At 41.5% G+C, this 144,179-nt stretch overlaps 2 protein-coding genes, 1 long non-coding RNA gene and 1 other non-coding gene across 5 annotated transcripts; all 4 read left to right on the forward strand.

Annotated features, from left to right (window-relative positions):
* Window positions 1–579: 579 nt before the first annotated feature.
* LOC128932028 (uncharacterized) lies at window positions 580–68,871 on the forward strand. Its single transcript, XR_008481235.2, has 3 exons — window positions 580–657; window positions 13,529–13,601; window positions 68,757–68,871. It is a non-coding gene; the product is annotated as an uncharacterized LOC128932028 (long non-coding RNA).
* LOC118154086 (U1 spliceosomal RNA) lies at window positions 18,984–19,141 on the forward strand. The gene has a single exon (XR_004744014.1). It is a non-coding gene; the product is annotated as a U1 spliceosomal RNA (small nuclear RNA).
* Window positions 68,872–72,987: 4,116 nt separating the features above from the next.
* Window positions 72,988–84,648, forward strand: SNRPB2 (small nuclear ribonucleoprotein polypeptide B2). Of its 2 annotated transcripts, none has more exons than XM_002747463.7 (7): window positions 72,988–73,147; window positions 74,620–74,717; window positions 75,086–75,258; window positions 80,211–80,351; window positions 81,439–81,489; window positions 82,915–83,003; window positions 83,441–84,648. In XM_002747463.7, the coding sequence occupies exons 2-7, from the start codon at window positions 74,654–74,656 to the stop codon at window positions 83,598–83,600; spliced, it is 678 nt and encodes a 225-aa protein (XP_002747509.1). In that variant the 5' UTR covers window positions 72,988–73,147; window positions 74,620–74,653; the 3' UTR covers window positions 83,601–84,648. The 2 variants fall into 2 exon arrangements, with proteins under 2 accessions (XP_002747509.1, XP_002747510.1); XM_002747464.7 differs by having other exon boundaries at window positions 72,988–73,043.
* A 6,726-nt stretch (window positions 84,649–91,374) lies between these two features.
* OTOR (otoraplin) lies at window positions 91,375–95,138 on the forward strand. The gene is made up of 4 exons (XM_002747465.6): window positions 91,375–91,530; window positions 91,870–92,009; window positions 92,908–93,015; window positions 94,069–95,138. The coding sequence occupies exons 1-4, from the start codon at window positions 91,416–91,418 to the stop codon at window positions 94,090–94,092; spliced, it is 387 nt and encodes a 128-aa protein (XP_002747511.1). The 5' UTR covers window positions 91,375–91,415; the 3' UTR covers window positions 94,093–95,138.
* The last annotated feature ends 49,041 nt before the right edge of the window (window positions 95,139–144,179 follow it).

The raw sequence follows: 144,179 nt of genomic DNA on the forward strand, positions 1-144,179 counted from the left end.
AAGGAAAAGGTCTAGAATATTTGATGCTGTGCAAGGTTGGGATAGGGGTATGTGTGCACATTCAGCCAAACCTGGGCAGGCAGAGTCAGTAGGCAAGCTTCGAGTGCAGAGCATGGAGGTGGTAGAGGGAAGGGGTGAGAACTGGACAAAAACATGGGAGCTGAAGCAGGAATAAGGGAGTGTTAAAGGGAAAGCTAATGGTCAACCACTTTGGAAAACGCTTTGAAAACATCCACGAAAGCTACACATGTGTAAATCCTGTGTTCTGGCAATTTTACTCCTTCCTACATACCCAACAGAAATGTGTACATGTGTTCAGCAAAAGTTATGTGCATGGAGGTAGCAGCATTATTTGTAACAGAACAAACGGAAACAACCCAAATGTTCTTCAACAGTAGAACAGACAATTCTGGTCTGTTCACATCGCAGAATACCACTCAACAGCAGAAATCTATTATTAAAGGCAACAGCATGGATGCAGCTCACAAGCAGAACATTATGTGAAATACTTCAGGCACCCAAAAGCATGTGCTTTAGAATTCCATTGCTATGACGTACAAGAGCAGGCAAAGCTAATCTACATTGCTAAAAGTCAGAAGAGAGGTAACGTTGGTCCAGGAGGGATGAGTGGCCGGAAGTGGGCATTGAGAGCTGTCGGTGAGCTGCTGTTCTATTCCTTTATCTTGTTGCTGTTTACTTTGTTTCGATCATGGGTTTAGTTTGTGAAAATGATTCCCCCAGCTATACACTTAAGATTTATTCTGTATGGGTATTGTTCTATTTATTTATTAATTTATTTGAGACAAAGTCTCACTCTGTCAACAGGCTGGAGTGCAGTGGCACCATCTCTGCTCACTGCAACCTCTGCTTCCTGGGTTCAAGCAATTCTCCTGCCTCAGCCTCCCGAGTAGCTGGGACTACAGGCATGTGCCACTGTGGCCAGCTAATTTTTATATTTTTAGTAGAGACTGCGTTTCATCATGTTGGCAAGGATGGTCTTGATCTCTTGACATCGTGATCCACCTGCCTTGGCTTCCCAAAGTGTTGGGGTTTCAGGTGTGAGCCACTGCGCCTGATCTGTTTTTTTTTTATCTTTATTTTAAGCTCTGGGATACATGGGCAGGAATCGCATGTTTGTTACATAGATAAATGTGTGCCATGATTTGCTGCACTATCAATCCAACACCTTGGAATTCAGCCCAGCATGCATTAGCTATTTTTCCCAATGCAGTCCCTTCCCCTACCCCATCTCCCAACAGGCCCAAGTGTGTGTTGTTCCCCTACCTGTTTTCATGTGCTCTCATTTTTCAGTTCCCAAATACAAGTGAAAACATGCGGTGTTGGTTTTCTTTCCTGCATCAGTTTGCTGAGAACAAGAGCTTCCAGCTCCATCCATGTCCTTGCAGAAGACATGCTCTCATTCCTCTTTGTGGCTGCATAGTATTCCTATGTTCTGAATGGTATTGCCTAGATTTTATTCTAGGGTTTTTATAGTTTTGGTTTTTACATTTAAGTCTTTAATCCATCTTAAGTTAATTTTTATATGAGGTATAAAGAAGAGGTCCAGTTTCAGTTTTCTGTATATGGCTAGCCAGTTCTCCCAGCACAATTTATTAAGTAGGGAATCCTTTTCCCATTGCTTGTTTTTGTAAGGGTTGTCAAAAATATGAGATGGTTGTAGATGTGCGGTCTTATTTCTGAGTTCTCTATTGTGTTCCATTGGCCTAAGTGTCTGTTTTTTGTACAAGTACCCTACTGTTTTGGTTACTGTAGCCTTGTAGTATAGTTTGAACTCAGGTAGCCTGATGCCTCCAGGTTTGTTCTTTTTGCTCAGGATTGTCTTGGCTATAAAAGCTCTTTTTTTCCTTCCACATGAATTTAAAAATAGTTTCTTCTAATTCTGTGAAGAATCTCAGTGGTAGTTTAATGGGAATAGCATTGAATTTATAAATTACTTTGGGCAGTATGGACATTTTCACAATATTGATTCTTCCTATCCGTGAGGATGGAATGTTTTTCCATTTGTTTGTGTCCTCTCTGATTTTCTTGAGCAGTTGTTTGTAGTTCTTTCATGAAGAGGCCCTTCACTTCCCTTGCTAGCTGTATTCTTAGGTATTTTATTCTCTTTGTAACAATTGTGAATGGGAGTTCATTCATGATTTGGCTCTCTGCCAGTCTGTTATTGGTGTATGGGAATGCTCATGACTTTTACACATTGATTTTGTATCCTGAGACTTTGCTGAAGTTGCTTACCAGCTTAAGGAATTTTTGGCCTGAAATGATGGAGTTTTCTAGTTAAAGGATCATGTCATCTGCAAAAAAAGACAATTTGATTTCCTCTCTTCCTTTTTGAGTACCTTTATTTCTTTCTCTTGCCTGCTTACCTTGGCCAGAACTTTCAATATTATGTTGAATAGGAGTGGTGAGAGAGGGCATCCTTATCTTGTGCTGGTTTTCAGAGGGAATGCTTCCAGCTTTTGCCCATTCAGTATGATATTGACTGTGGGTTTGTTATAAATGGCTCTTATTATTTTGATGTATGTTCCTTCAATGCCTTGTTCATTGAGAGTTTTTAACATGAAGGGATGCTGAATTTTATTGAAGGCCTATTCTGCATCTATTGAGATAATCATGTGGTTTTTGTTATTAGTTCTGCTTATGTGATGAATTACATTTACTTATTTGCATACATTGAACTGGCCTTGCATCCTCTGGATGAAGCTGTCTTGATCATGGTGAATAAGTTTTTGATGTGTTGCTGTGTTTGGTTTGCCAGCATTTTATCAAGAATTTTTGCATTGCTGTTTATCAGGTTATTGGCCTGAAGTTTTCTTTTTTTGTTGTATCTCTGCCAGGTTTTAGTGTCAGGATGATGCTGGCCTCATAGAATGAGTCATGGAGGAGTCCCTGCTTTTCAATTGTTTGGAATAACTTCAGAAAAAAGGGTATCAGCTGCTCTTTGTACCTCTAGTCGGATTCAGCTGTAAATTCATCTGGCCCTAGGATTTTTTTGGTTGGTAGGCTATTTCTCACTGCCTCAATTTCAGAACTTGTTACTAGTCTATTCAGGGATTCAGCTTCTCCCTGGTTCAGTCTTGGGAGGGTGTATATGTCCAGGAATTTATCCATTTCTTCTAAATTTTCTAGTTTGTTTGTATTGATATTTATTATGTATATATACTGTTCTTTAATAAAACATTAAATAAAAGTGGAAAAAAAGAAAAACTATGGAATAGAGAAGACAAAATTCATCTATGTCCTATCTTTGCTGAGTGCCCCTTCACTATGTCATTTTATTTTCTATAGAATGTGCAAAAGGGGAATGTGAGACTGAATTTAGGTAATCAAATAGCCATTGACTTTCTTTCTTTCTTTTTTTTTTTTGAGACAGATTCTTACTCTGTCACCCAGGCTGGAGTGCAGTGACACAATCATAGCTTGCTACAACCTCAACCTCCTGAGCTCAGACGAGCCTGTCACCTCAGCCTCCCAGGTAGCTGGGACTGCAGGTGCACACCACCATGCCTGACAATCTTTTTTTGTATTTTTTTGTAGAGAAGATGTTTAACCGTGATGTTACCCAGACTGGTCTCGAATTCCTCGGCTCAGGCTCTCTGTGCACCTCGGCCTCCCAAAGTGCTGGGATTACAGGCATGAGCCACTGCACCCACCATTATTGACTTTAAAGTGTGAAGGGACAATAGCTTGCTCTATCTTCCTCTGTTCCCCCAAAGCAGACATCTCTACTATTTAATTCCTGGAGATGTCATTCTGATACAGGCAAACTACAAAACTGGGGCTCAGCCTGTGAGGGTTTGTGGCTTTGCTCACGAAAGAATTCAAGAGTGAGACAACAGTGAAAGAAAGCATGTTTATTAGAGCAATGGTGTCCACAGAATGGCTGCTGTATAGACAAACAGGGCTATCCCGTAGGTATGGTAGCACAGAAGAGCATCTGTGGATTGCTGGCTAGCTCTGCTTATACCCACTTTTATTTATATCCTAAATAAGGGGCTTATTCATGAACAAGGGGTGGAGAGTTCCTGAAACCACACAAGGTCACTTCTGGATCATTGCCACAGCATTTGTAAACTGTCAAGGCACTGATGGGAGTGTCTTTAGCAAATGCAAATAATTAATAAGGGTAACTAGAGGTCACTTTCATCACCATCTTGGTTCTAGCTGGTGCCACATCCTGTCTTGATCAGCAGCAGGGAGACTGAGGCTCAGAAGACAAGTCCAGCTGATCTCCTATCTCAATCCCAGGGATGCATTAGATCTTCTGTTGTTTTCATGATAATCACTGGAAAATTGCACAAGCACAAATACAGATACTTTAAAATTTTTTAAATTAATTTATATTTTGAGATAGGGTCTTGCTTCTTTGCTTTGGCTGATCTTGAACTGCTGCCCTTAAGCAATACTCCCATCTCAGTCTCCCAAGAGCCCCTGTACTCAGTTAAAAATGCAGATTCTTGGTTGAGTGTGGTGGCTCATGCCTGTAATCCCAGCATGTTGGGAGTCCGAGGTGGATGGATCACTTGAAGTCAGGAGTTTGAGACCAGCCTGACCAACATGATGAAACCCCATCTCTACTAAAAATATAAAAATTAGTCAGGCGTAGTGGCACACACCTGTAATCTTAGGTGCTTGGGAGGCTGAGGCAGGAGAGTCACTTGAATCCAGGAGGCAGAGGTTGCAGTGAGCTGAGATCACGCCACTGCATTCCAGCCTGAGCAACAGAATGAGACTGTCTCAAAACAAACAAACAAACATACAAACAAAAACCTGTAGATTCTTAAAAGAGCTATAGAGACACCAGCAGGGACTTCAGATCTTTACACTGTCATTAATACCACTCCGTTGTATGCTAAGAAGCCAACTTTTTTCCATCCATTATTTTCATTAGATTATCTACTCTTCATACTTGCTGCTGGAATGTGGCCCAGTTATTAAATTTTTAGTTAAAATTTTTAAAAAAGGAGATAGGGTCTCTATCTGTTGCCCAGGCTGAGCAGGCAGTGGTGAGATCTTGGCTCATTACAATCTCTGACTCTTAGACTGAAGCAATCCGTCCACCACAGCCTCCTGAGTAGCTGGGATTCCAAGTGTGCACCACCACGCCTGGCCAATTTTTGCATTTTTAGTAGAGATGGAGTTTCAGCATGTTGGCAAGGCAGGTCTCGAACTCCTGGCCTCAAGTGATCTGCCTACCTCGGCCTCCCAAAATGCTGGGATTGCAGGCATGTGGCCTGGCCCTCTTCCAGCTTTCTTAATTCAAATTCCCAAGAATCCCCAGGCCCAATTTTTCCTAGGCTGATTACAAGCCCACGCACTGACTAAAGGGCTGCTGAACTGGGTGGCTCCTCCTGGACTCATCAAATGTGGTGCTGGTGAGTCAGTGCCATGTGATAGAAATCTTTTGGCCACTTTAGCATTAGGAGTCTGTGGGCAGTTTTTTCTAGAAGAGGGTGATCTGCCCAGTACACAGACCCACTATTTCTCCATCTTTCCTTTTTCCTTCAGTCCTAAAAGTCAAATTTCAAATTTCCATGCTAGATAAAGATAGGATGAGTCCTCAGAATTCTCAGCATATCCCCAACCTTCACCTGCGACATGAGCGTCTGCTTCCCTTTCAGCCCAATCATTCACGATGTCTGTTTGGCAGTGGCAACAATGGCTGGTTCATGGTTTAGCTTTAATTTTCCCTGCTGCCCACTTTCTGGCAGCAATGCGAGCGAGCAGTGAAATGGCCAAATAGTGGCGGACAGGAGGGAGCAGAGTGGAGGCAGAAGCCAGGTGCTGAATAATGAGCCTATGAATAGCAAGACCTGACCGCACCAGCCTTCCTGAGTAGCCTGGAGGAGAGGATAGGCCCCTCTTGGCTGGGAGGGTGGATGCTGAACCGTAGGGATACACCACAGGATTCATTGGCCTTGGCAGGGCTATAAAGACTCTGCTTCCGCTGGAATAAACTCATCTTGAACACCATCTCCTGTGTATTTCCACAAATCTGTTTTCTCAGGGTGTTCAGAATTCATTCCTTTTTGGTTCTTCTGCTGCTCAAAGGAAATAGAAACCCAAGGGATCCAACTTCTCAGGGTAAAATAAACACAATTCTTTTTGAACGTGCTAAGCCAGAAGAAAATGAGGCCAAAGGATGAATAAGACACACAACTAAAACAAATCAAATTGTAGCGAGGTTGAGTCCTCTCTTTTCAGTTGCCAAGAGAGGGTTTATACGTTCTTATTATAATGCATTTTGTTAGTTTTGCTTTTGTCTTTCCCATCCAAAATCACCGTCCCTTGTCTTTACTCACAAACCTGTAGGCTTTCTCCATCTGCCCCATATCCCTTCTAAACTCAATAATGATCTAATAAACATTTACACACAAAGGTGTCAATGACACATGATGCTATAAAAGGTGACTGTATCACGGTCAGCTTCAGCATCTTGGTCCCTGCCAACTGATATTAATAATGGGCCTTGACCTTCCAACCCTACCTGCTAATGACTAAGACACTCGATACCAAGCCCACTAAATATGTACAGCCCGCTGCAGCTGGGATTCAGACATCAGCCAAGCTCTGAGCACATGTTCCCTTAACTCAGAGTATCTTCCCCTTCGCCAGAGAGAACGCCTGAGGATGGGCCTCCACTCCCCACTTTCACCTTGTTAGCCCCATCAGTCAGTTGGAAGCTGATGTCTGGAGTCTTCAGGTACAGCACACTCAGATCCGGCACACTCAGGTCCAGCACACTCAGGTCCAGCACACTCAGGTCCGACACACTCAGATCCAGCACACTCAGGTACAGCACACTCAGGTGCGGCACACTCAGGTGCGGCACACTCAGGTCCGGCACACTCAGGTCCCGCACACTCAGATCCAGCACACTCAGGTCCCGCACACTCAGGTACAGCACACTCAGGTCCGGCACACTCAGGTCCGGCACACTCAGATCCAGCACACTCAGGTCCAGCACACTCAGGTCCAGTACACTCAGGTGTGGCACACTCAGGTCCAGCACACTCAGGTCCGGCACACTCAGATCCAGCACACTCAGATCCAGCACACTCAGGTCCGGCACACTCAGATCCAGCACACTCAGGTCCGGCACACTCAGATCCGGCACACTCAGGTCCAGCACACTCAAGTCCGGCACACTCAGGTACGGCACACTCAGGTCCCGCACACTCAGATCCGGCACACTCAGGTCCAGCACACTCAGGTCCAGCACACTCAGGTCCGACACACTCAGATCCAGCACACTCAGGTACAGCACACTCAGATCCAGCACACTCAGGTCCGGCACACTCAGATCCAGCACACTCAGGTCTGGCACACTCAGATCCAGCACATTCAGGTCCGGCACACTCAAGTCCGGCACACTCAGGTGCGGCACACTCAGGTATGGCACATTCAGGTCCGGCACACTCAGGTACGGCACACTCAGATCCAGCACACTCAGGTCCGGCACACTCAGGTACAGCACACTCAGATCCAGCACACTCAGGTCCGGCACACTCAGATCCAGCACATTCAGGTCCGGCACACTCAAGTCTGGCACACTCAGGTGCGGCACACTCAGGTCCGGCACACTCAGGTACGGCACATTCAGGTCCGGCACACTCAGGTACGGCACACTCAGGTACGGCACACTCAGATCCAGCACACTCAGATCCAGCACACTGAGGTACAGCACACTCAGATCCAGCACACTCAGGTCCGGCACACTCAGATCCAGCACACTCAGGTCCAGCACACTCAGGTCTGGCACACTCAGATCCGGCACATTCAGGTCCCCCACACTCAAGTCCGGCACACTCAGGTGCGGCACACTCATGTCCGGCACACTCAGGTACGGCACATTCAGGTCCGGCACACTCAGGTACGGCACACTCAGATCCAGCACACTCAGGTCCGGCACACTCAGGTACAGCACACTCAGATTCAGCACACTCAGGTCCGGCACACTCAGATCCAGCACATTCAGGTCTAGCACACTCAAGTCAGGCACACTCAGGTGCAGCACACTCAGGTACAGCACACTCAGATCCAGCACACTCAGGTCCAGCACACTCAGATCCAGCACACTCAGGTCCGGCACACTCAGATCCAGCACACTCAGGTCCAGCACACTCAAGTCCGGCACACTCAGGTACGGCACACTCAGGTCCGGCACACTCAGGTACGGCACACTCAGGTCCGGCACACTCAGGTACAGCACACTCAGGTCTGGCACACTCAGGTACAGCACACTCAGATCCGGCACACTCAGGTGCGGCACACTCAGATCCGGCACACTCAGGTCCGGCACACTCAGGTACAGCACACTCAGATCCAGCACACTCAGATCCAGCACACTCAGATCCAGAACACTCAGGTCCGGCACACTCAGGTCCAGCACACTCAGGTCCAGCACACTCAGATCCAGCACACTCAGATCCAGCACACTCAGGTACAGCACACTCAGGTCCGGCACACTCAGGTCCAGCACAGCTCCTGAGTTAGCTCCAACCAAGTGGGCAGACAGGCTGTCAGCAGCCATGTTCTGCTGTGGGGGTGGAAGACTCCGTCTACCTTCCTAGGTTCTGGTGCTGGGTCTGAGAATTAAACTGCCATCAGACAGATTAACAGTAAAAAGGAGTATAGGTTTTATTTAATATTTTTATAGGCATAAGGGAATGCTCATAAGAAAAATAAATTCCCAAAGAAATGATCAGGACCCAGAGCTTATATAGTATTTTTTTTTTTAAAGCAAAGGATACATTTGCGGAGAAGTGACAGGACAAATGGGTTTAGGCAGTACGTTGTGGAAAAGTGTCTAGAAAATGTATGGGGCTAATGGATGATAAAGGTTATTTTAATAGGTTTGTACAGATCAATTTTCCATTGACTCCTAATCTCTGGTGATAAGAATGCTCTTCTCCTCCTGGTACAAAGAAGGCATCTTTCTTACCAGAAACTTTATGACTTGCTTTTAGGTCAAAAAAGGGAGGGAGGTCAGAAAGCCCTTTCTGCATCTGCTGTTTCTCAAGTTCCTTTAGCTCAGAATAATTAATACGTCACAATGGCATATTTTGGGGCGGTATGTTCTGAACTCCTTCACTACCAGGAGAAGGTGTTTGGTTTTGTGGTCTTGGCCCACAAACCAAATAAGGATCCCAGTCCTCTTCTCCCATGGGAAGGTAGACCCACACTCATAGCATGTGCCACATGCCTCCCGTTGTGTGCGCCACTCAGTATGTGGAGTTCGCTGGCAATGCCACAGTGAGCAAAGGAGACACACTTCCACCTTCTCACAGCTCACGAATGAGTTCTGGTTAGGAAGAGACACATGTAGGGTTAAGAGAACCCAGAATGGAAGGATTCGTTCTGCCCAGGGAGGCCAGAAGGTGCTTTCTTGCAAAAGTGGAAATTGAGCTAAGATCTGAAGGAAAACAAGAATGGGTTAATAGGGATTGCAGAGTGAAAGAGCACCAAGCAGATGGAACAGCCTTCCCCATGGAGGGATGGGCACAGCTGTTCAAGAAGCTGAATGCAACAATGCCAGCTGGTGCACCCAGAGAGAGGAGGGTGGGACCGCATCACCAAGGGGCTTTCTTTCAGGCATAAGGACTGGACTTTATCATAAAGGGATTTTGCTAAATGAACAAAGACAAGGGGCAGGGGAGTTTCATGTATAGGAGGGAACACTGCTGCAATGAAGGGCGGTGGATGTAACGTGGATAAAGAGGGGAGTGAAGGGATGGGAAGGCTGAGGGGAGAAAACGTTTGGTCTGTGCACTCTAGGCTGCCATGAAGTAGAAAGCTCAAGAAGCCACCTGTGAGGGTGGGGCATTTGCTGAGCTGGTCTTGGTCTCCTGGGGCGTGCTGTTGGGACAGGGGGATCTTGGGCTGTGGGTTTGGGAGCCAGATCCAGAAGAAGCGAAGGTGACATCAGGCGGTGTGGTGGGAAGTCCCCGAGAACCTAAAGCCTGGAAGCATGGGAGCTGGGGAAGGGTGTGCTGGGGAAGAAGGTCATAGGAGGAACACATTGGCCTGGCTGGAGCTAGGAATATTTTCAAATATTTTGCTTAATATATAAGTAAATATCAATATACTTATTTTCATCTACATACTGCCTTTGACTATTTTTTTTTCTAAGAGGAATTCTTTTAAAACAGTTTTGGAAATAATATCAAACTTAAAAATGTTAAAGAAGTGAAAATATTCAATGGACCATCCATAAACCCCTTTCCCAGATTGACCTCCTATTAACATTTTACCTCACTTGCCTTATTCACTTATTTATTATTTATTTTTTGAGCCAGAATCTCAGTGGCATGACCATGGCTTGCTTCGGCTTCCATCTCCTGGGTTCAAGCGATTCTAGTGCCTTAGCCTCTCCAGTAGCTGGGATTACAGGTGCATGCCCCCACACCCGGCTAATTTTTGATTTTAGTATGGGGTTTCATCATGGTGCCCAAGCTGGTCTCAAACTCCTGAGCTCAAGTGACCCGCCAGCCTTAGTGTCCCAAAATGTTGGGATTACAGGCGTGAGCCATTGCACCCGGTAGCAACAATTTTAGGTAAATTACATAAGCCACGGTCCTTTACTCCTAAATACTTTATGGCACATATTCTAAGAATAAGGATACTCACTCTTGTTACTACAGTTACCAACCTGCAAACCCATATGAATATATTGCTTTATCTGATCTACAGAGAATACCCAAATTTCATCATTTGACCCAATAATTTTCTTTAGAGCAGTAGTTTTTTTCCTCCAGTACAGGATTCAGTCTAAGGTCAAATATTGCCTTTAGTTAGTTTCCTTAGCCTCCTTTAATTTGGATAATTTTCATGTATGTTTGGCTATCATTTTTAATATCCCAGTGTTTTCCTAGTTATCTTCCTCTTTTGTAGAATTATTGGAGCAAAGCTATAAACACTTGAGCACCTTTTGTAATACAGACTGTCATATTTTTCCCCAGCTGTTTACTAGTTTATGTTACATATACTTTGTGCCTATATCTGTTTTCCCACACATTTGATAGCAAATGTCTTTTTTTTTTTTGAGACAGTTTCACTCTTGTCCAGGCTGGAGTGCAGTGGTGCAATCTTGGCTCACTGCAACCTCTGCCTCCCAGGTTCAAGAGATTCTCCCTACCTCAGCCTCTTGAGTAGCTGGGATTACAGGCGCACACCAGCATGCCTGGCTAATTTGTTGTATTTTTAGTAGAGATGGGGTTTCCTCATGTTGGCCAGTCTGGTCTTGAATGTCTGACCTCAGCTCATCCACCCGCCTTGGCCTCCCAAAGTTCTGGGATTACAGGCGTGAGCCACCGTGCCCGACCAGCTGTGTCTTTTTGTTGGTGATGTCCATTCAGCAGATAGCACATAGAATAATATCTCATTCTTATTCTGCTTTGCATTGTCTTCCATGTAGGCATACATTTCCCACAGCCTTTGCTATCAGATTCCCTCTTGTCTGAATTCCACCTGTCCATACCCTCTGAGGTTTATTCTTTTTTGTTGTTGTTGTTAATGAATGAGAGCTTCTTATGTTGCTCAGGTTGGCCTTGAACTCATAGCCTCGCCTCCTCAAGTGCCAGGACAACTGGTTGGAGCCACCGCGGCTCCCAGAGGTTTATTCTTGAAAGCAGAAACTGATATTTTTGTTGTTGTAGTTGTTAGTTTTTGGATTTTATTCCCACACAAATACCTAGCAGAGTATTACAGAATAAGTGTTCTTAAAAAAGAAGCATATTTTTAGAAAAGATTTTTATTTGCAAAATAAAGACTAGTAGGCATGGGGCGAGTGCAGTAGCTCTTGTGGATGAAAACTAAGCAAAACACCAAAAACAGACACATTTCCTGTTTAATCTAGCTGGAGCTGGCCAGCTGGTGGCAGTTTGACAGAATTGCAAGCAAAGGAGAAGAAAGTCAAGAACTTGCACATCCACGGGTTTTGTTTTGACAGAATGTTACATATACGGATACAAATATTTTTGAAAATTATCATCTGTTCAACAGTTATTTTGGGGGCTTTTCACTTCTTTCTTCAAATTCCATGTTACCAATTTTCCCAGAATCTTTGTAAAGAGATATCAAGGAAAATTCAAATTATATAGTTGTACACTGGGGAGAGGGGCTAACCTAAGAGAACTTCCCTGGTGGTAAATAAGAACTATTTTTTGAATAAATGCATATTATTCATTATTATACATTTTGAATAAATACATTCTTAGTATTCCAGAGAGATGCATAGGTTGAAAACATAAAATCAACGTCTCTAGGATAAAAGCTATTTCTTTTGGAATTGTATGAAACATGAAGGATGTTTCATGAATGTTCTCAGCCCCACCACTCACATCCTTGCCCAGTTCTCTCTCAGGAAATCTTTTTTTGATGTACCTATACAAAAAAGGAAGGCGCTAATTAAGTGATTAATAACATATTCATGTTGTTGAGCTTTTATTTCTATAAAACTGAGTCAAAGAGCATAAGAATTTTAAATTTTGTCCAGGCACAGTTGTTCATGCCTTTAATTCCAGTACTTTGGGAGGCCGAGGCGGGTGGATCATTTGAGGTGTGGAGTTCAAGACCAGTCTGGCCAACATGGTGAAACCCCATCTCCACTAAAAACACAAAAAATTAGCCGGGCATGGTGACAGGTGCCTGTAATGCCAGCTACTAGAGAGAATCGCTTGAACTCAGGAGGTAGAGATTGCAGTGAGCAGAGATCACGCCACTGCACTTCCAGTCTGGGCAACACAGCAAGACTTTGTCTCAAAAAAAAAAAAAAAAGGAATTTTAAATTTTGATAAATGTTCTACAATTGCTTTGCCTGTCTACCAAGTTCATGGCAACTTATGATTTTATCAGACTTTTTATTAGGCTGCCTGTTTCACCATACTCTTCCCAGAGCTGTATGCTTTTAATCTTCCAATTTTTTTCTAAGCCAATCTAAGAGTTGTTTGATAGACTAAAAATTCATTCTAAATTTTTTCCTATTTTTTACTACTAAATTGGCTAAATACTAATGATAGACCTAAAAATAAGTAAAACACATTATGCTGTTAAGTTAATCCACTTTTCTGGTGTATAGAGATTTCAAAGCATTAGGTGTCCAGGATCACCAAATCAAATACCATTTACAAAATTAGGAAATACAGAAAACAAATTTGTAAGCAATTACAGCATGAGATAGGATTACTGATCATTGCTACTCCTGGTAATAAAGATGCAACAGAGACAGGTGGCATATTTCTAATCAATAATTAAGGGTGAGTCAGACATCAAGGTCAATTTGAAACTATCATACTTAAAGCCATTTATCAAGTATCAGCTAGATGTTCAAATCTATGATATATGCATGGTTGAAGTGAAAAGATAATTATGAAGATGATCTTATTTCACTGAAAAATAAAACAAGTTATTAATGCTTAGTTTTGTGTTTTAGTATTTTAATAATCTCAGCAGCAAAGACAGGGAAAAGAGCCAATTTTCTCTTTTTCTTTCTTTTCAAAATTATTCCCAGAGATGCTGGCTGATTAAAGTGATGTCAGTGGGCTTATTAACAACAGTATCTGTTGGGTCTTCAAGTCATCAAGGTAAGTATGTTCTTAAATCATATCTATTGCTTGTTTATATTTCATTGATTTTGCAAATGCTTCATGAATAGGTCTTTTTTTTTGCAAACTTTAATGTCTTCCTCTTTAAACAGAATAGCAACATTCAAAAGGGTATTTTTGTTTTGTTTTGTTTTTTGAGACGAAGTTTCGCTCTTGTTACCCAGGCTGGAGTGCAATGGCGCGATCTCGGCTCACCGCAACCTCCGCCTCCTGGGATCAGGCAATTCTCCTGCCTCAGCCTCCCGAGTAGCTGGGATTACAGGCACGGGCCACCATGCCCAGCTAATTTTTTGTATTTTTAGTAGAGACGGGGTTTTACCATGTTCACCAGGATGGTCTCGATCTCTTGACCTCGTGATCCACCTGCCTTGGCCTCCCAAAGTGCTGGGATTACAGGCGTGAGCTACCGCACCCGGCCTCAAAAGGGTATTAAAACGAGAATCTTTGTCTTGCATTTCCAGCAATACCTCCACAGGCTTAAAACAAAACAACAGATGCTGAGTTCTCCCACATTTCATATTGAAGTTCTAGGTCATCCATGCAAAAGAACTGGTTGCTGATCCAGCCAACACTTTTATACTTCTTTGTTATAAAAGGGTTGCACATTTTTCCCCCTACATTTCATCAACACCTTGGAGAAAGGAAAAGTTTTCCTTACCCTCATCTCCAGCCTAGAGAGAAGTGCTGAGTGGGATCTACTCAGTACACTTGTTTGGTGGAGTTTGAGGATAATAAACATATGAATGGTGACTTTAAGGTTCCAGTTCTCGTCACTTGTCTCTGTCAATATATAAAGGCCGCCCACTCCTTACATATTATCATCACCAACTTGTGAGGGCTGCCTGGTTTACAAATCCACAAAACCTGTCTGTGGCAAGTTAGGGAAGGTGGGCAGCAGAGCCAATATGTGTACTAATCATATCTAGGGTCAGTAAAGATTAGGGTTGGCTAATTTGGTCCAATCCTAGCCAGGATATGAGCAACAAGACCCATGGGAGTATCAATATCAGAGAAGCTCCTCATATAGGGAATAAGAACCATGGGTATGCATAGCTTGATGGGACTTGCTCTTGACACAGGGGAGTGTGTGCTACAGCTGTGCTTGCCTGATGCTGGCTGGCCAAGTTGCCAGCCAGAGGTCCTGGGCCTCCTTTATACAAAGCCCTTTCACAAGATCCAATCCAGATACTAGAGAAGGAGGGAATGTCCATACCTACTGATATTCACCCACTGTGCTGGTCCATCAGTCACCAACTAAGGTGACTAAGGCCCCACAGAGATTAAGGCACTGTGGCTTCTATCCCACCCCAAATAAATACTTATGAATATTAATTAATATGGAAGATTTAGTTTAGATAGATTAAAGTGAATAGTTCTTTGCTATGTTGAATAATACTATGAGTGTCAGTCATTTGAAGACTACCTCTGGTCAGTTTCCCCTCACTATGTCAAAACTGGTGGAATGACTATACCATTTACTGGTCACTGAAGACCTTAACCCCCACAGCTTTGACAGAGAGGCCATGTGTCCCGTGCTGGGAAGACCCAAGGCTGAAAGTAAAAGTGGGAGCCTCCTGTTTGGTGGAAGGTGACTCCAGTGGCTGCACCAGAAAACAGTTGCCCATAAGAGGACGGAGGGCATTCTTCCTGTGGGTAGAGGGTATTCCCTAGGAGCGAGGAAACCCATACAGGCTTAATCTCTGAGGAGCGTGCATATAGTAACTTTGGCTATTTTATCATTTGGTATCTTTGTGTTTTTATCAAAATATTATAATTATTCTTTGAGCAGGAGAGTACATAGACTATCCCTTATATGGGAAGATACCTATTTTATCCTTACCAGATGTATATACCGTTAAAAATACTACATTATATGTTAAAGCATTAATCACTCATGTTAATTATATTAAGGAGCATGTTGAGAGGCTGTAATTAGTTTTGAAGGGCATATCCTAATATTGAGACAAGGGGAAGGTGCTTTCTTAGCTTTTATAAATACCATGGGTAAGTACAAAGACCTGTGTACCTACGCTATATCCACCCAATCATGCTCACACAGACACACACAGACACACAGACACATACACACACACACGCACACAACACATTATAGGCAATGGCCAGTCTGAACTTAGGAACTAAAAAAAAAAGTTGGATGTGGTCCCCACCTACAATGAATAGACAAATAGAGCGAAAGCAGCAGTCACTGCTGACAATTGAATTAGTGGTTGCGGAGCTGAAGTACAAAATGAAAAGCTCTTTCTCAAAGCAGAAAGAACACAGAAATAGAAATCATGAGGAGAAAAAAAGATTTGGACACCAGATCTTGGAGACCTAAGTGAGACTAATAGGTATTCCAGATGGAGAAGATGGAACAGATGGAAGGGAGTTAATCACACTCGTAATTGAAAACTTCACTTGTTTGACAAAAGACTTGGTTTGCAGATAAGAGTGCTCCGAGCTCCAAATGTGATTAATGAGAAAAGACACTTTAGCACATCCTGGTAAAGTTATGAATTAAGGATAAATAGTACAATGTTACTTTTCCAAGCACAGTGAAAAAAAGATAACATCAGCATCAAACCACAGCTTCATCCCCGACACAGGCAAAGTCTGCATTCCCCATGTTTCTGGAACTTTCGGGATCTAAAAGAGAAATTTTGTTCCTCTTTTATTTGGCTTCACTCTGTGTGGTAGATTAAAGATGACTGCAGATTCTTTTTCAGTCCCTACGGAGAGGCAGAATTTATTTCCCCTCCCTAGAATCCAGGGTGGCCCGACGATTGCTTACCCAATAGAATGTGATAGAGGAGTTGCTGTGCCAGTTTGTTGCTGTGCCTAGTCTGTGGAGGGCTAGCTGCTTCTGCCTCCTGCGTCTTAGAATGCTTGCACATTGGCTACTCATTCTCCCAACTCAGCTGCCATGCTGTAAGGAAGCTCAAGACACATAGGGAGGCCAGAAGGAAGCTTTTCTGTTGATAGTACAAGTGAGTTTAGTGGTCAGCATCTGAATCCTCTTTAATGGACTGTGAGGGCAAATTCTAGAATAGAGAAACTCTAATAATCCAATCACACTTCACTCTCTGGTCATGCTCAGTGAGCTTTCTTAAAAGAGGTATCCAGTAGATTCTATAAGCAGAGAATTGCCTCCCCTTCTCAGTTAATTTTTTTTTTTGAGATGAAGTTTTGCTCTTGTTGCCCAGGCTGGAGTGCAATGGTGCAATCTTGGTTCACTGCAACCTCTACCTCCTAGGTTCAAGTGATTCTCTTGCCTCAGCCTCCTGAGTAGCTGGGATTACAGGTGCCTGTCACCATGTCTGGCTAATTTTTGTATTTTTAGTAGAGACAGGTTTCACCATGTTGGTCAGGCTGATCTCGAACTCCTGACCCCAGGTGATCCTCCTGCCTTGGCCTCCTAAAGTGCTAGGATTACAGGCATGAGCCACCATGCTCGGCCCCCAGTTAATTATTTATAATGGAATTACATACAGTTTTGTGTGTGTGTGTGTGTGTGTGTGTGTGTGTGTGTGTGTGTACTTCTGGAGACCTTGCAATACCATTTAATCCTCTCCATTGCCAGACCTAAATCTTCTTTTTGGATATTAAAAAATGTAGCTTTGGAGTGAGCAGCCAATAAATTCCCTACTTGTCTAAGACAAAGAAGAGTGTCAGCCTATTAGGCCATGAGATGGCAGGGGTTACTACTCATAGGACTGCATGACAGTTTTACTATATGAGATTCAAAAAACAAAAACAGAATTCCAAGGAGGACATGCATCCTACTGGAGCCTTGTATTGACCATGTATGTTACCTTCTAGATACCAGTGCTTTGACATCTGAGGTCTTGCTGACTGCTGGAGGGACTTCTCCTCCCAGGGGCAAGCAATTTGTTTATGAACATGCTTGGCAAATACAAACCAACAATCCAGAGCCTATACCTCAACCTCCTCCTTTACTAGGATCTCACACTCCAGGTCATTATCTACCTGCCCTAGCAACCTTAGGGCCTGGTACCACTCAATAGGGAGCACCAATCTTAAACCTTCATACCCTGCCTCAGTGGTTCCTTTCTGTATTTTCTGTATTATGGAAACCGTAATACAGGCACCTGCCCACAGGAAAATTCTCTGTCTATAACCAACCTCGGTGTTTTCTTAAACCTTCATACCCTGCCTCAGTGGTTCCTTTCTGTATTATGGAAACCATAATACAGTCACCTGCCCACAGGAAAATTCTCTGTCTATAACCACCCTCAGTGTTTTCTTGAGTGGCCTCTTGTGATGTGTCATGCTCTCTCCACTCGGAACTCTGAGTAGCAAACTAGCATTTCAAGGCAGTCGTCTCCTGATCTGCTGGCCTTACTATACCTCAGATTCTCTATTGATACACTATATTTTAGAGCAAACCTCTAGATATTGGAGCCAGACTTCACTTCTCTCTGGATATTGAACCATGTGTGTCTTAGTTCATGTATTTGTGGCATGCTGATGGGGCAGCACTGCCACTGATGATTTTATCATCACTCAAACATGTTCTAGGTGGCCTATGGCAGGTTATATTTTTCAAAGATAACTGCAACACTGTTTCTTCCCACATGCTGTTTTGTATAATGTGAATTTATAGTCCTCCCACTTGTTTTCTCCCCTGAATCTTGTGATTGTGGCAGAAGTGATACAATATGACTTCTGAGGTTAGGTCACAAAAGGTGATAGGGCTTCACCTGGTTCTTTTGTGAAACACTCTAAGAACCCAGCTACCATGCTGGGAGGAAGCTCAAGTAGCCCATGTGGAAATGCCCACGTGAAGAGGAGCGAAGGCTTCCAGACCACCACACTGGCTGAGCTCCCAAATAATAATAATTTTTTTAAAATGTGCCAGCCATGAGAGTGTACCTCCTTGAAAATGAGTTTTACAGTCCCCAGGTGGGCTGCCTCAGCTAATGCTGAGTAAAGCAGAGATGAGCTGTCCTTGCTGAGCCTTGCCAAAATTGCAGTCATGAGCTAAATAAATGTTTGCAGTTGTTTTAAGCTACTGAGCTCTGGAAGGACAGCTTGTTATGCAGAAATATATAGCTGGAAAGTGGCCTAATCATAAAGTCTTACTAAAGGGAGCACGTACTAAAATACGGCAAGTTTATGGAACCTCGCCACATGGCCAGGTCTGGGGCTGAGGCAGATTTTCTAAACCAAACACCCACCTTAGATATTCTGATTTAATTGGTTTGCAGTAGGACCCAAGTGATTTTAATGTATTAATATAACAAGATGACTCTAACTTGCCTGCACTGAGAACAATTGATACAGAAACTGTGAGAGGTCAGGAGACCCAGGCATCTGCATGTTTAAAGATTCTCAATTGGTATACTTAACTGGCAGGGAAGATACCATGATCACGAAGGTGGTTTTCCCAGGGCAAGGCTTATCCATTGCACTCTGGATGTGCTGACCCCTGTGATTTCCCCAAATGTGGGAAACTCGACTGCATAATTTGTGGTAGTGGGGGACTGCGTTCACACTTAAAAAAAAAAAAGATTCTCAATTGGTTCAAATGTGTAGCCAGGGCTGAGGACACTATAGCTGAACTGTCTACAAAGTGAACATCAGAGGAGTGTTTCTTAAGCCTTAACGTGCACACTACTCACCAGGGGATATTGTTAACAATGCAAATTCTGATTTATAAACCTGAGGTGGGGCCCCAGGTCTTCATTTTCATCAAGTTTCCATGGGATGTGGATGCTGCTGGCCCCAGGACCACACTGGGAGCAGCTGGGAGTTAAAGCGCTATGCAATTGCTAAACGAAGATGTCTGGGTAAAGTATCTACAGTGTGTATAACATCTGCCCAGGGGCCTCAAACTGGCCCTAATGCAAGAAGTAAAATGCAGTGCATTAATGAGGGATGTGGGAACTCAGCGGTTGCATACTCAGAGGATTCTGTGGATGAGAAGTCTGTGTTCCAGCTCCTGGTTTAGAATTGATTGAAAACATTACCATCTTAAAGTGATACTAGGGTGGAATGCATGATAATCTGAATGAGGCATCTTCCTGTTGATATCACCCAGGATGTACTCTGTTGCAAGAGGGCTTTGGGGAGTTATTCTTTATGGGTTCTGTGGCCCATATCAACCTATGATGAGGCAAGGGCTGTTATGAGCCACAGCATCTCTTCATCCGCCTGTGTAGGGTCTTCACCAGAAATCTCATGCAGGAGTGGTAGTTCTGAGAAACTGAAAGAGAGCCACTTTAAGTTTCTAATGGCATCCAATGAACGACCCCTATTTATGTATTTATTATTATACGTTAAGTTCCGGGCTACATGTGCAGATCATGCAGGTTTGTTACATAGGTGTACACTTGCATCCATCCTCCTGTTATCTACATTAGGTATTTCTCCTAATGTTATCCCTCCCCAATTTCCCCAACCCTGTTATCCCTCCCCTATTCCCCCCAACCCCCAACAGGCCCCAGTGTATGATGTTCCCTTCCCTGTGTCCATGTGTTCTCATTGTTCAACACCCACTTATGAGAGAGAATATGCAGTGTTTGGTTTTTTTGTTCTTGTGCCAGTTTGCTGAGAATGATGGTTTCCAGCTTTATCTGTGTCCCTGCAAAGGACATGAACTCATCCCTTTTTATGGCTGCATAGTATTCTACTGTGTACATGTGCCACATTTTCTTTATCCAGTCTCTCATTGATGGGCATTTGGGTTGGTTCCAAGTCTTTGCTATTGTAAGCAATGCTGCAATGAACATACGTGTGCATGTGTCTTTATAATAGAATAATTTATAATCCTTTGGGTATATACCCAGTAATGAGATTGCTGGTTCAAATGGTATTTCTATTTCTACATCCCTGAGGAATCGCCACACTGTCTTCCACAATGGTTGAACTAATTTGCACTCCCACCAACAGTGTAAAAGCGTTCCTATTTCTCCACCTTCTCTCCAGCATCTGTTGTCTACTGATTATTTAATGATCGCCATTCTAACTGGCATGAGATGGTATCTCAATTTGATTTGCATTTCTCTAATGACCAGTGATGAGCTTTTTTTCATGTTTGTTGGCTGCATAAATGGAATGATACCCATTTAGTTTTGCTCCAAGGTATAGATTGGAAGGCACGTGCTTTCCACAATGCTGCCAATTCCAGAGAAACAAAGATCCAGATTAAAGTGAATAATGTTCTAGAACAGTCTTGGCACGCTATGGCCCAGAGGCCAAATCTAGCCTTTTTTATGGCTAGATTTATATGGCTAAGACTGATCTTTACATTTAAAATAAAAGTTTATTTTTTCCCAGCAGCTTCCCAAGCCAGAGTAGACTCAGAGACTCTCCATTTCTAAAGGTTTATAAAAAATCAAAACAAAACAAAACCCAAAGATGAATATTTTACAGATACTGTATGTAGCTTATACAACCTAAAATATTTATTACCTGGCCCATTTCAGAAAAAGTTTTCTAACCTCTGCTCTAGATTAAAAGCCCAAATGTTCTTTATTAATTGCCTTCCCTGACACGAAAAGAATATGGATGCCTACACATATTTGTCAGGAGTAAACAGGAGGTCTCTCCCTCGGGAATCCAGAATCCTGTATCAACATCATCTGCTATAGTCTGAACCTGTGCTCCAAAATTTATGTGTTGTAACTTAATTGCCAAAAAGGTGGGACATTTAGGAGGTGATTAAGTCACGAGGGCTCATGGATCCCTCATGAATAGGATTCATGCCCTTATAAAAGGGCTGGAGAAACCTAGGTAGGAGCTTTTGTCTTTCTGTCCCTCTGCCTTGCAATGACATAGCATGCATCCCATCCAGAGGACTATGTACCAAGGCCCCATCTTGGAAGCAGAGAGAGCATCCTTCACCAGACATCAAACCTGCCAGCACCTTGATCTTGGATTTCCCAGCTTTCAGAACTGAGAGAAATAATACATTTCTATTATTTATAAATTACCCAGTCTGTGGTATTTTGCTATAGTATCAGTGATGGACAAAGGTATGATCTCCAAGTAATCTAGAAATAGAGACCTGGAAGAGAAGATTTTTATTGTTTAAATGCAGAGGAAGTGAGAAGTGAACATTTTTTCATCCTAATCCAATCTTCCATTTCTGATCTTTCACATTTTTACTCCTCTATTTTATAGTCCTGGTTCTTTCCCTCCTATTCTCCTGATATTTCCTCAATTCTTTGGGTTTAGTTTGCTTAGCTTGTGCTGAAGAAATCACTTCTTTAAGGAGGAAAAAAGAGACAAAGAGAAAGTTCTGAAAAGTAAAGTGACCCAACAAATCAACTGTATCAATCAGGGTAGGCTGCTGTAACAAATTATCCCCAATTTCCATGGCTCAGCACATTATAAATTTATTTTTTGCTCACACAAGTGAAATATCGATGCTTCCAGTTAAGTTATCCTTTTTGTCTAAGCAGTGTCTTAGAGATTCACGTTTCTTCCAGCTTGAACTAACCCTGCCACTCTCAACACATGCCCTGAAGTGTCTTCACGGAAGTGGTGGGGATAGCATGCAGAAGACATCCCAGATTCTTAACCACCTAGGCTGGGTGGAGACACATGTCACCTCCCCTCACATTCTATTGGCCAAAATTAGTCACATGGCCTCACCTAGCTGCAGCGGTGCCTGGGAAATGTAGTTCCTGGATGGATAAATCTCATGATGTAATAGTGTATGAAAGAAGCCAACACAAAATAAGTACATTTGGTATCATTCCCTTTATATAGTCCAAAATAGATAAAATGAACCCATTCCATTAGAAGCTCAGGTAGTGGTTACTGTTAGGTGAGGTGGTCATGGGGAGGAACGTGAGGGAGTTTCTTGGGTTCTAGTTAATTTTCTGGACCCTGTCTCTGGGTACATGGGTGTATTCATTTTGTGACAATCCATTGAGTTGTGCACATATGATTTATGTTCCTGTCTGTTTATATGTTAAACTTCATTTAAAATTTTTACACTAAAAGTTGATAGTAGACAAGATGTTTGGGAAATAAAGGGAAAAACCAACCTTAAACTCACTTTTCACTCTTTTTCCAATAGTAAGATATTTTATTTCTTAAATTCAGTTTTCTTGTATGCAAAAAAAGCTTCATAAAAATTGCTTTGCTTGGCTTTTTTTTTTTTTTTTTAGGAACATAAGACCCTACAAACACAGTTTAGAATATAGTAGACAAGAGATTTCTCAGCTATATAGCCAGGACATGTTGGTATTAGGCGTTCTGTTGTGGCTTTGGTTGAGAGAATACTACTAATGGCTGCTGGACAGAAAGGAAGGTGAGAAAGAGGAGGATTAAAGGCAATTTGCTTTGCAGAATTTTGACTTTGAGAAGTTTAGGGCTGATTAAGATTATGAAAAGGCACTTATAATCTAAGAGGAGAGAAATATATAGTACATAGAAATAACACTATATGAAAAATTATATTACACATCACATTTGCATTTAAATTACATAAATTCAACTATATATATTTGGCACACACTCCCACACACAAACACACCCCTCTTGAAGAGAACATGAATTAGAAGATGTGCATCACCATTTCTCAACTCCCACTCCACTCCCCATGTGAGACCTCTCAGTGACAGTGTAATTCCACTTCTTAAAGACACCGTTTTCATGTCACATAGCTCCAAAATGCATTCTAATGACTATATGTCAATCACCTATGGCCAGGCAGCAGTGGTGAAATGAGCATTCCTGTCTGACACACATATTAAAACTTTCAGAACTGGTAGATGAGATAAGGTTTTTTTTTTTAATAGAAACTTTCCAGTTATTAAGCAAAGAATTATAGAATTGGAATATCATCTTTTTACAACTGCTAACAAAATAATGACTCTTGGCATTAAACATCAATGGCTACTAACGTCACACAAAGACACCCAAACATGACATGCCTCCTGGTAGAAGAATGCAACACTACCTATGATGTGTTCCTGCCAAAAAACTCGAACCCAACTGAGATCAAACCTCTGAGTTCAAATCGTTCACACACACACACACACACACACACACACACACACACACACAATAATTTGCAGAAAATACAAGGGAGAAAAGAACATTTTAAATTACACCACGGGGTTGAAATCAACAAAATCCAGACAGTGACAAATTCTGCATGGGCAAGCAACTCAGTTTCTTCAACAAATAAATTATAGGGAAAGAAAGAGAACAAAGGGAAACTGCAGACTAAAAGAAAATTAAAAGACATATCATATCAATAAGCCATCATGTGTGGGCCTTGTTTGAATTATTATTTTAAAGTTTTTTTTTAAAAAGGCATAAGATAACCGGGACTTTGAACATTGCTCGGATATTTGATTGTGTTAAGGAACTATCGATCATTTTTTTTAGGTGTGAAAAGGTATTCTGGTTATTTTTAAAATAATCCTGTCTTTTAGAGATATGCACTGAAAGACATGGACGAATGATGTGTCAGACGTTTCAGACAAATGACACGTCAGATGCTTTCTTCAAAGTTATATAAGAGGGAAGAAAACGAATGATGACGTGGTTAGAAATGGCTGTGGCTAGCTGGGTGCAGTGGCTCACGGCTGTAATCCCAGCACTTTGGGAGGCTGAGGAGGGTGGATCACGAGGTCAAGAGATCGAGACCATCCTGGTTAACATGGTGAAACCCCGTCTCTACTAAAAATACAAAAAAATTAGCTGGGCATGGTGGCACGTGCCTGTAATCCCAGCTACTCAGGAGATTGAGGCAGGAGAATTGCCTGAACCCAGAAGGCGGAGGTTGCGGTGAGCCGAGATCTCACCATTGCACTCCAGCCTGGGTAACAAGAGCGAAACTCCGTCTCAAAAAAAAAAAAAAAAGAAAAGAAATGGCTGTGGCTGATGATCCGGAGTGTGTTCATTATTCCTATTCTGTTACTTTTGCATTTGCTAAGCATTATGCATAATACCAAGTAAAAGAAATGGTTTATATAATGGTGCCAGTGGCTGGGAGAAAACTCCGTAGACAACAGTAATGGACACATCTTAAGAAGCACCATATTATGTGCGCTCTTGCCAGAAAAGACAACATCTCACAGTCACTGGTACCGTGGAGTTGAATGTGATTCAGAATTAAACTCTAAATGTGAGGAAGTCTTAATAATTCCTTAAATGGAATTTTCCTATATATTTTGCTTTTCTAATGTATGATATAAAAATGTTTACATGAATCTAGTTCATTTAATAGGGACAAAATTTAATCAATAGGGATTTAAAAAACTTTTCATTAGGATAAAAATTGCAACTAATGTTTTCATCATGTCTGTGTGGGAATTTTTTTCTTGAGTTGTACATAAATAGTGGGATGTCTTATTGATAACTTTGTAGTTCTGACAATATATAAAACTTATTCTTGTGGCCATGTTAGCCTCAGTGATTTTGCTCAAATGCAGGATAAGGGCGAAAAACTGGATTTACTGGTTGGGTTAAAAAATGGTCCTGTGTTATTCTTAGTTGGTAATTTAATAATTTGTAAGGGATTGTTTTTCCAGTTGCAGATTAGATTGTGTATAATGCTCTGACCTGAAGTCTGGTCAAGATGGAGACGGAGGCGTGGGAAAGCTGCTGCGGCTGGCAGCCGAGGGGCAACTGTTCTGCAGCTGCTTATCATTTTCTGTCTTGTTTAATCATTTAAAACAGGAGAAAAAGATACAGGAATGAAGGTTGTGCTCAATAAGGGCTCTAATTCTGTAAAAATAGGCTTTGCAGTGGAAGTATCAGCTGCGAGAGAAATACAGGGGCTGGTTTCAGAAATGCAGTGCCCATAGGAGCTGGCAGGAACTGCAGAGATCACCGAATCCACCACTGCCACTTTGCAGGTGACGAAGCTCAGGTTATCCAAGCGTACACGGCAAGCGGGACCCATGGCTAGAAACTGGGTTTCCTGGATTCCAAGATTCTGATCCATGCTAAAACAACCCCCATTCCTGCATATTTTTCTCCTCTTTTAAACAGTCCCCTAGAAGCAGAGCCTGAGATGGGGATTCTTGTGAAAGAGATCTGTTGGGGGAAGAGCTCAGGAGAAAGGAAGTGAAAGGAGCAGGAGAGGGCAGGGGGATAAAACCAAAGCAAGGCTGTGGTTTCAGGTGCAGACCAGCTGTGGCCTCATCCTCAGGCAAGAGGGCCGGCCTTCTGAAGCCCCTGTCGGCCATAGCTCTTCTGTTGTTGGCTGAACTGTACCCGCACCCTCTTCATGAGCTGAAGTCCCAAGCCCCAGTACCTTAGAATGCAACTGTATTTAGAGACGAGGTCTTTAAAGAGGTAATGAACCTGGATACCCAGAAGACTATATATAAAGTTAGCATATGTCTATAATTCATATCTTTAAAGAAAAAATAAAAGCAGGCCAGGTGCGGTTGCTCACACCTGTAATCCCAGGACTTTGGGAAGCCGAGGTGGGCAGATCACAAGGTCAAGAGATCAAGAGTATCCGGACCAACATGGTGAAACTCCATCTTTACTAAAAATACAAAAATTAGCCGGGCATGGTGGCAGATGTCTGTAGTCCCCGCTACTTGTGAGGCTGAGGCAAGAGAATTGCTTGAAACCAGGAGGTGGAGGTTGCAGTGAGCCAAGATGGTGCCACTGTACTCCAGCCTGGTGACAGAATGTGACTCCGTCTCAAAAAAAAAAAGAAAAGAAAGAGAAAAAATATAAAAGCACTGTTTGTTCTCTAATGCCAACTCTGAAATTACAAGAAGGTCTGCATCAGAACAACTCTGCTAAGAATGACTTAGACCAATGGTGGACGTTATAAATTAGGGGCTGGTAAATGGTTTGGTGGATTGTTCAGAAGGTCATTTACCAATCCCTGAACACCTGACATTCTTCTACTAAAATGAACAGTACACTACTCCTTGTTAGGTGCTGAACTGAGTTTCCCAAAACTACTTAAATCCTGTCCTCGTTTTAAGTTGACTATGATATTAAAGTTAAGTGGAATTGATGACATGAGGGTGGACTCTAGTTCAATATGGTAAGTGTTCTTATGTGAAAAGGAAATTTAGAATAGGCACACAGAGGCTGGGCATGGTGGCTCGCACCCATAATCCTAACACTTTGGGAAGTCAAGGTGGGTGGGTCATTTGAGGTCATGAGTTTGAGACCAGCCTGACCAACATGGTGAAACCTTGTCTCTAGTAAAAATACCAAAACATGAGCTTGGTGTGTTGGCATGCGCCTGTAATCCCAGTGACTCCGAAGCTGAGGCATGAGAACCACTTGAACCTAGGAGGCATAGATTACAGTGAGCTGAGATCACACCACTGCACTCCAGCCTGGGTGACAGTGTGAGACCCTGTCTCCAAAAAAAAAAAAGTGGCACAAAGAAAGGAGACCATGTGAAGATGCAGAAAGGGTGGCTACGTACAAGCCACAGGGAGAGGCCTCTGAATGAAACCAACTCTGCTGACCTCTTGATCTTGGACTTCCAGACTCCAGAATTGTGAGGAAATCAATTTCTGTTGTGTAAGTCCCACAGCCCGTGGTACTTTATGTTAGCCTGAGGAGACTTATGCACCTTTGACCAGGGAAATTCTCCAGAGAAAGAAGCACCTGTGCATTGCATTATCTGCCAAGACCCCCAGCAACCAGGGTAAGGAGGCCCTGAATTGTGAAGGGATCCATTCTCTAAGGATATGGAGTTATACCCAGAGATCTCTTAAGAGGTGCTCTATTAGAACTTTTAGAAAGCAGCATTTATTTAAAGTGACCCTATTATGGGTCATTCTCAGAGGATACAGGGGAAGAAGAGGAGATGAGGATGGGTGACTGGATTGCTGTGATTTTATAGCTTGATGTTTTTATATCTTTTTTTCAAAGTAAACATGAAGAGAAGATGGAGTCTGATGTGAAACAGGGGAGGGAAAGGAGACCATGGCTTGTCTTTCTTGATTACGAAGGAGAGCAGGAGCTGCTGGGCAGAGAGGGGTGAAGTAACAATGTGCTACCTCTCCAGAGCTCAACATGGGAAGTATGGATCGCATTATGGGACAGGCTGCATTTCCTCATTTCTCTAATCCACTCTTCGCTAATGCTTTTTACCAGATCTTTACTCTTTTCTACTTTTAGAAATTTTATTTAGTTTTTATATTCATTTATTTGAGGCAAGGTCTCACTCTGTCACTCAGGCTGTCACTATCTCATAGCTCACTGCGACCTTGAACTCCTGGGCTCAAGCAATCCTCTGCATTCAACCTCTCGAGTAGCTGGGACTATAGGCGCGCACCACCAGGCCCAGCTAATATCTCTCTATGTTGCCCAGGCTGGTTTCCAAGTCCTGAGCTGAAGCCATCTTCCTGCCTTAGCCTCCCAAAGTGTTGGGATTGCACGCTTGAACCACTGCACTCTGCCAAGAAATTTTTAAAAAGGCAAATTAAATTATTATCAAGTTGGTTTTCACCCCAATCATTTTCGGTACTTAATAAAGTGAAAGAAAGATCATTCATGAGAAAACGTCTGCAGGACACCTGAGGAGCAGGGAAATAAGACGTAACTCGTAATAGGAAGTAGCCTTCTTCAAATCTATCATGTGACTTTTATAAGTGAAACAGAATTCAGTTTTTCAAGTATTGATTCCCTTTTACTTTCCATGACTGTATTAAACACCTACTAAGCAAGAAAATGCCCTTCCATGATTTGGATACCATATTTTTGGGCAATATCACATAAACCTTGGTGTGACAAGGAAGCCTCCTTTGCCCTTTTATAGCAAGGCCATGATAAAGGAGAAAATGGTTATGTTACCTGAGTGGGGAAGAATGCGTAGTGGCGACACCAAACAGAGTAAACTTTCCTACACGTGAGTAAAACAGGTGGAAATCTGAGACCTTGCTGGTGTGCACAGATGAAAGAGCAGATGAAACCTGGGTAGGGTCCCTTACTGGTGGGAGTACTTCCAAGGTCCTGCACCTAATTTTGTATTCATAGAAGTTTTGTATTTCTTTTTTCTACAATGGACCTGAATGTGGAATCATCCCCAGGCTTCCACAACCTGCAACTTCCCATATTGGTATAATTTTGTCAGAAGAAATGATTATGGATGGGACGTTTAGATGGGTGCCTGTGGGTCTCCACAGTGATCGTGTGAAAAGGGACAATAGTCAGTAAATCACCTAGTTGGTTGAGTGCACAAGACAAATGCCTTTTATGAATGATTTCCCAAAGTGACTCTTGTACTGGGGCCCTCCATTAGCTTGTCCATGTTATGGGTCACTTGGGGCAGCTATGTAGAGATAGCACAACATAAATAAATTTATGACTACTTCATCTATCTGTTGACCAGTGCTTCCAACTAGGGACATTTTCACCTTCCAGTTGACATTTAGCAATGTCTGAAGACATTTTTTTCAATTAAAATTTTTTTTAAGAGATGGGACACCTCACTCTGTACCCCAGGCTAGAGTGCAGTGGTGCAGTTATAACTCACTACAGCCTCAAACTCTGGGGCTCAAGTGATCCTCCAGTCTCAGCTTCCAGAGGAGTTGGGACTACCCATGATGCCATCACTGGGCTAATTAACAATTTTTTTGGTACAGATGGGGGGGTCTCACTATATTGCCCAGGCTAATCTCAAACTTCTGGTCTCAAGCAGTCCTCCCGCGTCAGACTCCCAAGTTGCTGAGATTACAGGCATGAGCCACTGTGCCTGACCTGGAGATATTTTTGATCATCATAACTGAGAGAATATGAATTAAATCTAATGGATAGAGGCCAGGGATGTGGCTCAACCAGCTGCAATGCACAGCCCCCCATAACAAAGAACAATCCAGTTCCAAAAGTCAGTGTTGCCACAGTGGAGAAACTCTGCTCTCAACAGTAAAGGTTACGATCTTGGTATCAGGGTTCATAGACCTAAGTGCGTGCTCTTCCCCTGCTGGATCTTGAAAACTCAGTTTCCTCATCTGAAAACAAAGACAATATTGGTATCCATCTCACAGAGTTAAAAAGCCTTTGTGAGGTAATAACGGTGGAAGTAAGATGCTAGTGGGTAGTAAGTGCCCTTAAAGTGCTGATTATTATTTATATCCTTATATATACTGTTTTTGTAGGAGTTTTTAAAAATTATTTTTATGTACAGAAAACTCAACAGTGTACATTTAATTCAGTTTAAGTGGCAAGTTCTGTAGCCTTGGCCATTTCCAGCTTGGCAACGTGACCTACGGATTTTGGGCCCAGGACATCGCTTTCCTTGTGATGATGGATCCCATCATATTTGTTGTAACTGGACTTGGTAGCTTAGCCAAAACTCCTTTGTCTTCTAAGTTAACCTGCGTGAAGGTGACAATGGCATAGGTCATCTTGTGGACCAGACGTCCCATTCTAGCCTTCCCTTTGTTAATGCAGTAAGGGACCCTCATCTTACAACGTAAGGCAGGTGGGAAGTGTTTTATAGACTCTGAATAATAACAAATCTTTACTTCCTTCTAAGGGTTAACTTTTTAAGTACTCAGTTTCTCTGTCTAAAATAAAAAGAGGGAATTTGGTCCGCGATGTTTAAGCTTGGCCCAAGGAAGTAACGAGACTTCGTGGCGATATCTCTTTTTCCCATTCCCAGGTATTTCTTCTCAGGGACAATGGGAGTCGGCGAGCCAGTGAGTGGAGATAGAAATCTCCAGCTCTAATTCAGATAACTTGGCTCAGCTTTTATCTGCTTTACTTTTGCTTTGAGTCAGGCTTAAAAAAAACTTTGAAAAATTATTGAAGTAAAAGATTCATTCCAACAAAACATTTTATGACTATATGACAATTTAAGATAGTTTCAACATCTGTAAGCGGAAATACATATCCGCATTTGAATAAAGCATAAAATATTCAGGACATCTTTTTCCATGGAACGTTAACAGGTTTTCATGTGACACATCATAAATCCAGACAGAAAGATCTCATTAAAATTGAGTCTGGAAGAGGTGTTCTTTGTCTGGGTTTTCTCAGTCTTGGCCAAAATCTTAAGTCTTATATTCATTCAGAACCACCTCATTCATGTTTCCAGGTATAAACACACATGTTCATCAACACATGGATTTGTTGTCTTAGGTGAGAATTCTGTGCCTTGTTTTAGACAAACTTACATATAAATAAACAGAAAGTTCTACGTTAGGTCTTGACACACATCTCCAGTCCTTAACTGGTAGGAGGGCGGGAGGGGTAAGAGATGTGCTCGGGGGCTGAGCTGGACTTCTGGAACATTTTCCATGATGCTCTGGTCTCACAGTTTGTGAGTCCCGGAAGCTGTTTGTGCTGCTTATTTTCCATAGTGGGCTTGTGCCTATAGTTCCAGGAAGGGCTAACTGCAGAGGCTGGCCACTCGGACTCTTTGGAGGGACAAGTTTTCTGCTTGGGGGGGCTGCATCTTCTCAATGTGCAATGGTCTAAAGAGCCCCTTCTGGGAACAATCTCTTCTGCCTGCAAATGGAACAGAAAAAGAACTGTATGTTTGTACAGAACCTGACACCCACTAGGCAGCAACATTAAATACCTTCCTAGCAATGTTTGCTTAGAGTGTCTTTCAGTGTCCTAATGCAACATGTCTGAGGGTGGCCTGCCCTTCATAGCTGCAGGACTGGGACAAGAATACAAATGGAGGCCATCAGCTTATGGTCTGCTCTCTTCTCTTCTTAGCCCTGACTCCATCTTTGTGCACGTGCATATGGACACTCCAACCTACAAGTTCAAGCCCCATCCATATTCTGTGCAAAAAAGCCACCCTGTGGCTCCGTTTGGGTCTAGAGGTGTGTAACCTAGTATGGTTGCTCTTGAGAGGAGGCCCAAGGGAAGAGGTCTGTGCAGACCTTGGACATGCATTCAGAGCTGTTAGGTCAAGAAATTCCAGGGTCCCAGAGCCTGAATGAGGGCATGGGGTCTCTGGATGATCACGTCCCTGAGCTCAGTCCACCTCCACTCTCTGAGGAGGGATATTGCTGGAAAAGGGCCAGAGCAGAGCCTTCTAAAGCACAAGGCCCAGGGCAAGACATCCTCTTGACTGGGCCCAAGGACGGTACTGCAGTCCAAAAACGAGATCATGTGTATCTGCTTTCTGCTGTTTACCTAACTCATTCAGTAACACCACAATGAAATCTTTGTTCTTTTTTACATCTGTATAACCTGCCACGATATATACGACAGTTAATTTTATGTGTAAACCTCACTGGGTCACAAGAACCTAGATATATGGTCAAACATTTTTCTGGGTTTGTCCATGAGGGTGTTTCTGGATGAGATTAGCATTTGAATCAGTACTCTCAGTAAAGGAAATGGCTCTCTCCAGTGTAAGTAGGCCTCATCCATTCTGTTGGAGGCCTGAATAGAGCAAATAGGAGTCCTAAGAGAGAATTAGCGCTATCTGCCCATCTTCAAGCTGGGACATGGATGTTCTCTTGCCCCTGGACTGGGACTTATACCCTCAGCTCTGCTGGAACTGATCTTCGTGGTTCTCCTGGTTCTCAAGCCTTCAGACTCAGATTGGAACTGGACCACTGTCTTTCTTGGGTCTTCGGCTTGCAGAGAGCAGATTAGGGGACTTCTGAGCCCCTATAATTGCTTGAGCCAATTCCCTATAGTCTTATCTATCTATCTATCCATCCATCCATCGATCCATGTATCCATCCATCCATCTATCTACCTATCTGTATTAGTCTGTTTTCACACTGCTATAAAGAACTGCCTGAGACTGGGTAATTTATAAACAAGAGGTTTAATTGTCTCACAGTTGTTTATGGGTGGAAAGGGTCTCAGGAAACTTACAATCATGGTGGAAGGCAAAGGGGGAGCAGGCACCTTCTTCACAAGGAGGCAGAAGAGAGAGAGAGAAGGGAAACTGCCACTTTAAAACCATCAGATCGTTTGAGAACTCCCTCATTATCACAAGAACAGCATAGGAAAAACTACCTTCATGATTCAATCACTTCCCACAAGGTCTCTAGCTTGACATATGGGGATTACAATTCAGGATGAGATTTGAGTGGGGTCACAGAGTGAAACAGTATCTCTATCTGTGTATCTGTCTATCTTATTGGTTCTGTTTCTCTGGAGAACCCTGTCTAATACAGTATAGGTGTGTCATAATTTAGCCAGACATTTATCTTAATGAATATTGACTTTGTGTCCAAGTTGCAGCTATGAACAATGCTGCTATAAATATGTCTGCACATATCATGATGTTATTTCCACAGGAAGCATTTCCAGGAGTGCAACTGCTACATCAAAAATACATAATTTAAACTCTAACGGATGCTGCCAAATGGTCAACAAACATATGAAAAGACACTAAATATAGCAAACCTCAGGGAGATGCAAATTCAGCTAACAACAAGACATTACACCCTTCAGATGGAAAATTGTAAGGAAGAGCTGTAACATCAATATCACTCTGGGGAAAAGGATAGTCTCACGCATGGCTAATGGAAATATGAAGTGCACAGTCTTCCTGGAAGGCAGTTTAGAGCTTATTTATAGGATCACAAAAATAAACCAGAAGTTCCTCTTCTTTGCATACATTTTTCCATTTATGTCAGACTAATACATACATGATGACACTATGAACTTGCTCCTTCTCAGATTATCCCCTCCCCACACAGGGAGGGGAGCAGGAAGGCTGAAGAATTATGGGCCTTGTGTGCCTTCAGCAAATCTCTGGGGGACTCTTAGAACCTTGTCTCTTGGCTATGACTGAAGCTGCCTGTCCTAGACACAGTGTGATGAAGTGGAAGTGAGGGGTCGTTTAGGAATGAATAGAGTCCACCAGTAAGCACTGTGGAAAGTCCTCCTTTACTTGGGTTAGCGAGTCTTCTGTTCAGGGACCCCCAAATTAGGCTATCTCTAAAGTCTCTACCTGGAAATGCAGAAACACATGATTCTTGTCCTGAGGACTTTCCCCAGCTAAGACATTTCTAGCTGTAATTTAATGAAGACGTGTGTTTTCCTCTGGGTCAAACAGGCTGCTGGGAGCCTTGGCACCCCGCTCCTGGAAACACTGTTGATTTTCAGCACGGTTGATAAAACAGAGAGATAAAAGGCCCAATTTCTCCTTATATGATGGATGTGACCAATTAGCTATAAATGTCAAGTATCCACAACTTAATTAATTCCAGTTCATTTAATGACTGTAATTAGATTTTTTCCGCAAATAGAGCAACAGTATGTTTTCAAAGGTCATAGACTAATACTATAGTGAACAAGGCTGAAAGACCTGCACTTGGGATGGAAAGTAACTGATGGCTGGCTAGTGCCTGTGGGGAACTAGACCACACAATGTAAAAAATCATTGGCAGGCTCATTGATAGAGTTTGTTTGAAATATATACATCATACATATTTGATTAAGAGCACCAATAAGTACCTGAACTTAAACCTTTAAAATTTTTAGACATTTTTTTAACTTAATGGAAAGACAAGAAAAAAAAAAACAGACTGGAGTTTGAGTCAGATGGTCCAACGGGAAACCAGAATGCCAATTGTGAGAACATCTCTTTTCTTTGAGAAAAGCAACTTAAACAGTCATATTCTATTGTATAAATCAAGTTCCCCAGGGCATCTTATGGGTAGGAAGAGATTTAATCCAGGAAGAGTTAACTTGTTTGTCTTAAAAAATCAAAAGCTTCAGAAAGTTTCAAGAGTTTGGTAATGGACACTGGGGTTGGGAGAGCTGTTCGGTGGATATTTGAATGAAGATAAGAGAAAGGGAGACCCAAGCTCTGTGGACGGTGGCAGCAAGAATCTGCAGAAGGTGAGAGGACTTCCCCGAGGAGTGAGTGTGGTCGGATAACTTACACATGGAGATGCCTGGACTTCCCCAAGAAGTGAGTGCGGTGGAATAACTTACATGTAGAGATGTCTGTTACTCAATGTTGTTTTCTGTGCTTCCTTCTGCCACCATTTCCCCAAGAGTCCAGTTAAAGACTTCCAAATGGAACTGGCTTGTGACAGTGATGCTTGGAGGAAAGGAAGGAAGCAGCCCTGGAATGAAGTGTCCACCCTGGACTGAAGTGTCCACCCTGGACTGAAGTCATGTGGCAGGAAGATGATTGCTTTGGGAGTCAGGAGGAGTTGGGTGGAGTAGCAAGAGTGAAGAAGGAAAAGCACATGGAAGAGAAGAACATTGTAAAAAGAATGGCTCCCAAGCACCTTTCAGAGGGAACTGGTCAGGAGCTGAATCTCTGTTAGTGCATAGAATGGAGCACCGGATTTTTTCATATCTTTTTAAATGGACTCATTCCTTTTAATTTACCAGTTTTCCAAATGATGCATTGGTTCACTTGCAGCCTCCGGTGGAGTCTCAGGAATTATTATGAACACATGTATTAGTTAATTCTTTTTCAATTATTATGAATGCATATATTCACATGCACTTGCCACATTTATTTTTTTTGTTTTGAGACAAAGTCTCACTTTGTCGCCCAGGCTGGAGTGCAGTTATGCAATCTCAGGTCACTGCAACCTCCGCCTCCTGGATTCAAGCAATTCTCCTGCCTCAGCCTCCCAAGTAGCTGGAATTACAGGCATATGCTACCATGCCCAGCTAATTTTTGTACTTTTAGTAGAGATGGGATTTTGCCATGTTGGCCAGGCTGGTCTTGAACTCCTGGCCTCAGGTGATCCGCCTACCTCGGCCTCTCAAAGTGCTGACATTACAGGTGTGAGCCACCATGACCGGCCCACTTGTTACATTTCAACCTTTTGCAGTTATTACTTTCTTTCTTGAGACACAGTTTCTCTCTATCACATAGGCTGGAGTGCAGTGGCACAATCAGAGCTCTCAGCAGCCTTAAACTCTCAGGCTCTAGGAGTCCTCCAGCCTCAGCCTCCTGAGAAGCTGGGCTTGTAAGTGCATGCTACCATGCCTGGCTATCTTTAGTAGTGCTCACATTGTCCCGTCTATGGCCCAAAGGAGCCTCTTAAGTTTCACAAGCCATCTTTTATTAATAATATATAGAAGAAGGGTAACTGTAAAAGCCCAGAAGTCTCAAAGCTATTGCGGCAGCAGACATTTTGGTGACTTATTTTTCTGCGAATCAAAATTTTGGCTATTTTTTTTTTACCATCATTTCCCTTCATCTTTCCTCCATCAAAACTACACTTGGCCTTCGTTCAAACATCTTATCAATTCAAAGGAAATCCATGACTCAGTTTTCTTTATGTGTATTTCTGAAGTGCCTACCGTGCTCCCAGGCTGTGCTGGGCAATGCTCCCTTCTCTGTGAATTTCGACTTCCGTTTTCTGATGTTGAGTTGTTGGTGAGGCAGTCGCAGCAGTGACATTCTCCACATGTAGACTGGAAGATCCAGATGAAAGCCGATAGCTCGCTTTAAACTGGCTGAGGCATCAACAGAAAAAGCCGCAGTGAAAGGTAATCAGTCTCCAATAGTTTAGGTAACGCTTTCTTCCCAAAGTGGCTTGCTGTGACTGATTTATGAGGGAACTTCATTCTTGCTGGGAGTTCCCAAGCATGGGAAATTGGGTTCATGGCCCATGACCAGAGTGGACAAATGGAGATGCCACTGTTGATGGCATTGCCGGCCACGGCAAAACAATGATTAAAGTGGTAACAGCTGAGTAGAATTTCTTATCCTTAACTATCCTAGCTTTTTACAAATGTGGCCACCTGAGCTGCATTCCGAGCTCTCAAGGTGAGTCATGTTTTGGATTTTCAGAAAGCTTTTCTCCAAACTCTTCTTGGATTTTCAGGAAGAGTATCTGTCTCCCGTGGTACCCACTATCTCATATGATCAAGGGCCATGATGTCTTTCGAAGGCAGATTGGAAGAATCAATTCAAAGCAGTCAGAGCATAACGAGGTCTTTAGTGAAGGTAATGGCTTCCTACTCTAATTTTTAAAAAATTTCTGTGACCTGTTCAATGTCCACCACAATGTTCGCTTGTCTCCCTGAGTGGAGACAAGAGGCTGTTTGAAGCATTCTCTCTCATGATTGACACAGAAAGTATAGAGTCAAGCCAATTTGAATAGTGGCTCTAGCATTTGCTAATTGTATGAACTGGAACATTGTCTTATGTTGGGTTCTTTCTGAAGTACACTTGGAGAGAACGTTTTGAAGGCAAGTCATTTACTTGGGAAGTGATTCTAAGCAGCATTGGTATGGGGGTGTGGAAGTGAGATGGGAAAGGGAAGGAAGCTTACAGAGATGTGTTCATGAGCAGTTCACTCCTGTGACAACCAGGGCTCACACCTGCTGGGGAACTCTGGGAGGCCCTGCCTCAGTGTTATCCCACATGGTAGGAGAGAAAGCTGGGCTGTTGTTCACTGACACCCATCCATGGGGGTGCCGAGCACCCACCAAGGTGCTTTAACTTTCCAACTTTTCTGTTCTGCTCTGTGTGTGGGCTAGACTTGTTTTTGAAAGCAGAAAAAGACCCAGGCAGAGGGTAACTGGTGCTTGTCATAGGAAGCCCCTGGCCTGTAGGAAAATGGGAACATGTGAATGGTGAGTCCGTTATAAACATGTCTAAGCCTTGGTTTCCTCATGTGAAAAATGGAGATAATATGAGCGACTTCTGGGGTTTTAGGAAGGTTAAAAAGCTAATGTGAAGGGAACATGCCTGGCATATGGCACTCCAAGTAGGTGCTTCGCATGTATTTCTTTCTTTCATTTTTCCATGTGGATACTCCATAGTTAATAATGGCAAATAATCATAGAAACAGGTTCTGTGTTTTACAGGATTGGGTGGCAGGAGGAAGTGAGGAAGGAGCAGTGGGTGGACACTGGGTGAAGCAATGTGGAAGAATAGTAGTAAAAGCATCGGGCACAGTATGCTCATCCTTGAGGACCCCTTCATGTATTCACACACAAAGATAAGGTATCTGCAGTGTCTTCCCAAAGTTTTCCCAATGGCACCCCTTTAGTATAATATTCAATGTGTTTCAAAAGCAAAATTGCTACCTGGGTTTTAAAATGGAATCTTTGCTTTGGGATTAGGCAGCAGAACATGAGTAATTTGTACCAATATAGCTCCTTTCATTCTTCAAAAATGAAGTACTTTCTGTCATTAACTCACCACACCCCGTGCTTCCTTTCGGGAGGGGAAAACCTTCCATTAAGTGTGAGATGGCTCTCACTCTCCTTGATTCCTCCATTTCGCAGTTGGAGAGATGAATACTAGAGGTACATTTTGGAAAGAAGTGTATGAACCTCTTTCTGGAAAATCCAGGTTCCAGTTACGACAACTCTAGTCCTTAAGAAATTGTACTATTCAGGGTCTCATAGAAGAAAATGAGAATGTTGTACTCTATTCTAAAATTGGGCGGTGATAAATGAATTACACATGGCTTTGAATCTCCTCTTGGCAAGGAAGTGAGGCAGAGCAGCTTGAATGCATTTGTGGGGAGGTAGGGCTGTGCTGTATCCTTTTTGTTCTGTTCTATTTTTATTACATGTACATGTGGGTCTGTGTGTGTGTGTGTGTGTGTGTGTGTGTGTCTGGTGAATGGCCACAGCTAGAGAATAACTAGGATTAGAGACCTAGCTAATCACGTCTCTTTTTGTTCTTACCTCAAGATTTATGTATGAGTCAGGATTGGCTAGCCTATGCCAAAATAACAGATAGCCCCTAAATTTCTATGGCTTCCACCAACAAAAGTTAATTCTTGCTCCTTCTACATGTCCATCAAGGGTCAGCTGGGAACTAAACTGTGCTTCTGTGTAGTTCTCCCTGGAGAACTCACGCTGATCAACAGCCTTTATCTGGGATGCTTCCAGTAATGACAGAAGAATAAAGACTTGGAGAGGGCCAGGCACGGTGGCTCACTCCTGTAATCCCAGCACTTTGGGAGGCCGAGGCGGGTGAATCACGAGGTCAAGAGATCGAGACAATCCTGGTCAACATGGTGAAACCCCGTCTCTACTAAAAATACAAAAAATTAGCTGGGCACGGTGACGCGTGCCTATAATCCCAGCTACTCAGGAGGCTGAGGCAGGAGAATTGCCTGAACCCAGGAGGCGGAGGTTGCGGTGAACCGAGATCGTGCCATTGCACTCCAGCCTGGGTAACAAGAGCAAAACTCTGTCTCAAAAAAAAAAAGACTTGGAGGGATTCCCAGCAATGATTAAGTGCTCAACATGCAGGTAACGTACATCCCTTGTGCTCAGAGCTCATTGTCTAGAACTGGCTGTGTGTTTCCAGTCAACCAGAAGAGCTTCAAGAAGTGCAGTGCTAACAGGTGCCCAGGAGAGAAAGAGAATTAGAATATGTGGTGAGCGGCAGTCATGGCCACCACAATTTAAGGTTAGACAGTTTAGAGTCCTAATGAGTTTTCTGCTTTTATATAGAAATACCCCCACTTCAAAGACATATTATCACTATATTCAAGATAAAAATTATTAATCACTTATTTCTAGACCACATTGCCCAGTGAAACTTTCTGTGGTAGTGGAAATATTCTTTGCATTGTCCACTACGGAAGCCACTAGCCACATAAAGTTATTGAGCTCTTGAATGTGGTTAGGGTAAGTGAGAAATTAACTTTCAAAATTTTTATTCAACTTCAATTAATTTAGATTTAAATAGCCATTATTGGTCGACACAGTTCTAGATCACTGAAGTCACACTGTGGATTTATTTTTGTCCATCGGCAATAATGATGATGTCACCTACGCCCTTGTATTTGTACTGCGTTCTGTAATTTTCAAAATGCTTTTATATGTACTTCTCATCTCACGGGGTTCTCCCAGCATCCCTAGAGGGTATACAAGGCAGGCGATATTGTAATGCCCATCTTATAGACATGAGAACAAAGATGCAAAGAGATTGAGTGATTTGCTCATGATAACGGGACGATTCGTGGTGGGACTAGAAACTTAAAGTCTGAGCAGAGTTATGCCTTGTTTGGCGTCGTTATGCACCCCGCTCAGCACCATGCTTGTCTCACAATGAATATTTGACCCAACACTTGAAAACTTCCACAAACATTAACACAAACTTATATTTTTTTCCTTTGAAGCACTTATTTCTATAAGCACTTTCATAGCCCTTATTTTTAATATTACTCCATGTTAAACATAGATGAGGCTTATGTTAATCATATTCTTTCTTGAATATAGACTGTCAGTATCTGACAGTTTAATATAGGAATTTCCTTTTCTCCAAGTAAATTGTGAGCTCCGTAAGTTCTGGGAATTTTCCTTCTTTGGTAACTTCTTCAGTGTCCCGTAGGGTCACCAACTTTCCCAGTTTGCCTGAGACTGAGGAATCTCCTGGGATGCAGATGTGCAATGCCAATGCCAGGACGGTTCCAGGCAAACTGGGACAGTTGGTGACCTGGGTGCCCAGCACAAAGCTGTATTCGTGGTTTGAACTGAACTGAATATTGAAGTAGCAAAGACATGTTTTTATCACAGCCTTTACCGTAGTCACCTGAGGACGGCAGGTACTCCATAAATAATTTTATGACAAAAATGAAGGTCAGTAAATTCCAGATATGCTTTCTTATGTCCAAATAGAAAACTAAGCAAGTGAATTTTTTTAAGAAATGGTGTGATGTCAGCACATCTCTTTTCTTATATTTCCACATCCAGTTTGAATGATATTTCTGTTAAGAGTACAGAAAAATTATGTATTGCTGATCTTGGATAGAGCAGGCCTTGTTAATAGCTGGTGTTTACAGATGCATGCCTGGGCAATCACATACAAACACACTATCAAATGATGGACTATGCTCAAAAGCTTCCATTGACTTAAGATAGCGATTCTAAAGTTCAAATGCCTATTGTAAAATTTTCTGATGCTCTCTTTCATTCCTTGAAATAACCACAACCTTCGGTGTCTTGGGAACATAGCCAAATTCTTGCTGTGTGGATTTTCCAAGCCTCCGCTCTTCTAAGCAGGGCCAGGGCTCTGATTTTGATCTGTGGATTTGGGGCGGAGGACTCATTCTCTATTGTGTCTTGAGCCCAATGCTTCCATCACTACAGCATATTGATTTTCTTAGCTTCTTCAAATGAGAAAGTGCCTTCTGAATAGTAATAAGGTTGCTCTTTACACACCTCCCGAATAACAATCTCCCTCTGTATCTGTGTGTAGAATAGTGATACCTTGACTGTTTCTCATCACAACAGACAGCCTTGTTGTAGTTCACATCTCTGTCACCTGGCAAACTTCATGATGCCCTCAGGTTGCCCACATTTTACCCAATAGGTGTGTTTTTGAAAAGCTGGGAGTTAAACTACACAAATCAAATGCTTATGGTCATATAACTGCGTGAATATCGTAAAAGAGAACTTGTGCAAAGTGGAAAGGGATTCATCCAAGTGATTTCACCCCCTCTCCCCAACGTCTGAGATCCTGTGACTCTAGGCTCCTTTAATTCTATATTTTATTGATAATTTTGGATATTTTTCATTTTCACTCCTGAGTGATCTTCAATTATCAATGGTTCCTAAAATTGTATTTTTAGTTTAGATTTATTCCCAGGGCAGTGCCTAGAAAAGGGCCACAGTTGGAAAGGATGTCATTCACACATACGATGGAAACAACTTGAATATGCTGCCTGCCATGAAGTTGGCAGAAGCAGAAGCATCTTTTAGAGTATTCTTGACCCATCCCCACTGTCTATAAACAGAAGGGAATGAGAAGATAATCAGGGCATCTGTGGCCCAGGCCATGCACAAGGTACAATCAAACTGGAATTTTCAAGGAAAATGGGTCCAAAGAGTTGAACTGAGGAATAAAATCAAGACCCATTAAAGAGGCCACAGGTTTTCAGTTGGCACTTAAACATTTGTAATCATGATGGCAACCTTCCTTTGAGGTCAGCGCATGCCCATGGTATACCCCACACTAAATGAGCCAGAATCACTAGGGTGGAACCCAGATTTACCAGGTATGCAGGCAAGTCTGGGAATCATTTCTGAATAAAAGGTGGTAAAACATTCTGAGGTTCTGGAGAAAAGGCCAGCATCCTCTATGATATGGTAGGAAGACTATGGGAAAGATTGCAGAGACAGCTGCCAGTGATGGGATTTTCTTCTGGGCTTGGTGCTTTATTTCTAATTTTCACAACAGTGGCACGAGGGAGATATTCACATTAGGTCCAACTTATTCACCTTTTCACGTCTCCTCAGTTTCAAATTTCTCCCCATGGAGACTCCTGCTGCCATCGTCATGAACTTATCTCTTGATAATCCATGAATGTGTTCTTGCCAACTCATCAACCCTGGGAGTGTGAAGACAGTGTGTTTCCCACCACGGACTTGGGATTGTGACCTCAACTCTCTGCTGCTGCTGTGCATCCTCTGTGATTGAATGACTGGCTGCGTCCTTTGTGGTCTGCTCATTCATGTGCCCCTTTGTATTTGCTCTTCTTCTATGCCTCCCTCACTTTTCTTTCTTACTCACTCTTACTGCCCTGGGATTGGACCCCAAAGTAAAATGTGAGAGGGAATATTTGTCGGATAATTTTTATTTTTGTTTTTTTGAAAGGGCCCAAGTTAAGACAGTAGTATTATCCCAACAAATGCTGATCTGTCAATCTCCAAAGTCCACGTCCTTTTTATTCTCTTCCTTCATTGCTTCCTTCTAGGAAAGAGAACTGGATCCTGACTTCTGCTTTGCCACTAACTTGTCATATAATCTCATGCACATTCATTGTCTTCTCTAAACCTCAGTGTTCTCATCTACAGAATGAGAGGGTCAGACTGTTAGATAGTCTTAAATTTTTTTATTCTATGGACCCATTGAACAGTTGAATGAAACCTATGGATACTTTTTCACAATCATTTTTAATATGCATTGAAATATACTTGTTAAGATGTTATATATGTATATGTCTATCATAAAATGTTTTCTATTTGAAGCTAGACAACACCTAGCATGAAGTATTTTTGATACGGCAATCTATGTGCTTCTTTACTCATGTATTAAATAGCCACTTATTTAATAGCTATGATAATAGTTAAGTAATGAGGAGAATAAATGATATTTCAAGATGATTATGAGAAAGCAGCCCTGAAAGCAGCTAGGCTGTGATGATCCAGTTGAAATATACAAGACTCCCAAATATAAATGAGGATCAGATAAGTTCATTGTGTGAAATAAGATAATTTACATAAGATAAAGACAAGGGCACTTTCAAGAACCACAAAACACCTTCCTCTTACAACTGACAGAAGTGACTCCAGCCTCTTGCTTGATCAGTTACAGCCCTTGCCTTGCTTTAATAAAAATTACCTAAATACCCAATCATGGAATGACTCCTCTTTACAGTAACCAGTTCAAAACCTATCCCTGTCCTGCTCCTTAAGATCTCCTAGAAGCACTTACAAGAATCACAGTCCCACAATAATCCCACTCTAACTCCTTCTTGGCCTGACATCCCACAACTCCCCTGGCTTGGTCTGTCCTTCAGTGCAGCAACCTAAATAAACTTAAACATTTGGATCATGATTGTGTTCCTGGTGGGCTTTGGGGGTGGGCTTTCATTTCTGCAACAATCATAATGTGATGTGAAAACACCCGTGATTGATTTCTACCAAGGTCAATAAATTGTGAAGGTGAGATGAAAATCCAAGCATCCTGGCTTTAGAAATAGAACTCTTAACCTCTGTTCTCTCCAGCCTCTAGGCACAGCAAAACTTTAAAAATGCACAAAACATAAACAGTCACAACCAGTGATGAACTGTTCCCTACATGACATCTGTAAAGGCATGCTTGAGTTAGGAAGAGATCTGAGCTGGCACCAAAATAACAACCACAAGAACCAGTCATGGTAGAAAAGGAATTAATACAGAGATATCAATAACAACAATAATGTCTTCCATTTGTGTAGTTTTTTCTACATTACTGAACCCTCTGTATATGAGTCTCAGTATAGTGAGGCAGATCCTCCATCCAGGTTTTCCTGGGCATAGCTTAAGTCATTCTTTACCTGTAGGATCTAACATCATAATTCCCATGAAGAGAAGATGGCTTCGTCTCAGCTCATTGTTGAAGCTTCACTATTAAGATTTATATTCAGCCAATATTTACTAAGTGTTATTATGGAGTAAATTGTGTATCCCTCCCTTGGCAACAAATTTATATGTTGAAGCCCTAACTCCTGATGTGCATTTGGAGGAAGAGACACCACGGAGGCACATATAGAGAAAAGGCCGTGTGAGGACACAGCAAGAAGGTGGCCATCTACAAGCCAAGGAGAGAGGCCTCAGGTGCAATCAACCTGCCAGCACCTTGATGTTGGACTTCCAGATCCAAGAATTTCTCAGAACTATTAGAAATAAATATCTGTTAAGTCATCCGGTCTGGTATTTTGTTATCGTAGCCGAAGCAAACTAATACAAATGATTAATGAATGTGCTAATGGTTTTACAAGTTATTTCTTTAAACTATTGAAACTGGTCCAATTTTCCCATAGACAGTTTTTTTTTTTTTACAAATAAACATAGAAATTGACCCTACTAGTCTTAAGCTTACGTTTGTTTTATCTGAACTTCTTCCTCTAGAAACCAACCCTCATGCCTCCCAGATGGTTTCAAGGAAATGAAACTCCTTTTCCTTATCTCTCCCTAATTCCAGTTTTTCCACACATAGCTACATTCCTTCCCTGGTATATGAATCCCCAGTTTTAGTTGGTTAGGGAGATGGATTTGAGCGTTATCTCCCATCTCCTCAGCTGCAGCACCGGAATAAAAAGCCTTCTTCTCTGATAATACTCATGATCTTAGTGATTAGCTTTCTGTGTGGCAAGTAACCAGACCTAGACTGACCCCCTGGCATTTATGTAACACCATCACAACCAGAGTATGGTCAAACCAGTTTCTACTGGCTTGTGAGAGCCAATTTTTAAATTTTTAGAAATTAAAAAAAAGATAGAGATAGGGGCTCACTATATTGCCCAGGCAGGCCTTGAACTCCTGGGTTCAAGCAATCCTTTTTCCTCAGTTTCCCAAAATGCTAGGATTACAGGCATGGGCTACCATACCCAGCCTTTTTAGGAGCCTTGTGAGCTGGTTTTTAAAGCAGCCATTAGAAAAAAAACTACCTAACTTTACAATCAAGTACATTATATTAAAAACAAAACTAATAAATACTCAAAACTCACCACTTCCCAATTATTTTACTACGTTTTGTATTTTACATATTTATATTTTTATATATGTTTATATTTTACCACATTTTACATTTTTTATTCTCTATGTGCTTCAAGTTATTTATGTCTATTGTGTCTGAAATACTACCTGGTGATGAGCTGCTGTGCATCTGTTTCCAGCTCTGTGTTCAATAATGTCAGGTGGGTCGTTTGAATCAGGCCATGGTGGGAGTATTTACACCAGGGAAATGGACCAACCAACAGTAAAAATCAGGATTTGTTTTGTATTGTTTTTCCCTAGAGAGCTACTATTACACACTTACAGCATGTTCTCAACCCTAACAATTTTACAAGAGAGACAGTGCAATTCCAGATTTACAAATGAGGAAATTCCAGTACTAAAACTTAAGACTCAAGCACAAACTGGGGTCTCTTGGCTCTTGGACTAGGGCCTTTGCATGATGCCACACTGCCTCTCCATGGATGCACGAGGAAATGCTGCTGCTCTATTTATAGCTCAGCCTGGCTGCCCAGAAGAATCAGATTAAAAGGGGCCTATGCATTTGGTGATGGTCTTGCCCAGCATGGGCGTTGTGTAATTCTAATACCCAATAGGATGAATACCACTTGCTATAAATCCCAGAGCACTGGGAAAAAGTCATGGGAGGAACACTCTTTACAACCACAATTTGCAGGCTACTGTAAAGTACTTTAATTGCTACTTAGCGTAGGATTTTTCTGTGTGTTTTTCCAGCATGGTGAAAATTAATAAGGAGGAGGGGGCTGAGTCCACCCTGCTGGGGTGCAGGAAGCAGAGGCCCTGACCATTCAGAGATGGATTTACAGAAACAGGAACTGAAGACACAGCAGGAGGTCTTCAAAATAACTCTCCGAGAAGCTTCTTTGATGAGCTGAGGCAATTCAGCAGCTTCGGTGCTGCGCATTCGTGCTCATAAATCACCAGGATTTGCAGGCGTTGCAAGACGTCTCCCAATACGTAGTTAAAAAAATATTCTCACTGCAGTAGCACTAAAGATCTACTGCCAGTAATTTCGCTTCTGTACCTTGCATCTTAAGGGACAATTTGATTTTTGCTGTTGATTATTGGGAGCACACAGGTTTGAAAAAGCTAAATATTGAACCACTCCCGAAAGAATCTTAGGAAAGTCATTTCCTTATTCGGGAAACCTTTGAAGACTAAAATATGTTCTTTAACCTCTGAAAGTGAGAGACTCTAAAGCTAATGTGAACCTGGGCTAGGCATGTGAATCACCTGGAGAGTTTTAGAACTCCTGATACCTGTGTCCACTACCCTATAGATTCTGTTTTCAATGGTCTGGCCTGGGTATTTGGATTTTTAAAGGCTCTACAGGAGAGTTCCATGCACAGCCAAGTTGGAAATTTCAAAACCCCTTGGTACTCAAAGTGTGGTTGATCTGTGGGCCAGCAGCAGCAGCAGCCCCTGAGTACTTGTTAAAAATGCAGAATTTCACCTCAGACTCGCTGAATCAATCTGCATTTTAACAAGATCCCCAGGTGATTCAAGGGAGCAGCCAGGTCGAGACCATCCAGAACCTAGAAAATGATGTGAGAAGCTGTTCTTGTGAAAGACATCACGCCGTCTTCCTTATTTCTGTTTAAAAGTGGTTTTTGCCTCTCCTTCCCCATATCTAGTCAAGTATCAAGTTCTGTTGATCTTCCTTTCAAATCAAATCTCTCTGTGTCTCACAATGTCCAGAATTCTCTAATGTCAGGGCTGTTGCTGTAGTAGCCTCCAGACCCCCAGCCCCTTCCATCTCCCTTGCAGGTCACTGATAGAATAAATCCTTTAATTCCTCTGTTTAATGACGTTCCTGGCCCTAGTTTTCCACACATCTCAAATGCACATCTCTCTGTCCAGTTCCAAGGCCATCCCTCACCTGACTCCTGGTGACCTGTCGAACCAGATTTCCCACTGCTTTCCTCATGGTTCTCTCTGGCTTCAGCCTGTCTTTTCACCCAGTCACAAGACGTCAGCCCAGACTTCTCTCTCTTGGCTCCTGTAAAGCCATGTCCTTTTGGTCTTCCCCTTGCCTCTTCAAACCTCATTCATCCTCCAAGGCTGCTCTCTTTTGCTCTGATGCCTCCAGTACTTACGATCTGAACCATTAATTATTAGCTTCACATCATATTGGTCATCAATTTTCATGCACATGCTCCACGCTAAGCATGAAGGACTAAAACAGCATTAAATGCAGCGTGGAGATGAATCTAGGCACTCCCTGTTCAAAATAGGCCTGGCCTCTCCAGGAAGGCACCCTAGTTGATGCTGCCCAGTGACCACATCTTTCAGCTCTTAGGGCAGGCCTAGTGGTTTTCCCTCTTCCATTGAACTCTTGGCCTTCAGCTTGGTCTTGCAACCTCTCTAGGTTAAGTGTTATCATCACATCCAGAAGGTGGGTCCTGGTGGTGTCAGTGCAGATGGGTAAGAGGAAACAGGAACAGGATTAAGAATAGCAATAGTTTAGGGCTTTGTAAGTGCCAAGCACAATTCTAAGTGTTTTACTGTGATTCTTTTATTTTTTTTAATTTTAAATTGAATTAATTAATTAATTTTTCTGAAACGGAGTCTCCCAGGGTGGAGTGCAATGGCGCAATCTCGGCTCACTGCAACCTCTGCCTCCCAGGTTCAAGCAATTCTCCTGTCTCAGCCTCCCAATTTAGCTGGAACTACCAGCATGCATCACCACACTGAGCTAATTTTTGTACTTTTAGTAGAGACGGGGTTTTACCATGTTGGCCAGGCTTGTCTCCTGACCTCAAGTGATCTGCCCGCCTTGCCCTCCCAAAGTCCTGGGATTATGGGTGTGAGCCACTGTGACTGGCCTGATTCTTTTATTTTTAAAAACCCTTTTACTATAAAATAAAACAATGATACCAGCAAATCATAAAGTATTGTAAGGCAATGTAAACAGCCAGATCAAGGAACAGAATCTCATTAAGAATGCTAGCACCTTTCTGATGTGTCCCATCCTAATCAGGGCCCCCTGTTTCCCTTCCCCTAAAAAACAAACCATCATTTTGACTTTTTAAAAATTATGGTAAAATACATAACAAAATTTACCAATTTAATCATGATTGAGTCATTGACACTGACAATTCAGTGTCGTTAAGTACATTCACACTGTTGTATAACCATCAACAACACCCATCCCCAAAGCTGCTTTTATCATCCCAGATTGAAACTCCATACCCGTTGTACAAGAACTTCCCATTCTCCTCCCTGACATACTTAGTAACCACCGTTCTATTTACTGTGCCTATGAATTTGACTCCTCCAGGTACCTCATCTAAGTGGAATCATAGAGTATTTATTTTTTTTGTGCCTCGCTTATTCACTTCGTGTAATATCTTTAAGGTCCATCCGTGTTGTGGCATGTATTAGAATTTCTTTCTTCATAAGGTGGGATAATATTCTGTTGTATGCACATGCCTCATTTTGTTTGTTCTTTCTTCTGTCAGTGGACACTTGGGTTACCTTTTGACTATCATGAATAATGCCACTGTGAACCTGGACATCCAAATATCTATTATGATTTACTGTTTATACTTTTATCATCCAATTTTGCATCTTCAACCACGCACATTTGTTCGGTCCCAACTCTTCCTTAAAACAGGTATTTCTTTTAATTCACTTTTAATCTTCAGTTTTAAAATGTTATCTCTTGTCCTGACAAGCTGTACGCAATAGGACTATTACTGGTCCCATTATGCAGATGAGGACATTGAGGTTGCTTAAGGCCGCAGAGGAGTGATGGGTAAAGCTAGGAAAGGGAAGGAGAAGCTTGAGAGACAAAGCGTATATAGAAAAAAGTCTATCTATTCTATCTATATTAGAGAATGTCCACACTTAGGGACAGGAGAAGAAGGAAGACAGTGTTGGAGAATAAGAAGAAACGGGCAATAGGATATGAGGTCCAGGACAGGGTGGCATTGTGTAGTCCTTAAGGTTCACCATTTGCAGTTTATTTACTTTGGTTGTTAGGCAGAGTGGGTTAAGTTAACCGTATTCTCAGGGCACGAAATGTATGTTTCTATGAGGCCCTCTTGCTTTATGTCTTTATTCTCTTTTACTTCTGCTTCTACTCTACCTCCACTTCCATCTATCTTCCCTGAATTGCTAGAATTGTTTCTGAAAATAGCCAAACCAGTGAGAGGTTAATCTGGTAAGTGAGCTAGGTAACTGGTCAAAACAATGACATTCATTCCAATACTGGATAAATTACCTCTTGCAGTGATGGCTAGTTGAAATCTGAAATTCTTCTTTCACTCATACAACAAATATTTAGAGAGCATCCCCTCCATGCCAGAAATCCTTCTAGGTCCTCATGACTCGGGAAGGAGCAAGGCTGACATGATGCTTGTTCCCATGGACCTATGTTGTTTTAGAGCTATGTGATGAAGTTATAGATGAATATATCAACAGAAGAAATTCTGAAGAAAACTAAAACAGGGAGAAAACAAAACAGGAGGTTGCGACTGGGTTGGGGCACAGGTAACTTTAGATAGCATGATCAGGGAAAGACTCTCTGAGGAGGTGACATTTGAACTGAGACCCAAATGCCAAGAAAAGAACCATCACGATTCTTTCAAGCCAAAGAAAATAGGTTTGAAGCAGAAATATCAGCAAGTTCAAAGGCCTTGAGATGATACTCAAGGAACAGAAAGGTTAGTCTCACCAGAGCAGGCTAAATACATGTCAGAAACAGACACTGATAAGGATGACATGTTTACTGCACCATTGTTTAAACATTAAGTGGTGAGAAATGGGCAGTTGATTTTATCATTTCAACTTAGAATTCTTTGAAGACTATGATGTTTTCAAAGAGAAATGATTATGTTTGACAATGGCCTTTAAATTTTCATTTCTGAGCAGAATAAAATGGAGAGTCATTTTTTAAGAAGACTTTCTCCCTTCATTCTTTTTTTTTTTTTTGAGACAGAATCTCACAATTTCACCTAGGCTGGAGTCCAGTGGTGCAATCTTTGCTCACCGCAACCTCTGCCTCCCAGGTTCAAGTGATCTTCTGTCTCAGCTTCCTGAGTAGCTGGGACTATAAGTGGACCTACCACACCCAGCTAATTTTTATATTTTTAGTAGAGACAGGGTTTCAACATATTGGCCAGGCTGGTCTCAAACTCCTGACCTTGTGATCCGCCCACCTTGGCCTCCCAAAGTGCTAGGATTATAGACATGAGCCACCATTCCCAGCCTCCCCCTTCATTCTTTAGAGAAATTAATGCTCCTCAGTGATATTGCTGTGGTCTAAAAATAACTAGTGAGGTCAGTGTGAGATGATCTGGACTGAGATTGAGTTGCTTTCTATAAAGACTCTGCAAGTAGTCAGGCACATTGTCAATAGAGTGACCTCCCATATAAGTGTGTGCTCTCTCTTGAGGCCTGCTTTGTGTCTAATTTCGTATGATTTGGCTATTATACTTCTTGAATTCAAAAAACAGGATTAATATGGTTTGGATCTGTGTCCCCACCCAAATCTCATCTTGAATTCCCATGTATTCTGGGAGGGACCAGGTGCGAGGTAATTGAATCATGGGGGCAGGTTTTTTTGTGCTGTTCTCATGATAGTGAAGAAGTCTTACAAGATCTGATGACTCCATAAGATGGAGCGTCCCAGCACAAGCTCATTGTCTCTTTGCTTGCTGCCATTCATGTAAGACAAGACTTACTCCTCCTTGCTTTCCGCCATGATTGTGAGGCTTCCCCAGCCACATGGAACTGTAAGTCCAATTAAACCTCTTTCTTTTTTAAATTTCCCAGCCTCAGGTACATCTTTATCAGCAGCATGAAAAGGGACTAATACAGTAAGTTGGTACCAGTAGAGTAAGGTGTTGCTGAAAAGATACCTGAAAATGTGAGAGTGACTTCTGAACTGTGTAATAGGGAGAGGATGGAACAGTCTGGAGGGCTTAGAAGAAGATAGAAAAATGTAGGGAAGTTTGGAACCTCCTAGAGACTTGTTGAATGACTTTGCCCAAAATGCTGATAGTGATATGGACAATAAGGTCCAAGCTGAGGTGACCTCAGATAGAGATGAGAAACTTGTTGAGAACTGGAGCAAAGGTGACTCTTATTATGTTTTAGCAAGGAGGCTGGCAAGATTTTATGCCTGCCCTAGAGATCTGTGGAACTTTGAACTTGAGAGAGATGATTTAGTGTATCTAGCAGAAGAAATTTGTAAGCTGCAAGCATTCAAGATGTAACTTGGCTGCTGTTAAAAGCATTCAGTTTTAAAAGGGAAACAGAGCATAAAAGTTTGAAAAACTTGCAGCCTGACAATGCCATAGAAAAGAAAATCCCATTTTCTGAGGAGAAATTCAAACCTGCTATAGAAATTTGCATAAGTAAGCCTGTGTCTCTCATCAGAAGCAGATGCTGGCACCATGCTTCTTGTAAGCTAAATAAACCTCTTTTCTTTATAAATTACCTGCCTCAGATCTTCCTTTATAGCAACACAAAATGGACTAACAGCTACCAAAAACACCTTTTCTTCTTTTCTAACCTAATTACGTATTTGTTTCCAAATAAATATCTCTCTTGCAATGTCTGCAGTTTTGTGAGGAGAAGTTACAGAATATTCTCAGGAGTCTATCTCTTCAGAATAGAGTTGCAAAGTGTTTTCTTTTAAGCTTTCTTGCCCCAAAGTACAGGAAATAGTGTTGACTCTATTTATCACAAGGAGTTATCTTTATATTCTATTAAGGTTATACTTCAGCTCCTTGAAAGCTATTGCCTTATAGAGTTGCTCTTGTTAAAAGAGAAATCTTTGAAGGATGCCAAAGGTTATCTTGGCAGGAATCCACAGTAAACAGAGTACTGGCTCTAAGAGATCACAATATGCAGCCTCCCGGATAGATGGCTCTGTAAGAGGAGGCACAATTCTGCATCTGGTAGCATGGTGTGCATATGTGTGTGGGGGCTTTTATTTGTAATTTTATGTTAATTAGTGAATAGCTATTGGCCAAGATTTGGAATTACATCAGGAATAAGTATAATGAGAACCTATATCCATCACATGAGGAAGATTCTCCCAGGCAGGAACAGATAAAATATAATTTCTGCCTTTATTCCAAAAAAAAAAACCAAAAAACCCAGCAAATTCAGCTTTAAGGTTCTGCTCTACCATATACAAAGTTTAGGTTTCAAAGAAGCCACAAGGCATTTCCTGTGGCTAGCAACAGAGCACTGTCTTCCCTTGAACTCACTTGTTTTCTATGCTTATCGTCCGTTCTTATATTCATTGGATTAGCTAACTTTTGCTTTGCAATGAACTACTCCAAGTATCAAAGACTTAAAAGAATGGCCATTGATTTAGCCTAAGAGTGGGCTGGGCAGTTTTCTGTCTGGGCTGGGGTTGGCTGACCTCAGCTAGGCCCACTCATGCATCTGCAGTCTGTTGGTGAGTTGGCCAAGGCTAATGGCTGAAGTGGCAGGGGCAGCTGCTCCAACTGGCCCACCTGTCTCTCACTAGCTTAGACTCCAAGTGGGGGCTGGACTCCAATGGCAGCAAGAAAGTAGTGTTGAATCTATTTATTATATATTAGTAGATATGATGTTTCTCCACGTTGGTCAGGCTGATCTTGAACTCCTGACCTCAAGTGATCCATCTGACTCAGCCTCCCAAAGTGCTGGCATTACAGGCATGAGCCACGACACCCAGCTGAACTACTGAGTTAAAGCTGAAATGAGCTAAGACTGCGGGACTGTTGAGAAGGCATGACTGGTTTTGAAATGTGAGGACATGAGATTTGGGAGGGGCCAAATCTCCCAAATATGGCCCCTCCCAGATCTCATGTCCTCACATTTCAAAACCAATGTGGAAGCCTGAGCACCACTGAGGCCTCAGCCAACTTCATCTTATTAATGTCCCCTTGGTCAAAGGAAGTCAGAAGGTGAAGAATATGTTCAAACAGTGAGGGAGGAAAAGAATGTGTGACCATTTTGCAATCTACCAAGCCATAGTTTAGTTAATTCTTGTTCTTTTAAAGATTGAGTCTCACTTTGTAACCCAGGCTGGAGTGCATTGGCACCGTCTTGGCTCACTGCAACCTCTGCCTCCTGGGTTTAAGTGATCCTCCCACCTCAGGCTCCCAAGAGCTGGGATTACAAGCAGGCATCACCATGCCCAGCTAATTGTTGTATTTTTAGTAGAGATGGGGTTTCACCACGTAGGCCAGGCTAGTCTCCAACTCCTGACCTCAAGTGACCTGCCCACCTCAGCCTCCCAAAGTGCTGGGATACAGGTGTGAACCACCATGCCCCACCTAGTTAATTCTGTTAACGTGGTTTATCTATCTAACTGAATAGATTTCTCCACAAAGTTAAAAGTATTAAAGAAAGTAGATCATGGGACAATTATATAAATTACATAGTAATTTCTTATTACGAAGTGGCATGAGATTAGCTAGAAACTGAGTTCTAGACACAGTCCATTTTGTAGCAATGTGACTTTGAGCAAACAATTTAGCTGGTGAGTTAGTGTTTTTAACCTTTAGAGTGAGGAAGTTGCGTTATCTCTGAGGCTCTTCTTATCACTCTATTATTAGTAGAAAGAAATTTGACATGAGATGAATAAAAGCAGTGGCTTTATCCTGAAGAATTTACCAACAAAATTTGTTTAAATCCAACAAAAAGACAGGAATTTCTAGCTCAAGAATATGAGCTCTAAGTATTCCCAGATTTGGACTTTGGGTATTTAATCTCCAGAGAACTTTCGTCTTCTCTAAAAACTTCTTCTATTTGTCCACTCAGTCTTTGACCAGATGTCCAGGTTTACTGTGACAAGCTGATACCTGCGGACTGGGGCCTTACTTCCTTGCCTTGCCATTCTGTTCTCCTGACTGCCCCCATTAACTTTGACCTCACTGAGGCAGACTGTCTTCTTGTTCCTAATAGTTAGTAGAGTGTCACATATCAGTAATCAATAAACATGAGTTGAATGAATGGAATACAATTGAGCTGATTTTCCATTAACAGCAGAGAACTATGTTTCTTTGAGGACTATAACGGGGACGCTGGAAAACAGTGGAGGTGGCACCTAGAGCCAGAGTTAGCGGTTTTCTACCTTAGGCAAAGTGGTTAGATTTGCTTTGCCTGTGAAGAGGGGATGGAGGGGCTCCGTATATTTCACCTCCTCTAAAAGGCAAATCAGAGATCCTGTGCTGCTTGGAATAGAAGAAGGCAGCGAGGAAGTGCAAGTTCAGCCACCCCCAGGGCAACAGTGATCTGGAGGGCTCAAGGTGCTTGAATGGGGAGGCGCTCTGATGTTAAACTTAGAAATGGTGCCAGCTTTCCCAGCAGCAGGGAGGCCCCTCCATTAATGCAGCCTGTAGGTCTCCACATCCTGCTATAGCCCATCTCTCATGAACAGAGTGAGCTCCAGGAGGGAAACAGGGAGGAAAACCCCTCCATCATGTGCACCCTAGAAAACCATCACTTGGATAATCAGATCAGCAGCTGATGGCTGACTGTTTTAATCACTGACTTTCCGTTGACGGTCTGACATTATATGGTCCTGGGTTTTGGCTGAGATTGCTTCTGAAGAAAAGAGATTAAAAGAAGCAAATCCATATTGGACCATGGAATTTCTTCCATTTACCATAAATAAGCAACAATAACAACAACAAGAAAGCATATTAAATAACAAAGAAAAAGTCCTTGTCATTTTCATGGATTCACAGTTAGAACTACTAAATTTGGTACAAGATATGTTATTGATTAACTCAGTGATGTGATCCTAGATGTCAGTCTTGCAGGGAAAAAACTGATTCAGAAAAAATTATATTAGAGATTCATGTTCATTTTAAACTTCGAAGTGTAACTGATAATGAAAAGTTGAGGCCCTATGTTTCTGATTAAAATTGATTTAGAGATGGCCTTTCCCAAAGCCAAGAAAATTCAGTAGAAATCTCTAGTATCTCTCTAATGTGGTTTTTCCCCAATTAATTAATTAACCCTTAATTATTCCACATAATGCTCCTGTGAAGGAGGAAAGTGGTGAAGTTACTGCAGTCTTAATGAGAAGGAACACGAGGCAATGGGATGTGAAATGATCTCTTGAGTCACGGAGGGAGCCCACACTGAACTCAGGAGGGAATGCACAAAGCTGGGAATCTTCCTCTTCTGTGCAAAGATGAGTTTCTCACAAATCAGCAGACTGCTGCTTTTCATTTTCCGTCAGAAAAGCAGGAGGAAGTTACACTCTGCACTGAGTTATCTGCAGGCTTTCAGGACAAGCAGCTACTACACAATATAGAACCTGCATTTCCAAATCTTGAATATTTACAAAGAGCTTCAGAAAAAGAGAAAAACATGGTTACATATTAACACACAATAAAGTTTATCTTATGACTGGCTGCATCTGAACTGTTTAATTTTCTGTCTTCCAAAAGGACCCAGAAATGTTCAAGTTGGGAACATATTTTCAAAGCATGGTACAGGCAATGCATTGTGATTGCTCACAAATATTCCTTTTTAAATGTTTAAAACTGTTTCTTCCAAACAGTCTTGAGGGATTGAACCAAATGAATGTTTTGGTGGCTATAATACACTTCCGGGTCCTAAAGCGCTTTATTTCAAGAATAAGAAGACTGAGAGAAAATATAATCAGAATAAATTTGGAAAACTGGAAGCAGTAGGTGCCCTTAATAAATTGGCAGATAGACTGTGAAATCCCATCCGAAGAGCAGCAACCACAGCATTCGGCAACGTGGTCCTCATTCAAATTCATGGAAGTATAAATCATCAGCGTTTCAAGTGCCTCAGAGCAAGGATGAACGTGACACAGAAGGGCTCGCTGGAGGCATGAATTCGGCTTTGTGTGGCAGGGCTGCTGAAATCCAGTTTATTTACTTTTGAACCATTCAGAAGGAACCATTAAGAGGAAGAAAAAAGGAAGAAAAACGGAGTATAAGCAGATGTTTCCTTTTCAGTTTTTTTAAACGTGCACTCTGGGTGACTGGACACAGTTGCTTCCGTTGGTCCATAAAAGCCATCGTTGTACTGTAGCTGTTGTGTTGACAAACAGCAGGAGCAGACTGCCTCCGTGGACTTCCTCCCTGCACGCCGTGATAGTCAGGGTTTAGACCTTGAGAGCTTCTCCTTTTCATGAACATTGCTTGGGAAAAAAAGCCTTCCAGCCCCGGCTTAGAGGGATGAAGTTCAAGTCCATGATATTGGTATAGAAATCAAATTGTCTTCCCAGCTGCTACGGACTGAATTGCATCCCTTTCAAATTCCTCTGTGGAGGTCCGCAGTACTTCAGAATGTGACCGTGTTTGGAGATGGGGGCCTTTAAACACGTAATTAAGTTAAAACAAGTCCATTAGCTTGGGCCCTGATCCAATCAGGCTGCTGTCCATATAAGAACAGGTCATTAAGACACTCCTGGAGAGACCGGGGGCGCACTCGGAGGAAAGTCCCGTGAGGACGCCGTGAGATGGCAGCTGTCTGCAAGCCCAGGAGGAGGTTTCAGAAGAAAACCAAACCTGCCGACAGCTGGATCCTGGCCATCCAGTCTCCAAGGCTGTGAGAAAATAAATTTTTGCTGCTTAAGCCACCCAGCGTATGGTATTTTGCTAAGGCAGCCCTGGTGAACTAGCACATCCGTTTTGGACCATGTGCTGTCCAGCGCTCGTCTGGAATTCAGCAGACTTTCTATGTCCAGATATACAATGGCAGTTCAGTGTTACGTGTTGAGTGAACGAATGGTTGTTCTTCCTTTTTGCAGTTTCTTTAATTTCTGAAACAGGTCAGCTTGTAATATCTCCGGCATAGGGCTGTAGTTAGAAGTACCTGTGAAATGCTTAGCACATCCGCTGGCACATGGTAAATACCAAACCGCGTTTGTTCCCACGATTTTTACTACTCAGCTTTACATTCATTTTTATCTTGTGGTGGCGTTATGGACAACAATTCTTAAGCTAGTCAGTGAGACACACTCATGAGCACCATGAGTATTTTACTCCTGCAGTTTCAATAGAACGTGGGCTATTTTTCTTTAATGTACTGACTTTGCTTTGTGGACCAGAAAATCATAGAAATTAGAAACAGATGAGATGAGCCCCATCGCATCAGGTTTATCCTTTAATGGCTGGGTTAGCTGGTTTTATGACTGTTCGGCGTATTATATAAGGGGTGGGAATGGAGGATGGAAGGAACAAACTGATGTTCTTCCCTTTTCTCAATTTCCCGCAAACACACTGGACTCAAAGCAGGCGGAACTTGGGCCTAACTGTGATTAGGGTGGAGGGAGGAAGAAGGCTACATTCCTCAAGTATAATCAGTGATAGAACGTTCACAATTTGTGTCTTAACAAGTCTTCCACTATGGATTAGACTTTACTTCTCTGCTGGACAACTTTCTTAGCTTTATTCAATTACCTTCAGCCAGTCCCCTTTTCTTAGAAATAATCTTCCACGGTAAAAGCCCCCAAATAAAGTCCACAGAGCTAACTTTTGTGCTCTCTATATTTCATGATTATAGAGCCAGCCTGCTGCATGCTCCATTAATCTCTCAAACCAGCCTCAGACTTGGGCTAGTCCAAAAGTGTTTCCAATTTTAACCTGTCTGCATTCCATGAGGCTTTGTTTATGAAACTGACACTGCCCCAGAGGGCCCCACGCCTTTCAGTTTCCCTTGTGTCATTTCCATTTCTTCACTGTGTTATTATTAATTTAAGGCTTCTCATTGTTGATTACATATGCGTTTGGATCTTGCAACCCCTGTAGGCGGGGAGCTGTGGACAGCCCGCCTGGTGTCCTTTGTGCTTCCTGTAACCTATACTCCCACATGAGTGGAACATGCCGCATAACCAGCTGATGGGTTGGCAGCAGCTGGCCACATGTCCATTTTCACCTTCCATCAGTCTGTTCATCCGTATCGCCTCTTTTTCATTTTCTCTCCTTGATTATGTTTTTTCCTGAGCAGTGTAGTGTAGCACTTCAAGATTGACAAGTATGCCATCGGGAAGGCAGGCAGAGAGGGAGAATGTCTTAAATTTTTAATTCTGAAATGCTCTGCACCACCAGAAACAGCAGACAGGGCAGGTTCAGCAATTTGGGGGTGGGAAATACAGCACACAGAGGATGCGTGAGCTCACAGCAGTGAGTGTGATAAGGAAGGTTAAGACAGATGCCAATGAGGGAAGAGAAATGCAGGCGCTATTCCCAGCCAACTTCAGCCCTGAAAGCAAATGGTGCCAGCCCAGAAGGCTGCTGACAAGGGAAGAGAGAGAGAAAAGGGGGTCATGGAAGAGAAGATGAGAAGGAAATCTAGAAAATGTGGTTGTAGCACCAGCCTTCCAGTCTCTCATTCTTCTGTAAAGGATGTTCTGCCCTGCCACACACATGGAGGATGGTCAGCTCCAGCACAGCGGGGCGGTTTGCCCCGGAATCACCTCCCTGGCGACTGAAATTTCCTACAGTGGCCTAAAGTGAAAGAATTTTTGTCTAGTCTTTTTTCAACGGGATTTTAATAGAAGCTTGGAACCATATTAGAGCGACAAGCATGTTGGGGATTTTATAGCATGCAGTAGCATGAGGAGACCGGAGGATGGGGATTGCCTACTGCGTCCCACAGCTTGCCACTTTTTGTGTTTGTTTTCCAGTGAGCTTTTTATTAAGTATAACATACTCAAATAAAATGCACAAATCATAAATATGTAGATCAGTGTCTTTCCCACAGAGTGAACAGATCATACCCCTGTAACCAGCAGCCAGATTAAGAACTCCACACTCCCGTTGGCCAAGAAGCCCTCATTGAATACTGCTCCTTTTCCTCCCCAGCAAGGGTAACCACTGTCCTATTTCCAATAGGATACATTAGTTTCACCAGTTTTTGAAATGTATATAAATGAAACCGTACAGTAAGGCCGATTTTGTGTTTGGCTTCTTTCATTCAACATTATGCTTGTGAGAGTCATCCAGGCTGTTTGTGTGTACAAAGAGTCTGTTCATTCTTCTTGTTGTCTTATACTCTACTGTACGAACAGTCTACATTTAATGTTTACCCATGGTACTGTTGATGGACCTATGGGTAATTTCCAGTTTGGGGCTATTATGAATATTGCTCAGAACATTCTAGTGCTTGTTTTTGTTGTTTTTGCACGTGCATATGCAATTTTGAAGAGTATTTAACTTGAAGTGAAGTTTCTGTATCATAAAACATATCTATGTTTAGCTTTCTTTTTTTTTTTTGAGGTGGAGTTTCACTCTTGTCACACAGTTAAGTGCAATGGTGTGATCTTGGCTCACTGCAATCTCTGCCTCCTGGATTCAAGCGATTTTCCTGCCTCAACCTTCCAAGTAGCTGGGATTACAGGCAACCACCACGATGTTCAGCTAACTTTTATATTTCTAGTAGAGATGGGGTTTCACCATGTTGCCCAGGCTGATCTCAAACCCCTGACCGCAAATGATCCATCCACCCTGGCCTCCCAAAGTGCTGAGATTACAGGCGTGAACCACCACACCCAGTCATATGTTCAGCTTTCATACATAAATGTAAACGGCTTTACACAGTGGTTGTAAAAATTTGCACTTCCATCAATTGTCTTCTTCATTTTAGTCATTCTGAACGACATGATACAGTTTGCTTTAGAGATTCAAAGAACTGAGTAATTTTTTTCCTTCGTGGAAACATCCATTGAGCTGGTTGATAGATGCTCTTTTTGTTCTGCTGCCTGCTGCCAGGGCAGCCTGTAGGACCCTCTCTGCCTGGAAATATTTAATGCCTAAAACGGAATGATATGAAAACAATGTGAAGCAAGATCTCTGACCTCAAAGAGCTCACACTCAGCTTGGAAAGATGTAACTCTACGCATGACGCCAGCAGGCCACAGCGAAGTACCGACGTGTTCGGGAGCAATGTTAAATGTTTGCTTAATGTTTCTTAAATGTTGGTACTAAAGATCAAATGCAGTGAAATCAGTCCCTGAGTAAAAAGAAATGAGACATGGCAGAACATTGGTGCTGGGAAAAGCCTCGGGAAAGAAACGGAACTTTGCTGAGCCTTTTGAATGTAAAATGTTTGCAGATGAAGAAAACTGGAATATTTCCAAACTTTTTTTTGGCAGGCACATTGTATGTTTATGACAATGAACGAATATCTTAATATTGACAGTGACCTAAATGGCTGGCTTTGTCACTTAGCATCAGAAACACAAGTTACATGGACCGTCTCACTGAACATTTCAGAACTCTTTGAAGTTTCTAATTAGCTGTAACTTTAGTGCATTCGCTTTTAGTGCATTTCACTTTTTTAGTTAGTGCATTTTTAGTTAGCGCATTTGCCTTTTTTTTAGTGCATTTAATTTTTCTTGCATTAGCTGTAACTTTAGTGATTTGATGAAGAGGGTAATTGTGCTTTGAAAGTAGGAGAGTGTGAAAACATGGTTTGTATGCTGTCAACTGTTTAGGGTGAGGAAATAGATTCTACAAAACCTGCTTCCCACTCCTGATTTCAAAACATTGAAGTAAATTTTACATTTCTTGTAGGTACTTAAGAAGGAGAACTGTTGTAATTATATATCACTAGAAAGGTCTTTATGACCCATGTAACTTCGAGGGTAAATCTTTTAAAACATTTCTTAAGTAGGAAATTTGACAGACAGCTTCTTGCTTCCAAATATTAATTTTTTACTCTGTGCCTTCAGATAGCAAAGACTTGGGCAACATCTCCTGCCAAGAAACGACATTTCGCGGCCTTTTTGGTAACTTGTTGAGCCCATGTAACTGAGTTCTGGCCAGAGTAATACAGACAGAAGTATACTTTTGAAGCCTACCTAAAACGCAGTGGGGGCTGGGCATGGTGGCTCACACCTGTAATCTCAACATTTTGGGAGACTGAGGTGAAAGGATCACTTGAGACCAGGAGTTTGAAACCAGCCTGTGCAACAGAAGGAGACCTCATTTTTACAAAAAAGAAAAAGAAATACAAAAATTAGCTGGATATGGTGGCATACACCCGTAGTCCTAGCTACTTCAAAGGCTGAGGAAGATCACTTGAGCCCAGGAATTCGAGGCTGCAGTGAGCTATGATTGCAGCTTGGGTGACAAGCAAGATCCTGTTTGTAGGAAAAAAGAAAGAAAGAAAAGAAAGTCAGTGGGCAAAGCCATTGTCCTTCCATCCTGCCTGGAACTTCAACGGTCATTTGGGACTGTGAAGTCACCTTTTGAAAGAAAGCAGAAAAATAGAAGTTATCTCAGTTCCATGAAGACTTTGTGGAAGAGCCTCGAACGGCTGATCTTCAGTTGTCTTCTACATGATCCTTCGTGAGTTTCAGCCACTGCAACTGAGTCTCTGGTGTTAGTGGTTGAACACAATTCCCCACTGATGTAGATGGATAGAAATGGAGAATCTATACCTTCTCAATCTAAAGATTAAGTGATCCACGGATTCTGATGGCGTTTTCTTCTTCACAGGATCCCCAGTGGAGAGGGCTGTGAAATCTACCCCTGTGCTTGGCTTCCTCCACTATTTGTGAATGTCACTATCAGGCTTGCCCAGTTTTTCCCCCTTCCCTTCAGTTCTGCATTGATTGCGCAACTGTGGGGAAAATAAGAACATTAATATCTCTCTTCACATACTGCAGACTCTGTTATGGCCTCTATGTCAGAGGTATCTGTGGAACAAAAGGCTTGAGGCAGCTTGAGGAAAGTCATGGTGACCCGCACCCATGCAGAAGTGAGAAAAGGCCATTCCCCTAGAAAGCCCATGAAATAGGTTGTATTTTCTAAAAGTGGCTCTGAGAATATCGTAGTCCCACACAAACTTCCACAAATGTTCGACTTCCCTCATGAAGACTAGAATCTATGTCTCCTCCCTTTCAACCTAGGAAGGTCTTTGTGACTATCTCAATTAATAGAAGACAGCAGAGAAGGTACTATGTGACTTTCAAGACTGGGTCACAAAAGGCAATACAACTTCTGCCTACCTCTGTGTCTAGGAACATGTGTGTTTCTCACTCTGTAAGAAGCCGGTTACCATAAAGTCACCATGCTAGAAAGACCACACGGAAGTAAAGATGCCCACGAAAGTCAAATGTTCCAATCTGTTGAAATACTGATGGCTCAGATACCAAACATAGGAGTGAGAAGTCAAGATGATCCTAACCCCAGCCACTATCTGACATGAAAGACCCTGAGCACGAACCACCTAGCTCAGCCCAGACAACCCTCATAACTATGGCCAGGTGTGGTGGCTCATGCCTGTATTCCCAGCACTGTAGGAGGCTGGTGGGGAGGATGCTTGAGCCCAGGAGTTTGAGACCAGCCTTGGCAACATGACGAGAGCCATCTCCACAAAAAAATTAAGAAAATTAGCTAGATGTGACGGCATATGCCTGTGGTCCCAGCTACTCAGGAAGCTAAAGTTGGAGATTCATTTGATCCCAGGAGATCAAGGTTACAGTGAACCATGATTACGCCACTGCACTCTAGCCTAGGTGACAGAGTGAGAACCTGTCTCAAAAAATAAAAGAAGAAAGAAAGAAAAAGAAAAGTAAAAACTAAAGCTCTCAGAACAATGAAAGATGATAAAAAATGACTGTTGTAGTTTTAAGTCACTGAATTTTAAGATGATTAGCTCAGCCTATCAAGCTGAATGTCAGGGCTCTGAGATGCCATTTCTTCCTGTCTCACATCTGTGTTTAGATACTGCAGAGATGTCTCTGGTAGGTGGTCCTTCCCAGTTCACCTGAACACTCCCAGGAACAGAGATTCACTGGCCTTGGGAAGCCTGAATATTTTTTTTATCTGCTCTAAAAGCTGAAATTCTGTCTCCCTGTGACATCCACCTCTTGATCTTAGCTTAGAGGTGTGGGCCCGTTCAGAGCAAGCCAGAGCACTCCTCCACAAGCAACCTTGAAATTACTTAAATACATCTTTCTTGCTTCTTGTGGGTTTTTGCTTCTCTACATGCTAAGTATTGCTTTTTTATGTCATTAATCCCTTCCTGAGCACCCCTGAAGATCTAAGAGTAAGAGAAAATTGTATAAAACCAAAAACTTCTTGCGCAGAGAAATCTTCAGATTTCTAGATGCAATAAAAGGTGAAAAGGCAAGATGTGGAATTATGTATTCTCTAGAATTATAATTATATAAAATAAACCTATGAAATAGGCTTCAAGGAAATATTCCAAATAGCAGTATTTTACCAAAAGCGTGATTTTCTGCCTGATTTTCAAAACTGTTTATACCACTGTTAAATTCTTACTTGCATATAATGCATTTGAGCTCTTCTAAAGAGGAAAAGGATGCTGTTCAGCCTAGGGAAGGGGGAGACTCTAATGAAGGAGACGTCCAGGCTTTTCAGAGACGGCTTGCCATAAGTGTGCCACACTCACTCTCAAGGGCTTTTTACCACATATACAAAGAAACAAAATGAGTGTATTTAGTGCCCTTGCTCAAGGTCAGACAGTCAAGCTGACCTCTCAGGTGGCTGCCCACCAGTCACTTTATCTCAAACAAGTAAACCAAATTCACTGTTTCTGGACCATCTGATTTTTCTCTCCCTTTTCTCCTTTCTCGTATGAATCCTGTATTTGCCTTGGTTCATTGGCAGTCTATGGATTATCTTACTTGTAAGAATAAATTTTGCAAGCAAAAAACTAAAAACCTCTTTTTTAAAAAAATGTATAAAGAAAAGCAAATCTTCAATGACTCCCCATTTCTTTCTTTTTTTAATTTCGAGTTCTGGAATACATGTGCAGAACATGCAGTTTGTTACATAGGTATACATGTGCCATGGTGGTTTGCTGCACCCATCAACCCATCATCGAGGTTTTAAGTCCCACATGCATTAGGTACTGGTTCTAATGCTCTCCCTCCCCTAGCCCCCCACCCCCGCAACAGGCCCTTGTGTGTGATGTTGCCCTCTCTATGTCCATGTGTTCTCATTGTTCAATTCCCACTTATGAGTGAGAACGTGTTGTGTTTGGTTTTCTGTTTCTGTGTTTGTTTGCTGAGAATAATGGCTTCCATCTTCATCCCTGCAAAGGACATGAACTCGTCCTTTTTTAAAATGGCTGCGACTCCCCATTTCATAACATCAAAAATAGTAGCTGCTCACCACTATTTATTCAAGTTCATTTCACGTTTCTTTCTAACTCTAACATTCTGGCAACATTTATTCATTTGTCCCCTGAATATGACCGACAAATGCTTATTTGTTTCTATCCATCCTCAACATGCCTGAGTGGGTTTCTTTAAGGATCCAAGCTCAAATTCCTCCTGTCTGTGTGTGTATATACATTTAAAGCCAAGACCTGGTAGTTCATGAACAGTAATGTCACTACCATTCAACTGTTTGATAGTAAAATATCACATACTCTGTTCAAACGGCCCCATTGCTATCAGGATAGAACCAAAACTTTGCTATTGGGATTTATGTTATGTGAGAGCAGGAAGGAACCTTGAAGAGACATTCAGAGCAACTATTCGTTTTATAAATAGAGGCACCAAGGCCCAGAGAGAGTAAGTTATTGTTCAACTCACACAATTAGTAGCATGAAACAGGGCCTTGAGTTCAGGGCTATGCTGGGGCCAGCTTGTTCCAGGTTGAGACCCAGTTTTCAAATTTTCAGAAATTTTTTCAGCCAGTTGGGGTATTTACACCATAGGAATTGGCAGACTACAAATTGGGGCATTCTTCTCTTCTCCTGTCCCTGGAGAGCTGGTTGTCAAGCATTTATCAGAACATCATTGACCTTGATTTTTTTCTCCATTTTCTTGAGAGTTTGAATGGAGGTCCCTTGGGTTTCATTTTTTTCTCTGTCATAGTGGCCAGGGTACAGCTTCCACAACATCCAGACTTGCCTATCCATCTGTCTCCACCTGGATGTCTTGCACTCAACTGAAACTTAAGCTATCCAGAATCAAACACTTGATTCCCCACCAGCCACCTCTAGTCTGCCACTGCCCCAACACCATCCATTACTATTCCTCCAGGTATTTGCTCCGGAAAGGTGGAAGTTGCCTCTTGATTATTCCTCCTTTTTCCTTATATTTTGGGTTGAATTTCCTTATATTTTTGGTTGAATTGTGCCCCTGCATCCTTCCTAAAATAGATACCCATGACTGTGACCTTATTAGGAAATAGGGTCCTATTAAATTTTTTTTACAGATGCAATTAAAATGTAAATTGAGTTAATTTTATAGTATGATGAGCCTTTAATCCAATATGACTGGTGTCCTTACAAGAAGAGACATGAAAGAGATGTGCACGTAATGACAGAAGCAGAGACCAGAATGAAGTCTCTATAAGCCAAGAGATGCCAAAGATTGCCAGCAATCATCAGAAGCCAAAAGAAAGGCTCCAAACATTCTCCCTAGAGCTTTCAGAGAGATCATGATCCTGCTGACACTTTGATTTCAGACTTCTGGCCTCCAGAACTGTGAGGCATAAATTTATCTTATTTTAAGCCACCCAATTTGTAGTCATTAGTTATAACAGCCCCAGGAAATAATACACCTCCCAACCCTCACTCCCTCCATGTTCAATGCATCAGCAAGGCTTTGAATCATGTCTCTAAATGGAACTGGGATCTACTTCTCTGCCACCACTTTAATTCAGGCTACCTTCATCTCTGCCTTGGACACTGCCACCTTTTCATCACTAGCCTAGACTTGACCCCTCCGTTCCATTCAGAAAGATCCACACATATAGCATATCTTCTCCTGCTTGGAAGTCTGATTTCTATTGCTCTTAGCATAACCTTCACATGTCTTAACATGGCTTACAAGATGCCAGCTGATCCTGGAAAGGTCATCTCAGTAAACATTCTCACCTCCTGTGTTCCAGCTGCAACTGTCTGCTGCTTTTTTTTTTCCTTCAGTTCCTCAAATTTGACAAATTCCTTTCCATCTCAGGTCTTTGCAGGAAGTATTTACTCTGCCTAGGGAACTCTCTATTGCCTTTCTCCTACTTATTACTTTTCTAACTACCAGTTCCTTCTTAACTTTAAGTTTAGAGAGTCTGTCCCTCCACCAGAATAGTCTCTTCCTTCCCAGAAGTGGCCTACAATGTAAATTTTCCATTCTCATACCAAGCAATGGAATCCAATTCCCTTCCACTTGAATGTAAGCTGGCTGGCCTCCTAGCTTACGGGCAGCCAACAGAAATTGTTAAAAGTTTTGTTGTGTGACTTTCCCACCTAGGTCCCAAGCATCATGAAGCTCCAACCTAATTTTCCTGGAATGCTTGGTCTGGGGGAAGCTGGAACCTATGTAAGAAATCCAACAACCCTGAAACCATCAGGCTGAAAACAACCTGCTCCAGTTGACAGTCCCATCTGAGCTTAGCCTTTTAGCCACTGCTACCCCCAAACATGGGAGTGAAACTCTTTGGATCCTTTAGACCAGGCCATTCCCATGCCACAGTCTGACTGAATTCCTGATTTACTGGGTCCATGAGGCATAATCTAACAGCTGTTGTTTTAAATCATTACTTTTTGAGGTAGTCTGTCATGAAGCAATGGTAGTGGGAGCCACCGACATAATAGTTATACACGACTCCCAAACGTTGACATGTTGGTCTGACATCTGTGAGATGGGAAGCTCTGTGACAGCAGGGACCATGCCTGACTTCCTCACTACTGTATCTCCAACAGCTAATGTAGAATTTGCTATGCTGTAGGTGCCCAATGAAGGTAAGACATAGGATTTGCTATGCTGTAGGTGCCCGTTAAAGGTAAAACAGTCCCAAGTTAGTATGGTTTTAGGCTACTTAAAAGTATTTAAAGCTTGACACTGCACAAAAACTTCTGGGATCCCCTATGCTAACTGAAGGAAGGAATGAGCTCTTCCTATCTCAGCCTCTTATAATGGAATCTGACATTTGCAATTTCAGTCACGAGGAAATAACTTAGAACTAATTTCTTTCAGGCTTCTAAACTGACCAGTCTTATTCATAATCTTCTACTGAGATGACAAAATGTATTATAGGTTATAGTAATATCTTCGGAAAGCTGCAGTAATTTGGTAACATTAAATGTCAGGAAGTAGCTTCATATTAAAACTGATCAAAGACTATGATTAAAGAGAGACCATCGAATATCAATAAGAGACAAACACAATTGCTTATTTTTTCACCACCAATTTTAATAAACTCATTAACCCTTGTGATGATGTTTCTGCCAGTGGATGTTAGAGAAATTTACAATACTTGAACTTACCCACATTCACCTTAAAATAGAATAGGAAGTATCAGCCTCATTTACATAATTGTTTTGGATTCTCTAGACAGAAATAATTTTCAGGGTTGTCTTGTCTGTGCATAATCTGCAATTCAAACTAGAGGCTTCAGAATTTTTTCTTTCAACTTCTTTGTGATAAGAATCCAACCTGTCTCCTAAGGTTAAATCTTGCCTGATATGTTTTATAAAAATCTGATCTTCTGTTGCAAGATGCTTCTGACCAACCTAAAATTAGACTGTGAGCATGGTATCTCTTTACGTCTTTAGAATCCTTCTCTAAAAGTTTGTGAGAATGCTTCCAACCAACAATTTTTCTCTAAAGCTTGGCCCTATCATATGTTCTCACATATAGTCATCTTACACAGATGCTTAATAAATCTGTGATTAGTTACTAATAAAGGTCACTCGGAAGATGGATCGTATAGGTATACATTGGTTACTTTGGTTGTTTTTGGAATGTCAGTTATGCAGAACATTGATTCCTTTGACTTCCCTTTAAAAGGCATGAGTCACCTCTGATACATAATCTCTTATGTACTAAAAACAGTTTGTAGTTGTGAAATAGTTCAAAATTCATTTGAACTTTCTAGGAATCTTTCCCTTCCCTTCCCTCCCCTCCCTCCCTCTGTTTTCTTTTCTTTTCTCTTTTCTTCTCCTTCCTTTTTTCCCTCCTTCCTTCCTTTTTTCCTTCCTTCCTTCCTTCCTTCCTTCCTTCCTTCCTTCCTTCCTTCCTTCCTTCCTTCTTTCCCTCCCTCCCTCCCTCCCTCCCTCCCTCCCTCCCTCCCTCCTTCCTTCCTTTCTTCCTTCCTTCTTTTTGAAACAAAGTCTCGCTCTGTCACCCAGGCTGGAGTGCACTGGCACAATCTTGGCTCACTGCAACCTTCACCTCCTGGGTTGAAGTGATTCTCCTGCCTCAGCCTCCCGAGTAGCTTGGATTACAGGTGCACACAACCATGCCTGGCTAATTTTTGTATTTTCAGTAGAGACAGGGTTTCACCATGTTGGCCAGGTTGGTCTTGAACTCCCGACATCAAGTGATCCACCTGCCTCGGCCTCCCAAAGTGCTGGGATTACAGGCATGAGCCACTATGCCTGGCCAAAAATTATTTCTCAGAGGTGATTTTGATCAATGTATAAAGTCAGGAGGGGCTAGGCTATGCTGTATTAACAAATATCACCTAAATACCAGTTAGTTATTTCTTGCCTGTATTACATGACCAATTTGAACTTGTGTGTGTGTGTGTGTGTGTGTGTGTGTGTGTGTGTGTGTTGGGCAGGAGGAGGCAGTCCTTTAATCATTAGGAGCCTACACTTGACAGACGTTCCATCTTGGGATGTTTTCAAGAACACAAGGACAGGAAAAAGGGCACCTAGTAAAATGTGCACTGGCTTGTGATGCTCCTATCTGGAAGTGCTGCATGTCTCATGTTCTCACAATTCATTAGCCAAAGCAGTGACGTGGCTATGACAATTTTCAAAGGATGTAGAGCAGTGCAAGGCCTCCATGAGCCTTGAAGGAGCAAGAATCAGAATATTTGTGAACAGCTGAAATGACTACCACAAATTAGAGAGTGACCCAGGGCTTCCCAAACAATCGAGCAATTGCCTGTTAGAGGGAATAAACATTCCAGACTTTCCTTCTCTTACTTTATGTTTATTTCCAAATGCCCAGCAGAAGGCAGTTAGAATAAAGTTTCAAATAAACATGAGCTCCTTGGAAACAGTTGATTTGTATTTGCATGGGAAGATAGTATTCTGTATCCGATAGCATCTCTGTGGCTCTAGAGAAAACTATAGTTTGATATTAGAATCAATCTTTTTTTTTTTTTTCAGATGAAGTCTTGCTTTGTCACCCAGCCTGGAGTGCAGTGGTGTGATCCTGGGTCATTGCAACCTCCGCTACCTGAGTTCAAGCAATTCTCCCACCTCAGCCTCCTGAGTAGCTGGGATCGCAGGAGGCTGAGGTGGGTGCATACCACCAAACCCAGGTAATTTTTTTTTTTGTAGAAATGGAGTTTCACTATGTTGGCCAGGCTGGTCTCAAGCTCCTGACCTTAAGTGATCCACCCACCTTGGCCTCCCAAAGCTCTGGAACTATAGGCATGAGCCACCACATCTGACCTACTACTCATTCTTTTTTCTTTTTTTTTTTTCTGAGACGGAGTCTAGCTTCTAGCTCTGTCGTCAAGGTTGGAGTGGGCAGTGGTGTGATATCACATCACTGCAACCTCTGCCTCCTGGGTTCAAGGGATTCTTCTGCCTCAGTCTCCTGAGTAGCTGGGATTATAGGCGCCTGCCACCATGCCCAGCTACTTTTTGTATTTTTAGTAGAGATGTGTTTCACAGTGTTGGCCAGGCTGGTCTCAGACTCCTGACCTCGTAATCCGCCCTCCTGAGCCTCCCAAAGTGCTGGGATTACAATCATGAGCCACCGCGCCAGGCCCCAAGCATTCTTTAAAAAGAAATGCTTAGTTTCTTGCTATCCAAAATTGTAATATGGGACCAGCAGCATCAGCATCATCTGGGAGTTTGCTATAAATGCCACTTCTCAGCGCTGGATTAAAATATCTGGGAAATGCCCATGAAATCAATGATATATCACGTTTAAAATTATACAATCAGAGCCTGACAGGTTTTTTTTAAACTTTTCTTTTTAAAATTTGGATTTTCAAACTGTTATAGAGCTTACGACTAAAAAAAATATACAGTGATGAATCATAGGAGAAGCAAAACCCACTATATTTAAAAGTTGTGTGTGCATAATATTGTTTTTCATGAAGGCATCTCATGGGACTGACATCTTAATTTTGTAGTTTCAAAGAGAATGACAGTTGAATGATGCTACATTAGCTGGCTTTAGGGGAGGGCAGATGATACAATACTGAGCACAACCTACATGTCTCACAACACTGAAAACCAAAACCTTCAGGTTTTCCCCACACTTCTTTGGATTAATGATCAGGTCCTCAAAGACAAACTTCCATTTCCAAACTTTATGGAATGCACACATTCTCATAGCCTATCTGAGATACCACCCATTCTGGGGAGAGGGTATTTTGGTGCATGTAAAAGACACACTATTCTTAACATTAGCACAGTAGTACAATTCAGAGGCAATAGTCATATTTGGGTTTTTTTTTCATCCCTAAAAACAAGAATGTATCCACAAAAAAATAGCAAAAATGAAGTAAAATTAAAGAAAATTAATTGGACAAAATTATTTCCTCCCTGAATTGGGGGAGGGAGAGTGGTACCTTTTAGGAATTTTCAGCCCACATTATCCTGACCTCCCAGGAAAACAGAAACCTGATTTGGTGCTCAACAATAATGCCTAGATTTGTTTAATGCTTGTTGTGAAAATAATTTCACTCTAGATAAATTTTTAATGTAATCACCACCTGGGGAGAGAAAGAAGAAGACACAAACAAATTGCCATACATTTTGTGGCTCTATCTAATGTAAATAAGACAATTTATCCACCAGTTTTATGATGCATTTCCTTTATACACGGCTCCTTCTCAAAACTACTGCAGCAAGATACCAAAATCATTTAATGAGAAACATAAAACACGTGCAGATAAGGTAGGGAAATGGATGTGTATTTGGAATCACTAAGAGACACCTCAGTTATCATCCTTATAATTTAGACATCTTGACACAGTTTTATTCCTTTCTGTTTGTAGTAATTTTTCTGCTACTCCCAAAATAAGCGAGTTTTATCATCTGCAGATACATGACACTTGGATAGGGTGGTTATAGCCCTACTTCGCTTTTCTCAATCTGAAAAAAACTTGTTTCACAGGAAAGTAAATCATGATGCTTAATCAAAATAAGAAAGATCAGACTGAGCAGAACTAACAAAACTCATCTGCTCTTCTAGTTTTCAAAAATGTGAGTTTTTGACATCTGATTCCTGATCTGACCCTCAAGAAGTGGATCTGGTTATAAAGAGATGATGTTTTACAGTACATGTGACCAAAGTTTAGCTGCTATAATATTCTTAATGTAGTTATATAACCAGACTATGCAAGGTTTCTCACAAAACCAGAAAAGCTCCTCTCTCCCTATCATTCCCTTCCTGTACTGTTTTCAATTACTGGCTTCTGAATCGTTCAGGAAACTACTGAGAACCATTAACAGGTTATTGGAATGCCCAGAGTGACTGCCCAAGGACAGGAAAATGCACTGGCTCTTTTTAGAAGAACCTGGAAAAGCACATGCAGACCATTGCTGCTGAGTTGGCAATGGGTGATTTCCTTCTCACAGTGTAATGTACAATAGCTGTAATTTAATTGTTAATAGAACACAACATGCAGTCTGTCTTCAGGCCTCTGTGTTTCCTGTGGTATTTTCTTCCCAGGTTGGAGTGTCTTTGCATAATCACATCTTATTCTCTTTTAACAGTTATCAACTCTTGGCTAGATACACTTATATAATACAGTCAGATTATAGCTTATTCACAGTTTAGCCATTCTCACTATCATCAAACAGAACTAATTGCTGAGATGCTCATTCTAATGTACAGAACAGCTTGTCCTTTGTTATTTAGAAATTGTTTATATTCTCTTTTAATTTCTTAAAGATATACTCATAATTCTTTAACTGAGATAGGGCATTTCTTCTCATTTATTTATTTATTTTAGAGATGAGATCTCACTATGTGGCCCAAGCTGATTTTGAACTTCTGGCCTCAACCAGTCCTCCTGTCTCAGCCTCCCAAAGTGCTGGGATTACAAGTGTGAGCAATTGCACTCAGCTATTTCTTCTAGTTTTAGATCTCTATAATAAAATGATGCTTTTCTGTGATCCCTTAACATTGTCTACACTTATGTGCATGTTCATATTTGTTTTACTGTTGCCTAGTTTTCCATTTCATTCATTCTTTTATCCAATACATGTTAATTATCACTTTTCTAATTAATAAGGGTACTTGAGTAAGCAGAGCAGACAAACCCCCACCCTTAAGAAATCTGTATTATTTTTAAGTTGTTGCAAATTTGGGTTTTTATTTAAAAAAATAAAAATTCCAAGCTGATAAAACCAATCTGACAGCTACTTGCCTCACCAATATATGCATGTTATAGCCAGAATTCAGAAATAACATTTATGATCATTTATTTTGTCTGGCAATGTGCCAATCAATTTACATTTATTTTAGCTCATTTAATGCTCACAACAACTAGAAGGAGGCACTATTAGGATACCTATTTTACAGATAAAGAAAGTGAAGGTCAGAGAGAATATAGTTAAGAGAAGGATACAAGATGAGGTTCCCCTAGACCCTTAACAACCATTTCATATTCCAGGTGATGCTTTGCAGACATCTGATGAATGGATGAATGAACGAATGCATGCACTTCTTGGAATTCTCATTCAGCTTGGCATAAACACTAACTCCTTAGATTACCCTAGAAAAATCTAGACATTTTGTGGGAAGAGAAGAGTGGGAAGGGTGGTAGGGAATTATTTTTTCGAGTGAGTTGAGGCAGATGATCTTAAAGATGACTGGGTTCTACCCGAGCATGGTTGCCATATCTGAAAGATGAGAATAGGGCAGACTCGGAGTTCTGTCCGCCCTTGGTAGCCTCTGAGATTCAAGCTCATCAGCAGAGTGTTGGAGGACAGTTCCTGCAGAGTCCAGGAATCAGAGGAGACTTGGAGGCAGGAGGAACTGGCTATCCTAAAGGTGATGTTAAACCCGGGCAGCCGGAGCCCAAAGAAGGGCGAAACCAGGACTAATTGCCCCACAGCATGAGGGGCAGCGCCTGTTAAATTACATAGGATTTGGAAAGGTGTTAGGCACTCTTGTGCGGGGTGAAGCTTCGCAGGGTCGTGGTACGGGAAATTATTCATTCCCTTCCCTATTTCCTCGCAGCACGGTCCCCACAACCCTGCTATCTTTCCCCATTCCCACTTCCGAACTCATCTCCTGCCCTCCAGGCATTACGCAAGCGCAGAGAGATTCCCAGCCTTGGCCGCCAGAGAGCCGGAAGCATCGATCGACTCCGTGCTCGGCTTCTAGACTTGTCGACGCTCGATTGAGGAGCCTGGCAACGTTACTTCCGGTGCCTGGCTCCGTTTCCTGCTGTTAGATCTAACGAGGGACGGCGTACGCCTTAGGTGGGTTCCTGCGCCTTCTACCTCCTTGCTCTTTCTGTTCTCCTGACTCCTCTGCCTTTCTTTTCCCCTGTTGCAGCTGGGAGCGGACGAAGCGTAAAGCTGAGGTGGGGACGCGTTTGCCCCGGGGTTCTGTCTTAGGGGCGAGAAGGGATGGAGACTGACGCGCGTGACTGGCTGGGGCCGGGCATCGCGTCTTTGCTCCCTTGGACTTCTTGCCGGGGCTTTGGGCGAAGGTGCTTGTGTCTAGAGAGGTGGGAGGCTTGCGCGTACGAAGTAAAGGATAATTCATGTCCATCTGCTTTTGCGAGGCGTGGGCCGTTCACTGAGCTTTCAGGTGTCTTCCAGCGGCTCCCTTTTGGTAGTGGCGGGTAATTCAGAGAGGCCCTGTAGCAATCAAGGTTATGTTCAAACTTCGCGGGAGACCCTGCAGGAACCTCCCCTTTCTTCCCCTACCTTCGGTTTGACCTCTGCCTCAATCACTTCCCTTTCGTCGTCTCCTTTGCGACTCCTGCCCCTTCTCCAGATTTCGATTTAGGGGGTCGCAAGGTTTTGAGGAGCGTTTCCGTAGCCCCGCTTGTAGGCTCTTACCTTGTCAATCGTCCAGTGCTGTTCATATACAGTGGATGCTCTGTAAATATTTGTGAGATAAAGAAACTTTGGGGTACACAAGGAAATCAAGCAAGTTCACACTTTGCAAGTAAAAACAATGTGGAAAATGCAATTGTGTGGTAGATGAGAAAAATGTAGAGAAAGCAAGGGCTGAATTTCCAGGCCTAATGCTTATTAGCTGTGTGACCTTAGGCAAGTCCCTTAACTGGTAATAGCTGTTAATAATTACTCCTAAGTGCTTACCGCTGATGCAGAACGTGCTAGAACTCATTTAGTCTTCTGAGTTCTGTTGGGTAGGTTCTGTTACCGTTCTCGTTTCACTGATGACATGAGGGATTAAGGAACTTTCCTCAGGCAAACAGATAGTAAGGAGCATAAATAGGATTTCACTTCACATCTGGCTGGCACTAGAATCTGAGTTTAACAGTCATGCCATACTGCTCTCATTGAGCTCCCTTCTTTTAGGTCGGTTAGAGGTAACCTTGGAATCCAGATAGCTTGGAGATACAAATTAAGTGATAGGTATGGAAGGACTTTATAAGTGCACCCATGAAATTGGCATGAAGTTGGCAAGCTTCATTAATGTCTAATCTTATGATTTTTACTGGGTGTACATTTGCTACTTTGTCATTTTTCTTCAAATCTGTATTTTTAAATTGTTTCATCGAGCAGGCGGAAAGTCAGTATCACTTGTCATAAGCGAAAAGTAAGTGTAAAAATAAATGTGTTGAATTAAATATTGTTACAAAAATCTGGCTAGGTATTGGTGCCCCAAGTTTTGAGCATGAGACACTGTTCTTTTGTATGAAAGGAAGGGCTAGTGGGTGCTGGAGATACAATAAAGATTACAGCCAAACTGACATTTTCTGACAATTGGGAATTGAAAGAGAAGTGAAAAGTTAATAATTCTTGTGTTGTGTCCTTATGCTACAGTCCAGTATAATTTAATCTTTCTTTTTTGTAACAGATTACTTACTGTTTTTGAAGAATTTAACGCAAACATGGATATCAGACCAAATCATACAATTTATATCAACAATATGAATGACAAAATTAAAAAGGAAGGTAAGTGCTTTTTAAAATACTTGTTCACAACTAAAATGTGTTTATTTACTACTGTCTTAAAAATCGTACTGCCTGAAAACCTCTCACCTCATCATCTTAGTGCCTGAAATAATGGTTTATCCCATTTCCTGTAAGGATGGGAAGGCTTTTAAAAAACAAAAATAGATAGGAACTGACACTGTGTTCAGTCTGTTGCTACTCATAGCTATAATGGTTTCATACAGCCAATGGGAATAGTATATGTTTTTTATAAATATTAATATAACTGTATACATAAGTGAATGGTGTTAGCAACTCAATAGAGTATACTTTGAAGACTTGTCATTATTTGATTCACCAGTGACTTGTTTCTTTTCTACTTTGGACAGAATTGAAGAGATCCCTCTATGCCCTGTTTTCTCAGTTTGGTCATGTCGTGGACATTGTGGCTTTAAAGACCATGAAGATGAGGGGGCAGGCCTTTGTCATCTTTAAGGAACTGGGCTCATCCACGAATGCTTTGAGACAGTTACAAGGATTTCCATTTTATGGTAAACCAATGGTAAGCTAATCCTATTATTTTCCCTTTAATCAAGAAACTAATGATACTAATGGTAGAGTCGATTTGCAAATATGCTTGAAATTGTGGCTGTTGCTTTCTGCTTTTAATTATGTATGTCTTGGTTTTACGTATTTTTATAGAAAAACAGTAGCTGTAGAGTTTAATTTACAACAGTTCAGATGGGCAAAAACAAAATACATTGAGTTGTAGAATGTTTTTATAAATGGCAGTCTAGGCAATATTCTTATCTCAAAAAGTTACAAATTAATAATAACCTGGAAGACTTGAAACCTGTTTATAAACTTGTAAAACATTATAAAAGCCATGAGTCAAAGAGGAAATTCAGTCTGAAGTTTTAGAAAATGCTAATAGTGAAATACTATATGTCAGAAGCTATACAGTCTAGAAGAAACAATGATTGAAAGAAAAATTATAGGGTTAAACTCATAAGATTAAGGAATAACAATGGAAATGAACTTGTTATTCATGGAGAGTTTTAAACTCAGGAATGACATAATGAGATTCACATGTAGCTGCAGGATGAAGATCACATTGGCGGAGGGACAGAAAGGAAGTGAGAAACTCAATTAGGAGGTCCTTGGTGTAAGTCAGAGATAATAGAGGATCAGATAAGGGTGATCACAGAGGGAAGCAAGGGGTTCTGTATGTGTGAGTGAATACCCAGTGCCTTGGGTGTGGATTTGGAGTGTTGGACAAAGAGCTAAGGCCCAGGGTTTAGAGGAGCTGGGTGTTCATTCTCATACTCTTAACTGGCTCTGTTCCCGTGGTCAGTTTTACCACCTCTGAAATGTAAACAAACTGGATGTACTTTGGTCTAATGCAGGCATCAACAAAAACTGTAAAGAAGTACATAGGGAGCCGCGGTGGCTCTGGCCAGTTGTCCTGGCACTTGAGGAGGCGGGGCTATGAGTTCAAGGCCAACCTGAGCAATGTGACAAGCTCTTATTGATTAGCAACAACAACAAAAAAGAAGTGCATAATATTTTAGGCTTTGTAGGCCATATATGGTTTCTGTTACCTATTCTTTTCTGTGCTTAATGTTTTTTAACAACCCTTTAACATTATCAAAAAAAAAAAAAAAAAACAAATTCATGTAGGCCATGCTAACGCTGGCCATGGGCAGGGTTGGCTTACAGAGTGTGGTACAGATCACTGATGTAATCCCTTCATTTTACAGATGAAGAAGCAGGCACAGAAAGTTTAATTGTTCATCCAAGTTATAGTAATATGGCAGCGTCGGGAGTTGTCAACTAACCTTAATGGCTAGTATTGTGATTTTTTTTTTTTTTTAATAATGCAAGTCAGCAAACTTTCTGTAAAGAACCAGATAGTAAATATCTTAGGCTTTGCCAGCCAGATAATCTGTGTTGCAGCTACTCAGTCAACTTTTATAGCAGCAAGAGCAGTCACAGATAAGGACAGGCAGTGTTGGCTACAGACAGTAGTTTGAGGACCCCTGTTTTATACCACGATGCTTAATTCAGGTCTGAGCACCTTTTTTTCCTGTTTCTAGAGCAAGTTCTTCTCATCCTCTATCCAGCTCTCCTTTTCCCATCACTTCCCAGCTGACTGGACACCATTTTTGTGGAAAGGCCTATCCCAGGAAACTGCGATGGTTCCTACGTAATCTAATTTTTAGTAAATTGGTGTTTCCCGAAACCAGCCAGTTGCCTGTACTAGTATGAAGAAACACTGTAATTGACATCTCACTTGGCAGCAGCATAGGGACTGGGTTTTAGTTTATATCTCTAAAATTACATTAACTTGAGGCACAGTTTCTTCCCATTCAGGGTTTAGAGCTATTTTGCTGAGTTGAGATGACAAGTTTGCATGTGTCTGTTACTCAGATAGAGGAAAGGAAATTGTTTGCTGTGTTGGGCACCACCCTCACCTTGCCAACTAATTATTTTTTAAAAATTAGTGGGAAAAGTGTATTAGATTGATTATTATATGAAAGCATTTTGGGAGGTCCATTTTTTCCCTTGAAAAAGGGAAAGCCAGATTTCCCGCATCTTAGAAGAGGGGGAATCGAGTTCTTTGGGCTGTCTTGTTTATGTCTTATTGTGGTTTTAGTTGCTCTTCTGTTTTAACTCCAACATACCAGATCTGAAATGAACAAAATTTGCTAGAACTTGGAACTCAGAACAAAATTACTCTTTCCAATTCAAGGGCATTTAGTTAATGCCAAAAGTGCCCTCGTGAAGTAGAACCGTCTTCCTCAGGGCTTTGTCGTGAGGGCTGTGGCATACGTGTAAATCTGGCCTTTTTCTAAGTGGTGGGTGGACTTGTATCTCTCCTAGGTATTTAGTCCAGACCAGGGTTTCTCAGCCCTGCCACTTTGGGCGTTTTGAGGTGGATGATTCTTTGCGGCAGGGGCTGTCTTCTTCATTACAGGGTGTTTAACAGCATCCCCGGCCTCTCCCCACTGGATGCCAGACAGTACTGGTGGTTGCCAGTAATGTCCCCAGCTAGTGCCAGCTGTGTCCCGGCAGACCAAATTACCTCAGGTTGAGAACCACTGGTTTAAATGAGCCAGTCGAGTTATTTCTGAGATCAGATATTTTCACAGGTGACTGGGTCATGATCATAAGGACAGACAAATCCGGTCGCCGAAGATTTATTCGTGTCAGGTACAAGGTTGAAGGGTCAAGGGAGTTGTGAGGGAAGCCTTAGAACCAAGTCAGAAGTTAGTGGAAGCCTTCAGCCTGTCTCCTTTTGGTTAGATGATGGCAAGACTAGCAGAGTTGCTTGCAGGGATCAGCACACTGAGAGCCACTGTGGTACAGCAGCCCAGACCAGCCAGAAAGAGCCTGGGATTCTGAGGTATGGGATTCTGAGGGTTGCTCCCTCCCCTTTTGTTTTCTCAGTATAGTCATCTCTAGCTGAAGTAAAGGAAGAGGAAGAGTTGATCTTGCTTTTGACTAATTCTCTGCTTTGTTAATCCATACTACTTTAAAATATTTCTTATTCTCTTTAGATCAAGATCAAATTTTTGTTGTACAGGGCAATAAAATTTTGCATACCTATTTTCTACGAGGTAATTTGTACAGTTAACTACAAAGCTACTGCTTTGTAGGACTATTGCATTTTGATCAGAGAATCAGTAATTCTTTCAGCTCCAGGGAAGAAAAGTTTGCTTGAAATGGAGGTTGGAGATTGCAGACAGTCCTACCTAGGTAACAGTTTAACTTGTGCCGGAAATATTCAGATAGTTCATTGGTGCTGAGTCTAGCTATGTGATAATGCTTTAGGTCAGGGCTACTCGAAGTGTGGTCTCCAGGCCAATAACATTACCATCTTCTTTGTGCTTGTTACAAGTGGAGAATCCCACATTTGCCCAGGCCTACTACATCAGAGCTTTTACCTGCTTTCCAGGCATTTGGAATGTAAAGTATAGTTGATGAAATGCTATCCTGGACAAGTTTTAGAACCCCTCCCAGTTCTAAGAGGTGCCTCTTGATGCCAGCATGGAAGGAATCTGCAAGTGGTCCAGTACACTGTCTGTGATTCCATTCTTTTTTTTTTTTTTTTTAAGCATTTTAAAATTTAGTAAGTTGATTCCACTGCTAAAGTCATTTCATGTAAAGGTGATGGATTCAAAGGAAAGTGATTCCCAGTCATCTGCTATACTTTATTAGAAGTAGCATTCCATATGACACATTCCACAGCTGATTGACACATGTTGATGCTTCTATTAAGAGTCACTGGTAAGGGGAAGGCAACTCTCCAATGCTTTTTTTGTTGTTGTTGTTCTGTGTGTGTATTTTTTAAACACACCTGTTTATAGCAAGTTTATTCATAATCGTCAAAAATTGTAAACAACCCAAATATTCTTCGTTGGGTGATATAAAACAAACTCGTACATCAATATGATGAAATTCTACTCGCTGTTAAAAGCAGTGAATCTCAAAGGCATTATGCCAAATGAAGGCAGCCTCCGGGTTACATCATGTGTGATCCTATTTATGTGACGTTCTGGAAAAGGCAGCAGGGACAGAGAACAGATGACTGTTTGCAAGAGGAGGGATGGGGCAACAAAGGGGAAGCATGAGGGGATTTTTAGGTGATAGAATTGCTGTACAGCAGTTTCAAGTGTTAAAACTCAGAGCTGTACATCCAAAAAGTTTTGCAAAAAAGTTAAATGCAAAAATTTATGTTTAGAATTTTTTTTTAATGAAAAAAAAATCCAAATAATCTTCTTTTTAAAAATGCTTTAAAATAAATTTTCTATCTAGTTTTCTTGCCAGAAAAGTTTTTCTTCGGGGGCTCTGCCATACCAGCCCTAGTGTTATGTGAGCCTATTCTTCTGTCTGTAAAACAGGGTTAGTCTAGAACAGTGATTTTCTTTCTTTTTCCCAGGCTGCCCCAGATTGCATCCCTGGGTGCTCACTCTGTGACTGTGGGGTGTGGGTATTGGAGAGAAAGGGCATTTGGTCTCCACTGGGCTCTGGAGCCATAATTCGGTGTTAGGTTGAGCAGTTTTGCTTTTGTTTGTTTTATATGTTGTTTGTTGAAAACCTTTGGATTAGAATAGCTGGCCTTGAGCCAGATCCTTAGGCACTGAGGAGATCTGTACAGTTCTGTATTCCAAAGCCCGCTGGCGGGGCCCACTCATTTGTCCCTTAAACACAGTTTTCTCTGTTCTTTGATTAAATGGAGAGAGACCGTGGTACATATGTTTCAAAGTTCTGTTTTTCTCACATGAAAATGAATGGTTTTTTTATCTCATAAACACAGTTGAATCTAACTTTGCCTAAATGATGACCTATAGCTCACAGTTTATTTCCATTTGGCACTCAGTATATTTTGTCACATTTTCTTAGGGATATAAAATTAGCTTGCAGTGTATTTGCTTAATGAAATTTCAAAATTAATGACTAAACATCCTTCAGTATAATGAGAAGTAACTCGTTTTCAAATAATTAAAACAGCGAATACAGTATGCAAAAACAGATTCGGATATAATATCTAAAATGCGTGGCACTTTTGCTGACAAAGAGAAGAAAAAAGAAAAGAAAAAAGCCAAAACTGTGGAACAGACTGCAGCAACCACAAACAAGAAGCCTGGCCAGGTGAGGTAGACCACAAAAGTTCCTGTTTGCATCGGTGTTAAAAGTCTGGTAGATGCTTGTCTTACATGTGAGGAGTAATCTTAGGCTTGTGTATATGTGCACAAATGTGTGTTTAAAAGATGGTTTTAAGAAGCTAGAATGGTTGACTTCCAAAATTCAGTGTTAAGAAACAAAATATCAACTTAACATATGCAGATTTATATTAAGCAGTTTTATTTACATTTGCATGGCATTTAATTCCATTCTCTAAAATATGTTAATACCTTTTCGCTTATTTCTCAAGTTTTGCTGCCTATAAATACTGTAGTTATTATCTTTAATCATGAGTACTTCACTCAAAGTGCCTTTCTTTGAACAATTCAGTAATATAAACTATAATTTGAAATACTAGATAGTGAAATTAATTGTCAGGCATGGTGGCTCATGCCTGTAATCCCAGCACTTTGGGAGGCTGAGTTGCGTAGATCACTTGAGGTCTGGAGTTTGAGACCAGCCTGGCCAACATGGTGAAACCCTGTATCTACTGAAAATACAAAAAAATTTAGCCAGGCGTAGTGGCAGATACCTGTAATCCCAGCTACTCTGGAGGCTGAGGCAGGAGAATCGCTTGAACCCAGGAGGTGGAGGTTGCAGTGAGGCAAGCTTGTGTCATTGCACTCCAACCTGGGTGACAAGGACAAGACTCCCACTCAAAAAAAAAAAGTGAAATTAACCAAAAGTAATTACTACTGGATTGAAAGTGATTAAAAGTCAGTTTTACTAAATATATTGACTTATGTCCAGTTGTTTTTTAAAAGTAAGACTAGACCTTGGTTTTCTCTTTTATATTTCTCCACAATTTTAAAGCTAAGAGGTTAAATTTTATAATACAGTGTTTAAAGTTTAGGGCTAGCCTTAACAAAAATAACCGACAAATTAAAAACATGAATGTTTGAGTCAGCATTAATATATAAATTCTTAAAGTAAAATTAAATGAGTAAGAAGGATACCTGTTGGAATTAATGTCATTTTTATGCAGAAATTATAAATACCTGCTGCCTTTTCAGAGGGATTGGATATTTAAACTCTCCCTATTTCTTTTGCTTAGGGAACTCCAAATTCAGCCAATACCCAAGGAAATTCAACACCAAATCCTCAGGTAATTTTTTTTCCATGTTGTCCTCACCTTAAAATAAGATTATAAAAATGCTAACAGTAGTATAAAACAACTTGCATGTCTCTAAAAAAAAAATTTTTTCCTCTCCAAGACACAGTGTGTTAAATTGTGTGCCACTGTAATTTAGAAACTCTCCCCTGAAGAACATTTTAATTCTTTTTCAGAGGGAGAAAACAACACCTGACTTTATTTCTTGCTTTTCGTAATGAATCAGTGACAGAATCAAAATGACGGACTTTAAACCCTATGAGGGTGGGGAGCAAACGGTTTTGTTTTCTCTGCTGTACCTAAAGCTTTACAAACACAGTTGCGTGGGTGAGGGTAACTGGCAGGGTCAGGGGCTCTCTTCCTTTCCAGTTGGTTCAAACACTGCAGTGTTTTCTGGAGACTTACACATTATTCTGGCACATAGTTTTATCGTTATCTTTACTCTCACTTCCTGAACACAAATGTATTTCAGCCTTTTTTTTTTAAAGCCTTCTTGTACAGATGTCTTGGAAACTCTGTATTAAATCTCCCCACGAAATGCCTTATAGAGAAAGCCTCAGTAGTGTGCTGATGGTTTCATACTTGTTTTTTCAGATGCTGGAGTCTGGCATGATCCTTAAATCCATAGAATTCTCTGTACCACTGAGGTTTTTTTTCTCTTGTTTTAAGCTACTTGTATTTTTTGGCTCCACAGCATTTATAGTCCAGTTCACAGATGCCAGCACTTAATCCTCTAAACCTTGAGTTGTTCACTAATTGTTTTTTACACTTGCTCTTTTATCTTAAATGAAACTAGCCTGAAGACAGAGCTTTTTTCTTACGTGTAAGACCCTTTTTCTGGTTTCCCATAACCTCTGGGTGAGATATCAAATGACTAATATCTAATAAGCTAACAGAGTATTACTGTTTCTTGTATGTAAACTAGATGTTGTGGATATCTCATTTACTTGCCAAAAATTAGTAGACGAAAAGTCCCTAAGGAATGGTTCTCAGTGGAATCTTTCTAGTTCCTTTTTTTTTTTTTTTTTTTAATATATATGCTGAGAAGTAGTAATAGTACAGAGGAAATGAGTATCTGTGTGATACTGAGTATGGTAATCAGCTACGGAGGGGTGACATTGCGGGCCTTCTCAAATGTTAATATCTTTGACTATGTTATCCAGGTGACAAAATTCTCCAATGACGACTCACCTCCAGATGCTTAAAACATAATTGTTTCACATACTGTTAAACACTTAAGAGATTGGTAATTTTCCAAACTTTCAATGTCTTGACTTGAATGTCTGCCTTACTTAGTTACTGTAAGGTTTCTATTTCTCCACTGTCATTGTTTTTGTTTGATATAGTAAGATTTCACATGCCTAGCTTACAATGCTGTTTAAACTTACAAGCTAACTTTGCCTTTTTACTTTTTAATAGGTCCCTGATTACCCTCCAAACTATATTTTATTCCTTAATAACTTACCAGAAGAGACTAATGAGATGATGTTATCCATGCTGTTTAATCAGTAAGTTTTTTCATAAATAAGTCTGTTTCTGAGAGCTTCCTGACAGGACAAGTAGCCCTTCCATGGGTTGAATCCATTTATCACCCAGCAGTAATTGCTTACAGGTTCATTGATTTGGTCTGGGATGAATCATGAATTGGAGCCAGTTTGCTGATTTAGCAAATAAAGAGCTAGATTTCCACTAATGTTTTGAATTCTTTATTCTGAATTGATATAACAAAGAAAGCTTTGATATAATATAAAAATAGAATTAGTTCTTTATTCCTGCAGTTCTTCCATGGTATTCATTATATTTTAGGCTCTTCCGTCTACTCAGTATTCTTAGTTAGGGTATGATTATTTTTCTTGGATCAGTATTAGGAAGTTGCTTAATAAATTTTAACACAAAGCAAACATTTATGTACTTGCATGTATACATGAATTGTTCTTCTTCATAGGTTCCCTGGCTTCAAGGAAGTACGACTGGTACCAGGGAGGCATGACATTGCTTTTGTTGAATTTGAAAATGATGGGCAGGCTGGAGCTGCCCGGGATGCTTTACAGGGATTTAAGATCACACCATCCCATGCTATGAAGATCACCTATGCCAAGAAATAACATTTGGGATAGTCATCTTTAAAGGACTTGGTATTATGTGTTTGTTTTGGTAACATTTAGTTGGGTCATTTTAATAGTTAGAGATTAGGGGGAGTGAAAGTGAAATTTCTGTGAAGAACTTAAACTAGTGTTTCTTTAGCCTTGGTGAACTATGAAATATGAAGGCCTTAATTTTGTACAATAAACTTTTATTTGTATTCTGTGTATATAATGGTTTCTCTGTTGACCACTGCCCTATCATCAAATGACTATTCTAGTCTAAAACACATCTTAAGGTTTATAAAACTGTGTAAAAGGATGCTTTTCTAGTGTTATTTTGGAGGAGCTAATGATATCATTGAACTATTTTAATAAAAGTTAAGTAGAATTAGATCACAGAAGCTAGTAGGTGACTTGTATTAATGGTAACAGTGATTGTTCTGGGTATTAGAAGAAAATGAGACCCAGGCAGTGTCTAAATTTGATCTTTGTATCCTTTAAAGAAATGAGCATATTTTGCTGGTAGTAGGGATTCCACAAGTCTTTTTCATTCAGTATTAAATAAAGGCCGTGCTTACTGTTTACTGAGAAAACAAAGGGAATACTATCTTCAGACTTTGCATGTAATGTCCTTTCATGAGGCACAACTGTTCCCAAGGTTAATACCCAGCCTCTTTATTGAAAGACCTCCAGGGGAGACAAATAGGCTGATTAATAAAGAGTTGCCAATGCTAAGGTTGCTACTTCTTTGTAATTCTTAATCATCATGTTCAAATATTTCCAAAGCCCATTTTCTTTAGCCTTTGATTTATATTTAAGGCTACTGATTCAGTCCTCTACTGTGTAAATCATGAGTATCTCCAGAAGTGGACACTTTTTTTTGACAAGTATAGTACATGTTAATAGTAACAACAGAAAACAGTGCTTACTTTTTTGGTGCTCCTGTTTTAGTATTCCTTGAACAAAACCTTTATCATTTAGAATTTATACTGTCTATGGAAAGACCACTTTTAGACTTATGTAAACAGATTATCACATCATTCATGCATACATAAAAAAATTTTTCCTGTAACTTTGTCTCATTTAGTCTGACTCTTCTGAGTAACTTTTTTAACCCAGTTGTCAAGCTCTTGTACTTTTGTAAAATAGTAGTGATTTACTAGAAAATGGACCATGCTGTTGTATATTACTGTGATGTCAATTGCTGATCAATTTTCTAACTGCTTACTCTTGGATACCTGTACTTGTAAAAGAACTGAAAGTACTTCACAGACAGATCACGCGCCCAGGCCTGGCCATGCTTTGAGTGGCTGTTTTAGAGGGAGCAGAAAGGCCAGGGTGGCTCAACTTGGGGTGGGAATGAGGGGAGTGAATAGTAAGAGGGGTCATGTAGTTCTTCTTAAGGAGTTGCTTATACTCTGAGTGAAATGGGGAACTATTTTAGAGAATGTTTTAAAGTGGGATAGAATTTACATACAGTAAAGTTCAACCATGTTAGTGTTGAACTCATCCATTTGATGAGTTGGGGCAATTGTATACAGCCATATAATAATCGTAAGTACAGAGCATTCCATCTCTCCCAAAAGTTCTCTTGTACCCTTCTGCAGTCAATCTGTTCCCTCCTACCTTTGGGCCTAGTCAATTACAGATCTGCTTTCTGTTGGAACAGTTTTGCCCTGTTTGGAATGCTTTGGAAATGTATCTGTTGTTGCTTATATCAGCAATTCCACCAATGGATGGGCATGTGGGTTCTCCAATTTGAGGATATTATGAAGAAAGTGGTTATGAACGTTTACATACAAGTCTGGGTGTATGTTCTGTTAAATTTCAAGCAGAAGAGTGATAAGTTTCTCAGTTTGATACAATTTCTAATTTATATGTGAGTTGTAGAAATAGTGCACGGAACTCTCCTAAACACTACAGATTACTGATTATTAATGTTTCTAGGCTTCTGGGCTACTGGAGGTTATGCTTACATTGACCTGATTCTCCATTGTTATGTGATATGTCAGCGTGTGTTTAAGTGCAAGACCACCCTCCCACATAACCACAATATGACCATCAAAACCAGGAAATGTGACTGGGTGCGATGGCTGATGCCTGTAATCCCAGCACTTGGGGAGGCAGAGGTGGGAGGATCACTTAACACCAGCTAGGGCAACAGTGAGATCTTGTCTGTACAAAAGGTAAAATACAAGCTGAATGGTGGTGTGCCTATAGTCCCAACTACTGGCAGAAGGGTTGCTTGAACCCAGGAGGTTGAGGTTACAATTATCTATGATGATGCCACTACACTCTAGCCTGGACAACTGAATGAGACCCTGTCTCAAAACAAAACAGGAAATAATCCCATATTATCATCCAAGTTTTGCTTATGTTCCAATAATGGCTCAAGAATCCAATCTGGGATTGTGTTGCATGTAGTTGTATTTCTTTAGCCTCCTGCTGATTCCTCAGCTTGTCCTTGTCTTTCATGATGGGAATTTTATATAGAGATTGTCTGTCTACCTTTGGATATATCTGCAGTTATGTTAAAAACTATGACTGTATAAGAATGTCTCTGGTTGCAGTCTAACTACTGAGTTCATCCTGGCCTTCCCCCTTCCTCTGTGTATAACTCACTCACCATTCCCATTATCTCTGCTTACTTTCTCAGATCTTTCCTGTGCAATGAAACTCTAAAAAGTAAGGCTTCCATAGGGAGCAGGGGAAGGGAAAAAGGAGATAGCAATGCTTTAAAGAAGCTTTGCTCAAACTAATATCTTCTGACCTCTCCCTATGGCACCCATCTTTGTGAGTTTTGAGGAATGATTGAAGGGAGTAGATGTTATTTAATATGTGGTTCTCAATTTTGGCTGCATATTAGAATCATCTGGGAGACATTTTCAAATACTTATGTTCAACCTACACCCCAGATAAAGTAAATCCATCTCTAGGAATGAAACCCAGTCTTCAGTATTTTTATAACCCCTGGTGATTCCATCGCCACCCAAGGTTAAGAACTAACAAAGCAGATTTCTACTTCTGTGAAGTAGGATATAATAGATCATCGGCTCAAGCAGTGGTTTTCAAAAGTACTATATTGATAAACAGGATAGTGTAAGTCTGGAAATGGTTGTGATGCAGAGCAGGCAAACTTCAAACTTGGGGCTTAACCCAGGAGGGTTCTTGGGTTCACCCAGGAAAGAATTCAAGATGGAGCTGCTGGTGGTAAACAGCAGTCTTTTGGTAAATAGTACTGCCCCTCGCAGAGCAGCATTAATTCATAGTCTGCCCAGAGTTGGCAAAGTATTGTCTCTCGGCAACTGCATTTATACCCAGTTAAACCCACTTTCAGTTACTTGCAAATTAAGAGAAGGCTCAATGCAAATTGAGGGATAGGTTATTTAGAGCTTTCTAGGAAAGGAGTGGTAACTTCTGGGTCATTGCCATGGAAAGGGGCAGTATCTTCCAGGTCGTTGCCATGGCATTTGTGACTGTCATGGCACTGTAGGAGTGGCTTATGCTAATGAAAGAAAGGACAGCTGAGAATCGCTTTCCTTGACATCTTGTCTCTGCTGGTTTCTTCACTTCATCCTGCCTGGACCAGATCTTGTTCTGGCCCTCAGGGTTGTGACCAGAAAACAAGTCCTGCTGGTCTTCTGCCTTAGTCGCAAGAGACTCAAAACTCCATTTTAAACTTTCAGCCTTATAATATCTTCTGTTTGAGTATTTAACGGGCATGTTTTTTCCCTTGAAAATGTATCCAGCCAAGACCTAATGAGGAATGTGAGGCCCTAGCTAAAATGTCGGTATTTTACTTGCCTGGCAGCAGTACTTCTCAAACGTTAATGTGCATACAAGTCACTTGAGTATCTCGTTAAAATGCAGATTTAGATTGTGTCTTTCGGGGTGAGGTCTGAGAAACTTCATTTCTATAAAGCGATGTCAAAGGGACCATGTTTTGGTGACAAGTGGCAAGACCCCAGAGTTTCTACCCTAATTATTTATTCAATGACTCTTACAGGTGTTGTCAATCTCTTTTTAAAGCCAGGGACTTTGCCTAAGCATACAATTTCAGAGCAATCATGCTTTCATTCAATGAATACCTATTTAATGCATACCAAGTTTCTTTCCGGGTGCTAATGACAGAGTGAGGAACAAGATGAAAAGATCCCTGCCTAATGGAGGTTTCATTGCAGTGCTGGAAGACAAACCATCACCAAGTAAATAAAGTAGGTACATCGGCTATGGTATGTGCCTTAAGACAGTGTATGGCAGTCACAGATACAGGGACCGGGTGGAGGAAGGTTTGAAGTAGCTCTTTTAAATTGCTTTGTCTGTGGAGGCATCTTGGCCAGGGACCTGAATGCTAGTATCTGGGGAAAAGCATACTAGGCAGTAAGTTCGGAGCGCCTGAAGCAGGAATTAGTTTAGTGTGTTCAAAAGACGGAACTGGTGTGGGAGGAACAGAGTGAGTGAAGGAGAGAGCAAGAGGTGAAATCCCAAAGCTACAGGGGCCTGATCCTACAGGAGTTTCTAGGCCACAGCAAGGTGGCTGCCTGAACTTGACCGAGCCCAAACTTAGATCCTAGAGGAGCCATGGCCTCAATTTACGAACTCTAGAAAGAGAATCTAATTTAGGAACTCTAGCGGGAAAAAAATGTTATTTAGGGATTAAATGTTTGGAGAATACATCTGAAAGTCTAGAGGAACGAGGTATGCAAACTGGGGACAGAACCCTTACTGAACCCCCAGTGACCCCAGTGTCTTCACCATAACTGCTAGACACAGCTACTTGCTGAATTATTGCAAGTGCAAATTCCTATTTGCATGCAGTTTTACCAAGAAGCCTCTAGCCTCTGTCCACTTTACAATGCTAGAACATCACAAGCTCTCCCAGGCCACATTCAGAAGGCTTGGTATCTCATCACTATTTCTTCATCTTCAAATGCCCAATAACGGCTTCATGTTAGCATTAGCCTGATTTGCTAAGTTGTGATATATTTTGCTAAGATTTTGTTTTTTGATTTTAATCATTTCACTCTGCTTTGGGGGTTCTGTGTACGCTTCCCAATGGGGAGTTTTTGCAGTCTCCATTTCTTCAAGCGCCTCTTAAATGACAATTGTCTTTTAACTCTCCTATGCTGAGGGCTGGTTTGAGACTGGAACAGTCCATAAAACAGCTGCCCCATCAGGATTAAGAAGATTTAATCAATGCTTTAGTTTTTCCAGAAATTTAGGCTCTTAGATTTGATTACGGGAAAAAATGCAAAGGCATTCTGCTTTCAAAAATAATTTTGAATTTAATCTTTCCTTGTTGTGAAACAAGAAATAAAGGATTTATTCTAATTTGTCAGTTCTAAGTCGACAGTGATAAATTGAAATAGCACTGAACCATGATCCCTCTGGGTAACCTTTAGATAGGATGGTTCAAAAAGACCACTCCAGGCCAGGCACGGTGGCTCATGCCTGTAATCCCAGCATTTTGGGAGGCCGAGAAGGGCAGATCAATTTAGGTCAGGAGTTTGAGACCAGGCTGGCAAACATGGCGAAACCCCATCCCTACTAAAATACAAAAATTAGTTGGGCATGGTGGTGCATACCTGTAGTCCCAGGTACTCAGGAGGCTGAGGCAGGAGAATTGCTTGAACCCTGGAGGCAGAAGGTGCAGTGAGCCAAGATAGTGCCAGTGCACACTCCATTCTGGGTGACAGAGAAAGACTGTCTTTAAAAAAAAAAAGGCAAAAAACAAAAAGACCACTGTGGCCTTTGCTGTGTCTCAGTTTTCTTGTCTATAATGAAGGTATTGAATAAAACAAACTTTCCAATCAGGGCCAGCTATATAAAAGATCAACCCCTGACAGTCACACACACACACGACAGTCTCACACACACACGACAGTCACACACACAGCCACACGCACACACACACAGCCACACAGCCACGCGCACACACACACAGCCACACAGCCACGCGCACACACACACAGCCACGCGCACACACACACAGCCACACATACACAGCCGCATGTGCACACACGCAGCCACACACACACAGCCACACATGCAGCCACACACACACAGCCACACACAGCCGCGTGCACACAGCCACACACAGCCACATGCACACACAGCCACAGCCACACACAGCCACACGCACACAGCCACACGCAGCCACACATGCAGCCGCGCGCACACACACACAGCCACACATACCCACACCAAAACTTTTACATACACACCACAGATATATTTAAACAAAGCACTACAATATTGCATACATACACCCAAAACAAAAACCTTTTTATTATATTTTGCTTTACCAATTTATTCCTGGAAAATTGGTTTGCACAAAATTATTCGGTAAGTTAAATTCTTGTCCCTCATTTTATGAGGTTACCAATTTGGGGTTGCGGGGGAAGACATTGCTCTGAAGTCGTATCATCCACCGAGGTGGAGAGGGGCATCCTGACAGGGACCTCTATTCTAGAAGCAATGGCTAGGAACAGGGGAAGGGGCACCTTATGGGACATGCCAGCCTAAACACCTTGTAAAAAGCGGTACCTTACTGTCTCTCCTTTCTAACAGACAGCAACGCTTGGGGCCAAAATCTTTTTTAAATTTACTGCTATATCTTTAGTGCCCAGAACAATACATAGCACAGTAAGTGCTCAGTAAATGTTTGCTGAATAGATGGAGCTAAGTACTGGCAGTTCCACTTTGGTGCCTTTAGAAGTGACCCTCTCGCCATGGGAAACATGGCCAGAAGCAGGAAGTTCCTCTCGCCATGGGAAACATGGCCAGAAGCAGGAAGTTCCGGCTAACATAAACGTGTAACTTCACTCTCTTCTCTATGACCTGTGACCCTTGAGCTTTGAGACTGAATTGCAAAAGTGTTAGAGAGGGGAGGTAGGGAAAAGATGATTGCCCTATTTTTCCCAACCCACCTATCTCTTAACCCCACTGGTAGGGTCTGAATGTGGCACCAACTAGTATGTTAGAATTCATCGGCCGGGCGCAGTGGCTCAAGCCTGTAGTCCCAGCACTTTAGGAGGCCGAGGCGGGTGGATCACGAGGTCAAGAGATCGAGACCATCCTGGTCAACATGGTGAAACCCCGTCTCTACTAAAAATACAAAAAATTAGCTGGGCATAGTGGCGCTTGCCTGTAATCCCAGCTACTCAGGAGGCTGAGGCAGGAGAATTGTCTGAACCCAGGAGGCGGAGGTTGCGGTGAGCCGAGATCGTGCCATTGCACTCCAGCCTGGGTAACAAGAGCAAAACTCCGTCTCAAAAAAAAAAAAAAAGAATTCATCTCTGGCCTGGGACAGACATGCCTTCTAAGAATTCTACCATTAAAGATTTGTAAACATAAGAATTCTTTATTTATCTATTACATACATCTATATTTATTAAATGAATTTGTTTAAATCAAAATTATTTGTGCTACAGATCTCACATTTTCAACAGATTCCTGCAGTTAGCGTGTCTTTGCTTATAAGCTGAAAGAAAATTAAGGGTGAATTAAAACTAAAAATGGTTTGAAATTCTCGTAGTCCTGTCAACAGTGCCCTGCTGTTTGATACAATAAACCACTGCTAAAGCAGCTTTAACAAGAGTGGACCATTTTGGATATTATCTGTGTGTGCAAAAGACACAGAGTTGGACTCTGTTTGGAAAATCAGATGCTAAGTAGCCCCTGAAGCCCAGCAGCCTGTTAGGAAAACAGAGGGGTGATAGGCCCTTCTAATTGGCGGAGGTATTTACCCAGAGGTCTGGCTTTCACATAAAAGGCAGGAACCACTGAAGTCAGTCCCCGCTTCCAGAGTTCAAGTTAAAACAGAAAAAAAGGAAGATGGCAAGAATACTGTTACTTTTCCTCCAGGGTCTTGTGGCTGTATATGCTGTGCATGGAATATTTATGGACCGACTAGCTTCCAAGAAGCTCTGTGCAGATGATGAGTGTGTCTGTAAGGAGTTTTTTTATGCTCTTCATTATCTTTCTATTACATAATTGAAAAGATATCCACTAATAGCATAAAATCGAATTGTACTTTGAAGTGAATCTTCCCTAATGTGTACGTCATCAGCTTTGTTTCTCCTGGTCTGTGTGTTTGGTGTCTCACTAGGGAGAATTCACTCGGCTGAGATTCTGTTGCTTTAATATCTTGGCTATCTTCTTCTTCTTGGATAGACACTAGCTATAAACTGGGAATTATCCGTCACTCTGATTTCCTAGTTTTTCTGATATTCTTTGCCTTTTACTGTTATAAAATGTAATCATTCAAATTTTTTTTTTTTTCTTCCAGATACTATTTCTCTGGCTAGAGCTCAAGAAGATTATAATGCCCCGGACTGTAGATTCATTAATGTTAAAAAAGGGCAGCAGATCTATGTGTACTCGAAGCTGGTAAAAGAAAATGAAGCTGGAGAATTTTGGGCTGGCAGTGTAAGATGAGCTAGTTTATAACAAACACCTATTGACACATATTGCTCTTAACTTTTCCTTGCTTACCGGTCTTCAACCTATTTTAATGCTTAATACTAGTTGTTAAGAACCATGTAGCAATTGTAGATGGAAATGCACAAATTCGGGGATATGTGCATCATTGCATTTTAAAGAAAGAAAGATAAATTTCATAAGAAAATTAAATGTAGGTTAATGTGATATTTTGGCAAAAAAAAAAAAAAAAGAGTAAAGTACATGGGGGCTTAAAGATCCCAAAGAGTTTGAATGTTATCCAAAAACATCTGAGAAGATTTGCCAAGTAGAAGACGTGTGTTGAGTCAAAGTATCAATATTCTTTTAGGAAACTTTGCACCCTCATTAATTCTAAAGAATCAGTGTTCTTCAGTTAAAATATACAGGGGTGGTCCCTGGGGAGGGATGAAGCAGGGTTGATTTTCTGTCCTCATCTGAAGCCCCAAAGATGAGTTTTAAATTAATGAAGGCTTAAATTGAAATCCATTTAAATCTGTTCATTTGAATTTTTGAAAACTGAGAAATTTTCATCATTTAAAATAAGTTTCTACAGTACTTAAAAAATGGACTCTATATTTATTTATGGCTTGAAAAGGAGTTCAGGCAACTCACAGGGCTGCATAAAATGAAGTCGTGCTGAAGTAGCAAAATAAGACTGGGCTGCTAAAGAACAGATGCGCAGTTCCTGCGGGTTAACCTAGTGCTCCAAGTAAACTTTGGATTTGCCTCTGAGCTCCCTGGACGCCAGTGACAGGGAGGTATTGGCAGCTATGATTCTCACCATCAGCAAAGAGGGTGCCTGCGGGTTTCTCACAAGACACTCAGCATCAGCTTTCTTCTCATTGCTACTGTTCTGGACACTTAGGTTTACGGTGAAGGCCAGGACGAGATGGGAATCGTGGGTTATTTCCCCAGCAACTTGGTTAAGGAGCAGCGTGTGTACCAGGAAGCTACCAAGGAAGTTCCCACCACGGTAAGCATCTCAAAGGTGACTAGACAAGGACCTATATTGGAGCAATATAGGCTGGTGTTAAAAATGCACCATGTAACTTACAATGTATAGAACAAAGACCCCAACTTTGAATGGTGACTTTTCTGACATAGTGAGATTTGGGGGACCATTTATAACTACTGTCAACATTGAAAGACAAGTACACTTTCGCTACACCCCCCCCCCTTTGTTTTATTTCAGTTTATTTTTCGGTCTCATCTGTTTTATTTTTTCGGCTTTATTGGGTTATAATTGACTAACAAAAATTGCATGTATTTAATGTGTACATTACGTTTTGATATACATTGTGAAATGATCATCACAGTCAAGCTAGTTAACATCTACAACACCTCACAGTTACCTTTGTGTGTGTGAGTGAAAACTTTACGATTACCCTCTTAGCAAATTTCAAGTATACAACGCAGTACCTCTTTTGTTTTAGATGCAAGTTATCTTGCAAAGCAGTCTATGTCACAAAGAAAGAAACCAAAGTCAGTGTTAGCTGACTCTTACTGATGGTTTTCACTAAAGATAGGCTCAGAACAAAATCAGCAATGTTTTTGATGAAATCGGAACAACCTTTGCGTGCCTTATTTTTGTGGTAAATAGATTCTCTTTATGTATGAAATAAAATTAAACTTTTTCTAATGCCCTGGGGTCCTGTAAACTCAGGACAGAAATAAAAGATGCTTTCTGAGCTACTTTGCAAGGTGCTTGTTTTGAAGAGATTCTCCTGAAGCTAATTGCTGTGCTTCAGACACTGCCCACCCTACACAAATGGGACTCACTTGTCATCACTTCTTAGTATTAAGCTGAAATCTGTCGGATAACCATAAATTAAAGGTTTATTGGAGGACCTTCATTGTAAGTAAGCTTTGACTTAAAGTGGTAATTATTTCATATTCTTTGGGGGTCAACCTTTACAGACTTCCAAACTTCGCTGCTGATTAGATATGATTTTAAGTACAGAATCTACATCTGTTTTGTAGCGTAGCCTCGTCAGTGGAATCTTTTTTTGTTTCTGTTTTTTTCCAGGATATTGACTTCTTCTGCGAGTAATAAATTAGTTAAAACTGCAAATGGAAAGAAAACACCAAAAATAAAGAAAAGAGCAAAAGTGATTAAAAAATGCATGTCTTTAACTTCTGACTGACGTTTTAAGAATTTGTTAGCCTACAGAAGAGCGAGGGCTTAGGGGTTGGAGGTGGCAGATGCAAGAGGATTTTCAACTCACATCTTGTTTCCTGCTGGCCTGGTCTTCGTATGAGCTAGAGCGGGGAAATGTTGAGCTCAAATGGGTAAATCAAAACCAGAGAACTGTTTTTCCAACCTAGAGAATCTCCTTGGGGGATGCATATAAAAGATCATTTATTTGTAGTTATTTCTGAAGAGTAATTCTTCCCAGCTCTTTGATTTTCCGTATATAAAATAGGTGGGTCATAGGTCTTCCTTCTAGTCATGATGTTTTCTACCTATTTTTCTCTGGCCAATTGGAGTGTTAATAGTGTATCTGAAGGGGCTGTATTATCAAGGAGTATTCCAGTATTTATGTCACCTTTAATATTTGATGCCTTTTGGAGGTAAAGCTGTTGGGGGAAAGAAGAGTTTTGGGGCCCATAGATGTTTGGATGATGTCTCTAATTTGTCGTTTAGAAAAATCTCAAAAATGATTTCAGTTGAAAAATTTGCCTTCTAAATGATCAGTTTACTTCTCCCCCAATTTTAAACAAGCATGTGTATATATAACAGGAGAAGGTAGTTTATGGGAATATTTTTGGTGGAATGTTTTCCCTTAATATGCATCCTTGCTGGATATTATTCAAGCTTCAAGTCATCAAAAGACCCAGAAAAAACAATTTGTGGGTTATTTTCTGTACTTCTATTTCAACTTTGAATTTCCTCTTCCTGTGCAAATTTCTGTAGTCAAGTGTGATATGTCAAGAAGTCTGAGGGGAATGCAGGGTTTGTGGTCCTGATGGGCCCACAAGTTTTTCTATATTTAACTGGAAATATGCTTTGATTTTGTGTTATTAATATAATTCTTTTGATGTAGTCATGAGTCTTTCTTTGTTTGCATATAATTAAAATGCCTGTACTCTACTTAACGTCACAATTTCTGAGTTTTTTCTTAAACATTTTCATCTTAGGGTATAAAAGTGTGGGGGACTAGGGAGTGGGGCTTGTTTTTCAGTTCTTTGTGATCTGGACATCCCCTAAGCATAAAGAAGAAAGCAGAAGAGGGCATTTAGGTTCAGCCACATACTTGGCCCAGGGTCATTTTTTAGCTCTGTCAACTGTGATTTTGGGTGAATATCTTTTTACCAAATTGTTATGTAGATCAGTCAAGTAAAGTGGTACCAAAATGCAAAACACAATGAAACAAAGTACGAGGGTTTATTTGTTTCTTTTACTTTATTTCATAAGAGGTTTCAAGTAGCATCTAGGGCACTTGATACAATTTTAAAGTAAGAGGTATTTATCCTACTTCTGTTTCTATTTGCCTCTCACTTCCTGGCCTTTCCATTCCAGAAACACACAGACCCCCTCAGACACCCAGGACCCCCATTTCTCACCTGGCCTTAGGCACCCAACTTCACTCCCCATGCATGGGGCTTCCAGGACAGAACTCCCTCCTTAGTCAGCTCCCACCCATCGAAACTGAGCACATCCAGGAATTGGAGTCATTTCCTGGGGCCTATCTGCATTAAAAGAAAGCAAGTACTTGCAGGACTGTAAACACCATCTGTCCTCTGAATGCAAAGGGCCACGCCTGGACCAGCAGCAGCAACAGCTGGGCCTCACAGGGGAGCTGGTTAGGAGGCAGAATCTCTGCCCACTGCATGCCTTCTATGTCAAAATATGCATTCTTAACAAGAACTCAGGGGATTCCTGTGTACATTAAAGATTGAAAAACACTGATCTTAGTTCCCTCTACTCATCTTACAGAAAAAGAAATAAACAAAAGGCTTGAGTACCTAGGAGACAGAGCAACTCTCTCAAAGTTAAACACGATTACGACATTCCTGTCAGTGCTTTCCCACCCATATCACAGCATTGTCTTGGTTCTCCACTGATGTCTATCCAGAGAACAGGGGGCTGAGTGTGCCAGGGCGAGAGTTTGTGGGCAATGAGGCCTTTTGGGACCCCTTTCCTGTTGCATTGTTCTTCTCCCTTTCCCACTAAGAGAAAGGGCATCTTAGCACCTCTAAAAGGTTGTCAACTGTTAACATAAAAATAATTTTAGTCTAATGATCATTGAGGGAACCCTAACTTGTAGGCTTCCTGGATACCCCAAGCTAAATGATATATATCTACATATATCTCTATGTACCTATATTAAATATATATGTATTTTAAGTAGTCCAAGTTCTTTGCTCTAGCTTATTTATCATGTACCAGGTATTTGGGCCTGGCCACCTGAGTACTTGTGACCCAGCTCCATTCTGGAGAATGGAGCCCTGGCTACCCAAACTCATTCTGTTTTAGCCAAGATTAAACAGAACAAGGGAGTTGCTACCATTTGTCTTTTGGTCTAAACATAGTTAATTTCATTTAGTAAGGGCTTAGGTTTTACTGTGGAGCTTGTACTGTCTCCTTGTGGGAGAAAGAAGACATTTAATCCTCCATCTCTGACCTCACAGAGTGTGGGCAGTAAGACCTCTACCTATGGAAGAATAAAGCACCAATGTAGGGCAGTGGATGTGGGGAGGGAAGGCAGGAAGGTTTCTCGAGCCAGCTTAGTGGTAGACTTTGCCTAGAGTAGGGCCTTGCAAGGCATTACCAGGGCAGGATGAAGCAAGTAAAGAAACTGATCAGAAGCGACAGGAGTTAGGGCCTGGCACATGGTAGTTGGCAGCAAAATGAAATCATGTTGAAAGGAAATGTGTTTAGTGGCATTGGTGGCTTAGAAAATTTAGGTGATGATAAAAGATCCCAGGGTACCTAGGAGCTTTGAAATAACTGGGCTGTCATTTTCTAGCGGGGTATATTTAGATAAGGTTCTGACTATAATTGCAGGACCAGTCCAAACTGGACCTATGCTGTCAGTAACAAAATGTTGAGTTGTGTTTTAAGTATAACAGAGCCCCAAACTGCTAGTCATATTGCCTAGGCATGCACAAGACAAAAAGCTTTGACCTCTAACAATACCCAAAACCAACGAATCGTACCTTTGGAACTAAGAAGACCAGAATAGGACTGGAACCTGAATACCAGAACGCTTTCAGAAGTGAGGGGTCTGTTGGCCCTAAAGATCTGGGGCTAAAATCCTCCTTAGCATACCTTTCTGTAAATGGTCCAATTTAAAGCCCTCCAATCAGACCCTGCCAAGCCAACATTCCCAAATCCTTTCTTTTGCCCACTGTGATGGGATGGCTAATATTGAGTGTCAACTTGATTGGCTTGAAGGGTGCAAAGTATTGGGTGTGTCTGTGAGGGGGTTGCCAAAGGAGACTAACATTTGAGTCAGTGAACTGGGAGAGGCAGACCCACCTTCACTGTGGGTGGGCACCATCTAATCAGCTGCCAGCACGGCTAGGATAAAAGCAGGCAGAGCAGCATGGAAAGACTAGACTGGCTGAGTCTTCTGGCCTCCATCTTTCTCCTGTGCTGGATGCTTCCTGCCCTCAAATGTTGGACACCAAGATCCAACATTTGAACTCTTGGACTTACACCAGTGGCTGCCAGGCAACATCTTCTGCCAGGTACACCCTAGGTCATCATTCTTAAATTCAATCTTCTGCAAATCCACTGGACATGAACACAATGCAGTCAACCTCTTTGCTGGGATGTACCATAGATGACCTTTGCTCCAGTTGCCAATAAGTTCCTAATTTCCATCTGAGACCTTGTCAGTTCAACCATCACTGTCTATATTTCTACCAGCATTTTGGTCACAACTATTTAATCAGTATCTAAGAAGTTCTTAACTTTCTCTCATCTTCCTGTCTTCATCTGAGACTTCCAAACTCTACCAATCTCTGCCTGTTTGTTACCCAGTTCCAAAGCCACTTCCACATTTTCCAATATCTTTATAGCAATGGCAGACTCCTTGGTACCAACCTTCTGTGTTAGCCCATTTTGCATTGCTATAAAGAAAGATCTGAGACTGGATAATTTATAAAGAAGAGAGGTTTATTTGCCTCCTGTTCTGCATGCTGTACAGGAAGCATAGCACTGGCATCTGCTTGGCTTTTGGTGAGGCCCCAAGAAGCTTGTACTTATGGTGGAAAGTAAAAGGAGGGCAAGCATGTCATACAGCCAGAGAGGGAGCAAGAGAGAGAGGGGGGAGGCGGTGCCAGGCTTTTCAAAACAATCAACTCTCATGCAAGAGAGTAAAGAAGCCAGAACTTACTCATTACCTGGGGAAGGGAACCAAGCCATTCATGAAGAATTCACCCCCATGACCCAAACACCTCTCACCAGACCCCACCTCCAACATTGTGGATGATATTTAAACAACATGAGATTTAGAGGGGACAAACATCCAAACCATATCGCCTTCTTAGCAAGGATCACCATCTTGGCCAGGATCACCATCGTAGCCAGGATGGTGATAGATTTTGGATGTCTGTCCTCTCCAAATCTCATGCAACAACACTTCTGGGGGAACTGGAAGTGGATTCTGTCCTTCTGCTTTCTTGATGCTAAAAGTCTAAGTCTCTGGTTAGAAATTTTGGACCTCACTTTGATAAGAGCCTTGTGCAAGATCCAAAGCACAGTGATAGCCTAGGGAACCACTAGGAAGAGAGAATGACTCCATAGACCACAGCAGGTGCCCATCTGGAGATTGAGGTACTATGACTTTTTGAGGTACTCTGTGTTAGGCTATTCTCACACTGCTAATAAAGGCATGCCTGAGACTGGTAATATACATGGAGAAAAGAGGTTTAATTGGCTCAGTTTCACATGGCTGTGGAGGCCTTAGGAAATTTACAATCATGGTGGAAGGGGAAGCAAATACATCCTTTTTCACATGGCAGCAGGAGAATGAGAGCTGACCAAAGGCGGAAGTCCCTTATAAAAGTCATAAAACCATCAAATCTCATGCGATAGTGAGAACTCACTTTCATGAGAAACTGCCTCCATAATTCAATTATCTCCACCTAGTTCCACCCTTGATACATGGGGGCTATTACAATTCAAGATGAGATTTTGGGTGGGGATACAGCCAAACCATATCATCCTCCAAAAAGGTATACATGGGTATGGGATACATAACAATGAGAAGTTCATTCTGGATAGATTATGAGATTACATGACTGTATATTGGATACACCTTTGTTAAGTAATCCTATAATAAATGAGTGATTTGAATAGGGTATGTCTGATTGGTTTCCTTGTATGATGTAAATGTCAGGGGAATACATGAAGTGGGGAATATTATAGGTCTCAGAACCTTAGGAATTATTCCACATTGTGAGGCCTGATGGCTTAGGCTTCTTTTGTTTGTGGAGCCATGTTTATCTAACCACTTGCTTCCAAAATCACTTATCTAAAAAATGGATAATGCCTTTGAGGATAATAATAACTAATTTTGGGATAGTTAAGATGATTAAATTATGTTGGAAACAGATATGTGGTGCTGCAAAGAAAAATCAGCACTGAGACAAAGGATCTCCCAGCAAGACAATCTTTACTTTCTGCAGATAGGGTGCTCTTGTTAGCCATCTTGCTATGAGCGTACAGTGAACAAAGGAAAACCAGACATATTTATCCCTTACACATTGGGGGTTGTCCTTACTGCTGTGTCTGATCTCCATTGGCTGGAGCTAGACCTCACAATGTAAAACTAAAACTCGATTGGCTAACAACTTAAAACTTTTCTAAACAGGTAAAAGAAATGGTGAACAAAAGGAAAAGAGGAAGTCAAAATAAGGAAGGTATAGGAAGTTGCTTGTGAAGGGACTTAGAAAAGTAATCACACAAATATCTTGGTTAAATTACAAGGACATAGAATGTACTACAACCCTGTGAGCATGTCTAACAGCTACACAGAATAGGGCTTAACAAACAGTTATTAGCAAAAAGCAAGAAAGCTTTGAAGAAAGTGTTTAAAACAAACTATTATTTCTAACATTTATGGTTTATTCTTTAACAGGAAAGAAAACTTTGAAGAGAAACTTTGCTACGTCCTACAAATCTGCTGCTGTATGTAAAATCACCCAGCACACTACAAAATACACAGTTGTATGTAATAAATTAAATTTTAAAATGAGAAGGTTTTAAAAAATTTTGAAATGTTTGAAGAACTACATTTCTTTCTAGTGAATTAAAAGTGTATCTTGAGCATCTTTTCTTTCTGGAACACTCTTGTTTTTCTCACAGTTTTCTCTGAAATTGTTTGCAAGGCATGTTGTTAACAGTTTGCATAATGATGAAAGCTCTCTTTCTCTCTCTGTCTCTTGACAAATGTTATTGTTTTTTTTTTTTTGAGACGGAGTTTCACTCTTGTTACCCAGGCTGGATTGCAATGGCGTGATCTCAGCTCACTGCAACCTCTGCCTCCTGGGTTCAGGCAATTCTCCTGCCTCAGCCTCCTGAGTAGCTGGGATTACAGGCACGCACCACCATGCCCAGCTAATTTTTTGTATCGTTAGTAGAGACGGGGTTTCACCATGTTGACCAGGATGGTCTCTATCTCTTGACCTCGTGATCCACCCGCCTTGGCCTCCCAAAGTGCTGGGATTACAGGCTTGAGCCACCGCGCCCGGCCGACAAATGTTATTCTTAATGTCTGGGTGGGCACTAGGCAAAAGAGAACAAATCGGGAAGGTATTGTTCCCTTATAAGCTCCCATGTTCCTGCCTAAGTCTTTCCGTCCCTCAGTCTCTTGGATACTGGAATGAATAACATTGCAAATGGCAGGAGGCCATTCTCTTCTCCCTGCTGTCCAATGCCCAGCCAATTGTGACTTTGCTCAACTTCAGCCAATTCTGTGAGCACGTGTCTTCGGGATGACTGAATGAAACATTTATAGTGCTGTAGAAACTATTAATAATGATCTAATGAATGGATCTTTACAGCTGCAGGACACCTCATTTTCAGTGTATGGGCTTTTGAATTCCCTTTCTTGGCTACTTTATGGGAAGAAACCTTCAGGAAAGAGCAAGAAAGCAATTTAAGGCAGGGCTTCGATTATCTGCTGAAAGCACCACGAGCTCCTCCCTGAAAACTGGGCCTCATATTCCTGATGTAATATGTTCCTTTTGTTAAAAGTTATGCCTCTTTTTCAAGGGCATGTGGTTAAAACTGCTACTTTTGCTTTCTGCAAAACTGTAATAGGTAAGCCAGAAACCAGAATTCCCCACCAGATATTAAGATTCGAAACGAATCTTTTAAATGCCTGGCCAGGAATTCCTAAGACCCTTTCTTTCTTTTTTTTTTTTTTTAATTTTTTATTTGATTATAGGTTTTGGGGTACATGAGCAGAGCATGCAAGACAGTTGCGTAGGAACACACATGGCAGTGTGCTTTGCTTTCCTTTTCCCCTTCACCCACGTTTGGCATTTCTCCCCAGGCTATCCCTCCCCACCTCCCCCTCCCACTGGCCCTCCCCTTTCCCCCCCATAGACCCCAGTGTTTAGTACTCCCCTTTCTGTGTCCATGTATTCTCATTTTTCATCACCCGCCTATGAGTGAGAATATGCGGTGTTTCAATTTTTGTTCTTGTGTCAGTTTGCTGAGGATGATGTTCTCCAGATTCATCCATGTCCCTACAAATGACACAAACTCATCATTTCTGATTGCTGCATAATATTCCATGGTGTATATGTGCCACATTTTTCCAATCCAGTCTATTATCAGTGGGCATTTGGGTTGATTCCAGGTCTTTGCTATTGTAAACAGTGCTGCAATGAACATTTGTGTACATGTGTCCTTATAGTAGAATGATTTATAGTCTTTTGGATATATACCCAGTAATGGGATTGCTGGGTCAAATGGAATTTCTATTTCTAAGGCCTTGAGGAATCGCCACACTGTCTTCCACAATGGTTGAACTAATTTACACTCCCACCAACAGTGTAAAAGTGTTCCTTTTTCTCCACATCCTCTCCAGCATCTGTTGTCTCCAGATTTTTTAATGATCGCCATTCTAACTGGCGTGAGATGGTATCTCAATGTGGTTTTGATTTGCATCTCTCTGATGACCAGTGACGATGAGCATTTTTTCATATGATTGTTGGCCTCATATATGTCTTCTTTTGTAAAGTGTCTGTTCATATCCTTTGCCCACTTTTGAATGGGCTTGTTTGTTTTTTTCCTGTAAATCTGTTTGAGTTCTTTGTAAATTCTGGATATCAGCCCTTTGTCAGATGGGTAAACTGCAAAAATTTTTTCCCATTCTGTTGGTTGCCAATCCACTCTAGTGACTACTTCTTTTGCCGTGCAGAAGCTGTGGAGTTTAATTAGGTCCCATTTGTCTATTTTGGCTTTTGTTGCCAATGCTTTTGGTGTTTTGTTCATGAAGTCCTTGCCTACTCCTATGTCCTGGATAGTTTTGCCTAGATTTCCTTCTAGGGTTTTTATGGTGCCAGGTCTTATGTTTAAGTCTTTAATCCATCTGGAGTTAATTTTAGTGTAAGGTGTCAGGAAGGGGTCCAGTTTCTGCTTTCTGCACATGGCTAGCCAGTTTTCCCAACACCATTTATTAAACAGGGAATCCTTTCCCCATTGCTTGTTTTTGTCAGGTTTATCAAAGATTGTATGGTTGTAGATATGTTGTGTTGCCTCCGGTGCCTCTGTTTTGTTCCATTGGTCTATATCTCTGTTTTGGTACCAGTACCATGCTGTTTTGATTACTGTAGCCTTGTAGTATAGTTTGAAATCCGGTAGTGTGATGCCCCCCGCTGTGTTCTTTTTACTTAGAATTGACTTGGCTATGCAGGCTCTCTTTTGGTTCCATATGAAGTTCATGGTGGTTTTTTCCAGTTCTGTGAAGAAAGTCAATGGTAGCTTGATGGGGATAGCTTTGATTCTGTAAATTACTTTGGGCAGTATAGCCATTTTCACGATATTAATTCTTCCTAACCATGAACATGGAATGTTTCTCCATCTGTTTGTGTCCTCTCTGATTTCGTTGAGCAGTGGTTTGTAGTTCTCCTTGAAGAGGTCCCTTACGTTCCTTGTGAGTTGTATTCCAAGGTATTTTATTCTTTTTGTAGCAATTGTGAATGGCAGTTCGTTCTTGATTTGGCTTTCTTTAAGTCTGTTATTGGTGTAGCCAAACTGAGCTTCAGAAGTGAAGGAAAAATAAAATCCTTTGCGAACAAGCAAGTATCAGAGATTTTGTCACCACCAGGCCTGCTTTACAAGAGCTCCTAAAAGAGGCACTACACATAGAAAGGAACAACCAGTACCAGCCATTCCAAAATCACACTAAATGCTAAAGAACATCAACATAATGAAGAATCTACAACAACTAACAGGCAAAACAGCCACTTAGCATCAGAATGGCAGTATCAAATTCACACATAACAATATTAACCCTAAATGTAAATGGACTAAATGCACCAATCAAAAGACACAGACTGGCAAATTGGATAAAAATCCAAAACCCTTCAGTGTGCTGTATCCAGGAAACCCATCTCACATGCAAGGATACACAAAGGCTCAAAATAAAGGGATGGAGGAAGATTTACCAAGCAAATGGAGAGCAAAAAAAAAAGCAGGAGTTGCAATTCTCATGTCTGATAAAATAGACTTTAAAGCAACAAAGATCAAAAGAAACAAAGAAGGCCATTACATAATGGTAAAAGGATCGATACAACAAGAAGAGCTAACGATCCTGAACATATATGGACCCAATGCAGGAGCACCCAGATACATAAGGCAAGTTCTTAATGACTTACAAAGAGACTTAGACTCCCACACAATAATAGTGGGAGACTTTAACACTCCACTGTCAATATTAGACAGATCAACCAGACAGAAAATCAACAAGGATATCCAGGGCTTGAACTCAGACCTGGAGCAAGCAAACCTGATAGACATTTACAGAACTCTCCACCCCAAATCCACAGAATACACATTCTTCTCAGCACCACATCACACCTACTCTAAAATTGACCACATAATTGGAAGTAAAGCACTCCTCAGCAAATGCAAAACAACTGAAATCATAACAAACAGCCTCTCAGACCATAGTGCAATCAAGTTAGAACTCAGAATACAGAAACCTAAGACCCTTTCTGAACCAGGCCTAGCAAGGGTTGCTTTACTTGTTCGTTCATTTGTTTGTTTTTTTCAGAATTGCTCTGTGAAATGGAATAACTGAAGTAATTGTCAGAATTGTCGGTAGAGTTTTGCCAGAAACATCTGGGTCATTGTAGTCACCGTCCCCCGACAATCCCTCCTTCCCACTCCTGAACGTTTTTGTGAAGACACGGTCTGTGTGAAATCACATTTGAGTCACAGATGATTTGGCTTATTCTTCACAATGAACATCGTGGCTAAATTCGGCAGCAGTTTTTGTGCAGTAGAGTTTTAGAAAACCGTGGCATATTTCCTAAGCAGGGAAGAAGATAGAATGTCATTCTCTCTAGCATCACCCACTTCTGACCTCAGATCAATAGGGCCCATCACTGATTCTCATGTTTACTGGCTGAGGGGATGTGAGTACCCTCGGGAATCAGGTTTAGTACAGGGGAATATTTAACACATTCATGTAGTATTTAAACAAATTTCTGGTGGGGGTAGGTATTTCTGCTATGAGTGGAGAGAAGAAATAGAATCAAATGCACTAGGAAGACAATCTCTTTTCTTCAACAATCAGCCTCATCTATCTGAAAATGGTTTAAAAAAAGGAAGAAAGCTAATAATATTCCTTGTTCTACCATTGAAACACAATTTCACCACATAAAGGTCTTCTTGACTGCTTCTCCTACAAATACCATAGTATATCAGAAACTTAATCAGAAGGATGATATATTGATCCCTGCTCTTTATATAATCTACCATCTATGTAATCTAGCCCATTCTTAACAAAGAGCCTGCTTCCCATCTTTTGATTTACATATTTTTCTAAATGGAAATTACTTTTCTGTCACACATGAGCAATTGTTTTAATCATTTTTCTCAAGTGCAAGCTATGCTAAAGTCAGCGTGCTGTGGGGGTAAAAAATTATGTGGTACTGCTAATATCTCACCCCTTCTTCCTCCTTCTATCGCTTCTGACTCTCCCTCCCTTTTCTTTGTTCACTTAGCTTGTGAATTTCTTCTGGCCAAATGATCAGTTGAGATGAGAATGCTGATTTGTGTGAGCAATGCTATGTTGAACTGGGGAAAAAAAAATGCCAATGCTGGTGTTTAGATTTCTACAAACAAAAGGCAGAAATCCTGAGTCGCAGCCAGGTTTTCATCCAGGTGAAACACCCACCCAGACGCCCACTCCACCCTCTCGCTGGATCCCCTCATGGCTTCTTCCAGTTCCTTCACCTCCCTTGCCCCTCATGACTCTGAAATAATTTAAGGATCTTTTTTATCTGCTCCTAAATCTTTTCTTGGGCTTTAAATTATTACTCTTAGTGCTGCCACAAATGGATCACTAGACAAAGCTCAAGCCTGGATTCCCAGGAACTGCAGGCAGACTCATTGGTTCCTTGGAACCAGTTTAGCCAATGCTGCAATGGATAGTAGACACGGAGGGGTCAGTTCAGCCTTCTGAGGCCCAGGAATAGACTTGCAATGCTGGTCTGTCCTGCAGGAACAGGCCAAGGGGCACGGAGGCTACTCTAGGTAATATGTATTCCCAAATCCCACTGTTACCTGAAGCAGCCAGGTAGATGATTATGGGGGAAAAAAATCAAAACTTTTCAGCATCAAGTATTAAACAGGTGTCTTGGGTCAGATTCCCCAGAAACAGACCCTGAAATGAGGATTTACATACAATGATTTATCTAATAATGACTCCCAGGGAAAATAGATAAGGTAGAGAGGGACTGCCAGACATGGATGGGGAGGAATCAGACAAGTTGCAATCGCAGGCAAGGTCCTGCAGCGGGTGGCTTGTGCCTGACCTTACAGGGGCCTCTGGGATCTGGAAAGTCACATCTCAGAGCTGCCTGGACCTGAGGAGAGGAAGCTGAGCATTTTTGTGGCCTGTCAGTCATGGATTCAGGGTTTTGGTGAGAAAGCGTAATTTTTAGGCAGTTTTGCATATAGGGAAAGAGGTCTCAGGGCAGCTGGAAGTTCTAGCATTGGAAATAAAAACCACCGAAGCCAGGACGTGTGTGAAAACACCTACAATGGCATTTGACGGCATCTGGGTGTTATATTGACTTTACCAGCTCTGCACAAGGTGGATTTTCATTTCATTTCATCCTTTCACAATCTACTCCCTGCCACATCCTCTGTGGGTGGAGTCACTAATATGGCCTCACATTTCCTCCTCGGTTTGCTTCTGCTGAAACTTTCTGTTGCGCAAGTTGGCCGTAAGTGAGTAGCTTTGGTGAGACAAGCATGACCTCCAGTGGTTAGTTTGAGATCTGGCATCTAGAGAGATATTTCTGGACTAGAATCAACAACCCAGGGTGTGAGCAGTTCTCAGCAGCATTTGGAATTGACACTGTCAGGGCTGCCTTCTCAGAGGTGCTCTCCAAACTCCCCCTCCCTCCCAGCACACGTGAATTTAAAATCTCCTTGACACGTGGCATACATATGGGTATTCATATGCCTTTATTGCTAACCTTATAGTAAATATGATTGATTTTGAAAAGTCACATATTAGGGGAAAGCTGACATTTCACTTTCAGGCCTATTTTCCTTTTGTTTTGATATGGAGCCCTGCGGAGTTTGTAGACAGTTTTAGTCGATTTAATCCATTTATTGAAAAGCAGCAATAGCACCTTGAACTCAGAGAGTAGAAACTTCCTGGAAAACAATTGACACAGCCTGTAGTTCCCTCCAGCGGCACCACAGGGTGGCTGGAAGGCACAGAAGCTGGTGTCTCAAGTCATTCACTCTGGGAGCAGGGATTTGAAGCCAGATAACCTGGCTTCACGACCCACAAGCTGTCCACAACACCCTGCCAGAGTATGATGAAACAAACAAATCTGGGTTTCTCCTTCATCTGACAGGCAGTTCTCTACTCAGGGCTATTTTGACCCCTCATTCCTCCCCTCTACCCCTTCCCCTAGGGACATTTGATGACGTCCAGAGACATTTTTGCTTGTTCCCACTGAAGGAGATCACTACTGGCATCCGGTGTGTAAAGGCCAGGGTTGCTGCTAAATATCCTACTAGCACAATACAGCTCCTCACAAAGAATAATCAAGACCCCAATGACAATGTGCCAAGGTTGAGAAACTGTACTCAAGGATGATATTAATCAATAGGTGAATTTTGAAAGAATGATGAATGCTGGAAGGCTAAGCCATTATCTGGGTGTGCATTTGTTTTCTAGGTCCATTCTGGGGCATATTTGCTCAGCAACAAGCCATTGGGTAGGGCTGGTACCTGAAAAATAGGTTTCTGCAGGCTTATCCTGGCACACATCTCATCACACTGGCCAGAGCTGTCAATACAGACAGAAGCTTCATACTGCTTGTTGCAAATGAACACTGGCGATCCCTTCTCTGTGATTTTAAACACGTTCCTTTTGCTTCATGCTCGAGTTGTGCACATGCTGGCTCCTGATTTAACATTTCACCAAATGCCCTTCACGTGCTCCAGCAAGGCTCCTGGTGTGAAGGGCTGACATACGGGTCTGCAGGCTTATTTGCATTTCTTCTTGGGTCTGTTTTCCTTCTCCTCTAGGAAGTGGCTTAATTGCTTTTCAAACAGCTATCGAGTCCTCCTAGCTTTATAGCTTCTTTCCAAAGATGATTGCAACATCTTATTGTTTTTCAAGTAAAAGTAGTGCTTCCTTACTCCTCCCTAATGAAGGCACTGTCAGTTTCAGTAGCACCAGCTGTCTCTCCCCAACATGGATCTTTTTTCCTTTGTTTCTCCTCCTTTGCTATTGTCATCCTGTTTAACCTTTCTCAGAAGAGCTTCCCAGGCACACAATTATACTTATAGAGTCTCTGTGCATTTGTAGATATAATTAAAATTTAAACGCTGCACATCTAGCCTAATGTTGACACTATTCATTTTGTGGAGAAAAATATATTTAAACATTAATAACTAGATGTGTGAAGTACTTCTAAGTGTATCAATTCTAAGACAGGGAGAAAGATATCATGCAGTTCTCATCTATTAGAATTGTGAGTTTGTTTGCAATATATATCTAATTGTAGAACTAAAGCCTCATTTGAAATGTGTTACTCAATCTCACATTCCAAGCATCTGTGAACATAGATTTTGAATGAAACCTAAGCTTAATCCCTGTCCTAGGCCAGCTTGTCATTGTTTTTGAGTTTGAATAGGGCTTGCATGACATTTTTTGGTGTTGCTATCAAATTTAAGTTTGCAATAAATAAAACATTCCCCACCTTTCTTCCAAAAACCTCCCGCCCACATATGACATAGTACCAGATTTTTCAAAATAGATGGTCCGAACCAGGAAAGTAAAAGATGGCTAAAATACATACCAGGGGCTGGAAGTCAGGTTTGATCTCCCCAAACCTGCACTCTGTGCCTTCTCTGCTTCTGAGACCTGTCCAGGAAAGGGCATTCACAAGGTGAAAGAACCCAGTGGGCTGCAAACTATCACAGTAATTAACCATTAGGTAAGCACCCCAAAATGCCAGCATCTCCCAAAAAAGGGCTTCCGTGGCATAGGCTGGACTTGACGGGGCTCAGCCTGGGAAGTAGCCATGAGATTTTCTATTTACTGCTTTCCTAACTCTAAGTCACGTGGTCTGTAAAACAGTATTCAAGTAGCCATTTAGCTCAATGGCTGATGCTGTCAACTACAGATGCAGAAGTTAAAGCAATAGGGAGTAAGAAGATTGGGTGCTGCTGACACCTGGTCCACACCTCCTGCATCTCTTTGTCGGATGGTATTTATGGTGATCGGAGTTTGCTCTACTCTTTCATGGCAGTTTGGAAGTGCAGGCAATTAACACCCCCCCTGGGAGAGCCCTTAAACAATGACTGACAGGGGTGGTGGATAATAATAGATCGGCTTGCTCTATCCTGTGAGGGGACATCTCTTAGGTGCGCAGTCTCCACTGTCTCTAAGAAGTCTGGAGTGAATTGACCTTCAGGGACCCACAGTGATGGCTCTCCTGATAACACACCCACACTTTGTGGCTTTCTTTCTCTTCCCTGCCCCACTTTCCCATTCTCCTACGGACTCACCTCCCAAATAAATTATTTGTACTCGGATCCTCATTTTATGGTCTGCTTTTTGGGGAAGCCTGAACTGAGACCAAATATATGACTAATTCTGTCCTTAATAGGCAGATCCTGTCCAAAGCTGCTGAAAGCATGGAGCATTGGAAGGACGTGGGAAGAACACCTGACGCTCAAAGGCACAGGAAGTGAAAGAAAAGTTGTCAACATAGCTACATTGCCCTCTTGGCCCTTAGTGTCCACCTGCTATGGTTTAGATGTTTGTTCCCACAAAAATGCATGTTGAAATGTGATCCCTAGTATTGGAGGTGGGGCTTAAAGGGAGGTGTTTAGGTCGTAGGGGCAAGTCCTACATGAAAAGATTAATCCCCACCTTTGGCTGGGGGAGTGAGTGAGTTCTCACTCGATCAGTTTCTGAGAGAGCTGGGTGATGAATAGAGCCTGGCACCTTCCTCTTCCTCTTTCTTTCTCTCTCACTGTGTGATCTCCCTGCACACAGTGACTCCCATTCAACTTCTGCCATGAGTAGAAGCAGCCTGAGACCCTCGCCAGATGCAGACACCCAATCTTGAACTTTCCAGCCGTCAGAATTGTGAGCCAAACAAACCCTTTTTCTTGATAAACTACCCAGCCTCAAGTATTCCTTTATAGGACCGCAAACAGAGTGGGACACTACCCACTAACAGAACTTGGCTCACGAGGTTCTCAGATTTTCACCAATAGAATTTCCAATTCCTTCTTCACTGGGGAAGTGACAGTGGAACGCACAGTCACCAAAGAATTGAACTTTTTTTTTTTTCAGGTTCCCATTTCACATGAAACACAGGAAATTAAAGAACAAAGCTGAAGCAAATGCTTCTCCTCCCTATAGTTCAGATTATTCCCAGGCTACCTCTAGTGCAGAGTAGCAGACACCTTAGGATGCCCTGGGTCAGAAGTCTCTGAAAGCTCACATCCCTGCAGGAAGAAGAAATACTATTTGTCTCTATTTCATATTCAAAGCTCCTTACCATTCCCAGCCACCCGTCACTTTCACATTCATCAAGCTAGGACTGACTATTCAAACAAGACAGTTCTTTAATTCCTCCACTTTCTGGTAGGAACACGACTCAGAGCTATGAAAACCTTGTAGTACAGCCTTTTGGGTGCATTTTATTAAAAGGTAAGATTATGCTCGAAGCAAAGGTTAGGCAAACATTTGCTTAATGCCTTAGAACTCAAGAGAGAGGGAACATTTTCTCAAGTCAGGAAGCTGAATAAAACGCCTGCTGGGTTAAGAAAGGCCTTTACTTAAAGGTCAAGCCAAACTATGAGAAAGAAAAATCGTTTAAAATAGGTTTCTTTTCTTTTGTTTTTTTAAAGGGACACTGGTGGTTCTAAGTGGAGATTTGCTTCTTCTTTCAAAGTTTCAAAAATTCATATGTCAGTTTTGAAACACAATTATTCTTAAAAACAAATGTATAATTGAGGAAGTGCCACTAAACTGGCCCTCAGCGCCGGTTCCAATTGAAACAGGAGGCAAGTTCTCAAGCCTTTGGAGGCACCAGCTGCCCTCCTTCCCAGCAAGACCAGCTCCTTCGCAGCACCTGGCTTCTCCAGGCAGCCCCCTGTTCCACATGGCCAGACTGTGCCCTCTTTGCTGCCATTTCACCCTTTCCATCAGATCCCATTTCCCAAGGGCACAGCTGGGTTGGGAAATGCAGCAGCAACTCTTGCCAGAAATGCCACATTTCACAGTTGCAGCTGCGGAAGGAGACCCTTAATCCTCTTCCGCCTTCTACACTGTATCTCAAAAGGAGAAGTTAGAAAGAGGAGGGACCGGTTGGTGCCGCCGGCCAGGTTAAGGATAAGACCCCTGCTGCTAACCACAATCCCATCTGTAGATCATGGACATGGTATGGAGGAAGCTTTCTGGAAGGCATTGTTTTTACCTAAACACAATCACGGCCCCACCCGAGTCACGTACCCCACACCCTCTTCATGGATCAAGACTCTCTCCCATGTAATTTCTAGAGTTGTAAGCCTTTAAAAGGGCAAGGATTTTCCTTGTTGGGGAGCACGGCTGTTAGGCATCTATACCACCACAGCTCCCAGCCGAATAAATCACAACTTCTTTCCCAGTTTGGTGTTTGATGGGTTTGTTTGTGGCCTTTCCTGCTTTTCCGGAAAGCTAGCACAGAGGCATTCTGCCAGAGAGGGGAATTGTGGGGCGCGCAGGGAGCTGGGTACAAACCCAGGTCTGGGAAGCTTCTTAATTTTCTGGAAGCCCCACGTGTAGGACGCCACCAAGATTTTAAGCAAGTACCAGGTAATACGTAGTTGTTTCATGGCCAAATGAATGAAGAGCTGGGGATGCTCTTTGTTTGTTTGTTTGTTTGTTTGTTTTTCCCCAAGCTCTTAACCATGCTCTCTAGATTCCAGCACATTTTTTCATCCAAATCTGATTTAATCAAACCCTCTCAGAAACTTTTTTGGACTTGTTATATTGTGTAAAAGTGACACTTTGAATACCTGGATTTGATAGATGGTGTTGCCTCTGTGAGATGTATGGAAGGCAGATCAATTCTTCTAGATACATGGGTACTACTTGTACCCAAATATTTTGAAATACTGCTTTGCTAGTTGTTAAACAGTTATTTCCCTGAAGCCCCCAAGATTGTTCCTTCCCATCCATACCTGCCTCATAAGCCCCTCACCTGCTATCACCAGGACCTCAAACAGTTACAGGGTGAATGCCAGAAGAGTATCTGTCCTCCAGGGCTCTGCTCCATTCCGATGGGCTGACGCCGGCTCTCTCTCTGTTGTAATAATTCAGTGAGACTGCACTTCCTTCTCTCTGGGATCTGGTTCTTCAAGACCTCGCTGCTTTGGTCTTGAAGACCATATTCATATATTTTGTGCACCTTTTTTGTTTTTTTCTCAGTGAGAGAGTTGGTAATCATAAGCCAGTCTATCACCACTAGCAGCAGGAACCGTCAGTGCGTTATGTGAGACAGATGTGTCCCTATGGGTTAAGAGTTTGATTGCTTGCAGCCAAATGAATTCTTAACTGATAAGCTTGTTATGGCCAGGACTGTGCTATGTGGAGATCTATGCTACACTGATGTGTGTAATGACTTGGGCGTGAGGTCTAAAGGAAGGAGACTGGGGAGGCTGCCTTGATCAGAGAAGAGAGCTATATCAAGCAGACTCTGGAACAAAGTAAATACATAGGGTAATCACAGAATGAGAATTGGGATTTCTTCATTTTGAAACAAAAGGTGAAGAGATCTGAAAAGCGTACTGACAGGGTAAAAGAGTTATCAGAAAAGTTTGGAAATTGCTCAATGGAAATATTTCTAAGTTCATAACTTGCTGAAACCCAAGAGGAAGTTATTTTGTTTTAGCTTTGCCATTAAGCACAAAGCCAAAATTTTGGCACGTGATTTATAGCACTCAGAGCTCTGCAGATTTTATTAAAAAGTACTAAATAAAGCCTGACACCTCCCAAAGTGTCCCACAGCCTGCAATATGGAGAGATAAGGGGCTTTTTCCAAGGTCAGACATCAGGCACGGATGCAAGTGGACTGCAGGAGACACACAGTTAAAATGCTCATGCACGCACACATACACACAGGTAGTTTGTGGCAATAGCCTGTCAAAATCTCACGCCTTCTGTGACACATTGAATTTTCCAAAGATGAGTCCATCAGCATGTCCCATCCCCCATGTTCCTTCCCTTGGCACTGGGTGGCCCTGTGACTACAGAGACCAGGATGCTGTGTGACTCCTAAGGATAAGTCCTAGGAGCCATACAAATTTCAATGGCTCTCTTGGAACTCTTGACCTTGGATTCTGCCACCAGCCACGTGGAAAGGCCACTGTAGGCTGTTTTGGCCCCAGGCCTTATCTGAGGTCCTTGATGACAGCCCACATTGACCACCCATCATCTGCAGTGCCATGTGAGCGAGTGAGACTTTAGAAGACCCCTGCCCCAGTGTTTGAGCATGCCATGTGGAGCTGAGATGAGCTGTCCCCATTGAGAAACTCCATTTTCAGATTCATAGGGAAAACAAATGTTTTAAACCACTAAGCTTAGGAGTGGTTTTTAAACCACTAAGCTTAGGAGTGGTTTTTCATGCAGCAACAGCTAACTCTTTTCCCCTGTATCTGAGTGTAATGCTTACGAGAGTTGCTCGGGTATTGCTTAAGACAGAGAAAGAACCCAGAGAGACATACAGTATACCAGCAACATTAGCTGATCCAACAACATGAGAGGCAAAGCTCTGGCTTACTAAGGCCTCTATCTAGATCTGGCATGAGGTCTTTCCCTGTGGAGATGACTGGCAGAAATATAAAGGCAGTTCTGGCCCCAATCTTTAAATGGTACTGGTTTTAAGCCCTGTTGGTGGCTTTTTTGAGAAAAAGAATTAAAAGTCAAAGGGTATTTGACAGAGACCACCAATTGAATCCTGAATTCGTTTTCTTCTTCTTCCTTTAGTAGCAGTAAGTTCCTGAATTTTAGCAGTGCACAGACCACTCAGAACCAAGATTCCTATTTCAGGTGCTTCTGATGCTTCATGTTGCTGCCCTGCAGTCCGTGTAACCTCATGGCAGCCCTTGACGACAGGTTCAGGCATCAAGCACACGTGGAGTCTCTCTATTCTTTCTTCTCTGAAGCTGTGGAAGGACAGGTGTGGGCATGATCTGGACATGCAGGGACAACAGCCCTCGGCCAATGGGGTATGGAAGTGGGTGGTTAGAGGCTGCCACCTCCCCTTCCTTGGATGAGCTAATTCTGAGCTGTGTTCTATAAGGTTCCCCAAAGGCCTTCTGTGGGATTGACCCCACATATATATGTGTATATGAATATAGTATACTTGTTGTATAATATATATATATGAACATAGTAATCTTGTTGTGGGTGCTAAGTGAGGAAACATGAGAAAAATGCCTGATAGTTTGTAAGAGTCTGTTTTGTGTTATTATGATAGAATACTTAAGTCTGAGTAATTTATAAGGATAGGAGATTTATTTAGTTTATGATTCTGTAGGCTGTGAAGTTCAAGACTGGGCAGCTGCATCTTCTGAGGGCCTCAGGATGCTTCTACTCATGGCAGAAAGTGAAAGGGCAGTGGGCATGTACAGAGATCACACAGTGAGAGAGAAAGTAAGAAAGACAAACCAAGGAAGCCAGACTCTTTAACAATCTGCTATTTCAGGAACGAACTAATTCTTATGAAAACCAGAACTCACTTACCCCTACAGGAGGGCATTGCTCTATTTATGAGGGATCCATCTCCCTCTAGGTCCCACCTTTCAACACAGCCACTTTGGGATCAAATGTCAACATGAGTTTTGTTGGAGACAAGCCATATCCAAACCATAGCATAATGTTAAATCATAAAAATGCCAGTATATATATTCTTAATAAAATATCTATCCACTTTGTGATGAATGAATATGGCTGATTCCCACACTTGAGCCTAGGTACACCAAAGTGTGCATGACTGGAGACCAAGGCAAGAACTCGAGCTCTGGAATCAAATCGGGACAATGCCTTAATTGCAACTGCGATGCTCTCGTCAAGAAGACAACTTGACAACTCACTTCTGGTGAAGTGACTTTCTGAAGACTTGAACCTCATGCAGTTCCTCCAGAAACAGGCACAGGTGGAGGGCCCTGGATTAAAGAGCAGGAGCACGTGATGATAGGGCCATGCGGCACCTCAGGGAATTGCTAATCCCATATGATTTGGAGCCTCTCGCTTGGCTCTGCTCTGCTGTTTGTGTGGTTTGTAAGGTCTGTGTAATGTGAGAAGAGACAAGCCAAATAGAAAATAAAGATGGTTTCTTGCCTCTCATGCAGTGCTTATACCTTGTCCACAGGCACAGAGACACACTCGTTCAGCTTAATTTCAAGAAGGTTTATTTTGTCTCTGTATTAAATCCTCAAGAATCTCAGTTTAGGATCCCTAAACTGAAAGTGAAGCTGTCATTGGTTAGATCTTTTAATCTTGAAAACAAGTTTGGGGAAAAAAAGTCTCCTCGCCCCCACCATCACGTAGTCATGGGGATGAGTTTATCCTTAGGAAAGCCTTATATGTTTTGAAAATGTTGCAGACAAGGTCACAAGACATGAACCAAAACTTACGTATCAAAAGATGATATTCACTCTGTGTTCCTAGATTGGACCACTCAGAAATGTCCATCTGAAGAGTGGTTCCTTTTCAATAAGGAGTTGGAAAAAGCTAATCACTCAGGTGAATGGGGATTGCATTGTTTTTGTCATGTGAAAATAATGGATTCATCTTAAGGCTTCTTTCATGCCTTGTCTTATTTAATCTCAAATTGATCCGATGAGATGAGATGAGCAATTTTATTATTCCTATTTTACAGATGAGGGCATAGAGAGAGGTTAAGTAGCTTAACACCAAACTAGGATTTGACTTTGGCTAGAATCTGGCTAGAAGCTCACTATCATAACAACTATATGATAATAAGACAGTTGTGACTCAGAGTTTAAATTCTTTTATTTTCTGAAAAATCTAAAATTTAAAATTTGGAACTTTTAAAAACTTTTATTCCTAAGAAACACTGATGGTCTTCTAATTGTTTTCTCCTCTATATGAAATTTATTTTTACTCTCTCTTTTTCTAATTGAAATTAAAAATAAAATTCTTATAATTGAAAAATTCACCATTTTAATCATTTTAAGAGTATAACTCAATGTTTATATTCTCAGAATTTGTAATATTATGCGATCATTGCTAACATCGAATTCCAAAGAAGGGACCCAAAAGAAAACCCTGTGTCCATTAAATAGTAACTCTTCATTCTACCTTCCCCTTACCCTCTGGCAACCTTAGTGCACTTTATGTGTCTACAGATTTGCCTATTCTATACATTTTCTGAAAATGGAATTATATAATGTGTGGCTTTTTTAGCCTGACTTTTTTTAACTTAGCATATTTTAAAGTTTAGCTATGTTGTAGCATTTGTTAAGACTTTGTTTCTCTTATGGCTTTATAATATTCCATTGTATATATGAATATGATAGATTTTATTTATCCATTGATAAGTTATGGGCATTGGCTGTTTCTATTTTTTGGCTATTATGAGTAATGCTTATGTAAACATTTATGTACAATATTTTATGTAGACATGTTTTTATTTCTCTTAGATATATACATAGTAGTGAAATTCCTGGGTCATATGGTAATACTATGTTTAACTTTTATGTTTTTTTGAGATGGAGTCTCACTGTGTCACCCAAGCTGGAGTGCAATGACGTGATCTCAGCTCACTGCAACCTCCGCCTCCTAGGTTAAAGTGATTCTTCTGCCTCAGCCTCCTGAGTAGCTGGGATTATAGGAGCCCGCCACCGCACCTGGCTAATTTTTAGTAGAGACAGGGTTTCAGTATGTTGGCCAGACTGGTCTTGAACTCCTGACCTCAAGTGAGCCACCCACCTTGGCCTCCCAAAGGGCTTGTATTACAGGCATAAGCCACTATGCTCAGCCTACGTTTAACCTTTTGAGAAACTGCCAGAATATTTTCCAGTGGCTGTACCATTTTACACCCTCTTCAGCAATGTATAACGGTTCCAATTTCTCTAGATCTTTTCCAACACTTATTATTTTGTATTATAGCCATTCTAGTGGATGTAAGTGGTATTTCATTGTGATTTTGACTCACATTTCCCTACTAACTAACAATGTTCAGTATCTTTTCATGTGCTGATTGCTCATTTGTATATCTTCTTTGGAGAAATGTTTATTCAAGTCCCATGCTTATGTTTTAATGAAGTTGCTTGTCTTTCTTTACGTATTCTTGTTACTAGACCCTTATCAGATATATGGTTTGCAAATATTTTCTCTCATTATGTGGATTGTCTTTAGACATCTTAGTAGTGTTCTTTGATGCACAAGACATTTTAAAGAGTCAAATGTATCTCTTTGTTATTGCTTTTGCTTTGCTGTTGTAGTTAAGAAATTATGACCTATTCCAAGGTCATAAAGATTTGCATCTATTTTTTCTTGCAAGAGTTTTATCACTTACATTGATGTCTTTGATTCATTTCTGTTAATTTCTTTCCTATGGTGTTGAGGTAGGGGCTCAAATGCATTCTTTTACATGTGGACATTCAGTTGTCCTAGGACCATTTGTTGAAAAGAGTAGCCTTTCTTCATGAAACAACTTTTGTATCCTTGTTGGAAATTAAAAGGTGTATGGGTTTATTTCTGGATTTTCAATTTTATCCCATTGATACATATGTTTATCCTTATGCCAGTAACACATTTTTATTTACTGTACCTTTGTAGTAAGTTTTGAGCCAGAAAGTATGAGTCTTCTAACTTTATTCTCATTTTGAAAGATTAAAGATTATTTTAGCTATTTGGATTACCATATAATTTTATATAATATTTAGGATTGGCTTGTCCATTTCTATACAAAAGGAACCTGGAATTTTAATAGGAATTTAATCGAATATAAAGGCAAGTTTAGGAAGTATTGCCATTTTGAGAATATTAAGTCTTTTAATCCATGATTATGAGGTCCTCTTTTATTTCTGTGGACAATGTGTTGTTGTTGTTTTGATCTAAAGTTTTTGCAATTACTTTGTTACATTTATTCATAAATACTTTATTTCTTTTGATGATATTGTAAATAGAATTAAAAAATTTTTTGGTTTGTTCACTGCCATTGTATAGAAATAAATATTTGTATCTTGATCTCTTATCTTGCAACGTTGCCAAACTCACTGATATGGTTTGGATATTTGTCCCCTCTACATCTCAGGTTAAAATGTAATTTTCAGTGTTAGAAGTTGGGCCTGGTGGGAGGTAACTGGATCATTGAGGCGGATCCCTCATGAATTCTTTAGCACCCTCCCCTTGGTGATGAGTTAGTTCTTGCTCAGTTAGTTCAGGTGAGATCGGATCGTTAAAACGTGTGTGGCACCTCCCCCAACACTCTCTCTCCTGCTCTCACCATATGATAAGCCTCTTTCTACCTCCCCTTCTGCCATGATTGTAAGCTTCTTCAGGCCCTCAGTAGAAGCAGATGCTGCCGCCATGCTTCCTGCACACCCTGCAGAACTGTGAGCTAACTACACCTCTTTTCTTTATAAATTACCTAGTTTTGGGTATTACTTTATAGTAAAGTCAATGGCCTAATACAGAAAACTAGTATGGAGGAGTGGGACATTGCTATGCAGGTACCTGAAAATGTGAAAGCAGCTTTGGAACTGGGTAATTCACAGAGATTGGTAGAGTTTGGAGGGCTCAGAAGGAGACAGAAAGATGAAAGTTTGGAACTTCTTAGAGACTTATTAAGTAGTTGTGACCAACATGCTGATAGGGATATAAGCAGTGAAGGCAAGGCTGGTGATAACTCACATAAAAATGAGAAACTTACTGGGAATTGTAGTAAACATCATCTGTGTTATGCCTTAGCAAAGAACTTGGATGCATTGTGTTTATGTCCTAGGGATTTTCAGAAGTTTGAAGTTCACAATGATAATTTAGGACATATGGTGGAAGAAATTTCTAAGGAGCAAAGCATTCAAAGGCATTCGAGGTTTGGACTGGCTGCTTCTAAAGTGCTACACTCATATGGGAGCAAAGAAATGATTTAAAGTTGGAACTTACATTTAAAAAAGGGAAGCAGAGCATTAAAGTTTGGAAAATTCGAAGCCTAGTTATGTGATAGAGAAGAAAAGCCTATTTTCAGGAGAAAAGTCTGAGTGCGTTGTGGAATATCCACCTGCTAGAGAGATAAGCATGACTAAAAGGCAGCCAGATGCTCATAGTTAAGAAAATTGGAAAAAAGCCTAGGAGACTTCAGAGATCAATGAGGCAGCTCCTTTCATCAGAGGCCAATAGGCCTAGAAGGAAAGAATAATTTCAGGGGCCAGACCTAGGATTTTACCACCGTGTGTGACTTCGGGACACTGCTCCCTGTGTTTAGGCTGCTCCAGCTCCAGCCTCAGATCAAAGGTCCCCAGATACAGCTTGGGATACTGCTTCAGAGGGCACAAGCCATAAGCCCTGGTGGGGCTTACATGTGGTGGTAGGCCTGTGGGCACACAGAATACAGGAGTGATGAAAGCTTGGTGGCTTCCACCTAGATTTTAGAGAATGTATTAGAGCCTGAGCCAGGCACAGTGGCTCACATCTGTAATCCCAGCACTTTGGCTGAGGTGGCTGGATCATTTGTGGTCAGGAGTTTGATACCAGCCTGACCAACATGGTGAAACCTCATCTCTACTAAAAATACAAAAAAAAAAAAAATTAGCAGGGCATGGAGGTGCATGCCTGTAGTCACAGTTACTTGGGATGCTAAGGCAGAAGAATTGCTTGAACTCGGGAGCCAGAGGTTGCAGTGAGTCAAGATCACATCACTGCACTCCAGTCTGGGTAACAGAGTGAGACTCTGTCTCAAAAAAAAAAAAAAAAAGAAAGAAAGAAAAAAAGAAAGCTTGTTGCCGAGGCATAAGACTGCCATGGGTAAAGTCCCCAAAAAGAAACTCAATTAAGGCAACAATAATGAAAAATATAAGGTTGGAGGTCCCACACAGAGTCCCCATCAGAGCACTACCTAGTGGAGCAGTGGGAGGAAGGCCACTGCCCTCCAGACTCCAGAATGGTTGCTTCATTGGTAGCTTGCATCTGGAGCCTGGAAAGGCCTCAAGCATTCTATTCCAACCTGTAAGAGGAGCTACATGGGCTTCATCCTGCAAAGCCACAGGAATGGGGTTGTTCTTGGCCTTGGGAACCCTCTCTTCACACCAGGATGTGGGATATGAAGTCAAGATTATGTTGGAACTTCAAGATTTAATGCCTGCTCTGCTAGGTTTCAGACTTGTGTGGGGCCTATTATTCCTTTCTTTTGGTCAATTTCTCCTTTTTGGAACAGGAGTGTTTATCCAATGCCTGTACCATCATTGTATCTTGGAAGTAAAGAACTTGTTTTGATTTTACACATTCATAGGTGGAAGGAGATGAATCTCAGATGAGACTTAGGACTTTGGATTTGATGCTGGAGTGAGTTAAGACTTTGGGGGATCATTTGGAAGAGATGATTGTATTTTGCAATATGAGAAGGACATGAGATTTAGGGGACCAGGGGCAGAATGATATGGTTTGGTTATTTGTCCCCTCCAAATATCATACTGAAATGTAAACCCCAGTGCTGGAGGTGGGTCCTTGTGGGAGTTAATTGGATTATGGGAGTGGGTCCCCCATGAATGGTTTAGCATCCTCCCCTTGGTGATATGTTAGTTCTTACTCATGCGAGATCCAGTTGTTTAAGTGTGTGGCCCCCTCCCCCAACACTCTCTCTCGCTTCTGCTCTTGCCATGTGAAGTGCCTGCTCCCCCTTCACCTTCCACCATGCTGAGAGCCTAAGGAAGCTTACAATCACGGTGGAAGGTGAAGGGGGAGCAGGATTTGACTGTAAGCTTCCTTAGGCTGCCACCATGCTTCCTGCACAACCTGCAGAACTGAGAGCTCATTAAATTTCTTTTATTTATAACTTACCAAGTCTCAGGTGTTCCTTTATAGTAATGCAAGTGAACTAATGCACTTACTTATTAGCTCTAATAGTTTTTTCATGATTTTTTAAAGAAGTGTTAACTGCTATATAAGATGATGTCATCTTATATGCAGAAAAGACGTACTTTTACTTCTTTCTTCCCAGTCTGTATGTGTCTTTCATTTCTTTTTCTTGCCTAATGGTCCTGGCTAGAGCTTCAAAGACAATGTTGAATAGAAGTAGGGGGAGTAGACTTGATCTTTTTCCTGATCTTAGGGGATCTTGCTGAGTTTTGAAATCAGCAAGGGTGGGAGTCCTTGCATTATGAAAATAGGCAAATGCTACAAATCAGGGCTTGTTTTTCTCTCTTGAAGAGCTTGTTGAAGCATTCAATTTTTTCACCATTAAGTATGACATTAGCTCTGGGTTTTTCATGATGTTCTTTATTAAATTGGAGAGGGCTCCTTCTATTCCTAGTTTGCTGGGTGTTTTTATAGTAAAGGAATGTTGTATAGTAAAAGGGTGTGGTACTTTTTCTGTATTTTTTTTAACATACCCGTCGAGTGCTCCTGTTAAAATATAAAGCAGACCATGCTACACTTGTGTAGTGATGTCCAATTTTTCTTAGATTAAAACCAACGTTCTCACCATTGCTTACAAGGCACTAAAAGTTTGGTCTTCTTACCCCTCTGATACACTCTCAGCGTTCTCTTGTCAATGACCTCCTTTCCATTTGCAATGGCCTTCTCGTCGTTTTTCAAGCATTCCGGGCAAGCGTCCTTCTCTAGGCTGCGTTGCTTTTGCTTGAAGCCTTCATCCCCAGACATCCTGCTGACAAAGTCCCGCTCCTTCCTGAAGTCTTTGCCCAGTTTTCAGCTTCTCACTGAGGCCTTCTGTGATCTCTTTATGTACGTTTTGCCGTCCTCACAACATTCGTAAGCCCTCACATTCTCTCCAGCTTTATTAATAATTATCATCATCTATGTGTTGCACAATTTATTTGCTTATTGTGCTTACTGCCTACTCTCTATTTCCTCCAGTAGAATTTAAGCTCCACCAAGGCAGGGATTTCTCTCTGTTTTGCTCACTGCATGTAACCTTAATACTTAGAAGAAGGTCTGAGACATAGTAAGTACTCATTTTTTTGGGTGAATGTTCTAGGCAATAGCGTGTTGGTAAATGTTTAACAACAAACTTCAAGAGAAAAAACACGTCCTGATTTGTAGCATTTGTCAGTTTTCATGGGTGCAAATACTCTCGCCCTTGCTGACTTCAGGCTACCAACTAGATGTTACTGAGTGAAGAGTTAGGAGGATGTGAACACAGCTGGATTGCCCAGCACACCACTGGTCCTGTGCCAAGGATATCATATGAAATTTATCTCATGTGAAAACGCTGATCAACTGGCAGAGTCTGTAGAGACACATTGTTGAAAAGGATAATGAAACTTCTCCAGGGCTCTCCAGGAAAATGTGTTTCAATAATTAGGGATGCTGCATAGTCATAGGAAGGGCATTTGTCATTCCATTTTAGAAAATTTATTTGGGAAAGAGATATTGGGGATCCTGAAATGTCTATTGTTCCAGTTTGCTTTTTGCCCCTTTTAAAATGTTTTATTTTTTCTTGAGAGCCCCACATTTTCAGCTGCACCACAGATGAGAATTTTTTCCTAATGGGAGAAATTAGTCTTAAAATATTTTCAATTTCTAGGCCAGTGAAATACTCTGAGTGTCATGGTTACTGTGGCAGTATTAGTTGTACAGGAACTCTTGTAAAAGTCAAATGTTTGTGTCAAGCAACTGTCAAATAACCATCTCCATTTGTTTTGTGAGTTAGAAACATCTTCAAAAGTGCATGATCCTTCCTTTTTTCCCTTTTTCTTTTTGATGAGTAGATACCTGAAGAGCTAAGGAAACCATTTATTTGGGATCTCAGTGTACATGAGAAACCTTCAGAATAACACAATGAAGTCCTACTGTTTTGACAAATTGACTGCCCAGGCAGAAAAGAAAGCAGGTGAGACATACAAGAGATGGGCAGCACTTTAGGACGGCACTGCCACAGGCGTCAGCCAGCAAGAGATGGGCAGCACTTTAGGATGGCACTGCCACAGGCGTCAGCCAGCAAGTGGTAAAGGTGCCACCCCCGGGTCTCCAGACAGCAGATAGTTGGTTAGGAAGCCGATTAATGATCCTCCTGAAAAGACAAAGGAGAAGGGAAAGAGAAAGGGGGTGATGACAGTTTTTGATGTTATACTTTTCATCCCCAAAAGCAGAACAAATACTAAATTTGCAGTTCTTTTAAAAATATGCTTCTTTTTTCTTTTATCTTACTATTAGGAGCTGGGTATAATTTGTTTGACTCTGAGATCAGAGAGGGCTATGCATAGGAAATGATAGTGGTTGAACCCACAGTGGCTCCAACATGTTTTTCAACAAGTACTTATTCAAAAAATATTGAATGAGCACCAACACTGTGTGCCATGTACTCTTCTAGGCCCTAAAAATACCACTGTAGAAAACAGTCCAAGCTGTTAAAGAGCAAGCTTATTTAAGGTAACATTTTGAGAGGGACAGCGGTTGGCGGGGGGAGCTGGGGAGGGATAGCCTGGGGAGAAATGCCAAATGTGGGTGAAGGGGAGGAAGGCAGCAAATCACACTGCCATTTGTGTACCTATGCAACTATCTTGAATGTTATGCACATGTACCCCGAAGCCTAAAATGCAATAAAAAAATAAATAAATAAATAAATAAATAAATAAATATAAAATGAGACTGGGTCTAAGATTTTATTTAACTGATTTATTAATGAGAGAACCAATAAGATACTACAACTGGTTCAAAAGAGAATTACAAGAACTGTAAGTATAGAAGCAGTGAGGAATGCTGAAATGAATTTTCAGATGGATGCAGAATTGATCTGTCTGTAGGGAACAGCTAATTGCATTCCACGGAATGTAAATCATTTGCATTTCTATGGACAAAAATCATTTGTTTTGTTATCAGTTTTCTACAACTTACAGTTATAAACTACCTCAAAGTCAATATAAGGCAGAAAATTCCAGAAGCAGGCTCTGAAAGGACACTCAGGAATCTGCTTTTCTCCTATTTCAAAGCATGACATGATTTCTTAAGGAACACTCAGTAAATATTTGGTCAATAAACAGTGAACCAGAAACAAAGGAAGAGCATATTTCAAGAGGAAAAGGGTGATCAACTGTGTCAAATGCTGCTGAGAGGGCAAGAACGATGAGAATTAAGAATTGATCACCGATTTGGTAACATGGAGGCTTTAGTGGAATTCTGGGGGCAAAAACTCAATTAGAGTGGGCTCGAGGGCAAATGGAAACTGAAGAAGCAGAGAGAACTGGGCCTAGAAAAAGGAACAGTGAAATAAGGGTTTAGCTACAGAGAACACGTGGTCATGGGAAGACGCTTTAAAAGACGAAAGATAATTCAGCGTATAGTATGCTAGAGATAATCTGATAGAGTAACAGCAGTAGGGAGGGAATGACTGTGAGGGAGAAGCATGTGCAGCTCAAGTGGAGAATTGCCTGACGTCAAAGAATGGAAAGCTCATATGTTCTCTGGGAGTTTCCTTCTTGTCTCTGAATTTAAAAACAACACACAATAACAACAAATCTAAATTTGAAGACGATTTAAAAAGAGTCACCAGACATACCCCACAGAATTTACTAAAACGTCCCTAAACCAACTTTACATGGTGGCTGTCAACTTATCCCTACCTGGGGACTGTGCTGTCCAATATGGTAGCTACCAGCCAGATACAGCTATTTAAATAAAAATCGATTAAAATGAAACACAGCTGAAATTTTCAGTTCCTCAGTGACTCTAACTACATTTCAAGTGCTCAATAGCCACACAATGTTAGTGCTATTGCACTGGACAGTTCAAACGCAGCATTATTTTCAGCATCACATGAAGTTCTCTGTTGGAAAGAACAGAGATTAATCTTCTGTTAATAGTTTCTCTAATAATGTCAGCTTTTCTCTTTCATGGCACAGATTTTCTTCCAGGGTCTATCTACCTTTGGATTTCATTAGCATTTTAAAACAAAAAATGGAAAAATGGCAACTTGATGAATACGAATGAGACATTGTCTACTGAACTTTGGAATGAGAATAATATATAATTATGTTATTTTTCTATGGGTTAGAGGAATTGGTGGAGAATTGTATGGTAGGCAGTCCCCCAACTATTTGTAAAGTGCTATCACAATCTCCTACTCTGCTGCATCATTCCCCCCCGCCCCCACTATATATTTGGCCTGCTTTAGATTTCTTTCTCTGTCCTGGGCTGATTTGAGCAGAAAAAGAAGCTGGAGAGATGGTAGGTGGTGAGAGAACAAAGAAGTAGCAGCAAGACTACAATGGAGAATTCTTCCAATCACCCCTCACATATGGATCAGTGCAAACTTCATTGACGTATTGGTATGTGCAATTCTCTTTCAGCTTTTAATGTCTTGAATTACCTTTTCATTATGTGAGTAAATACATAAACACATTTTTAAAAATCAAATTTTAAAGTTTTTCTTATTTCTTATATTTATTGTCATTTATCTTACATAAAAAACGAATTTGAGCATCATCTTGGCATCAGAGATGAAAGTTATGGGAAAGAATGGAATCTGCTAGAAGAGAAAACTTTGCAGCCACCACCTATCTCCAGCTGCAAAGGGTGCATACCAGACCCTCTGCCACCTGTGCTTGGGCACTTCTAGGCCCTTGGCTGATATTTTGCTAACATATTACATAAAACAACAAATATTCAAGAAAAAAGCATAGCTTTATATATATATATATATTATTCTCATTCCAAAGTTGAGTAGACAATGTCTCCTCTATATTCATCAAGTTGCCATTTTCTCATTTTTAATTTTGAAATACTAATAAAATCCAAGCATAGATAAAGGAAGAAAACCTATAGCATGAAAGGGAATAACTGACATTATTAGAGAAGCTATTAACAGGAGAAAAGAGGAAATTCTAGAAACTGAAGAGCTGATGAACTCCATCATTTTCAGGGAAATTTGAAGGGAAATTTCATCCATACAACAGAAACAGGATGCTAAATGAAAATTTAACATAAAACAATAAATTGCTCTTATAAATTAATGTCTGTCTGTTAATATTACAAAAAATATTTGGAAGAATAAGTTCAGGGCATCATTTAGAACACAGCAGAAGATATGAGAGGAAAAGTAAGAGATGCAGAGGTCCTTCTAATCCACAAAGAACAGAAAAAGAAACTCTCCCTAATGATCAGAGACATTCTTCAAACTGAAGTGTTCCCCTAAACACTGAGCAAAATAAAGTCCCAATTCTATTCACATTGCTATGAAATTACAGAACATAAGAGATAACGATAAAAGCTTGAAAAGAGGGGTCACAATAAAGGAATCAGACCTGGACTATCATCAGACTTCTCACGTGCAACAAAAGATGGCAAAACAGCATGATGAAAACCCACTCGATTTCTGAGCAGTCTAGAGTTCTACTCCTACCTGAACTAATTACCAAGTGTAGGTCAAGTGAAATTTATTTTCGTCTGTATAAAGTCTTAGAAAGCTCTGAGAAAGTTATCTGAGTGTTTACCTCAAAGAGAGGGGAAATACCAAGAAATAGGGAGATGTGGTATATATAAATCAGAGGTCATATAAAAAAATTAAAAGAAAATATATCTCAAGACAGCTATATGACTTAGAATAAAATTGGTCTGCATAACAGAATGGTGGAGCCTAATAAAACTTGCTTCAAACAAATGAAATTGATTCAAGCAGTAGCTAAAATGAGTAAGATAATGAGAATACCTGTGCTACAGTGAAACAAATGATTCTTTTCTTAGGTTGTGGGATAAGACATTTACAAACTCAACATGACCCAAAGTGAACTTCTGGTGTCTCTTACACCCAACCTGAAACCCCCTCCACCCTTCCTTTCTTCATCTCACTTATTGAAAACACCATCTTTCCAGTCTCAGGCTGAAAACCCTGGAAGTTTCCTTGTGTCTTTCATTTCTTATCCCACAACTAATCTGTCAGGAAATCTCATCAGCTCTGCTTGTGAAACACATCCAGAGTGAGAGCAATTCTCACCACCTCCACTAGTTCTGCCCTGGACTGAGTCTCCGTGATCTGTAGCTCGGACTGTAGCAAGGCGCTTTCTATAACAAGCTGGTTTCTACTTCTGCCTCCCCTTACAGTCTAGCCTCAGTGTTTGTCATGCTATCTCTCTCCTCTGCTCACAACCCACCAAAACTCTGTATTTCCTTTAAAACAAATGCCAAAAAGTTCTTACAATGGCTTACAAGATCCTACTTGATCTGGTCCTCTGCTACCTATCTCCTGCTTGTTTCCCCCTCATTCGAACAGCTCCAACAACATCGGCCTTTTAACTCTTCCTCAAAAGAACATCAGACACACGCCTCACTCGATGGCTTTGGCATCAGCTATTCCTGCTGCCTTGAATGCATCTTTTTAGATAACCATGTTTTTAACTCTCATATCCCTTTTAAGCTTTTGTTCAAATGTATACTAAGTAAGGCCTATCCTGACAATTATATTCAAAATTGAAATTTTCCTCGGGCCTCATCTTTCTGAATCCCCCTTTTTCTGTTGTGCTAATATTTTATATTATTTACATATTTATTATTTATTTCCAACTTCTATTTTAGGTTCACGGGATACATGTACAGGTTTGTCACATGAGTTAATTGCGTGTTGCTGGGGTTTGGTATAGAAATGATTTTGTCACCCAGGTAGTGAGTACAGTACTTGACAGGCAGTTTTGGTCTTTACCCAGCCACTTCCTTCAAGGAAGCCCTGGTGTCTATCGTTCCCCTTTTTCTGTCCATATGTACTCGATGTTTACCTCCCACTTAAAAATAAAAGCATGCAGTATTTGGCTTTCTGTTTCTGCATTAATTTTCTTAAGATAATGGCTTCCAGCTGCATCTATGTTGCTGCAAAGGGCATGACGTTATTCTTTTTATGGCTGTGGAGTATTCTGTGGTATATATGTACCACATTTTACTTCACTGCAGTCCACCACTGATGGGCCTGTAGGTTGATTCCATGTCTTTGCTATTGTGAAAAGTGCTATGATGAATCTAGGCATGTGTGTGTCTTTATGGTAGAAAAGTTTGTATTCTTTTGGGTAGACATTCAGTAGTGGGATTGCTGAGTTGAATTATAGCTCCATGTTAAGCTCTTTGAGAAATTGCCAAACTGGTTTGCACGGCCGTTGAACTAATTTACACTCTCACCAGTAGGATAAATACTCCCTTTGCTCTGGAACCTTGCTGACATATGTTGTTTTTTGACTTTTTAAAAATAGCCATTCTGGCTGGGTGTGGTGGCTCATACCTGTAATTCCAGCCCTTTGGGAAGCCGAGGTGGGTGGATTGCCTGAAGTCAGGAGTTGTAGCTCAGTCTGGCCAACATTTCTACTAAAATGTAGATCAGTCTGGCCAATGTTTCTACTAAAAATACAAAAATTAGCCAGGCATGGTAGCACACACCTGTAGTCCCAGCTACTCGGGAGGCTGAGGCAGGAGAATCGCTTGAACCCTGGAGGCGGAGGTCAAAGTGAGCCAAGATCATGCTACTGCACTCCAGCCTGGGTGACAGAGCAAGACTCCATCTCAAATAAGTAAATAAATATTAAAATAAATATAAATAAATACAAATACTCATTCTGACCAGTGTGAGACACTATCTCATTGTAGTTTGATTTGTATTTCTGATGACATTAAGCATTCTTTCATATGCTGTTGGCTGCATTTGTGACTAGTTTTGAGAGGTAACTATTCATGTATTTTGCCTTGCTTTAATGAAGTTGTTTGGTTTTTGCTTGTTGATTTGTTTAAGTTTCTTATTTTTGTTTGAGGTTTTTTTTTTTTTTTTTTTAAGAACTGGTCTTTGAACTCAAGAGATTCTTTTTTCCTCTGCTTGGTCTATTTTGCTATTAATACCTCCAATTGTATTATAAAATTCTTGTAATAATTTTTTGAAGCTCTAGAGGATGTTTTGTTCTTTCTTAAAATGGCTATTTGGCCTTTCAGCTCTCATATTGTTTTATTGGATTCCTTAGATTCCTTGGATTTGTTTCAACTTTCTCCTGAAAGCACATGATATAATTTCAATTTTCTTAAATTTATTGAGGCTTGTCTTGTGGCCTATCATATGTTCTATCCTGGAGAAAGTCCTATGCACTGTTGAATAGAATGTATATTCTGCAGTTGTTGGCTAGAATGTTCTACACATACCTCCTAAGTTTATTTGTTTCAGGGCATAGTTTTAATCCATTCTTTGTTAACTTTCTGTCTTGATGACTTGTCTAGTGCTGGGAGTGGAGTATTTAAGTATTCAAGTCCCCCACTGTTATTTTGTTCCTATCTATGTTAGTTTGGTGAGAATGATAAATTCCAGCTTCATCCATTTCCCTGCAAAGGACATGAACTCATCCTTTTTTATGACTGCATAGTATTCCGTGGTGTATATGTGCCACATTTTCTTTATCCAGTCTATCATTGATGGGCATTTGGGTTGGTTCCAAGTCTTTGCTACTATAAACAGTGCCACAATAAACATACATGTGCATGTGTCTTTACAGTAGAATGATTTATAATCCTTTGAGTATATACCCAGTAATCGTATTTCTGATTCTAGATCCTTGAGGAATTGCCACACGGTTTTTACAATGGTTGAACTAATTTACACCAACAGTGTACAAGTGTTCCTATTTCTCCACATCCTCTCCAGCATCTGTTGTTTCCTGATTTTTTAATGATTGCCATTCTAACTGGCATGAGATGGTATCTCATTGTGGTTTTGATTTGCATTTCTGTAATGACCAGTGATGATGAGAGCTTTTTTCCATGTTTGTTGGTCACATAAATGTCTTCTTTTGAAATTTGTCTGTTCATATCCTTCACCCACTTTTTGATGGGGTTGTTTGATTTTTATTCTTATAAATTTATTTTAGTCTTTTTAGATTCTGAATATTAGCCTTTTGCCAGATGGGTAGCTTGCAAAAATTTTTTTCCCATTCTGTTTGTTGCCAGTTCATTCTAATGATTGTTTAGTTTGTTGTGAAGAAGCTCTTAAGTTTAATTAGATCCCATTTGTCTATTTTGGGTTTTGTTGCCATTGATTTTGGTGTTTTAGTCATAAAGTCCTTGCCTATACCGATGTCCTAAATGGTATTGCCTGAGTTTTCTTTTAGGGTTTTTATGGTGTTAGGTCTTATGTTTAAATCTTTAATGTATCTGGAGTTAATTTTTGTATAAAATGTAAGGAAGGGATCCAGTTTCAGCTTTCTGCTTATGGCAAGCCAGTTTTCTTAACACCATTTATTAAATAGGAAGTCATTTCCCCATTGCTTGTTTTTGTCAGGTTTGTCAAAGATTAGATGGTTGTAGATGTGTGGTGTTACTTCTGAGGCCTCTCTTCTGTTCCATTGGTCTAGATCTCTGTTTTGGTACCAGTACTATGCTGTTTTGATTACTGTAGCTTTGTAGTATCGTTTGAAGTCAGGTAGCGCGATGCCTCCACCTTTGTTCTTTTTGCTTAGGATTGTCTTGGCTACGCAGGCTCTCTTTTGGTTCCATATGAAGTTTAAGGTGTTTTTTCCCCCCATTCTGTGAAGAGAGTCAATGGTAGCTTGATGGGGATAGCATTGAATCTGTAAATTACTTTGGCAGTATGGTTGCTTTCACTATATTGATTCTTCCTAACCATGAGCATGAAACATTTTTCCTTCTGTTTGTGCCCTGTTATTTCCTTGAGCAGTGGTTTGTAGTTCTCCTTGGAGAGGTCTTTCACATCCCTTGTTAGTCACATTCCTAAGCATTTTATTCTCTTTGCAGCAATTGTGAGTGGGGGTTCACTCATGATTTGGCTCTCTCTTTGTCTGTTATTGGTGTATAGGAATGCTTGTGATTTTTGCACATTGATTTTGTATCCTGAGACTTTGCTGAAGTTGTTTACCAGCTTAAGGAGATTTTGGGCTGAGATGATGGGGTCTTCTAAATATACAATCATGTCATCTGCAAATAGAGACAATTTGATTTCCTCTCTTCCAAATTGAATGCGCTTTATTTCTTTTTCTTGACTGATTGCCCTGATCAGAACTTCCAATACTATGTTGAATAGGAGTGGTGAGAGAGGGCATCCTTGTCTACTGCCAGTTTTCAAAGGGAATGCTTCCTGTTTTTGCCCATTCAGTAGGATATTGGCTGTGGGTTTGTCATAATAGCTTTTATTATTTTGAGATTCATTCCATCGATACCTAGTTTATTGAGAATTTTTAGCATAAAGGGCTGTTGGATTTTTTTGAAGGACTTTTTTTCAAGATAATCATGGTTTTTTTCTTTATTTCTGGTTATGTGATGGATCACACTTATAGATTTGCATATGTTGAACCAGCCTTGCATCCCAGGGATGAAGCTGACTTGATGGTGATGGATAAGCTTTTTGAGGGGCTGTTGGATTCAAATTGCCAGTATTTTATTAAAGATTTTTGCATCAAAGTTCATCATGGATATTGGCCTGAGATTTTCTTTTTTTAGTTGTGTCTCTGTCAGGTTTTGGTATCAGAATGATGTTGGTCTCATAAAATGAGTTAGGGAGGATTCCATCTTTCTGTATTGTTTGGAATAGTTTCAGAAGGAATGGTACCAGTTCCTCTTTGTGCTTCACAGATGGCTGTGAAACCATCTGGTTATGGACTTTTTTTGGTTGGTGTGCTATTAATTGCTATCTCAACTTCAGACCTTGTTATTGGTCTATTCAGGAATTCAACTTCTTCCTGGTTTAGTTTTGGAGGGTGTAAGTGTCCAGGAATTTATCCATTTCTTCTAGATTTACTGGTTTATGTGCATAGGGGTGTTTGTAGTAATCTATGATGGTAGTTTGTATTTCTGTGGAATTGGTGATGATATCCCCTTTGTCATTTTTTATTGAATCTATTCAATTCTTCCCTCTTATTTATTAATCTAACCAGCAGTCTATTTTGTTGATATTTTCAAAAACCCAGCTCCTGGATTTGCTGATTTTTTGAAGAGTTTTTTGTGTCTCTATCTCCTTCAGTTCCACTCTAATCTTAGTTATTTCTTGTCTTCAGCTAGCTTTTGAGTTTGATCTTGCTCCTCTAGTTCTTTTGATCATGATGTTAGGGTGTAGATTTTAGATCTTTCCTCGCTTCTCATGTGGGCATTTAGTGCTATAAATTTCCCTCTAGACACTGCTTTAAATGTGTCCCAGAGATTCTGGTACATTGTGTCTTTGTTCTCACTGGTTTAGAAGAACATCTTTATTTCTGCCTTTATTTCATTATTTGTCTGGTAGTCATTCATTAGCAGGTTGTCGTTTCCATGTAGTTGTGCAGTTTTCAGTGAGTTTCTTAATCCTGAATTCTAATTTGATTGCACTGTGGTCTGAGAGTCTGTTTGTTATGATTTCTGTTCTTTTACATTTGCTGAGGAGTGATTTACTTCCAATTATGTGGTCAATTTTAGAGTAAGTGCAATGGGTACTGAGAAGAATGTATATTCTGTGGATCTGGGGTGGAGAGTTCTGTGGGTGTCTATTAGGTCTGCTTAGTCCAGATCTGAGTTCCAGTCCTGGATATCCTTGTTAATTTTCTGTCTCGTTGATCTAATATTGACAGTATAGTGTTAAAGTCTCCCATTATTATTGTGTGGGAGTCTAAGTCTCTTTGTAGGTCATTAAGAACTTGCTTTATGTATCTGGGTGCCTCTGTATTGGGTGCTTATATATTTAGGATAGTTAGCTCTTCTTGTTGCATTGATCCCTTTGCCATTATGTAATGCCGTTGCCTCTTTTGATCTTTGTTGGTTTAAAGTCTGTTTTATTGGAGACTAGGATGGCAAACCCTACTCTTTTTTTTGCTCTTCATTTGCTTGATAAACTTTCCTCTTTCCCTTTATTTTGAGCCTATCTGTGTATTTGCACGTGAGATGGGAGTCCTGAATAGAGCACATTGATGGGTCTTGACTCTTCATCCAATTTGCCAGTCTGTGTCTTTTACTTGAGCATTTAGACCATTTACATTTAAGGTTAATATTGTTATGTGTGAATTTGATCCTGCCATTTTGATGCTAGCTATTGTTTTGCCCATTAGTTGATGCAGTTTCTTCATAGTGTTGATGGTCTTTACAGTTTGGTATGTTTTTGCGGTGGCTGGTACTGGTTGTTGCTTTCCATGGTTAGTGCTTCCTTCAGGAGCTCTTGTAAGGCAGGCCTGGTGGTGACAAATTCTCTCAGCAGTTGCTTGTCTGTAAAGGATTTTATTTCTCCTTCACTTGTGAAGCTTAGTTTGGCTGGATATGAAATTCTAGGTTGAAAGTTCTTTTCTTCTTTTTTAACATTACTGACAATTTTATTTTTATTTTTTAATATTTTTTATTGCATTTTAGGTTTTGGGGTACATGTGAAGAACATGCAAGATGGTTGCATAGGTACACATGTGGCTGTGTGATTTGCTGCCTTCCTCCCCATCACCTATATCTGGCATTTCTCCCCATGCTCTCTCTCCCCAACTCTCCACCCCCAGCTGTCCCTCCCCATTCCCCCCAACAGACCCCAGTGTGTAGTGCTCCCCTCCCTGTGTCCATGTGTTCTCATTGTTCAACACCCACCTATGAGTGAGAACATGCAGTATTTCATTTTCTGTTCTTGTGTCAGTTTGCTGAGAATGATGGTTTCCAGGTTCATCCATGTCCCTACAAATGGCATGAACTCATCATTTTTGATGGCTGCATAATATTCCATGGTGTATACGTGCCACATTTTCCCTGTCCAGTCTATCATCGATGGGCATTTGGGTTGGTTCCATGTCTTTGCTATTGTAAACAGTGCTGCAATGAACATTTGTGTGCATATGTCCTTATAGCAGAACAATTTATAATCCTCTGGATATATACCCAGTAATGGGATTCCTGGGTCAAATGGAATTTCTATTTCTAGGTCTTTGAGGAATCACCACACTGTCTTCCACAATGGTTGAACTAATTTATACTCCCAGCAGCAGTGTAAAAGTGTTCCTATTTTTCCACATCCTCTCCAGCATCTGTTGTCTCCAGATTTTTTTAATGATCGCCATTCTAACTGGCGTGAGATGGTATCTCAATGTAGTTTTCATTTGCATTTCTCTAATGACCAGTGATGATGAATATTTTTTCATATATTTGTTGGCCTCACGTATGTCTTCTTTTGTAAAGTGTCTGTTCATATCCTTTGCCCACTTTTGAATGGCCTTTTTTGTTTTGTTCTTGTAAATCTGTTTTAGTTCTTTGTAAATTCTGGAAAGTTCTTTTCTTTAAGGATATTGAATATTGGTCCCCACTGTCTTCTGGCTTGTAGGGTTTCTGCTGAGATATTTGCTGTGAGTCTGATGGGCTTTCCTTTGTGGGTAACCTGACCTTTCTCTCTGGCTGCCCTTAGCATTTTTTCCTTCATTTCAACCCTGGTGAATCTGATGATTATGTGCCATGGGGTTGCTCTTCTTGATGAATATCTTTGTGGTGTTCTCTGCATTTCCTGGACTTGAATATTCACCTGCCTTGCTAGGTTGGGGAAGTTTTCCTGGATAATATCCTGAAGAATATTTTCCAGCTTGGATTCATTCTCTCCATCACATTTGAACACCTATTAAATGTAGATTAGGTCTTTCTACATAATCCCATATTTCTTGCAGGGTTTGTTCATTTCTTTTCACTCTCTTTTTCTCTAATCTGGCCTTCTCATTTTATTTCAATGAGTTGATCTTCAGTCTCTGATATCCTTCCTTCTGCTTGATTGATTTGGCTTTTGAAACTTGTGTATGCTTCACAAAGTTCTTGTGCTGTCTTTTTCAGCTCCATCAAGTCATTTATATTCTTCTCTAAGCTGTTTATTCTAGTTAGCATTTTGTCTAGCCTTTTTTCAGGATTCTTAGTTTCTTTGCATTGGGTTAGAATGTGTTCTTTTAGCTCAGAGAAGTTTGTTATTACCCACCTTCTGAAGCCTGTTTCTGTCAATTCATCAGACTCATTCTCCATCCAGCTTTGTTCCCTTGCTGGTGAGGAGTTGCGATCCCTTGGAGTAGGAGAGGCATTCTGGTTTTTGGTGTTTTCATTCTTTTTCCGCTGGTTTCTTCCCATCCTTGTGGATTTATCTACTTGTGGTCTTTGTAGTTGGTGACTTTTGGATGGGGTCTCTGAGTGGATGTCCTTTTTGTTGATATTGAAGCTATTTCTTTCCGTTTTTCAGTTTTCCTTCTAACAGTCAGGCCCCTCTGCTGCAGGACTGCTGGAGGTCCACTCTAGAACCTGCTTGCCTGGGGATCACCCACAGGGGCTGCAGAACGGTAAGGGTTGCTGCTGGTTTCTTCTTCTGTTATCTTCATCCTAGAAGGTTACCTGCCAGATGTCACCTGGAGATCTTCTTTATGAGGTGTCTCTTTAGATATATGGGGGTCAGGGAGCTGCTTGAGGAGACAGTCTGTTCCTTATAGGAGTTCAAGTGCTGTGCTGGTATCTCCATTGTTCTGTTCAGGGCTGCTGGGCAGGTACATTTAAGTCTGCTGCAGTGGAACTCATAACCAGCTCTTTTCCCAGGTGCTCTGTCCTGGGAAGGCGGGGCTTTATTTATAAGTTCCTAACATGCTGCTGCCTTTTTTCAGAGATTCCCTGCCCAGCAAGGAGTTAGTCTAGTCACAGTCTGATAGCAGAGGCATTGCTGAGCTGCAGTGGCCTCTGCCCAGCTGCTGTGTAAACTTCCTTGTGGTTTTGTTTACAGAGGTACAGTTAGAACTGCCTCAGTAATGGTGGACTGCCTCTGTAATGGCAGAGTGCCTTAGTAGTGGCGCATTGTCTCAGTAATGGCAGACTGCCTTGGTAGTAGCAGATTTTCTCAGTAATGGCACACTAACTCACTAGTGGTGGACTGCCTTGGTAATAGCAGATGCCTTTCCCCCCATTGAGTTGAACTGTCCCAGGTCCAGTTGCACTTGCTGTGAAACTCTCAGTTCAGAGTGTTTCAGATTGCTGGTCTTTGTTGGGGTAGGACCCACAGAGCCAGATCACCTGGCTCCCTGTTTCAGCCTCCTTTTTTTCAATTGAATGGACAGCTCTGTCTCCCAGGCATTCCAGGAGCCAGTTGAAACAGACACCTAGATTTGTGTGAGTTTTTGTGTGGAAATCCACGGTGCCAGCTGAAACAGCCATGCTTGAAACTCACGGAGCTTTTCGGCCAGGAATCTCTTGGTCTGTGGGCAGTAAAAACTCATTCAGAAATGCAGTGATCACACCCACTGTTGTTCTCACTGGGAACTGCACTCCAGAGTTGTTCCCATTCGGCCATCTTCATGCGTCAGATCTGCTCTGTATCTTTTAAGTAAAACACTTAGGCAATTTACATTTAATGTTAGTATTGAGATATGAAATATTCATTCATCATGCTATTTGTTGCCTGTACGTATGTATATGTATGTATGTATGTATATATATATATAATGTTTTTTTTTACATTGCAGTTTTTTTAAATAGGTACTATGAGATTTATGCTTTAAAGAGGTTCTGTTTTGTTGTGTTATGGGGATTGGCTTCAAGATTTAGAGCCTTTTTCAGTAGTTTTGTAGTGTTGGCTTGGTAGTAGCAAATTCCCTTTACATTTTTTTTTTGTCTGAAAAAGACTCTATCTCTTCTTCATTTATAAAGCTTAGTTTTGCTAGATACAAAATTCTTGGTTGATAATTGTTTTGCTTGAGGAGGCTGAAGATAGGGCCCCAATCTCTTCCAGCTTATAGGCTTTCTGCTGGGAAATTTGCTGTTAATCTGATAGATTTTTCTTTATAGGTTACCTGGTGCTTTTGCCTCAAAGCTCTTAAAATTCTTTCCTTTGTCTTAACTTTAGATAACCTGATGATGATGTGCCTCAGCAATGATCTCTTTGCAATGAATTTCCCAGATGTTCTTTGAGCTTCTTGTATTTGGATGTCTAGGTCTCTGGCAAGGCCAGATAAATTTACCTTGATTATTTCCCCAAATATATTTTCCAAACTTTTAGATTCCCTTTCTTTCTCCCTTTTCCTAGGAATGTGGCTTCCTGAGAGCTGAGGTATAGTGATTGTTATCTCTCTTTGGGATCTTGCCATCCAGCAAGTCTGCCAGGCTCTGGGCTGGTACTGTGGGTTGTCTGTACAGGGTCCTGTGATGCATAGCATCTGTGGGTCTGCACAGAGTAAATGCCTAGGTTTTTAGTGATAATGTCACTTAATCAAGGAGTATAAATTTAGCCAGAATAAATGTTTTAAGTTTGGGGTACATGTACAGGGCATGCAAGTTTGTTCCATAGGTAAATGTGTATCATGGGAGTTGGTTGTACTAATTATTTCTTCACTCAGATAAGCCTAGTATCCATTAGTTATTTTTCATGATCCCTCTATGTGTCCATGTGTTCTCATCACTCAGCTTTCACTTACAACTGAGAATATGTCCTATCTGGTCTTTTGTTCCTGACTTAGTTTGCCAAGGATAATGGCCTCCAGCTCCATTCATGTCCCTACCAAGGGCAGGATCTCATTCTTATGGATACATAGTATGCCATGGTGTATATGAACCACATTCTCTTTATCCAGTCTAATGAGCATTTGGGTTGATTCCATGTCTTTGCTATTGTGAATAGTGCAGCAATGAACATATGTGTGCATATGTCTTTATGACAGAACAATTTATATTCCCTTGGGTAAGTAAGTAATGGGATTGCTGGGTCGAATGGTATTTCTGTCTTTAGGTTTTTGAGGAATTACCACACTGTCTTTCACAATGGTTGAATAAATTTACACTCCCTCCAACAGTGTACAACCATTCCTTTTCCTTCACAACCTCACTGGAATGTTATTTTTTGACTTTTTATTAAGAGCCATTCTGACTGGTGTGAGATGGTGTCACACTGTGGTTTTCATTTGCATTTCTCTAATGACCAGTGATGTTGATCTTTTTTTATATGCTTGTTGGCTGCATGTATGTCTTCCTTTGAAAAGTGTCTGTTCATGTCCTTTGCCCACTTTTTAATATGTCTTCCTTTGAAAAGTGTCTGTTCATGTCCTTTGCCCACTTTTTAATATGTCTTCCTTTGAAAAGTGTCTGTTCATGTCCTTTGCCCACTTTTAATGGGTTTTTTTATTTTTCTTTGTAAATTTAAGTTATTTGTAGATGCTGAATATTAGATTGTTGTCAGATGCATGGTTTGCAAAAGTTTTCTCCCATTCTATAGGTTGTCTGTTTATTGATAATTTCTTTTTGCGGTGCAAAAACTCTTTAGTTTTATTAGATACCATTTGTCAATTTTTGCTTTGCTTTTGGTGTCTTTGTTATGAAATCTTTACCTGAGCCTATGTTCTAAATGGTATGCCCAAATCCCATTGTCTCAGCCCAAAAGCTTCTTAAGCTGATAAGCAACTTCAGCAAAGTTTCAGGATACAAAATCAATGTACAAAAATCTCTAGCATTCCTAGACATCAAAAGTCAAGCCAAGAGCCAATCACAAATGAACTCCTATTCACACTTGCCACAATTCTATCTGAGTTATGCTGAATCAATATCTCTATCTTAGATATACAAAATCAAAATAAGCTCAGGATGCTACATGGTTTAACCCACACTTCTAACACAATAGCAGGTTTTGAGAACTATTGGCTTAAAAGAAGCATTGTTACATGGACTAGGAAAGAACTTAACAGAGATACTAGAACATAGTGGTGGTATCTCTATTGTCCCCTCATAGGGAGGCCCAGAGAAAGGTCCCTGTTTCTCATCAGGACAAGTCGGGTTCTCTCTGAGTATGATGGACCTGCCACCCCTTGTCTCCCTTGCCATTCTTTCTGGATTTACAACATGTGGTTGGCATGGTTTGCTCAAAAACAGTGATTAGAGTGTAAAATAGAAATTGCTGTATGTATTATCTAGAAACAGTTTCCATCATTGGGATAAAAAGTGGTAATTGGCCATTTGTTAACACTCACTTTTGTGAGCAAATTGCTGAGTATATCTAGAACAATGAATTGACTTGCTCAGTCTTCATTTCACCCTCCTTCTAAGTTTTAGAGGTTTGAAAGCCAAACACTATTTTTTTTTTTCAGATTTCTTTGCTGTTGGAATTCTGGAAGCAACCTAAGCTTTGCTGATTAGATTGACTCACATGATGTTTGGATCATAGGAGTGAGGTGAAAGCATCTTCCTGCATACATGTTGGCTAAATCTGTTGGGAAACAAGGAGATTTTGAAGCATCTTGCCAAAAGACGACTAAGTTTTCTGGCATCACAGACATCAGTGGCTTCTTGAATTTGGGAGAACTCCAGGGGTGGTCTCTGGGCAGGGAGTTTCCCTGGTGGGTCAGTTCTGCAATGTCCCAGCAGCTGATGATTCCTGAAGCCCAGCCCAGAGTGTGCCCCTTTAGGTTTAGCAGTGACTATGTAAATGTCTGTATTAAATCCTTTCCTGCTTAAAATAAGCAGAGTGGGTTCTGTTCTTACCCCAAGCTGTAATGGATGTAAGGGTTATTTCTCTTGTAAGGTTTACTGCTGAGTTTAAAATGAGGAAACTGAGGCCAGCACAAGAAAATTAAATGCCAATTTATTTAACTCCCAGGCAAGATTCTGTGGTCCCGGGGAAAGGGGCCAGAGAAGTTGTGCCCAACTTCTCTCGGGCATGGGGTTTTATAGGGAGGGAAGGCATCCTGATTGGCTGTGGAGAAACAGGACGTGGACTGGGCAAGCTGCTATTGGTAGGTAGGCGGGATTTCTGGTGAGCGGGCTGGGTGGGGTAAAATGCTACTGGGCAGGTTTTGGCGGGGCTTCTTTTAAATTTGGTGGGTTTTCCAATGGCTGGCTAGGTGCCGAGTGCAGAGTTTAGTGTTGAGTGCAGATTCTGGTGATGTAATTTTCAGGCGTGGAGAGGTATGGGCATGTCCGAGCTCCCAGCGAGGCAACCAGCCTTCCATTCTGACGCTTTTGATGATGTAGGATGCTGCTTCTTTCTGGCTACTTCCTGCTGAATAGGGGCAGAATAGGGGAAGGGGTCAGTTGGCTGGTGCCTCGGTTTGGAGTCGGGCATGGGGTGAAGTAGCATCTGGTTTACAGCCACCCTGGAAATTTTCCTCATGTGTGCCTGTAAACATCTGAGGAAAAAGGGGGCTAGCATTAGTAGAAGACACACAACAATAACGGGGGTGATAATGGGAGCTAGCCAGGTAAGCATGGGGATTGCCGCCAGTTGAGAGATGAGGCTGGTGCGCTCTGCTTCCTGCAGAGGTCCTCTTGGAGGTGATAGAGAGTGTTGACATTTTCTTCCACAAGGCCTGTTTCATTAATGTAATAGCAGCACTGCTCCCGGAGAAACAGGCAGGTACCTCCTGTTTCTGCTGTTAGCAGGTCTAGGGCCTGTCGGTTCTGGAGAGTTACCTGAGCCAGTGACGTGATTTGTTACTGGAGGGAGGCTAAAGAGGCAACTGATGCTTCGATAGCCACATGGAGCTTGTCTTCCAGTTGAGCAGCTGAAGTGACACTGTAGCCCATGGCACCGCTCCCTATTCCAGCTGCTACTAGGGAGGATGCTAAAGAGAGGCCAACTGCTATCGGGAGGAAGACTGCTTGTTTGCTCCAGTGATTAGGGGATGGTGCGATGAGGGATAGGAACTCGGCTTGTCCGTACACTTCTAACTGTGGGACTAGTGTGACGGGCACATGGGAAGGGGAGGGAGGCATCAATAACTTTGGTTAGTGTTCTATTACACTAAATGTATCCTCTTAGAGGAGCATAAAGGGAAGACTTTGGGAATTCAAATTTTATGGCTGATTGGCAGCCTGTGGGCTGGCAATCTGCTTGGGCAAGGTGTTGGGTTTTAGCAGTGGGGCCTTCCGTCCAGGACTCCTGAAGGTAGAACCGCCAGATATAGTAGGAGTTGGCTTTAAAAGCGGACACCAGAAGGATTGTTAGGAGGGGAATTTGAAGGGTTAGGAGTTGACGGGGAGGGGTTACAGTTGAGGCGGAGGCGAGTGGGGCCCAAGGGTTCAGCTTTCCACTGATTATTTTGGGGGGCCAGTTTGAGGCGGGACACATGGTATCACAGAGTGTGGCCTAGGAGTTTGGCTGCTGTGGGGGTGGTTAGGATAACAATGTGGGGTGCTGACCACTTGGGTTACAGGGATCCTGGTTTGAATTCTTGCAGGAGAATGCTGTTGCCTGGTTGAAGAGGTGTTGCTGGGTGGAAGTCCTCTTGTCCTGGAACAACTGGGAGAGTGCGGTCTGCATGCTCCCTGACTAAGTGGCAGAGGAGAGAGAGATAGGGGAGGTAGGAGGCTAGGGGAGGTGGCTGTACCGGGAGATTATGGGAGACCAGGAAGGGCTAGCCATACAGCAATTCAAAGGGGCTGAAGCCTGTAGGCCCCTGTGGGGTGGCCTGGACCCAGGCTAGAGCAAGAGGCAGGAGTGTGGGCCAAGAGAGTTTTACCTCAATGGTAAGTTTGGCCAAATGGTCTTTGAGGATGCTGTGAGCCCTTTCAATTTTACCCAATGACAGAGGGTGGTAGGGGATGTGTAGTTTCCAGGAGATGTTGAGAGACTTGGCGACCAGCTGGACCACCTGAGCTCTAGACGCTGGACTGTTGTCTGACTGGATGTTTGCAGGTAAGCCGAAACGAGGGATGATTTCTTGAATTAAGAGGGAGGCCACCATGTCTGTGGTTTCTCTGGAGGTGGGAAAGGCTTCAATCCATCCAGAAAAGGTATCTACAAAGGTTAGAAGGTAGTGGAGTTTTTTGTGAGTGGGCATATGGGTAAAATCAATCTGCCAGTCTTGGGCTGGCAGGTGGCCATGCATTTGGTGGGTAGGAAACTGTGACCTTAAGCCTCCCTGAGACGAGACCTTAGAGCAAGTAACACATGCCTTGTGTACTTGCTCAATGGTCTGTGGCAGACCTGGTGAGAAAAAGGGGGCTGCATGAAGCGGTGCAACGCTTAGGGCCATATATGTAAGGATTGGTGGATTTCAGCATGATTTTTGGGGCCTGTTCCTGGGGAAGGGCAATTTTGTTGTCTAGGAAGATTCAGTCCTGATCAGACTCGGTCCCCCCTTTTAATATGAGGTCCTGTTTCTCTGATGGTGAGTAAATCAGCGGCGTGCCTGTGGTGAGGAAAAGGACTGGAGTGGGGGCTGGCCTGGTATTGGTTAAAACATTAAATGCCATGTTCACCAGGTCCTGTATGGGAGTCTGGGGGCCCTCCTCAGCTTTTTAAAATTTCCTTCTTATATCAGCTGCCAACTGGGAGATGAAGAGGGTGGCTAGGACTGTAGCCCCTGCTAAGGAGGCCAGATACAGCCGGGTATGGACAATCATAGCATTAGTTAATCGGTCTAGGAAGGCAGCTGGGTTTTCATCAGGACCCTGAGTTATTTCCCTTAACTTGTCATAATTAACTACCTTTTGAGCTGCGCTTTGCATGCCCGCTAGGAGGCACTGTAGCATTTGGTCTCATTGGCGGCGGCCATCTTGACTGGTTTGATCGTCCCAGTAGGGTCAGCCTCAGGGACCTTCACTGAGCCTACTGGTGTTTGATTGTTTGTGAGATGTACCTGATCAGCGTGTGCTCAGGCTGCTATAAGAATGCGGTCACGCTTATTGGGAGTAAGAGTGGAGGACAGGCTCACATAGGTGTCATACCAGGTTAGGTCGCACGCCTGGGTGAGGTAATGAAATTCTTTGGTGTAAGCAGTAGGATTGGTAGAGAATGACCCTAGGCATTTTTCAATGGCTGATAGATCAGAGAGAGAGAAGGGAACATGTACTCGGACAAGGCCTTCTGCTCCGGCTACCTCATGCAAAGGGCAGAGGAGCTGGGGGTCATGAGAGCAGGTGCGAGCACTGACAGGGGAGGTCATGTTAGGGCTTTGGGGAGGAGAAGGAGAAGAGGGAGGAGGAAGTCGAGGCCTCGCATAAGGAGGGGGGTTGGTAAAGCGGGCGGGGCAGGACAGGTCTTCTGGGTTTTCGAAGAGTGCGGAGCTGGGTGGGGCTGAGGGCAAAGGTGGGGTTTTGGCTAATAGGACTTGGGCGGAGGAACAAGAGGAGCAGAGGGTGGGTCAGGAGCACAGATACTAAAAGACTTGGACATAGGTGACCTCCGACCACTTACCATTCCTTTGGCAAAAGTTATCTAAATTTGTCAGGACATTGAAGTTGAGTGTACTCTCTAGAGGCCACTTAGACTGCTTGTCCAGAGAGTACTGAGGCCACACCATGGTACAGAGGAAAAGCAGCCTTTCTTTTTTAATGGAAAGACCCAGTTTGGGTAGATTTTGAACTAGGCATTCTAATGGCGATTTAGGGTCTGGGCGGGACTCCTGATTGCCCATAATTCACTTTCTTGTGGGGTAGTTAGGGGTAAGAAAGGAATATGGAAAGGTATTATACCCAACATGGGCAGTAGTACTCCTTTCCCAGAGGGCATGGCTGAGAGAACTTACAGGCTGCAACGATTATGACAAGAAAGAAAATAAAAAGAGACAGGGCTAGGGCTATCTGAGACAGAACCACATGTAGGATTGACGGACAAAGGGTGGGTGCCCCCCAAATGGGAGACCAGTCTGATGCCTTCCCAGCCACGTCCCTGGAGGGATGCTTCAGGGCATCTTGGCTAAGGCATACCCGTATAACCCCCAGGCCTGGTCACCTCAGAACTTTCAGTCCTGAGGTGAATCACCATTATGCCTTATGACATCCCTGTGGAACCACGGGTTGAGGCCCACACAAGCCCAGAAGCTGTTATGCCGTGGGACTACACATAAACCCGCTCACTCACTCGTGCCGGGGGTAAGAAGAGAAACTGAAAGTACAGTTACTTAATTAACAGGAGTTTATATGCCAAATGGCTGATTTGAGATAGACGTTTTAGTACCGTAAGCTGCGGATTTGGTCCTGCTGTTAGGCAGGGCCCAGGTCTGCAAACAGGGCTTCTGAACCTAAACCTCGGCTGCTGCTGTGGAGATGTTTGGAAGGCATCCCAGACTGCACTACCGAACACTGGAGAGGATTCAGGAAGATGGGGACGTCTCCCTCAAATTCCTGACCCCCGGAAACCCCTCTCGGGGAGAAGACAAGAGTGTACAGACGTCTCCTCTATGCTCAGGTCCTCGAGATGAGGCCGGGGCCCTGGGCCCATGGCGAGAAATGAGAAGGAGTCCCTGATGCGGCCGCGATTATGAGCAGGGAGTCCATGAGGCAGGCAGTGGGAGAGGCTGTGGGCAACAGAAGTCTTACCTTGTGATGTAGTGGTTCTCTGGTCCAGCTTTGGGTGGAGGTGTCAGTTTCCCCCAGG

Source organism: Callithrix jacchus, chromosome 5, assembly GCF_049354715.1.
Source record: "Callithrix jacchus isolate 240 chromosome 5, calJac240_pri, whole genome shotgun sequence".
NCBI lineage: Eukaryota > Metazoa > Chordata > Mammalia > Primates > Cebidae > Callithrix > Callithrix jacchus.

Bases quoted from the DNA above. Each gene is read 5' to 3' on its own strand.
- OTOR (XM_002747465.6), top strand. From the start codon at position 91,416: ATGGCAAGAATACTGTTACTTTTCCTCCAGGGTCTTGTGGCTGTATAT. The intron at 92,010-92,907 runs GTAAGATGAGCT...CTGGACACTTAG, and splicing joins GAGAATTTTGGGCTGGCAGT to GTTTACGGTGAAGGCCAGGA. The intron at 93,016-94,068 runs GTAAGCATCTCA...GTTTTTTTCCAG, and splicing joins CCAAGGAAGTTCCCACCACG to GATATTGACTTCTTCTGCGA.
- SNRPB2 (XM_002747463.7), top strand. From the start codon at position 74,654: ATGGATATCAGACCAAATCATACAATTTATATCAACAATATGAATGAC. The intron at 75,259-80,210 runs GTAAGCTAATCC...TAATTAAAACAG, and splicing joins CATTTTATGGTAAACCAATG to CGAATACAGTATGCAAAAAC. The intron at 80,352-81,438 runs GTGAGGTAGACC...TCTTTTGCTTAG, and splicing joins CAAACAAGAAGCCTGGCCAG to GGAACTCCAAATTCAGCCAA.